This window comes from Sorex araneus, chromosome 9 (genome assembly GCF_027595985.1).
Source record: "Sorex araneus isolate mSorAra2 chromosome 9, mSorAra2.pri, whole genome shotgun sequence".
Taxonomy (NCBI): Eukaryota; Metazoa; Chordata; class Mammalia; order Eulipotyphla; family Soricidae; genus Sorex; species Sorex araneus.
The window spans coordinates 22,632,877-22,758,108 of NC_073310.1; the positions used below are offsets into that span (position 1 = coordinate 22,632,877).

At 44.7% G+C, this 125,232-nt stretch overlaps 1 protein-coding gene and 9 gene segments (V, D, J or C); all 10 read left to right on the top strand.

The window, feature by feature from the left end:
• Positions 1–5,362: 5,362 nt before the first annotated feature.
• On the top strand, positions 5,363–5,885 carry LOC101546868 (immunoglobulin lambda variable 3-21-like). The segment is given in 2 exon segments: positions 5,363–5,408; positions 5,629–5,885. Coding segments are annotated over 2 exon segments (303 nt in total).
• A 6,770-nt stretch (positions 5,886–12,655) lies between these two features.
• Positions 12,656–23,314, top strand: LOC101548810 (immunoglobulin lambda variable 3-25-like). The segment is given in 5 exon segments: positions 12,656–12,729; positions 12,883–13,198; positions 21,100–21,170; positions 22,990–23,043; positions 23,208–23,314. Coding segments are annotated over 5 exon segments (594 nt in total).
• A 1,974-nt stretch (positions 23,315–25,288) lies between these two features.
• LOC101548285 (immunoglobulin lambda variable 3-21-like) lies at positions 25,289–26,050 on the top strand. The segment is given in 3 exon segments: positions 25,289–25,334; positions 25,555–25,875; positions 25,920–26,050. Coding segments are annotated over 3 exon segments (498 nt in total).
• Positions 26,051–32,017: 5,967 nt separating this feature from the next.
• Positions 32,018–43,838, top strand: LOC101548016 (uncharacterized). The gene is made up of 5 exons (XM_055147172.1): positions 32,018–32,063; positions 32,283–32,582; positions 34,061–34,133; positions 38,244–38,404; positions 43,708–43,838. Exons 1-5 carry the CDS (start codon positions 32,018–32,020, stop codon positions 43,836–43,838), a joined length of 711 nt encoding a protein of 236 aa, XP_055003147.1.
• A 3,063-nt stretch (positions 43,839–46,901) lies between these two features.
• LOC101547747 (immunoglobulin lambda variable 3-21-like) lies at positions 46,902–50,587 on the top strand. The segment is given in 3 exon segments: positions 46,902–46,947; positions 47,168–47,491; positions 50,568–50,587. Coding segments are annotated over 3 exon segments (390 nt in total).
• Positions 50,588–73,977: 23,390 nt separating this feature from the next.
• LOC101546950 (immunoglobulin lambda variable 3-1-like) lies at positions 73,978–78,301 on the top strand. The segment is given in 5 exon segments: positions 73,978–74,023; positions 74,239–74,513; positions 75,576–75,584; positions 76,152–76,232; positions 78,254–78,301. Coding segments are annotated over 5 exon segments (459 nt in total).
• Positions 78,302–87,274: 8,973 nt separating this feature from the next.
• Positions 87,275–87,803, top strand: LOC101546693 (immunoglobulin lambda variable 3-21-like). The segment is given in 2 exon segments: positions 87,275–87,320; positions 87,496–87,803. Coding segments are annotated over 2 exon segments (354 nt in total).
• A 3,993-nt stretch (positions 87,804–91,796) lies between these two features.
• LOC101546430 (immunoglobulin lambda variable 3-21-like) lies at positions 91,797–92,364 on the top strand. The segment is given in 2 exon segments: positions 91,797–91,842; positions 92,057–92,364. Coding segments are annotated over 2 exon segments (354 nt in total).
• An 11,806-nt stretch (positions 92,365–104,170) lies between these two features.
• Positions 104,171–104,689, top strand: LOC129407144 (immunoglobulin lambda variable 3-9-like). The segment is given in 2 exon segments: positions 104,171–104,216; positions 104,385–104,689. Coding segments are annotated over 2 exon segments (351 nt in total).
• An 8,745-nt stretch (positions 104,690–113,434) lies between these two features.
• LOC129407145 (immunoglobulin lambda variable 3-21-like) lies at positions 113,435–113,951 on the top strand. The segment is given in 2 exon segments: positions 113,435–113,480; positions 113,644–113,951. Coding segments are annotated over 2 exon segments (354 nt in total).
• The last annotated feature ends 11,281 nt before the right edge of the window (positions 113,952–125,232 follow it).

Here is a 125,232-nt window from a genome sequence, read left to right on the forward strand (position 1 = left end):
TTTCATCCTGGGAGCAGACTGGTGGCATTAAATGATCTAACATCTCTCCAAAGAGGTTTTCTCTCACCTCTTACCATCAGCACAGCCAGACACTTTTCATCCGGCAGCAATTGCAGGGATACACATTGCCTACACTGCACATCATTTCTCCGTCTTTATGTTTCTTCCCTTTATCCAATCTGGTTGGATTCTCCCAACAAAAGTTCAGGGTGTCTGGATCTTCTCCTAATAATTCTCCAACAACTGGTTTGGCTGCTCAATGCCAAGGCCAGAACATCCCTGGCTCACCCTCCGAGATGCTTCAGTAGCCTTCAGGCCAACACCTATCTGTGCTCAGGGGTCTTCAGGGATGAAAAAAAATAATGCACCAGAAGTGAGATGTGCTGGGGATCAGGCTCAGCTGCATGCAAGGCTGGTGCCTTTTGTCTTGCTTTCTTATTTCAGAGCTGCACCTGCCGTGCTCAAGATTCACTCCTGGTTCTGCACTCAGGAATCACTCCTGGCATTATTCAGGGGATCACGAGTGGTGCTAGACTTTAAGACCAGGTCAGCAGCTTGCAGGAGAAGAGCGCTACCACTCTGCACTATCTCCTTTGCTCAGGATATGTACCTGAACATCCGTACTGAGTTTCAGGCCACAAACTTATTTTATCATTTAATTATTGCTAATTATGAAAGGTAAACCATCCTCTGTGTCAAAATGTATGAAAAGGAAATTACAGTTTTAATGAAAAATAAATTGGCCCTTAGCATAAATACATGAAATATTATCTGTATCTGTGATACACTTACAAATCCTATTGGCTGCTCAAGAAGGATGCTGTAGGCTCAGCTATTACAGAAATACATCAGTTTATTCTTTCGTGAGAGGAATAGTATGCAGGGAAGAAACTCATTTCTAGGCCTGATATCCATGGGCCAAATGGAATACAAAGTCAGTCTAGACCTAGAGGTATGTGGGAAGATGAATGACCTGGTTTTGAAAGGAAATGAACCACAGGTCATGAGGAGAAGGTGGTGAGAATGAGCATGTCTCTGAAGAAGTGTGTTCATTTTAGTCCTCATGGATATGATGGAGATTCCGAGTCTGAGGTCATGTCCAGTTCCCACTGATGCCCATGAAAAAATGTGCTGGGCAGATGGTGAGTGAAACATAATGGTTGTTGACTGAACGTTCTCCTGTCCCATCCTGGCACTATAGTCACCATCGACCCATTATTTGTCCTGATGGCAGTGGGCACCCTCAGAGACAGTTCCTGAGTCCTGTGTCCCCACTGCCAAGGGAAAACATGCAGGATAGTTGAGAAGCACAGAGATATTCTCATCAATCCTGCCAGTGACATCCCAACTGGCATGGACATGTTTCATGTTTTTCTGCATTATTGAGCTGAGTTTGCTTCTCAGCATTCCATGTTCCCCCAACAAATAGGAGATTCATCCCTGGAGCCCCCAGTCAAATCCCTGCACCCCTGGAGGCCTCCTGTACCTTCATAGTGCCCCAGGAATCCCTGACACTGTGAGACAAGTGCACCGTCGAATTCTTGGGGACTAGCACTGAGCCAAGAAATCAGTTGACTGAGAAATGTAGATGCCCCCAACATGCTGATGTATTGATAAACAATAATTTTTTGAATGAAACATAGCAAGATGATTCATGAAAATGTGATCAAATATGTTGATTTTCAGGACAACTTAATTCATCTTCACTGTGTGGCAGCAGGTGCACTGAATGAGAAAACATTGAAGTGGGAACTATTGGTTAGAGCTTTTGTTTTTTAAAAATAAATGATGAGACTGTTTCATACTTGATGAAAACAGCATAGATCTAAGATCTTTAATAAACTCTGTGTACAAGAGAGAAAAGGTGAAGGAAGAATGGATACCAAAGTTATCAAACAGAATTTCTTAAAAAGGAGACACTCATAGTTCCAGAGACATGATACACTGGGTAGGGCACTTGCCTTACATGAGGCCAACCCACATTTAATTCCCAGCACACTGTATGTATGAGCTTTTCTGCTCAGGAGTCGTCTCTGAGCTCAGAGCTGGAGTTTTCCCTGAGCACTGCCAATTGTGATCCAGCAGTGCGCAGGGCTTGCACCCGGCTCTGCATTCAGGGGTCAGTCCTAGCAGGAACCAGGGACTTTACAGGGTATCAGGGACTGAACCTTGGTCAACTGCATGAAAGGCAAGCTGCTCATTGTACTCTGACTCTGGCCCTCAAGCCACACCTGATAGTAATAGTCAGCCTCATCCTCAGTGTGTGCTCCCCTAATGACCAGGATAGCCATGTGCTCAGAGTTGGAGCCAGAGAAGTGGTCAGGGATCCCAAGGACTGGTTACTATCTCTATACAGATGACCAGCACAGTGTCCTGGTCTGGCTTCTGCTGGTACCACTGAGCAAATTGATCTCCAGTATTATTTCCTGTACATGTCATTCCCCTCCCAGATTCACAGGTGATGAAGGTGGAGGATTTAGTTCACTGAAAGATCTTGAACCTACAAGAGAAAAAAGGAAAGGTCAGGTATCAGTGAAATTCTGTCTCAGGAGACCTCCCATCTTCATCACCTGTAGCAATTCTTTGGGACCCCACTACCCACAACCACATCCTCCATAGGGTAATGAGCAACCAATAACCAGTACCCTGCTGACCTTGAGGTGCCACCCGGAGGGATTATTAGTCCACAGGAAGTGTTTGAAAGGAATCCTGGGCTTCAACCAGCTCAGCGGGGTTGCTTATCAAAGTAGAATTGGTCCCTAAAAAAAAAAAAGTAGAATTAGTTTTGTGCTATCTGACCTCTTAGGGTTTAGAAAAGGAAAAATTCCCAGGAGTCAGTTTAATGTTTTATTCCCTTTTCAATATTTAGTATCACATAAAAAATATACTCTCCTTTAATAATTTAATCAATAGAACATGATATTTATTATTTGCTGCATTTTCTCCTTGAGGGGATAAGCAAGGACCAAAGACCCTCAGCAAAACGAGTTCCCAGCCAGAATCCAGCCCACACGTGCCAAGACCTGGACACTGTTGGATGAGCCTTTCATGCACTCTCAACCCTCCTCTCTTTTCTTCCCAGGCTACGTGACCTCCTACAAGCTGACCCAGACATTTTCAGCCTCAGTAGATCAGGGTCAGTCAGCCACAGTCACCTGCTCTGGAGAATTACTAACAAGAAATATACATCTTGGTACCAGCAGAAGCCCGGCCAGCCGCCTCTGCTGCTTATTTATAAGGAGAGTGAGAGGCCCTCATCCCCTGACCAATTTTCTGGCTCTAGCTCTGGGATCAGAGCCACCCTGACCCTCAGCAGGGCCCAGGCTGAGGATAAGGCTATTTCTGTCAGTCATGGGACAGCATCGGTTATTACCCGCCCAGTGTCACAGGAGGCGGGGAAGAAAGGCACCTCTTACATCTGTGTTGTACTCTCCAGTTGCCCTGTCTGATTGCAGACGCAATAGTGAGTAGTCTGTCCCAGGGCCCACGTTGCGATCCAGCTGGTCACTCCACCATCCTTGCAGGCAGGCTCTGCACAGGAAAAGTTGTGGATTGATTTCGAATGACATAATGAATTGGGAGTGTCAGGATACTTCCTGGGTTGGGTGTTTCCTGGGTCAATGGGACCTCTGTGGATGAATAGACAGGCAGACTTCCATGAAGGCACACAAAGCAAAGTGACAAGAAATCGAACTGCATTAAAATGTCTATCTCTGGCTCAAACATCTTTTTTTTTCAGAGCTTGATCTCTATGCCAGCAAAGTATATGGTTTCAGATGGGAATAAAAGACTAGGTTAATAATTAGTGGACTAGGGCTGGATCGATAGCACAGCGGGTAGGGTGTTGGCCTTGCACACGGCCAAGCCGGGTTCAATTCCCAGAAACCCATATGGTCCCCCGAGAACTGCCAGGAGTAATTCCTGAGTGCATGAGCCAGGAGTGACTCCTGTGCATTGCCGGTGTGACCCAAAAAGCAATAAAAATAAAAATAAAAATAATTAGTGCACTAATCTAATTTCCAACCTTGGATCCACTGTGATGCTAGACTGACATTGGGCACCTGTAGAGGTAGAGACAGCTCCTGAGTCCTGAGTCAGAACTCCACAGGGAAACTTGTGTGATGCTCAGCACCCCAGAGATCAACAGAATTGCCTCAACAACCCGACAGTTCGCATCCAATGAGCATAGAGTCATATTTTCATGTTTCCCTGGGAATTGCCTGTGTGAAGCCCAGTCTTCAAACACACAGGATCCACTGAGAAAATGATCATTCTTCCTCCTCTTGGTTGCCTTCCATGTACCAGGGACTCTGTCCCTAGGCTCAGCCCCATGATCTGAGTCTCTCCTGATCTTGGACTTTCCAGAACCTCCCAACCACAAGGGGGCAGCAGAGACTCATGGTCTAAAGTCCAATGGCACTTTGGACTTTTGGGGTGGGTCAGAACCACAGGGGTCTCATTTGCAGTAAGATGGGAATGGTGTTTAGTAACCCACATCATGCCTAAAGAAAAAGACGCTTATCTTTCTGTCATGTCATCCTTCACACTGCTGAGCTAAATTCTTCCTTTCTCTCTGATCTGAATTGTGTAGATATTGCATATTACTCTAAAAACAGTTTCAGAAACTTCATGTCTCACATAGTATAGTTCTGCGAGAATGTAGTCACTGCCCACAGTTCTCAGACTCTTCTGAGGGGAGCAGAATCTCTGGTAAGAATTTGCTCATTTGACCTTATGGCCTTGAGATTGCTTGGCAACAGGGCCATGGGGGGAATATCCTGGTTTGTAATCAGTGATGCTCTCTCAGAAGACATGGGGCCTGGAACTAGAGGAGAATTAATCTCTGGCAAGGGCTCGAGGGTCTGAAATCTTATGGTTTAGAAAAAAAAGATTCATTATCTAGATGCTCTAACATCGTACTCCTGTTAAATAACACCAAATAGCCTCTCTCCTTTAACTGAATCAAGTAATTGCAGATGGTTTTTATTATTCAATTCATTTCCTCAGAAGTGAAAGGAATTAATTACAGAAAATATTTCAACTGAAATTCTTATCATTTAAGACAAATTTCATTGCCCTATACAAGTTATTTCTTCTGAAAATATAGTCTATCAGTGTTCCAAGTAACACAGCTGAGAACACAGCATACATGGAGACTACACAGAATCTCACTGTGCCTTGGAGGAGCCTCTAGCAGTCCCCCCTCCCATGTCCTTAGGGTCTGGGCCTTTTCTGTAGCCACAGACCCCAGGCAGCAGCCCTGAGCCTGGCTGATTTGCATAGCCAGCAGCTCTCTCCCTGAGGGGATAAGAGGGGACCAGGAGGAGTTCAGCCTCAGGTGCCAGGATCCCAGCCCCTCACCATGGCCTGGACCCCGCTCCTCCTGGGCCTCCTGGCTCACTGCACAGGTGAGGTGTCCAGGCTCACAGCAGCCCCAGGCCCAGTGCTCTGGGGTTATCCTGGCCCTCAGTCTGAGCTCAGCAGGGCACTGGTGTAGGGAGCCCATCACCTTGATGGAGGGTGGGGGTGGGGGCATCTGGGACTCACAGAATTACTATGGGTTATGAAGATGGGGGTGTTGGCAGAACTGACTTTCCTCCTTACCTGACCTCTCGTTCTCTCTTGCAGGTTCTGTATCTTCCTATGAGCTGAATCAGCCGCCCTCATTTTCTGTGAGCCCGGGAGAGGAGGCCAAGATGACCTGTGTGGGAAGCAACATTGGAAGCAAATCTGTCCATTGGTACCAATATAAGCCAGTCGAGGCCCCTGTGCTGGTCATTTACAATGATAACAGCCGGCCCTCAGGGATCCCTGACCGCTTCTTTGGCACCAAATCTGGGGACACGGCCACCTTGACAATTATGGGTGTGCACACTGAAGACTAGGCTGACTGTTATTGTCAGGGGTGGGATGGGAGTAGTGGGAGGGATAGTGTAACTCACAGTGGCACAGACAGATGAGGAAGGGAGACACAAGCCTCTGCCCCATGTCATTCACACTCTCCTCAGGCCAGGAGCCCTGTAACCCAGCAACGAGCTGCTCTGGTCCCAACCCAGTTTGGAGATTCAAGGGTTCCAGCCCTGCAGTCAGGTTCCACACAGGTGTGGCCAGGGATGAGTGTCGGCAGGCACAACTATAAAATATAAAACTCTATTCTACAAGTGCTTGAGGTTAGTAGAATTATCGAACATGAAAAGCGAACTTTTGACTAATAGCTGCAGTGCCCTGACTGAAATAGCCCAGCCAGACTGGTAATATCTTGAATACTGGGAAAGAAAGAAAAAGGTCAACTTGAGCACAGTGGTTAGGGCACATGCCAGGTATGACTGGAGCCCGGTTTCCTTCCCAACATCACATATGTTGCACTGAGCTGCACTGGAGGCCCCCAAGCAGCTGCCCATGTAAACATGGAGGCCTCCAACATCTCCCACAGTGGCCCAGGAATCCCTGGAACTGCCAGGCCAGAGCTACACTATTCCTCAGACCCCTGCACTGAGCCAGCAGCTCAGCTGCCTGAGAACTGTACAGTTGCCCTTGAGCCCCAGGACCTCTTGTAATCTCCTAAAATGTGACAAATATATTCAGCAATGAATTTTTTTTTCTTAGTTTTTTATAGTTGGAGCAGAAGATATAAGAACCTATCCCAATTTTCTCTTTTCCAGAAAACTTCTGAACAGCAAAACTTATGGCCAAAATTATGATTTAAAAATAAATAAAAGATGTCCTAATGAATAATTCCATAACAAACTAATTCATTTATTAAGACTGAAGGAAAAAGTAGTTGAATATATCAAAAGGCTTAAAGTGTGAAATGCATAAGTGCTTGTCTACAATGCCATTGCTGCTGAGATCCTGGTTCAAATCTTGAAGTACACATGGTACCCTAAGCACTTAGCATGGACCATGCTCACTGAGTCAGGTGTATCCCTTGCGTACTACTGGATATGAATCAGAAACCAAATGAAGAAATTTACTAATTAATTATAATGAGAAGAATAAGAATAGGAATGAGAGTCTATAAACAGATATAAATATGATTTAAAGGAAAAATCAAGGAACTATTATTTGGCTTTCTAGGATCATAGTTGATCAAGAAAGTACCATACATTAATCATAATCAAGTTGACTCAAGTATTGATCATGGCATCCTCTATAGACTCCTGCCCCATCAAGAATGACTCCTGAGCATAAAGCCAGAAGTAAAACATGAACACCACTGTGTGTGACCCAAAAGCAAAACAAAAATGTTAATACAGCAATGAATTTTTTAAATGAAACATTGCAAGATTATTCATACACACACATAACGAACCTAACATGTTTATTTACAGGACAAGTTCCTTCACCTAAATTAAGGGACACAGAATGAGAAAAGCTGGGAGTGGGATAAGTGGTTAATTTTTGAAAAACTATTGACCAAACTATTACTAAACTATTTAATGCTTGATGAAAACTAACAGCACATATCAACTTCTTTAACAACTCTTTTCTATTTTTGTGTTTTTTTTTTTTGGGTGGACCACACTGCCTGGCAGTGCTTAGTGTTTACCCCTGCTCTTTCCTCCTGGATCTTTGCCGGGCAGGCCCAGAGGACCAGATATAATTCTGGGGATGGAACTCAAGTGTGCTGTGTGCAAAGCAAGAACCCTACCCGCTATACTATCACTCATGTTCAAACTAAACCCTTTTTCTTTGTTTGGATTTGGCCACACCTGGCTATGCTCAGGCTTAGTCCTATCTCTGCACTCACAAATGACTATTGGCAGCTCAGGGAACCATGTGGGGTGCCTGGAATAGAACCCAAGTCGCCTGAATGTAAGGCAAGTCCAGAGACCAGCTGAACTATTTTTTCTAGCCCCATCTCAGGCTCAAATTTAGAATACAAGACAGATGTGATAGAGGAGGAGGGGACAACAAAGTTATCATAATAAAATTTCATGAAATAAGATATTCATGGGGAGAAAGGATAGGATAGTGGCAGGGTACTACTTTTGCATGTGACCAGCATGCCATAAGGTCACTTGAACACTGCCAAGAGTGACCCCTGAGTTCAGAGGCAGGAGTTAATCCTAAGAACTGCCAGTTGAGGATTATAACACCCACCCCCACAAAAGAAACAGAAAATAAAGGGAAAAAAGAACATTGTTAAAGCAGTAGAAAGAAAGAATTGTTCTGTGTAGTGAAACATACAGTAATAGCAGATATCTTGAAAATCAAGCAAGATACAGATGAGAAATTTCTTTAAAATAATATTTTTTTAAAAAATGAAAACTTAAATTCTCTATGTAAATCAAATATCTTTCAACATTTTTTAAAGGTTTTGGGCCTACAAATGGTGATGCTCGTGGGTTACTCCTACTCTGTGTTCAGCAATCAGTCCTGTGCCTGCGGGATCCATACCTTATGTCAGAGATTGAGCCTGGTTAGGCCAGTGGGAGGCATGATCTCTACCCACTGTCCTATCTTTCTAACCTCAGGCTACACAAATTCATTAGAGAAACAAAATGGTCAGACATATGAGAAGGACAACTCACCTATAGACCATGACACAAGTGATAAAAAGAAGGAAAAAAAGAAAGAAAGAAAGAAAGAAAGAAAGAAAGAAAGAAAGAAAGGAAAGAAAGAAAGAAAAAGAAGAAGAAAGAAAGAAAGAAAGAAGAAGAAAGAAAGGAAGAAAGAGAGAGGAGAAAGAGAAAGAAAGAAAGAAAGAAAGAAAGAAAGAAAGAAAGAAAGAAAGAAAAGAAAGAAAGAAAGAAAGAAAGAAAGGAAGGAAGGAAGGAAGGAAGGAAGGAAGGAAGGAAGGAAGGAAGGAAGGAAGGAAGGAAGGAAGAAGAGAGAAGAAAGAAAGGAAAGAAAGAAAGAAAGAAAGAAAGAAAGAAAGAAAGAAAGAAAGAAAGAAAGAAAGAAAGAAAGAAAGAAAGAAAGAAAGAAAGAAAGAAAGAAAGAAAGAAAGAAAGAAAGAAAGAAAGAAAGAAAGAAAGAAAGAAAGAAAGAAAGAAAGAGATGATAATCTCAAAGTGTTGAGGTAGGCAGATAGACAGGGAAAGGCCCTTGGCAATTAAACCTAGGTCAGTGAAATTTCTGGGAAGGAAGTCCTAAGGTGACCCACCTTGTGGACCGAGAAAGCAAGACCCAAAATAAGAGCCTCAGCAGTGGACCTGAGGAGATTAAATTCTCCCCATGAAGGAAATCCCTCAAATACCCTTGGACCTCTCCCTTAATCTGATTAATTTTAGTGATTCAGCTCAGGGAAGATCAAGAAAAAGAGTTCTATTCCGTACCTAATTCTACCCACTTGACAATAGACTCTTATCTAGGTATAAGCCACAAAGGGGGAAGGTGGAAAATCCGTATAAAAGCCACCTTGACAGCTGCTACATCTCTAGCTGCTGCCGCCCCACCTGCTGCCGCCCCAGCTGTTGCATCTCCAGCTGCTGCCGCCCCAGCTGTTGCATTTCTATCAGCTGCAGCCGCCCCTCTTGCTGTCGCTCCTCCTGCGGTGGATCCAGCTGCTGCTGTCCCATCTGCTGCCAGACCACCTGCTGCCACCCCACCTGCTCCAGTGCCTCTTGCTGCTGAGCGCCCTGACCCAAGCCCACCTGCACTCCGTCAACCCACTTCCCCGTGTAGTCCCACTCTGTGCTGAAGAATGGGAGCACTTGTGAACTCTTGGTTTCTTCTGTACTTAAACTAACTCTAGCCCGTATGTATAACACATCCTTCTGTCTTTCTCTCCCCCAAATGAAACAAAATGAAATTTTCTATGAAGTTTGTCAAGTCACATGTCATACAAGTTGATGTATGTCTATGTTCTCATATGAAAATTTTCTTATCCTAAAATAAATCTTAATTCCCCAGTCATAAAAAAAAGCCACCTTGAACAAGGGGAGCGTGGTCATATGCTGCCAGAACCCATGTGCTGCTTGCACCCACAAGGCCAAGCACATGTGGTGCCTGAGTACATGTATCACCTGCATTTACCCTCATGAGATGTGCACTTTCATGCTTTCATGTCTAATGCTAGGATGTGTGTAGGGGCCCTCTCTGCCCTTGGATAAGCCTGTGTTCTCCCTTGAGCTCGTTCTGCTTTCTCTCTCTCTTCCCCTCCATACTTCAAAAACCCCCCAAATAAAATCTATTTTACTTCACTGCTAGGCTACTCCTGAAATTCTTTTCTCTGAGGAAACACAAGAACCCTGAAAACCCTGAGTAAGACCTGAGACTGTTTCCTCCTTTCCTTCAAACAGCAAATCCTCGCTCCAACCTGAGTCTATGGCTTCCCGAAAAACCAGGTGGTGGGGATCAACTCCGAGCCTGGAAACCACTTGGACATTAGGTGTGGCCTAATGGCCACCTGGTGGAGCTGGTGAGGCTCAGACCTATGCAAGCAGGGCCTCATTGCAGACTTTGCCAGTTTAAACTTCACAGTGGGCCCGGGTGGCAGAGGTGGATGGCAGAAGGGGCTCGCCTTTCTCTTTTCACCAACTCGCACAAGACACCTATGGCGTCCACCTGCATTCCTGTCAGGAGATACGCCTCTGTGAGGACACGACCAAGAATCTGAACATCCCATTGTCCTGCTGACACAGGATACTGCAGTATCTGCCTGGCATGAAGTAAGGGACTGTGCCAACTTCTGAGCACAGCCGGGCCACCGATTGTGTGACAAACACAATGCCGAGGCCTGAAGATACAAGCACTGTTCACAGCACACTCTGGCTAAAAGCATGTTGAAAGAAAGAAGAGAAGGCTGGACAGCAGTGGATCAAGAAGCATGAAGTGAGGGGAAGGCGAATGAAAGGAAGACAGTGTACAGAGCTAGACCAATAGAAAAAGGATAAAGCCCAGATAGACAGTCTTTTTTTGTTTTGTTTTGTTTTTTGTTTTGTTTTGCTTTTTGGGTCACACCCAGCAATGCACAGGGGTTACTCCTGGCAGTGCTCAGGGGACCATATGCGATGCTGGGAATCGAACCCAGGTCAGTCACATGCAAGGCAAATGCCCTATCCGCTGTCCTATTGCTCCAATCCCCCAGGATAGGCATTTAAGGGACCTTCCAATCCAGAATGTTGGCGCTGGAGGTGGACTATTGCCCCAGGCAGGAACAGTATTTGCTCTATCTCTGTCAGTCCCCTGGAAGAATTCCCCCTTGAAAAAGCTCTTAACAGAAATGTTAATCGCAATACAACAACTTCACATGTGTAAAATCCTTTGATAGTTAGGCATTGGACAAATAATGTTGTGTTGATCCTAAGCAATAAATACTGTTCTTGGAGGAGAATTGGGGCTTTCAGTCCCTGAGGATAAGAACCCCTGTCCCTAAGTTTTTTGGGATTTTTATTTTTATCACATTTCTTTCTCTTTTCTTAATCTTCTTGCTGTCAGCTTCAGTCTGTTCAACCAGGGCCAGTCCCCATCAATGAAGGGGCAGGTGAGGTGATGCAAGAAGGACATTTTCTGAGGTCAGACAACTCCAAGATGTAATTCCAACCATTTATCCCCACTGTCTCCATAGATGGGCCAGAACCCCAGTGTCCCCTGGTCTCTGGTGAGTGCCACAGCACAGTGACTGCCTCAGTGGGACATTCTGAAAGTCTATGCTTCAACCCCTTTGTCCTGGGGTTGAAGCATCCCCTGATTCCCACATCCCCACATCTCCAGACACCCTGACTGCCGCCCTATGCTCCCCTTCCTCTCTCAGGGTTTCAGGGCCTTTTGAGGTTCACCTCTGGGATGGAACAAAGCTCTCTGGGTTCCTGTTACCTGGCCTGAGCCTGCACAGCCCCCTGCAGGACCCTCCAGACAGAAGTGGATTCTCACTCTGCAGGGCACAGCTCTGGTCACAGGAGTGTCCTGACTTATGACAAGATTCACCTCCTGGAGAGACTGACGTCCATCCTGCCCCTGGACTCACAGACTCTGCACTGACCTGGGGCCCGTCACTGAGCCCGCAGAGACTGTTTGGAAAGTGGACCTCACTCCTGAACGGTTCCAGGGGACTCCATGTCTCTACATGGCACTGAAGAAAACTACTAAATTGGCAGGAAGTGGCCTGTGCTTTAAAGCCTTCTACATGGGATGGGACACATCATTTAAGAGACAAAATCACCACCTGTACAATGAAGCAAATTGTTCTCTGGGGTAGATGAACAAGGAAAACACACAAATGAATTCCAAAATGTCCAAGGAGACGGGTCTATATACTAATGAAGTCAGGGCAGGACTAAAGACAGAGAAAAATGTCCCTGGAGAGATGAGAAGCAGAGACAGGAAGGATGGAGGACCTAGGGACACTGCCCTGCCTCAAGGCTCCTGTGGTTCCTCCCAGTCAACCCATGACCAGCCCCACTGAGCCCAGTCCAGGACTCCACAGTCAGGAGGGTTGGGACGGCAGTTCTGTGGCTGAACCCTGCAGGTGTCTGAGAATAACACAGGAGGGCAGAAAGATTTTGTCATGTGCTGAGCAAGGGGAAGAAGCTGAGGGAACTTGTGGTTTTCTACTCCCCTTGTTGGCTGTTGCCACAGCTGGTGTGAGGTACTCCCTGCCTGGGGAGTTCTCAAGAGGCGGGTAGATTTGCATAAAGCCCCCCTCACAGTGCCCAGTGGCTGAGAAGGGAATAAAGAGGCCAGGGAGAGCCCAACAGTGCTTCGAGTGCCAGGGCAGAGCTCTGAGAGGCTCCATCATGCCCCGCAACCCCGTCCTGCTCCTCCTGCTCACGCTCTGCACAGGTGCCGCCCCCAGGGCCCAGCTGCAGCTTCAGGCCCCAAAGACCCTCAGCACAACAAGCTCCCAGGCCTGATTCAGCGCACAGTGTGCCGAGAGCTGGGCACTGTTGGATGAGCCTTTGATGCACTCTCATCTCTCCTCTCTTTTCTTCCCAGGCTACGTGATCCCCTTCGAGCTGATCCAGAGACCCTCAGTCTCAGTAGTTCCGGGTCAGGCAGCCACAATCACCTGCTCTGGAGAATTACTTAACGAGAGATATACAGAGTGGTACCAACAGAAGCCCGGCCAGCGCCCTGTGCTCATTATTTATAAGGACAGTGAGAGGCCCTCGGGGATCCCTGACCGATTTTCTGGCTCAAGCTCCGGGACCACAACCACCCTGACCATCAGCAACACCCAGGCTGAGGATGAGGCTGACTATTACTGTTTGTCCTCAGACAGCAGTGGTATTAACCCACAGTGTCACAGGAGGTGGGGAAGTAAGACAAAATCTCTTACATCTGTGTTACACTAACCACCCATCCAGGTCTTGCAGACAGAGTAGTGAATATTCTGTTCCAGGTCCTACATCTGAAATCCAGTTTGTATGTCTTCCCACATTGCATGGGGACTCCACACAGGGATATTTGTGGCTTAGTTCAGGAATGAGAGGATGATGAGGTGGAATTGTCGTGGTAGTGTCTAGGGGAGTATTTCATGATTTAAAGGAACCTCTGCACAAAAATAGACACGCAGCCATCTATGAAAATGTGAGGAGCCAATAGCGGAAACAGCAGTTCAATAGAATGAACAATGGTTGCATATGAGAAAGATAACTTTTTTCTCAGTACAGATTTTTATGCCTGCAAAGTATATGAGTGTAATATTGAGGATAGGCAAGTGCTCATAATAAGTGAACTCATCTCATTAACACCCATAGTCTTGGACCACATTGGTTTCAGCTTTGAGGATGTGTGAATTGGCATGGGCACTGAATGAACTTGTAGCTTTCTAACACCTGACTGGCAGATGACTTGAATCTTCCAGAGACTTTGTTCTATTCACTGCAGCATGCACTTCCATTGGGGAAAATAGCCATACTTGTGAACCCCTGAATATGAACCCACTCCCACTTATAATTAATGTGAAATGAGTTTTTTGCTGAGGAGCTCCTTGTGAAATACTGTAACAGTTGTTGAGACACTTTGCAAGTCACTGGGTACTAATTGGGGGTGGAGAACTGCTGGATCTCTTCCCACAGGAAACAGAGCTCTGCCTTCCATGATGGTGAGTCTAATAATTTTGTCTGCTCCATGTCTCTGTTAATACCCAAAACATCCTTAGAACTCAGTGTAGGCATCTACCCTGGGGAGATTTCTCAGAAGTCAGATTGCCATATCAGTCTCAGTTAATAGGAATCCATATTGATTGGAGATGATAGTGAACAAAACACCTTTTCAGTGATAAATGGAGCTAATTGATCCCTGAAAAAATTCAAAATCCTATACATATAATCATGGAACCCATTCCAAATCACAGAATTTTAGAATACAAGCACACATATACTGTTACATCTACATACTTACAGCAAGCATAATTAAGTATATACCTATTCTGTATTGCACACATATTCCTAAAGATAGCTCTATATGTCAAGGTGCAAAAATACATAATGTTTAGGAAAGAATTATGGGAATGGATGTTCTGCTAGTCACCTGGAACAGGACTCAGAATAAGGATCTGTGGGAGCTGGAGCCATCGCAATGTGATCACAGACCATGGCAATGAAATGGCCCAGGGAGAACGAGACTGTCAGCTACACAATGACTGTGCCTTTCCTGTCAGTGTGCACATGGGACCACACAGATGCTTCTCTTGTGTTATACTTTTTTAAAGATCAAGATTTAAGATCTTTAAAAAAGATTTATTATTGTAATAATATTCCATACCTATGCCTAAATATGTTGACAAAGGTGCACATTGATTCTGAGATTTGAAACACATTTCACTCACACAATGAGTCAATTTCAGATATATGAAATGGTTCCACAGGGCCCTATTCTTGGCCCTAATGGCACACATCATATTTCTTGGCTCCATCTCATCCTGACATCCGTTCAGCAGAAACAAGTGACCTAATGTCTTCTCTCCAAAGAGGTCTCCTCTTACCTCTTAATATCAGAACAGCCAGATATTTTTTTTTACCTGTTTGCAATCAAAGGGATACACTTTGCCTATACTGCACATTGTTTCTCTATCTTTATTATTTTTCACTGTTTTGGCATGGAGTATTGCTATATCTCTACCTATGTAGAGATAGAAGAGCTATAGAAGATCTCTGCCTTCCATGATAATGAGTCTAATGAATTTAATCTGTTTCATGTATCTGTTGATACACAGAGAGTCTCTTGCCCATTCGCCTGGCTGTCTTTCCCGGGGCCCCTCGGAGGGGATGGGCTCCAGCTTCCCTCTCCGCCCTGAGCAGAGCTTCCAGCGGCCGAAGACCACTGGAACCTAGCCACAGCCATGCTCGAGGCCCCTCTCCACATGATCGGACAGGCCTCACACATGAAGGTACCGGCAGAGGAACCCAGGTGTGTGTAATCCCATCAACGGCCAACATCCAGAGACTTTAAAGCAAGCTCCCAGAAGCAGGATATCTTAGTACCTACTTCTCCCTCTGGGAGAAAGTAGCAAGCTATTGAGAGTTTCCTTCCCACATGGGACAAGCTTTCCATGGTGTATTCACATGCTAAAGCCATTAACAAGCCCAATCTCATTCCCCTGACCCTAAAAGAGCCTCCAATGTGGCATCCTTAGGAAGGCCTAAAGGAGAGAGGTTTCTAAAATCTCAGGGATGGGACGAATGGAGAAGTTACTGAGCCCACTTGAGAAATTGATGAACAATGGGATTTCGTGATCGTGATCGTAATCATGATCGTTGATACACAAAAGAATCCTATCATTGTCAAAACTCAGTGATGGTTTCTACCCTGGGAGTATCTCAACAACTGCTATAGTATTTAACATGGAGCAATGCTTCGGAGGCCTGGATCTCCTTAGGATAATTTCCCACTAGCTGGGCAGGCAGTTCTATGCTAGGGCCCAAGAACGCTTTGGTCTCTACAGTGCAGACATTCACTGGGCCACCCTTGGAGGTGTCTGGAAGTCTTCATGTGACTATCAGGCAGTGTTTAAGGGCCTTCAAAGATAAACAAATGGTGCTTAAAGGAGCAGGTGGTGCTGGGGATAGAAGAAGCCTCTGCTGCATGCAAGGTCTGTGCCTTTTGCTGTTTTGTTTTATATTTGGTGGTCACAACCTGTTGTGCTCAAGATTTACTCTTGACTCTGGTCTGGGATAACTTCAGGTGAGGCCCATGGACCATATTTGGTGCTTCATATTGAACCCTAGTCCATAGCACACAAGACAGGCACCCTTTCCTGCTACACAATCTCTCTGACCACAGGGCACAATGTCTTGACATCTATAATGTGTCATTTTAAGCGCATTAATTGCTATGATCTAGAGACCCACAAATGAATCTCAGAACTGAGCAGCTTGCTGCCGAGATGTCTCTGGACCCTAACTATTCAAAATTTTAGAATTCCAGGAGCACACAGCTGCCTTCATGGCCATGCAACATCCCATGTTATTCATATCAAGCAATACAAAAAATATTATCTAGCATCTGTCTGGGGTCAGGGTTGAGTGGCATTGGGAAAATTTAAAAAGTGGTGATGGAAAGGTGTAATGGTGGTAGGATTGGTGTTCAAATATCAAATGTAATCAACTCTTGCAAGCTACTTAATGGAAAATAAGATTTTTAAACAATTAAAGAAAATAAAAACAACAAGTTAACTTTCATTGTGATTTTAAATGCTCGCCACTATTTTTATTGAACTGAGTCTGAATAATGACCAGCTATCTATCTTGTTCTGGAAACTGTAGGAGACCTTATTTTTGGAAAACAGATTGTGGTATCAAAAAACAAAACAAACCAAACCAAAACAAAACTATACTGTGTATCAGGCCATAACACTTATTTGTATTTTCATTTTCTTAGCATTAATTATAAAAATAAATTATCTCCCATTTAAAATTTATAAAATACACATGGGATAGACTTGAAAGAAAAACAAATTTTTCTCCCCACTTAACATAAATATATCGAACCTCAGGATGGTTCTACAAAGTCAGATGCCATACCATGTTGAAGAAGAGAGGCACTGAAAAATGGCATCTCTAGTTTATGGACCCGCGTATCAATGGGCCTAAAATGGAATAGAAGGTCAGTCTAGACTTAGTGAAAATTAGGGAGATAAATTAGCAGGTTTTGAAATGAAAATACCAGATATGAAGAGAAAGCAATGGGGATGTGCATGTCACTGAACAAGTGAATTCAATTTACTCCTCCATGTTTCTGATGGTGATGTAGGCAGGTGGATAGAAAAGGGTCCATGGCAATGGCATTCCTAGGTAGTAATAAAACAAATAGCCCTGAGGCTTCAAAACAGAAAGTAAGGCCTGATAAGACCCTCACCTGGTGCCAACAGACCCAGAGAAGGCTGGACCCCCACCTTTGAGAGAAACTCCGGAAGAAACAAAGGCCAGAAAAGGAATTTCTTGTAAGGCCCTTGACCACCTCCAACTCTACCCCTTTGGCAATCACCTTAGCAATGAACTCTTACCTAAGTAGAGTCCCACATGGGAGGCTTGAGAAAAATCTGTAGGGTCCACCTTGAACAAAGAAATGGCACACATATGCTGCCTGAGCCTTTGTGCCCATGAGGCCAAGCACATGTGGTGCCCGAGAACATGTGTCGCCTGTATCTCCCCTCTTGACATGTGGATTGGAGCTCTACCTATCTTTGGAGAAACATGCATTCTCTCTCTCTCCCTTTGTTCTCCCTCCTTCCTTTTCCTAAAAGCCTCCAAATAAGATCAGCTTTTACTTTGCTTTTCTACTCCTGAAATTCCTACTCCTTGAGATGACAAAGACCTGAAAACCCTGGATAAGGCCAGGGGCTGACTTTCATTCCAGCAAAGGGCAATTCCTCGCTCATTCTTCAGATGAACTTCCGAGCTGAGCAGACCACAGCACAAAGAACATATTCTTCTAGATGTTTTTGAAAAGATTTCCACTGGACCACATCCTATTCCTAGCAAAAATCCTTACATTTAAAAGAAAAGAAAATACAGACACCCTTATCCAGAAAATGGATGTGGCAGTAAATGGCAGCATGTCAGCCCATTTATTGCCCCGGCTTTATGGACTCAAATGAAGTTTGGAAAAGATCAACCAGCTGAAGAAATTTACGGATACCCAGATTTCCCAGCTGAAACTCTGGGGCACCATCAGGAGAGGACCAGGCTGAGTTCCTGCCCTGCCAAACCCAGGCAGCTGCACTCACACCCCACGGCTGCCTAGAGCCAATGGCCCCGCTCCACTGCCTCATGGCTGAGCTCCACAGAGATGCAAAACTGACACAATCCCAGTACACCAGTCATCAGAATGAGACCCTAATGATGGGTCTTCTCAGAGTGAAGAAGGGTAGCCTCCCCCCACCCTCTCCACCCATCCAGAAACCCCAACAAATCACACCCATGTTCCACAGCTGCTGCCATGGACGCCCACTGCCCAAATAAATATTTCAGATATTCTGGAGTGTGCAGCCAGAGGGGATCACAAAGGTACTTCAGTGTTTTACCTCAAACAGAAATACGGAGCCAAGAATGTTGTGATGATAACTTACTCCGCTGCTTATGATGCTGACAAACGACATTGGTTCTGAAATAGATGTGACACAGACATCAGTTTCACCGCTTATAAACCCCAGACTTCCACAGGGCTCTACTTCTTGCTCCTCACAATACATATCGTATTTCTTGTTCCATTTCATCCTGGGGGTGGACTGGTGGCATTAAATGATCTAACATCTCTCCAAAGAGGTTTCCTCTCACCTCTTACCATCAGCACAGAAGGACACTTTTAATCTGGCAGCAATTGCAGGGATACACATTGCCTACATCATTTCTCTGTCTTTGTCTTTCTTCCTTTTATCCCATCTGGTGGGATTCTCTCTACAAAAGTTCAGGGGGCCTGGATATGCTCCTAATAATTCTCCACCAACTGGTTTGGCTCTCAATGCCAAGGCCAAGAATGCTCTGCTCTCTGTGCTCTACAGCACCAGAATGTTTCTGGCTCACCCTCCAAGTTGCTTCGGTGGCCTACAGGCCAACAACTGGCTATGCTCAGGCGCCTTCAGGGATGAAACAAAATAATACTTCCAGAATCAAGAGGTGCTGGGGATCAGGCTCAGCTGCATGAAAGGCCAGTGCCTTTTGTCTTGCTTTCTTATTTCAGAGCCTCACCGGCTGTGCTCAAGATTTAGTCCTGGTTCTGCACTCAGGGATCCCTCCTGGCTTTATTCAGAGGATCACAAGTGGTACCAGACTTGAAGACCAGGTCAGCAGCTTGCAGGAGAAGTGCCCTATCACTCTGCACTAACTCCCTTGCCCAGGGTATCTACCTGAACATCAGTACTGAGTTTCAGGCCACAAATTTATTTTTATTATAATTAAATTAGTGCTAATTATGAAAGGTAAACCATCCTCTGTCAAAATGTATAAAAAGGAAATTACATAGTGTTAATGAAAAATAAATTGGCCCCGTAGCATAAATACATGAAATATTATCTGTGATACATTTATAAATCCTACTGGCTGTTCAGGAAGGCTGTTGCAGGCTCAGCTATCACAGGCATGTTCAAAAAGAGAGGCACTACAGAAATGCATCTGTTTATTCTTTTGTGAGAGGAATAGTTTGCAGGAAAGAAACTCATTTCTGGGCCTGATATATATGGGCCAAAATGGAATACAAAGTTAGTCTTGACCTAGAGGTTTGTGGGAAGATGAATGACCTGGTTTTGAAAGGAAATGGATCACAGGTCATGAGAAGAAGGTGTTCAGAGTATGTCTCTGAACAAATGTGTCTATTTTAGTCCTCATGGATATGATGGAGATTCCCAGTCTGAAGCCATGTCCAGTTCCCACTGATTCCCATGAAAAAATGTGCTGGTCAAATGGGGAGTGAAACATAATGATTGTTGACTGAACGTTCTCCTGTCCCATCCTGGCACTATAGCCACCATCGACCCATTATTTGTCCTGATGGCAGTGGGCACCCTCAGAGACAGTTCCTGAGTCCTGTGTTCCCACTGCCAAGGGAAAATTTGCAGGATACCTGAGCTTCACAGAGACCTTCTTATCAACCCTGCCGGTGAATCCCATCCAGCATGGTCATGTTTCATGTTTCTCTGCGTTATTGAGCTGAGTTTGCTTCTCAGCATCACATGTTCACCCTACAAATGGCAGGTTGAGCCCTGGAGCCCCCAAGCAAACCTCTGCGCCCCTGGAGGCCACCTGCACCTCCACAGTGGCCCAGAAATCCCTGACACTGTGAGACAAGGGCAGTGTCAAATTCTTGGGGACTAGCATTGAGCCAAGAAATCAGTTGACTGAGAATTGTAGATGCCCCCAACATGCTAATGTATTGATGAATCAGTAATTTTTAATGAAACATAGCAAAATGATTCATGAAAACAATGATCAAATATGTTGATTTTCAGGACAACTTAATTCATCTTCACTGTGTGGCAGCAGGTGCACTGAATGAGAAAACATTGAAGTGGGAACTATTGGTTAGAGCTTTTGTTTTTTAAAAATAAATGATGAGACTGTTTCATACTTGATGAAAACAGCACAGATCTAAGATCTTTAATAAACCCTGTGTACAAGAGAGAAAAGGTGGAGGAATAATGGATACCAAAGTTATCAAACAGAATTTCTTAAAAAGGAGACACTCATAGTTCCAGAGACATGATACACTGGGTAGGGCACTTGCCTTACATGAGGCCAACCCACATTTAATTCCCAGCACACTGTATATGTGAGCTCTTCTGCTCAGGAGTCATGTCTGAGCTCAGAGCTGGAGTTTTCCCTGAGCACTGCCAATTGTGGTCCAGTAGTGCGCAGGGCTTGCACCCGGCTCTGCATTCAGGGGTCAGTCCTAGCAGGAACCAGGGACTTTACAGGGTGTCAGGGACTGAACCTTGGTCAACTGCATGAAAGGCAAGCTGCCCATTGTACTCTGACTCTGGCCCTCAAGCCACACCTGATAGTAATAGTCAGCCTCATCCTCAGTGTGTGCTCCCCTAATGACCAGGATAGCCATGTGCTCAGAGTAGGAGCCAGAGAAGTGGTCAGGGATCCCAAGGACTGGTTACTATCTCTATACAGATGACCAGCACAGTGTCCTGGTCTGGCTTCTGCTGGTACCACTGAGCAAATTGATCTCCAATATTATTTCCTCTACATGTCATTCCCCTCCCAGATTCACAGGTGATGAAGGTGGAGGATTTAGTTCACTGAAAGATCTTGAACCTACAAGAGAAAAAAGGAGAGGTCAGGTATCAGTGAAATTCTGTCTGAGGAGACCTCCCATCTTCATCACCTGTAGCGCAATTCTTTGGGACCCCACTACCCCCAACCACATCCTCCATAGAGTAATGAGCAACCAATAACCCTTGCCCTGCTGACCTAGGTGCCACCCGGAGGGACTATTAGTCCACAGGAAGTGTTTGGAAGGAATCCTGGGCTTCAACCAGCTCATTGGGGTTGGTTATCAAAGATAATTGGTCCTTAAAAAAATCAGTAGAATTGGTCTCATGCAAGGCCCTGGAATTTGAACTCTTATGATCTAGAAAAGGAAAAATTCCCACGAGTCAATTTAATGTTTTATTCCCCTTTCATACTTAGTAACATACAAAAAATATACTCTCTCCTTTAATCCTTTAATCAATAGAACATGATGTTTATTATTTGCTGCATTTGCCCATAATTGAAGAAAACCAGTTACAAATATATTTTAATCAAATTCTTGGAATTTAAGTCAATTTTCATTGCCATATGCATGTTATTTCATCTGAAAACATGATCTGTCAATACTCAAAACTGCACATTAGGTACACAACAAACTCACAAACTACTCAGCACCTCATGCTGTCTGGGGAAGTCACTAAGCAGCAGGGGTGGACAGCAGGGCCAGCCCAGCCCCTTCCCATGTCTCTTGAGTCTGGAACCTTTTCTGCAGACACAGAAATCAGGCAGCAGCCCTGAGCCTGGTTGATTTGCATAGCCAGTAGCTCTCTCCTTGAGGGGATAAGCGAGGACCAGGACAAGTTCAGCCTCGGGTGCCAGGATCACAGGCCTGAAATGAGGGGAAGGAGGAAGACACGAAGCATGGAACAGGGCAGGTAAGGAGAGGCAGAAGGTCAGTTTCTGAGGTCACGACTCCATGATAGAATTTCAGCCATTTATCCCCATTGACTACACTGAAGACACAGAATTCCAGTGTCCCAGACTCTGGTGAGTGCCAGGGAACAGTGACTGACTCACCCGGGAATCCTTAAAGACTTGCTTCAACCCCTTTGTCCTGAGCACATACCCAGACACCCTGACTGCCCCCACTTGCTCTCCTTCCTCCCCCAGGCTCAAGTTCCTTTGCTAGGGTTCACGTCTGGCTCTCTGGGCTCCTGTCTCCTGGCTTGAGCCTGTACAGCTACCTCAGGACCTCCAGACAGAAGTGGATTCTCACTCCGCAATGCACAGCTCTGGTCACAGGAGTGTCCTGACTGGTGACAGGATTCACTTCCTAGAGGGACCTATAGCCATATTTGCCCCCAGAGCTCACGGTCTGTGCTGGGACCCCTCAGTGAGCCCACAGAGACTGCTGGGAAAGTCAGTCTCAGTCCCTAATGGCTCTAGGGGACTGCACCTCTCAATAAAGCACTGAAGAAAACTACTAATCTGTCCAGAAGTTGCCTGTGATGACGCCTTCTACATGGGATGGGACACGTTCTTAGAGACAAAATCTCCACCTGTAAAATGCAATAAAATGTTTTCAGAATCTCCTACAGTAAATTTGCATGAAAACCAACCCAGTGACCTGAAAAGGGGATAAAGAGGCCAGGGACAGCCCAACAGTGCTGTGAGCACCAGGGCAGAGCTCTGAGAGGCTCCACCATGTCCCGCAACCCCGTCCCACTTCTCCTGCTCACGCTCTGCACAGGTGCAGCTCCCGGGGCCCAGCTGCAGCTTCAGGCCCCAAAGACCCTCAGCACAACTGAGTTCCCAGCCTGAATCCAGCCCACACGTGCCGAGAGCTGGGCGCTGTTGGATGAGCCTTTGATGCACTCTCAACCCTCCTCTCTTTTCTTCCCAGGCTACTTGACCTCCTACAAGCTGACCCAGACACTCTCAGCCTCAGTAGATCAGGGTGAGTCAGCCACAGTCACCTGCTCTGGAGAATTACTAACAAGAAATATATATCTTGGTACCAGCAGAAGCCCGGCCAGCCCCCTCTGCTGCTTATTTATAAGGAGAGTGAGAGGCCCTCAGAGTCCCCTGACCAATTTTCTGACTCTATCTCTGGAACCACAGCCACCCTGACCATCAGCAGGACCCAGGATGAGGATAAGGCTGTTTCTGTCAGTCATGGGACAGTAGCAGTAATTACCCGCCTAGTGTCACAGGAGGCGGGGAAGTAAGACACCTCTTGCATCTGTGTTGCACTCTCCAGTAGCCCTGGCTGGTTGCAGACACAATAGTCAACAGTCTGTCCCAGGGCCCACATTGCGATCCAGCTGGTCGCTCCACACATCCTTGCAGGCAGGCTCTGCACAGGGAAAGTTGTGGATTGATTTATGAATGATGAAATGAATTGGGAGTGTCAGGGTACTTCCTGTGATGGGTGTTTCCTTGGTCAATGGGAACTTCATAGAAAAATAGACAGGCAGACTTCCATGAAGGCACAAAAAAAAAAAAAAGTGACAAGAAATTGAACTGCATTAAAAAAGGTCAATCTCTGGCTCATACATCTTTTATTTTTCAGAGCTTGATCTCTATGCCAGCAAAGTATATGATTTCAGATGGGGATAAAAGACTAGGTTAATAATTAGTGAACCAGGGCTGGATCGATAGCACAGCAAGGTAGGGCATTTGCTTTGCACACGGTCGACCCGGATTCGATTCCCAGCATCCCATATGGTGCCCTGAGCATTGCCAGGAGTAATTCCTGAGTGTATGATCCAGGAGTGACCCCTGTGCATCACAGATGTCACCCAAAAAGCAATAAAAATAAAAATAATTAGTGCACTAATCTAATTTCCAACCTTGGATCCACTGTGATGCTAGACTGACACTGGGCACCCGTAGAGGTAGAGATAGCTCCTGAGTGCTGAGTCAGCACTCTCGCAGGGAAACCTGTTTGATGCTCAGCACCCCAGAGATCAACAGAATTATCTCATCAACCCGACAGTTCACATCAAATGAGCATAGTCATATTTCATGTTTCCCTGGAAATTGCCTGTGTGAAGCCCAGTCTTCAAACACACAGGATCCATTGAGGAATGCTCATTCTTCCTCCTCTTGGCTGCCTCCCATGTACCAGGGACTCTCCCCCTAGGCTCAGCACTGTGATCTGAATCACTCCTCATCTAGGACTTTCCAGAACCTCCCGACCACAAGGGGGCAGCAGAGACTCATGGTGTAAAGTCCAATGGCACAGGGGTGGGTCAGAACCACAGGGGGTCTCATTTGCAGTAAGATGGGAATGGTGTTTAGTAACCCACATCATGCCTAAAGAAAAAGACGCTTATCTTTCTGTCATGTCATCCTTCACACTGCTGAGCTAAATTCTTCCTTTCTCTCTGATCTGAATTGTGTAGATAATGCATATTACTCTGAAAACAGTTTCAGATACTTCAGGTCCCACATAGTACAGTTCTGTGAGAATGTGGCCACTGCCCACAGTTCTCTGACTCCTCTGTGTGGAGCAGAGTCTCCTGGTAAGAATTTGCTCATCTGACCTTATGGTCGAGATTGCTTGGCAACAGGGTCATGAGAGGAATATCCTGGTTTGTAATTAGTGATGCTCAGTCTCAGAAGACATGAGGCCTGGAATTAAAGCGAATTAGACTCAGGCAAGGGCTCTAGGGTCTGAAATCTTATGGTTCAGAAAAAAAAGATTCTTCATCTAGCTGCTGTATAGTAACATCGTACTCCTGTTAAATAACACCAAATAGCCTCTCTCCTTTAACTGAATCAAGTAATTGCAGATGGTTTTTATTACTCAATTCATTTCCTCAGAAGCGAAGGGAATCAATTACAAAAATTTTAATTGAAATTCTTATCATTTAAGACAAATTGCATTGCCCTCTATGAGTAATTTCTTCTGAAAATATAATCTATCAGTGCTCCAAGTAACACACCGGAGTACACAGCATACATGGAGACTACACAGACTCTCACTGTGCTTTGGAGGAGCCTATAAGCAGCAGATGGGGACTGCTAGACCAGCCCCCCTCCCGTGTCCTTAGGGTTTGGGCCTTTTCTGCAGCCACAGACCCCAGGCAGCAGCCCTGAGCCTGGCTGATTTGCATAGCCAGCAGCTCTCTCCCTGAGGGGATAAGAGGAGACCAGGAGGAGTTCAGCCTCAGGTGCCAGGATCCCAGCCCCTCACCATGGCCTGGACCCCGCTCCTCCTGGGCCTTTTGGCTCACTGCACAGGTGAGGTGTCCAGGCTCACAGCAGCCCCAGGCCCAGTGTTCTGGGGTTATCTGGGCCCTCAGTCTGAGCTCAGCAGGGCACTGGTGTAGGGAGCCCATCACCTTGATGGAGGGTGGGGGTGGGGGCATTGGGGTCCCACAGAATTTCTATGGGTTATGAAGATGGGGGTGTCAGTACACTGGAATTTCCTTATTACTTGACCTCTCCTTCTCTCTTGCAGGTTCTGTATCTTCCTATGAGCTGAATCAGCCGCCCTCAGTTTCTGTGAGCCCGGGAGGGGAGGCCAAGATGACCTGTAGGGGAAACAACATTGGAGGCAAAAGTGTTAACTGGTACCAGCAGAAGCCAGACCAGGCTCCTGTGCTGGTCATCTACTATGATAAAAATCGGCCCTCAGGGATCCCTGACCGCTTCTCTGGCGCCAACTCTGGGGGCTCGGCCACCCTGACCATCACAGGTGTGCGCACTGAAGACGAGGCCGACTATTACTGTCAGGTGTGGGGCAGTGGTAATGCTCACAGTGGCACAAACAGATGGGGAAGTGAGACACAAACCTCTGCCCCATGTCATTCACACTCTCCTCAGGCCTGGAGCCCTGTAAACCCAGCCATGAGCTGCTCTGGTCCCAACCCAGTTTGGAGATTCAAGGGTTCCAGCCCTGCAGTTGGTTCCTCACAGGACTGGCCAGGGATGAATGTGGGGCAGACACAACATAGGTAGAATAACTGAAAAATTCTATTCTACATGTGCGTCAGGGTAGCAGAATTATCGAACATGAAAAGCTGAACTTGTACTAATAGCTGGAGTGCCCTGACTGAAATAGCCCAGGCAGACTGGTAATATCTTGGATGCTGAAAAAAAATAGGTCAAAGTGTGCACAGTGGTTAGTGCACATGTCAGGCATGACTGAAGCCTGGCTTCCTTCCAGCATCACATGCTTTGCCTGAGCTGCCCTGGAGGCCCCCAAGCAGTTGCCCTCATGATGCTGGAGGCCTCCAACACCTCCACAGTGGCCCGGTAAACCCTGGAACTGCCAGGCCAGAGCAAGACTATTCCTCAGACCCCTGCACTGAGCCAGCAGCTCAGCTGCCTGAGAACTGTAGAGTTGCCCTTGAGCACTGGGACCTCTTGTAATCTCCTAAAATGTGACAAATATATTCAGTAATGATTTTTTTAAATAAAACACTGCAAGATTATTCATACACACACATGCACACATAAAGAACCTATAACATGTTTATTTAAAGGACAACTTCCTTCACCTAAATTAAGGACACAGAGTGAGAAAAGCTAAGAGTGGGATATGTGGTTAGTTTTTGAAAAAAGTATTCACAAAACTATGACTAAACTATTTAATGCTTGATGACAACTAACAGCACTTATCTAACTTCTTTAACAACTCTTTTCTATTTTCAGGTTTTTTTGGGGGTGGACCACACTGCCTGGCAGTGCTTAGTGTTTACCCCTGCTCTTTCCTCCCTCCTGGATCATTCCAGGCAGGCTCAGGGGACCAGATATAATTCTGGGGATGGAACTCAAATCTGCTGTGCGGAAAGCAAGAACCCTGCACTCTATGCTATCACTCATGCTCAAACTAAACCCTTTTTCTTTGTTTGGATTTGGCCACACCTGGCTATGCTCAGGCTTAGTCCTATCTCTGCACTCACAAATGACTATTGGCAGGTCAGGGAACCATGTGGGGTCCTGAAATAGAACCCAGGTCGCCTGAATGTAAGGCAAGTCCAGAGACCAGCTGAACTATCTTTCTAGCCCTATCTCTGGCTCAAATTTAAAAGTACAAGACAGATGTAGTAGAGGAGGAGGGGACGACAAAGTTATGATAATAAAATTTCTTTAAATCTGATACATGGGGAGGAAGGATAGAATAGTGGAAGGGTACTTCTTTTGCATGTGACAAGCATGCATTAAGGTCCCTTTAACACTGCCAAGAGTGACCCCTGAGTTCAGAGGCAAGAGTATGCCCTAAGAACTGCCATTTGAGGATGCTATCCCTCCCCAACCCCTGCCCCCAAAGAAACAGAAAATAAAGGGGGTAAAGAACACTCATAAAAGCAGCAGAAAAAAAAGAATTGTTCTGTGTAGTGAAACATACAGTAATAGCAGATACTTTGAAAAGCAAGCAAGAAACAAATGAGAAAAATTTTTATAATAATATTTTTTAAAGAGTGAAACCTTAAATTCTCTATGGAAATCAAATACCTTTCAAAAATATTTAAAGGTTTTGGTTCTACCCATGGTCATGCTCGAGGTTACTCCTGCTCTGTATTCAGCAGTCAGTCCTGTGCCAGCGGGATCCATACCTTATGTCAGAGATCGAGCCTGGTGAGGCCAGTGGGAGGCACAATCTCTTCCCACTGTCCTATCTTTCTAACCTCAGGCTACCCAAATTCATTACAAGAACAAAATGGTCAGACATATGAGAAGGACAACTCACCTACAGACCATCACAGAAGAGACAATAAAAGTTACCCCTTAGACAAAAGATAAACAAGGATAGTTAGAAATTTGAATCCATTTAAAGAAAAGAGGGACATAAAATGGGGGACAGTTATATGCATAAGTATCAGAACAGAAGATAAAATAGAGAATAGAGGCTGTGTGGGCCAGAGTGATAATACAGTAGGTACATTAGGCTAAGGCCTTGCACTCAGCCCATCTCGTTCCCAAATGTGACATCCCAGAGTGTCCCCAACATCATACCAGCAGTGATCCCTGAGAGCACAGCCATGAGTAAGTCTCGAACACTGCCCCTGTGACCAAACCAAAAATAAACAAATAGAAATTTAAGGTTTGAACATCATTGTTAAACAATAGAGTAAATACCTATAAACAACCCCAGAGCACAAAGCTCACCTTCTCAGGAGTTCCTGGGATGATCCCCACTGGGACATATTCTACCTTTAAGAAATTAAAAAGTATTGAAACACTGAAAAAAATAGCAATGCCAAAATATTTTCTTCAGTATATTGAAATGAAATTAGAAGTCAACAACAGAAAGAACTTTAAAAGCATTTAAAAATAGACTCTGAGTGTGATACACGTTTCAGAGCTCAACGAGGACCAGGATGCCCCAGAGCCCTGGGCCTGGGGCTGCTGTGAGCCTGGTCACATCACCTGTGCAGTGAGCCAGGAGGCCCAGGAGGAGCGTGGTCCAGGACATGGTGAGGGGCTGGGATCCTAGCACCTGAGGCTGAACTCCTCCTGGTCCCCTCTTATCTCCCCAGGGAGAGAGCTGCTGGCTATGCAAATCAGTCCAGCTAATGGGTACTGCTTAGGTTCTGTGGCTGAAGAAAAGGGCCCAGGCTCAAGGGACACAGGGAAGTGGAGGGCTGGCCTAGTAGTTCCTATCTCGGCTTAGTGGCATCTCCCTGAGGATTTTTGTTTCAGTATGTTAATGGTAATTTTTCTTCTTAGGTGGTGGTTTAGGGCATTAACACACTATGTTTTCAGAATAAATAATTTGATAGATGGTATAAAATGTTGGCTTAAATTACAAGAATTTCTCATTAAAATACTTTTCATACTTGGTTTTCTTCAGTCTTAGGGAAATAAGCTTAAAAAATAAAAATATGAGATAGAAACTATGGTGCATCTACATAATGGAACACTACATGGCTGTTAGGAGAAACAAAGTCATGAAATTTGATTCTAACTGGATAGACATGGTAGAATCATGTGGCGATAATGAGTCAATAGGAAAAGGACAGACATACAATGATCACACTGATTTGGGTATATAAGAAGGGGAAAACAACATCATAGTGAAGAGGAGGGCAAGTTAAGAGTCAAGAACTGAAGGGCAGGTTAAGGGTTAACCGCTGAAGTTGCCCTTTGTAACTACTTGACTGCTTTGAAAGATGTCTTCAGGACCTTCTGCTGGGCAGGACTCTGTCACCAAATGGGCCAACAAACTGCCCCGAGGAACTGTAAACAAACATTTGCTCGGAATGGTTCAACAAATGTTGAAATTAGCATATTAAGTGAAATAGGTGTGGTTTTCCCTTTTGTATGGTTTTCCTATGGTTTCCTATGGTTTTCCTATTGATCCAATACCTGTGATTTTCTTTGATATGTATGATTCTCCTTTGATTCAATACATGTAATTTTCCCCCAATAGGTATGATCCCCTTTGATATATAGATGTGATTCCCTTTGATATGTGAGATTTTCATTTGTCAACAAATGTTTAGATATGCAAATTAAGTGACCTATGTGATTCCCTTTGATATGTGAGATTTTCATTTCTCCCCCAAAAGGGTATAAAAACAGCTAGCTTTTTGAGTTCGGGGCCTTCAGTTATGCCACGCTATTGAGACACAATTGAAGGTCCCAATATAGCTATATTGGCTTAAATAAACCCCATGCATTTGCAGAAAGAGTTGTCTTGGTTTTGTTCTTTTGTCTCTCCGAGCCTCCCCCGGGCAGAGATCTGCCGCCCCTAACAATAGCATGTGAATAATACCCAAGGACATAGGAACAAGGGCCAGGAGGAATGGCTCATGGGAGGAAACATTTCACAAAATGGGAGAGGAGTGAAGTTAGGACAGAGAAGGGACCATTTTGACAATAATGTTTGGAAATGATCACTCTGAACAAAAACTAACTGCTAAAAGGAGATAAAGTGATATGCACAATACACTTTTCATAAGACTATTGAGAACCACAGTGGCTAAAAGAAAAGTGTAAGAGAGAGAGACAGACAGAGAGACAGAGAGACAGAGACAGAGACAGAGAAAGAGAGAGAGAGAGAGAGAGAGAGAGAGAGAGAGAGAGAATGTGCCTGGCATAGGGCAGGCTTTGAGGGCAAGAAGGAGGTGGCGTGCAGGAGGAAACTGGGCACACTGGTGGTGGGAAAGGTACACTGGGGAAAGGATGGATGTTGGAACTTTGTATAACTGAAACTCAATCATGAATGACTTTGTAACTATATATCTCCCTGCATTTTATAAAGGAATTTGTTTCATCCTCAGCAGTGTTACAGTTATATTTGCACCATTACTCATCTACTATGTGAGAATACCTTCATCCCTAGTATATGTGTATGCAAATTTGAAAGCTTCAGTTCCAAATATAATAACTGTCCAAATTCAATAGCCTGACCATGATAGAAATAATCCTTATCCTGGGGCCTGAGCAGTTGGTCAGCTCATCAATTTGCCAATCCAATTCAAATTGTATTATTCATATTTTCAGTTTCCCTCACAACTGAGCCTATGAGGCCCAGGTTCCACAGAGAAAATGCTCACTCCTTCCCCTACCTGGATGCTCCCAAGAGATAGTGACTCAGCCCCTGAGCCCTGTTTTCTCAATCTGCCCTGACTTCCTGCTAGAACTTCCCAGCCCCTCCCACTGCACTGAATGACCAAAAGGGGGCAGCAGAGATTCATGGGGTCCAAAGGAGCTGGAGTGGGTCAGGGCAACAGAACATCTAATTCCAAAAGATTGGGAATGTCCAGGGTGCTGGTGTTTAGTAACCAATCTCAGACCTAAGGAAAAGGTATTTAATTTCCTATCACCTGACTCTGATGAGCCTATTCTTTTTCATTGTCTTTCTCTCTTCCTTTCTTCCTTTCTTCCTTTCTCTCTTCCTTCCTTCCTTCCTTCCTTCCTTTCTTTCTTTCTTTCTTTCTTTCTTTCTTTCTTTCTTTCTTTCTTTCTTTCTTTCTTTCTTTCTTTCTTTCTTTCTTTCTTTCTTTCTTTCTTTCTTTCTCTCTTTTTTCTTTTTCTTTCTCTCTCTCCCTTTCTCTTTCTTTCTTTCTTTCTCTCGAAATTTTCTTTCTCTTTCTTTCTCTCTCTTTCTCTCTTTGTTTCTCTCTTTATTTCTTTCTCTCTCTTTCACTCTTTCTTTCTCTCTTTCTTTCTCTCTCTTTCTCTCTTTCTCTCTCTTTCTCTTTCTCTCTCTTTTTCTCTTTCTCTCTCTTTCTCTTTCTCTCTCTCTCTTTCTTTCTTTCTTTCTTTCTTTCTTTCTTTCTTTCTTTCTTTCTTTCTTTTCTTTCTTTCTTTCTCCTCTCTTTTCACTCATAGATGGCTCCTGATAGGATCCGGACACCAGATGTGGTGATGGGGATCAAACCTGGAGAGGCCTTGTGCGAGGCAAGAGCCTTTCCCACTGTATTTTCTCTCTGGCCACCGAATAGGAAATATATTTGTCCAGAGAAGAAAGTCTGTTCTCTAATCTGTTTAATATTTTAATAGTCTTCGATATCTGTAACACTAAGGATCTTTGTCCTTTACTTAAATCAAGTAAATACAAGATGATTTTTATTATTTTTATAAATACCCCCAGAATTAAGGAAGTGGTTGTAAAAGCATTTTAATGAGAAATTCTTGTCACTTAAGCCAATACTCCCTAACATGCACTAAGATATTCATTCTGAAAACATAATTTATCAATACCCAAAACACCACCTGATAGACAAAATTCCCATAACCTACAGAGAAACACAAATTTTCAGAAAAGGACCCTAAGCAGCAGGTGGGGACTATAGGGCCAGCCCCGCCCTCCCTGTGTCCCTTGGGTCTGGGCCCTTTTCTGCAGCCACAGACCCCAGGCAGCAGCCCTGAGCCTGGCTGATTTGCATAGCCAGCAGCTCTCTCCCTGAGGGGATAAGAGGGGACCAGGAGGAGTTCAGCCTCAGCTGCCAGGATCCCAGCCCCTCACCATGGCCTGGACCCCGCTCCTCCTGGGCCTCCTGGCTCACTGCACAGGTGATGTGTCCAGGCTCACAGCAGCCCCATGCCCAGTGCACTGGGACCATCTTGTACCTGAGTCTGAGCTTAGCAGGGCACTGTTGTACGATGCCCATCACCTTGATGGAGGGTGGGGGTGTGGTGGTGTGGTCCTACAGAATTACTACAGGTTATAAAGATGGGGGTCTCGGCAGAACTGAGTTTCATCCTTACCTGTCCTCTCCTTCTCTCTTGCAGGTTTCGTATCTTCCTATGAGCTGAATCAGCCGCCCTCAGTCTCTGTGAGCCCGGGAGGGGAGGCCAAGATGACCTGTAGGGGAAACAACATTGAAGCCAAAAATGTTTTCTGGTACCAGCAGAAGCCAGACCAGGCCCCTGTGCTGGTCATCTTTGATAGTACCAACCGGCCCTCGGGGATCCCTGACCGCTTCTCTGGCTCCAAGTCTGGGAACACGGCCACCCTGACCATCAGGGGTGTGCGCACTGAGGATGAGGCCGACTATTACTGTATGGTGTGGGATAGTAACAATGCTCACAGTGACACGGACAGATGGGGAAGTGAGACACAAACCTCTGCCCATCTGTGTCACACTCTCCTCAGGCCGGGAGCCCTGTAGACCCAGCAAGGAGCTGCTCTGGGCATGATCCCCGATGGGAGATTAATGGTGCCCTCACCTTCCAATCCTGCAGTCAGGCTAGCACAGGAGTCACCAGGGTGGATTTTGGGTAGAGAACAGAGAAGATAATACAACTGTGTACTACTGTACATGAGGGTAGCATTGGTGGCCCTCATGGGGGAGTCACACTGGGATTGGTGTTGAAACATAGTGTGCCTGAAACAACTTTGTAAATCAGCATGTTTTAATTAAAAAAAGAGTTAAATTGCTTGCTACCATACTGGATGGTCCTCCTCTCTCTTAAGTCTCCCATTCTCGAGCTCTGTTCCCCTGTTTTAGTTTACTTTAGTCTATTTATTTACACCAGGAAGTACTTAGGACATACTCTTTTTTTTTTTTTTATTGAATCACCATGTGGCTTTATGGCTCTAGGTTCACCGTTGGGTGAATTCATGGTTCTATGTGGGATTTGGTGAGATTAAACACAGATTGCCCATGTGCAAGGTAAGTGTCCTACCTGCTGTACTATCTCTCTGGTCCCTATGTGAAGCTGTTTTACATTTCAGCTGAGAAAAACTTGAAGTTGCAACCCAATTTGATATCACAGAACTTCATTTTTCTTTGTACACTTGAAGGTGTTTTGTTTGGGTGGGGGAAATAGGGGCCATACTGAGCTGTGCCTCAGGATTACTTGTGGCAGTGTCTGGGGGCCATAATGGGGTCCCATCAATCAAACCTGGGTCAGCCAATTGCCATGCAAGCACTCTAACTGCTGTACTATCTCTCTAGTCCCTTATAATTTGAAAGTAAACAATTGTTTTTTCATTTGTCATAAACTTCCCATAGTTTCCAAATTTGTTCTTAGAAAGGAACGGATTTCTGTTCTGGCCCCCAAAGATAAGAGCAGATGTAGACTCTAATAACTCTTTTGCCAACTGCTCTGCAGAGTGCTTGTTTTTCAGTTGGTTTGAAGAAGTAATAAAAAGATGCCAGTGATTTGCAAAACAAAAAGAAAGAAAATGAAAGGACAGCAGCACCTTCCACAAAATCCTCTTTCCTGTTCCTTCTTATTGTTCATCTGACAAGTGCTCATCTTTCTATTATTAAGGAAATACAAAACAAAGTGATAATAACATATCATCTCACCAGTAAAAATGGCATAGAACAACAAGTTAGGAAATACCCAATGTTTCCAAAGATGTGGTTAAGAGGAAAGCTTCATTAACTCTTGGTGGGAGTGTCCTCTGCTCTGACCTCAATGGGACAAAGAATAAAGTCTTTTCAAAACGGTAAGAGAAGAACTTCATGTGACATAGCAACTCCTCTTCTTGACACCAACCCCACAACACAAAAACATTAATTTGTAAAGATTTAGGAACACCTAACTTTTCATTGCAGTACTTGGTACAATAACTAGGATATGGACACAATCAAAATACCCAATAACAAATGGATGGGTCATGAAAATGTGGTATATATAAAGAAATTTCTGTATATACTGTATCGAGTAGGCTTGGACCCTTTAAGGATACTAGATCATGGGTCCTAAATAGGAAATGTTCCACCGAGAAGTTAAAAATAGAAAAATGATTCAACCCCTCATTGCTCTGTTCCTCCCTTTGCATTGGAAAGTAAGGAATTAAATTCAAATTTGGCAAAAGTACTTGATCCCTGTAAGACCTACCTTCTTGGTCTGTTGAGTGGGTTCAGAAAAATAGAGTTAACTCTGAGCACTCCATCCCAGTATACTATGGGATGGAAGTGTGGACACAGACTGAAAGAAGAGGGCCCAAGACAGTCCTGCTGCATGTGGGTGACTGGGGTTCGATCCCAACAGTATATAAGTTCCTCCAAACTCAGCCAAGAGTGATCCCTGATTGCTGAGCCAGGAGCAAGCCCAGAGCTCCCGTGTGTGTGATCCTGAAAACAGATAGACAAACTGAGAGGAGATGCCTCTGAAACTTTATCCCAGAGAATGTATTGAACTTTGGACTGAGTGGGGAGTCTCCCAACTTTTTGTGTGTGGCTCTGGGGTGAAGAATCAGCCCTTCCTGGACCACAAATCTTCCTGGCAGCTGGTCTGAGCTCTGGCTGATCTGCATATCTAAGAGGTCTCTCAAGCAGTTGGGAGAGGGAGGCCTGGATGGAAACCCTGCAGTCTGGCCTCAGGAAACAGGATCAGGGTTCCTCCACCATCGCCTCCACCCTTCTTTTCCTGGGCTTCCTGGGACACCGCAAAAGTGTGCAACCCAGGTCAGAGTTTCTGAAGTGAACCTGTCTCTGCCTCTGAGCTCAGCAGAGTGTCGCCTGTGGGTCAGGAGCCCCATGGCCTCGTGGGCGTGGGCTGAACTCGCCCCTGTGCTCACTATTCTGGGTATCCCCATGAAGCTGAGCCTGCCGGGAAAGGCAGGGGGGACGTTCACTTTTATTCAGAGGCACAAATCACCTTTCAGGCTGGGGTCTGGTGGTTGCCTACTGGAGGCTGTTGGGAAGGGCACCCACTACAGGCACGGTGGAATCTCCTGAGGCTAACATCAAGCCAACACAGCCCTGTAGAAGGTGAATGAGACACTTGTATCACTTGTATCACTTGTCCTCCCCGTCGATCTTCCATTTGCTCGAGTGGGCACCAGTAACGTCTCCAATTGTCCCTGTTGTGTGCTAGTGTAGCCCAATGATATCTGCTTGCTCCAGGAACAGGAAGAGCCTCAAAACATTCATTCAGGGTTTTGACAAAGAAGTCTGACCATCTCGTTGATGGGCGGCCACGCGGTCTTTTGATGTCCCGTGGAATCCAGCTGGTAACAGCTCTAGTCCAATGGTCATCTCTGAATGGCATTACATGTCCGGCCCATCTGATTTTTGACGCCTTGGCAAATGAGACAGTGTCCCCTGTTGCGTGAACGTTCGTGCAATCGGAGGCGCTGAGATAGGAACGCGGAAGAAATGCATTGATTGGAGGACTAAGGCTCGCTCTGGCTCTTAGCAAAGGCAGAGGGCCTCGTGGACCTCCTTTTATTGATCATGGTAGCTCTAAAGGACGCAATATAGTGACGTCACCAAAGGCATCAAAAAATGTTACAGGGAGAACATTGAGACAATGGAAACATATTGTTTCCTTGTATCACTTGTCCTCCCCGTGGATCAACCACCAGACACCAGCCTGAAAGGTGATTTGTGCCTCTGAATAAAACAAACATATTGTTTCCCGAGGCCTATAGCCTCGGGAAAAGAATACAGAACTCAGAAGGGAAAGATACAAAACCGAAACTGAAACCTTCTACATGCACCTGGATTTACATCCCAAAGACAAAGCTGGGCCTGCACCTGAAATCTACAATTTACAATATCAAAGGTCAGGCCTGGCTAACACCATCTGCATGTCAAAGACTAGCCAGGCTTCTGTGAGAGAAGGAAAAACTGCTATTTTCAGTATTCTGAAATTATTTTTCTGAAGGCAGCTTGAAGGGGGAAAATGTTCAGCTTCATCCAAACCAGTCAGGACACACGAGAAATCTCGCCCATTTTCATGGGTCCCTATGTTCCTGTCCGTAGTACGGTACAGTATACATGGGCTCGCCCTGATAGCTCAGTCCAGCCCCAACAGTCCCCGAGTTTTGACCATCGACAGAGGTTGGAACTCCGGATTCCTTTTCTCAGTTGAGTGAAAGGTGATACTCCAAGCATAGATCTTTTGATTCCTCTTTGGGATACCCAAATAGCGTTCTTATCCTGTTTTCATAGGGCCCAGGTCTCTGAGGTGTAAGTTAATGCAATCAGATACAGTACATATTAATTTAGGCAATGGAGAGCCTGGGGTGCAGGATGCCACTGGGGTGAGACAATGCTCCTTGACTGGACAAATGCTGATTGGGCAAGGACCAAGGTGATTTTCTGCCAAAGGAGACTCAAGGAGTATTTGGGCTGTGGGTGACATTTCAAGACCACAGACAATGAGCCCTGTGCTTGCATCTACTCTCAGTGCCCTGAGACTCAGTACCCTGCTGTGTTCTGCCAAGTAGCCTGTGACTGCTTTGACTATGCCATGTTCCAAGACAGCCCCATGTAGCTGAGGGTGAGATGAAGCACCAGCCTCCCACCTCACAGATTGAGCCGAAACCTGTACATCAGGACATAGTACATAAGTTGCATCCATCTTATCCCCAGAGTGGTGCTCCTGGCTTTTCCCTGTGCCAGCCAACACTGGAGGTGACTGGGTCAGCCCAAAGGAGATCACAGACCCTGTGAGAACAGAGATGAGAGGAGAAAGTATTGTGGTTTGTTTTTAGATCCTATGAGATTTGTTTACATCCGAATGACACAAAAATAGAGGAACAGTCCTGCGATCTATAGAATACTATACAGCATCTCAGATCACAGTCCCTGACTCAACCATTTCTCTTCTATGACCTCAGAGAAAAAGGTACACAAATGGTCTGATTTGCATTTGATGAGAGTGGGCTTTCTAAGATCTGAGTATAACAAGATAGCCAATCTCAACCATAGACAATGAGGCTTGGGGCTAGAGAGATAGTACAGTAGGTAGGATGCTTGCCTTCCAGCAAGAAACCTGTGTACAATCCCTGGTATCCCAGATGGTCCCCCAAGACCACCAGGAGTAATTATTGAGTCCAGAGCCAGGAATTGCAAGATTGGACCCCAAACAAACAAAAATAAAACAAAACAAACTATAACCAAAGACAATGAGGTTTAGAAGAAATCTGCTCCACACTCTGAGATGTGTCTGAATGAATTCATCAAAGGAGCAGAGATACTGACAATGATCCAAGTGCACACTGAGCTTTGGTGCCAAACAGCATGGGTCCCAGCTACCCTTACTGGGAGTACAGGGAGCTTTAGTCTTGGTTTGCAGATACAAATAAAGTCTAAACTCATCTAAGTCATCACGGACTTCTTTGAATCTAACACTGTAAAAGAATATGGCTCTTTCATTCTCCTAACAAAGTCCGACCACAAAAGGGCATGTTAGTGATGGAACACCATTCTCAGAAATACAACTGTCTCCTCCTTCCTTCATGCCATATGTGACTTTTCTAAACAGATCTGGGTGGGTCAAGGGAAATAGCTGACACCACTTGAAAGAGTGAGGCCTTTGGTGTGAACCCTCTTGAGGTTTGGAATTACCTGCAGGTGAGAAGTTCCTCATCTGAACTCTTCCAGAAGGGGACTGCTGACCTGCATCCTGGAGTTTAGAGGACAGAAGCTGGTGTTTCCCAGAGGGGAATCAGAGGGACAGACTCTGGGGGCACCAGGTTTCCAAGGTTTGGTCCATCTTACTTCCTGAGGCTGTAGAGTCTCACTCTGAAGGTCAGGCTCATCCGGGACACTGATAAAGCCGGGGCACAGTCTGTGACTTACCTATTAAAGAAAAGGGTCTCGAAGTGTGAGATCAGAAACGCCGATTTCCATGTGTCAGGCCTGTTCAGGGATGCCTTCTCACTGCTCTTTCACCTCTCCTTCACTCTTTCAGGCCAACTCTGATCTGATGCAAAAAGCCCTGTATAGAAAGAAAGGAAGTTAGAGAGGAGGAGGGTGACTAGTTTCGTGGCTTCCTTTCCAGTACCACGTGTGTAGGTTTCACAGACTCCAGCCAGATTCCCCACCAACACTTGGAACAACACAGTGAGAACTCCCTGGACAGAACACAGGCCAGCATGAAGGGTGAAAGTCTCTGGAAGCTGATTACGATCACAGACATCAAAAAGAAGGTTGATACTCTGAGTGAGAAATAGCTTAAAAGAAGCAGTTTAGGTGATTGCGATTCATTCTCCCTTAAGGCCCTTGCTCTGCTCCTGTATGAACTAAGATTCTTCTCTACCCAGAAGAGCAATAAATTTGCATGAGAGCAAACCATCTTTATCCCACAGGGCCAGAGATGATATAAGAAGATGCTGTAGATCTCAACAGTGCAGAAGGCTCAAGCAGCTCCCTGGAGAGGATCCTTCATGGTCTGGTCCCTTCCCCTGCTCCCTCTCCTTGCTTTCTGCACAGGTTCTGCCTCAGAGGCTCAGCCCCACAAACCTGCCCCAAACCCTGAGCTCCACACTGACACAGACTCATTGTGGGAACTCCTGGGGCTAGACCCTTCTGGTTCAACCCTGTCTCCTTCTCCTTTCTCTCAAGTTGCTTTGGTCTCTTTAAGCCGACCCAGTGATCTTCCATATCAGTGAACTTGGGACAGACAGTTAAGATCACCTGCTCTGGAGGAAACCCGGAGATGAGATACACTATTCACTGGCACCAGCAGAAGCTTGACCAGGTCCCAGTGCTGGTCATATCTGGTGATAACAACCAGCCCTCAAGGATCCCTGACTGCTTCTCTGGCTCCAACTGGCCACCCTGACCACTGGAGGCACCCCGGCTGAGCACGAGACGGACTATCATTGTAATGGGTGGAATACTCAAGTGGCACAGCCCACAGTGACATGGCAGATGGGAAGTGACACACAAATCCGTATCCCAACTGAGTCATACACCCCTCCAGCCCCACGAGTTTGTAATCAGAGCACCAAATAGATCTGACCCAGAGAAATCTCAGGTCCCCTGACTCCCCATCCAACTCCCGGACATGCTCTCTACAGATGTCAGGAAGGGTCAATTTGGGATTGTGGGATGAAGCTGTCATGATGTTCACTTGGAATGGGTGTTGGGCAAAGAGAAAGAGACTTTAGAAATATTAGAGAGAAATTCATGTCTGGTGTGCTAAAAGATAAACTCAGGCAAACTAACATTTCAAGTTTTTTTTCACCGGATACCTATTTCAGTGCTATAGTAGAAATAATTTGGAGCCCTCCGTAGGGCGTGTGAGTGCAGGCTAAAAACTATAGAGAATAGCCAAGGCAAGGTAAGGGTTAAGTGACGAGAGCTTAATAACTGAGGACTGAACAACCTCAGAAGATAATGTAACAAGAGCAAAGGACCTGATAGAATCTGAAGGGAAAAAGTTGCCAGGGCTGAAAGTCCTCTATCTTGACAAACCCCACCAATGATTCCTTTCTGCAGAGAGAGCTCAAAGCTGACCACCTTGGAGAGGCACCAAACTTTGCTTTCTGGTGGATTCAGGACACACCATTCCAGGGTCACCACATCCAACTAACTTAGAGTATGTTCTTTTCCTTAGGTTCGTCTTTCACTGGAGAAGCCCATATTCTTCCTTGTTTTAAGTCTTTTCCCCCTCACTCATGTGTGTGTGTGTGTGTGTGTGTGTGTGTGTGTGTGTGTGTGTGTGTGTGTGCGCACGTGCATTGTTTGGGAGCTACACCCAGCTGGACTCAGGCCTCACTCCTGGCTCTGTACTCAGGGATCAATCCTGGCAGTACCTTGGGGACTATGTATGGTTGCAAGGATTGAACACAGATTGATTGCATGCCAGGGAAGCATCTTAGACTCTGTACTATCTCTCTGGCCCTTCTAAGTAATTATCTTTAAATAAAACTATTTTGCTTCACTCTTTCACCTGGTCTTGAAATTTTTTTATTTCAGAAAAGATAACCCTCTAGAACACTGTGCTGAGACTCAGACTTTTCTTTTTGTGCAAGGATCAGTTCCTCACTCCAGTCTGAGGCTATGTCTTCTTGAGTATTCAGATTGCGAGGACCAACTCTCATGCTGCGTGAATGAGTGGACTTCATACATAGCTTGCTGGTCACATAGTACGGCTGGTGGGATGTGAGCATCCATACCACATAGTTGCTAGGAGAAGCCTTTACCTGTCTTAACCCATCTTGGCATTTCCTTGAATGGCTGAGGAGAGAAGAGCAGAGGGGGAGAATCATTATTTTCTCCAGGCTATCTACCATGCTGCCCACTCCACCCAAGGCACCTGCAATAATATTCAGTAAATAATCACTGCACAAAAGCTCAAGAAACATTCTCACTTTCACACTTTACAGAAGGGGAAGCTGAGGCATGATTGGTGAGTGCAGAAAAGTGATCTGCACTCTAATAGGATCCAACAACTCATCAAGAAGATCATACACCATGACCAAGTGGGATTCATCCCAGGGATGCAGGGATGGTTTAACATCCGGAAAACAATCAACATAATCCATCATATCAACAAAAGTAAAGATAAAAACCATATGATCATATCAATAGATGCAGAGAAAGCATTCGACAAGATTCAACATCCGTTTATGATGAAAACTCTCACCAAAATGGGTTTTAGAGGAACTTTCCTCAAGATAGTCGAAGCCAACTACCACAAGCCTACAGCAAGCATTATTCACAATGGAGAAAAACTAAGGGCCTTTCCTCTAAGATCAGGCACAAGACAAGGATGCCCACTCTCACCACTTCTCTTCAATATAGTACTGGAAGTACTTGCGATAGCTGTTAGACAAGAAAAAGAGATCAAGGGCATCCAGATAGGAAAGGAAGAAATCAAACTCTCGCTATTTGCAGATGATATGATACTATATCTAGAGGAGCCCAAAGCCTCTACTAAGAAACTCTTAGAAACAATAGACTTATACAGTAAAGTTGCAGGCTACAAAATCAATACGCAAAAATCCATGGCTTTCCTATATACAAACAATGAGGCAGAGGAAAGGGACACGAAAAAAGCAATCCCAATCACAATCGTGCCCCAGAAAATCAAGTACCTCGGAATCAGCTTAACCAAGGATGTAAAAGACCTCTACAAAGAAAACTATAAAACGCTACTCCATGAAATAAAAGAAGACATGAGAAAATGGAAACATATACCTTGCTCATGGATAGGGAGAATCAATATTGTCAAAATGACAATACTCCCCAAAGCATTATACAGATTCAACGCGATCCCTATAAGTATACCCATGACATTCTTCAAAGAAATGGATCAAGCAATCCTAAAATTCATATGGAACAACAAACGCCCACGGATAGCTAAAACAATTCTTGAAAAAAAGACGATGGGAGGCATCACCCTCCCCAACCTCAAACTTTACTACAAAGCAGTAACAATTAAAACAGCATGGTACTGGAACAAAGGCAGAGCCGTAGACCAATGGAAAAGGGTGGAATATCCCTACACACAACCCCAAATGTATGATCATCTAATCTTTGATAAGGGAGCAAGAGATGTGAAGTGGAACAAGGAAAGTCTCTTCAAATGGTGCTGGAACAACTGGACAACCACATGAAAAAAAATGGGCTTAGACCTTGACCTGACACCATGCACAAAAGTCAGATCAAAATGGATTAAAGACCTCAACATTAGACCACAAACCATAAGGTACATTGAAGACAAGGTCGGCAAGACCCTCCACGATATTGAAGATAAAGGTATCTTCAAAGGTGACACAGAACTAAGCAATCTAGTAAAAACAGAGATCAACAAATGGGACTACATTAAACTAAAAAGCTTCTGCACCGCAAGAGATACAGTGACCAGAATCCAAAGACTATCCACAGAATGGGAAAGGATACTTACACAATACCCATCAGATAAGGGGTTGATATCAATGGTATATAAAGCACTGGTTGAACTCTACAAGAAGAAAACATCCAACCCCATCAAAAAAAATGGGGCGAAGAAATGAACAGAGACTTCACCAAGGAAGAAATACGAATGGCCAAAAGGCACATGAAAAAGTGCTCTACATCACTAATCATCAGAAGAGATGCAGATCAAAACAACCACGAGATACCACCTCACACCACAGAGACTAGCACACATCCAAAAGAACAAAAGCAACCGCTGTTGGAGAGGATGTGGGGAGAAAGGGACCCTTCTACACTGCTGTTGGGAATGCCGACTGGTTCAGCCCTTCTGGAAAACAATATGGTCGATTCTCAAAAAATTAGAGGTTGAGCTCCCATTTGACCCAGCAATACCACTGCTGGGAATATATCCCACAGAGGCAAAAAAAGTATAATCGAAATGGCATATGCATATGTATGTTCATCGCAGCACTGTTTACAATAGCCAGAATCTGGAAAAAACCCGAATGCCCTAGAACGGATGACTGGTTGAGGAAACTTTGGTACATCTATACAATGGAATACTATGCAGCTGTTAGAAAAAAGGAGGTCATGAATTTTTTATTTAAGTGGATGGGCATGAAAAGTTTCATGCTGAGTGAAATGAGTCAGAAAGAGAGAGACAGACATAGAAAGATTGCACTCATCTAGGGTATATAGAATAACAGAGTGGGAGACTAACACCCAAGAATTGTAGAAATAAGTACTAGGAGGTTGACTCCATGGCTTGGAGGCTGGCCTCACATTCTGGGGAAAGGGCAACTCAGAGAAGGGATCACCAACTATAATGTAGTCGAAGGCCATGTGGGGGAAGGGAGTTGCGGGCTGAATGAGGGCTAGAGACTGAGCACAGTGGCCACTCAACACCTTTATTGCAAACCACAACAGCTAATTTGAGAGAGAGAACAGAAGGGAATGCCCTGCCACAGTGGCAGGGTGGGGTGGGGGGAGATGGGATTGGGGAGAGTGGGAGGGATGCTGGGTTTACTGGTGGAGGAGAATGGGCACTGGTGAAGGGATGGGTTCCCGAACTTTGTATGAGGGAAGCATAAGCACAAAAGTGTATAAATCTGTAAATGTGCCCTCATGGTGATTCACTAATTAAAAATAAATTAATTAATTAAAAAAAAGTGATCTGCACTCCAGCACTACTTAGAATAGCCAGAATCTGGGAACAACCCCATGTCCAAGATCATACAAGTGGATAAAGAGATTATTGTTCATCAGAGATGCAGTCTGCCTCCCCACCTGGTTGCCCCATTCGGGGCAATCCACAGCGGAGTTCATGAGTACCAGCACCCACCCACCCTCAAAAAAGGCCCAGTGGCCAAAATCCTCCAGAACTCAATTGCCACCATGCTCACAACCCATCTCCACAGGCTCCACGAGCCTCATCCATGAGTGAATCTGCTAAAAAACTCAGGGATACAGGACTTGTGACTGAAATATCCAAGCTCCTATGCTGTAGGGCGTGAGTGACCTTTCCCCACTTCCTGAGCTTCTGGTAGCTGGCAGTCAAAACCACAAACTGCTTCTAGCCCCATTTAATCTCATTAAAGACCATGATCTAGAGACGCACAAACAAACCTCAGAAGAGGAAGAGAGTGTTGTGCCCGAGTTTCGGATCCCCAGCTGTGGAGAGACCAAGTCTACGCACGATAATGCAAAAGCAAAGGAACTGTATTACTAGCCCGAACCATTGCTAGCTCGAGTGAGGGTCCAAGTCTCATCCAACGCAGTGGAGTCTTGACAGGACCCCGGCTCCAAATCACAAGCAGTTTATATAGGGTTCAGAGTTAAGAGGCAATTTATATACTGACCTAATTTTAGCATTGTCCCTATTACAGCAGTGGTCAATAATTAGACAATGGTGAGTAACAGTTTCTAAAGAGGGTACAGTGACCCCACATAACCGGCCAGACCCAACTGCCCAATTCCTTATCTCAAATGGGATTCTACCAGAAACTGCCCTGCTTCAGGAAAACAGAAACTGAGGCCTAGTTGAGACTTAAAGTTAGCTGCAGCTTGACATGGCATCAGTTTCACCCTCACAAGAGCAATACGCGGCCTAGGTGCCTCTGGACTCCAAAGCCCCTCTCTAGTTAAAAACTTAATCCTTGCTGTATCACCCTCTTGAACATCTTAGAAATTTTGCACAGCTCATAATCTCTACAATGGCTTAATGGCTCCGGGGTGATAAAATAATCTTCACACACTTTCCTCAAGGAAACTTTTTTGGAACATCTTTAGAATATTATTCATAATAGGCAATACAAAGGAAATTATTATGTTCTGCTGTGGAGATCAGGGTAGAATCATTTGAAATATGGTGGTGGGAAGGTGTAATGGTGGTGGTATTGGTGTTGGAATATTGAATGTAATCAATTAATATTAACAACTTTATAGAAATAAAGTAAAATCTAAAAAATTTATAAAGAAACTATGCTGCATCTTACAATGGAACAATACATAGCTGTTAGAATAAAAGAAGTCATGAAATTTGCTTATAAATAGATTGACATGGAGAGTATCATGCTGAGTTAATGATGCAATGGGAAAGGGACAAACACAATGATCACATTCATTTGGGGTTATAAAACCCAAAAACAACATAGTGTGTGAATAATACCCAAAGGCATGGAAATAAGGTCCAGGAGGAATAGCTTATGGGAGGAAGCAGGCCACAAAAAGGGAGGGGAGTGAACTTAGGATAGAGAAGGGACCACTTTGACAATGATACTTGGAAATGATCACTCTGAACAGAAACTGAGAGCTGAAAGGAGAAAAAGGGATATGCATGATATTCTCTCAGTAACAGTATTGCAAATCACAGTGCATAAAAGAAAACTGTGAAAAAGAGAGACAGAGACAGAGAGAGACAGAGTCACACACAGAGAATGTGCCTGGCATAGAGCAGGCTTTGGAGGCAAGGTGGAAGTGGTGTGCAAGAGGGAAAGTGGGGACATTGGTGGTAGTGGGGACGTTGGTAGTGGGAAATGTGCACTGGGGAAAGGATGGGAGTTGGAACTCTGTATGACTGAAACTCAATCATGAAAGACATTTGCGATATATCTCACTGAACTTTATATAGGAATTTTGTTTCATTCTCAACAGTGCTACAGTTGTATCTGTACGATTATTTGTCTATTATGTGAGAATACCTCGTGCCTATTATGTAGATGAAAATTCGAAAGCTTCAGTTCCAAATGTTATAAATGTCCAATTTCAATAGACTGACCATGATAGAAATAATCCTTGTCCTGGGGCCTGAGCAGTTGGTCAGCTCATCAGACTGCTAATGCAATTCAAATGCCCTTATTCATATTTTCCGTTTCCCTGGGAACTGAGCCTATGAGGCCCAGGGTCCACAGAGAAGATGCTCGCTCCTCCTCCTCCCTGGTTGCTCCCAGGAGATAGTGTCTCAGCCCCTGAGTCTTCTCAATCTGCCCTGACTTCCTGCTAGGACTTCCCAGTCCCGCCCACTGCACTGAATGACCACCAGGGGGCAGCAGAGATTCATGGGGATCAAAGGCGCTGGGGTGGGCAGGGCAACAGAGGGCTTTAACTCCAAAAGACTGGGAAGGTCCAGGATGCTGGTGTTTACTAACCAACCTCATTCCTAAGAAAAAGGTATGTATTTTCCTATCACCTGACATTGATGAGCATATTCTTTCTCGTTGACCTTTCTTTCTTTCTTTCTTTCTTTCTTTCTTTCTTTCTTTCTTTCTTTCTTTCTTTCTTTCTTTCTTTCTTTCTTTCTTTCTTTCTTTCTTTCTTTCTTTCTTTCTTTCTTTCTTTCTTTCTTTCTCTCTTTCTCTCTTTCTTTCTTTCTTTCTCTCTTTCTCTCTTTCTTTCTCTCTTTCTTTCTTTCTTTCTTTCTTTCTTTCTTTCTTTCTTTCTTTCTTTCTTTCTTTCTTTCTTTCTTTCATTCCTTTTTCTTTCTTTCTTTCTCTTTTCTCTTTTCATTCTTTCTTTCTCTTTCTTTCTTTTTCTTTCTGTCTTTTCTTTCTTTTCTTTCTCTCTTTCTCTTTCTTTCTCTCTCTCTCTTTCTTTCTTTCTTTCTTTCTTTCTTTCTTTCTCTCTTTCTCTCTTTCTTTCCTTTTTTTCATTTTCACTCATCAATGGCCCCTGGTGGGGTCCAGGGACCAAATGTGGTGACAGGGATCAAACCTGGGCAGGCCATGTGCAAAGGAAGAGCCTTTCCCACTCTGTTTTCTCTCTGGCCATTGGATCTGAAATATATTTGTCCAGAGTAAAAAAAATCTGCTCTCTAATCTGCTTAACATTTTAATATTTTTGATATCTGGTAAGACCAAAAATCCTCATCCTCTACTTAAATCAAGTAAATACAAGATGATTTTTATTATTTTATGAATACCCCCAGAATTGAGGGGACAGTTGCAAAAGCATTTTAATGAGAAATTCTTGTCACATTAACCAATAATCCCTAACATAGAGTAATATGTTACTTTCATACTGAAAACATAATCTATCAATACCCAAAACATCACGAGATGTACAAAATTCTCATAATCTACAGAGCACCAAAAGTTTTCAGAGAAGCAGCAGGTGGGCACTAAGGGCCAGCCCCACCCTCCCTGTGTTCACTGGGTCTAGGCACATCTCTGCAGCCACAGAGAAGCAGACGCTTCTAAGCCTGGCTGATTTGCATAGCCAGCAGTTCTTTCCCTGAGAGGATAAGAGGGGACCAGGAGGAGTTCAGCCTCAGGTGCCAGGATCCCAGCCCCTCACCATGGCCTGGACCCCGCTCCTCCTGGGCCTCCTGGCTCACTGCACAGGTGATGTGTCCCAATCTACAGCAGCCCCAGGCCCAGTGCTCTGGGGTTATCTGGGCCCTCAGTCTGAGCTTAGCAGGGCACTGGTGTAAGGAGCCCATCACCTTGATGGAGGGTGGGGGTGGGGGTATTGGTATTCCACAGAATTACTATGGGTTATGAAGATAGGGCTGTCGGTAGAATGGACTTTCCTTATTACCTGACCTCTCCTTCTCTCTCGCAGGTTCTGTATCTTCCTATGAGCTGAATCAGCCGCCCTTGTTTTCTGTGAGCCCGGGAGGGGATGCCAAGATGACCTGTAGGGGAAGCAACATTGGAAGCTATGCTGTTAACTGGTACCAGCAGAAGCCAGACCAGGCCCCTGTGCTGGTCATCTACTATGATAACAGGCGGCCCTCAGGGATCCCTGACCGCTTCTCTGGCTCCAACTCTGGGGGCACAGCCACCCTGACCATCACGGGTACACGCCCTGAAGATGAGGCCGACTATTTCTGTCATGTGTGGGATAGTAGTAGTAGTTCTCACAGTGGCACAGACAGATGGGGAAGTGAGACACAAACCTCTGCCCCATATCATTCACACTGTCTTCAGGCCAGTAGCCATTTAGACCCAGCAAAGAGCTGCTCTGGTCCAGACCCAGTTTGGATATTCAAGGGTTCCAGCCCTGCAGTCAGGGTTCACACAGGAGTGGCCAGGGGTGAATGTGGGGGAGACACAACATGGGTAGAATAACCGAAAAACTCTATTCTACATGTGTGTGAGGGTAGCAGAATGATCTAACAGGAAAAGCTGAACTTCTACTAGTAGCTGGAGTGCCCTGAGTGAAATAGCCCAGGCAGCCTAGTAATATCTTGGATGCTGAAAAAAAAAAAAAAGGTCAACTTGAGCACAGTTGTTAGGGCACATGCCAGGCATGACTGAAGCCTGGCTTCCTTCCCAGCATCACATGCTTTGCCTGAGCTGCCCTGGAGGCCCCCAAGCAGCTGCCCTCATGATGCTGGAGGCCTCCAACATCTCCACAGTGGCCCAGTAAACCCAAGAACTGCCAGGCCAGAGCAACACTATTCCTCAGACCGCTGCACTGAGCTGGCTGAGAACTGTAGCGTGGCCCTTGAGCCCCAGGACCTCTTGTATCTCCTAAAATGTGACAAATATATTCAGCAATGATGTTTTTAAATGAAAGACAGTAAGATTATACACACACACACACACACACACACACACACACACACAAAGACCCAAACATGTTTATTTACAGGACAACTTCCTTCACCTAAATTAAGGACACAGAATGAGAAAAGCTAGGAGTGGGATAAGTGGTTAGTTTTTGAAAAACTATTGACCAAACTATGACTAAACTATTTAATGCTTGATGAAAACTAACAGCACATATCTAATTTTTTAAAAAACTCTTTTCTATATGGGGGAAGTTTTTTGGTAGACCATACTGCCTGGCAGTGCTCAGTGCTTACACCTGCTCTTTCCTCCTGGATCTTTTCAGGCAGGCTCAGGGGACCAGATATAATTCTGGGGATGGAACTCAAGTCTGCTGTGCACACAGCAAGAACCCTGCCCTCTATGCTATCACTCATGCTCAAACTAAACCCTTTTTCTTCGTTTGGATATGGCAACACTTGACTGTTTTCAGGGCTAAGTCCTATCTCTGCACTCACAAATGACTATTGGCAGCTCAGGGAACCATGTGGGGTGCCTGGAATAGAACCCAGGTCGCCTGAATGTAAGGCAAGTCCAGAGATCCGATGAACTATCTTTCTAGCCCCATCTCTGGCTCAAATTTAGAAATACAAGACAGATGTGGTAGAGGAAGAGAGGACAACAATGTTATCATCATACAATTTCTTGAAGTGGGATATTCATGAGGAGGAAGGATAGGAGAGTGGAAGGGTACTTCTTTTGCATGTGACCAGCATGCAATAAGGTCCCTTGAACACTGCCGAGAGTGACCCCTGAGTTCAGAGGCAGGAGTTTATCCTAAAAACTGCCAGTTGAGGATCCTATCCCTCCCCAATCCCCACCCCCAAAGAAACAGAAAATAAAGAGAAAAAAGAAAATTATAAAAGCAGTAGAAAGAGGGCTGGAGCGATAGCACAGCGGGTAGGGCGTTTGCCTTGCACGCGGCCGACCCGGGTTCTAATCCCAGCATCCCATATGGTCCCCTGAGCACCGCCAGGGGTAATTCCTGAGTGAAGGGCCAGGAGTAACCCCTGTGCATCGCCAGGTGTGACCCCCCCAAAAAAAAGCAGTAGAAAGAAAGAATTGTTCTGTGTAGTGAAACATACAGTAATAGCAGATACTTTGAAAAGCAAGCAAGAAACAGATGAGAAAATTCTTTAAAATGATATTTTTTTTAAAAAATGAAATCTTAAATTCTCTATGTAAATCAAATGTCTGTCAACATTTTTTAAAGGTTTTGGGCCTATACCTAGGTGATGCTCGGGGTTACTCCTGCTCTGTGTTCAGCAGTCAGTCCTGTGCCTGCAGGATCCATACCTTATGTCAGAGATTGAGCCTGGTTAGGCCAGTGGGAGGCATGATCTGTACCCACTGTCCTATCTTTCTAACCTCAATCTACCCAAAATCATTAGAGAAACAAAATGGTCAGACATATGAGAAGGACAACTCACATACAAACCATCACACAGAGATAATAAAAGTCACCTCTTAGACAAAAGATAAACAAGGACAGTTAGAAATTTGAATCCATTTAAAGAAATGAGGAACATAAAATGACGGACAATTGCATGTATAAATATCAGAACAGAAGATAAAATATAGAATAGAGGCTGTGGGGGCCAGAGTGATAATACAGTAGGTAGGTTAGTCTCTGGCCTTGCACTCAGCCTATCTCATTCCCAAACGTGACACCCCAGAGGGTCCCCCACATCATACCAGCAGTGATCCCTGACAGCACAGCCAGGAGTAAGTCCTGAGCACTGCCCATGTGACCAAACCAAATAAACAAATAGAAAATTAAGGTTTGAGCATCATTGTTAAACAACAGAGTAAATACCTATAAACAACCCCAGAGCACAAAGCTCAGCTTCTCGGGTGTTCCTGGGATGATCCCCACTGGGACATATTCTACCTTTAAGAAATTAAAAAGTATTGAAACACTGAAAAAAATAGCAATGCCAAAATATTTTCTTCAGTATATTGAAATGAAATTAGAAGTCAACAACAGAAAGAACTTTAAAAGCATTTAAAAATGGACTCTGAGTAAGATAACACATTTTAGAGCTCAAAGAGAATCAGGATGCCCCAGAGTCCTGGGACTGGGGCTGCTGTGAGCCTGGTCACATCCCCTGTGCAGTGAGCCAGGAGGCCCAGGAGGAGCGGGGTACAGGCCATGGTGAGGGGCTGGGATCCTGGCACCTGAGGCTGAACTCCTCCTGGTGCCCTCTTATCCCCTCAGGGAGAGAGCTGCTGGCTATGCAAATCAGTCCAGCTAATGGGTACTGCTTAGGGTCTGTGGCTGAAGAAAAGGGCCCAGGCTCAAGGGACACAGGGAAGTGGAGGGCTGGCCTAGTAGTTCTTATCTCGGCTTAGTGGCATCTCCCTGAGGATTTTTGTTTCAGTAGGTTAATGGTATTTTGTCTTCTTAGGTGGTGGTTTAGGGCATTAACACAGTATGTTTTCAGAATAAATAATTTGATAGATGGTATAAAATGTTGGCTTAAATTATATGAATTTCTCATTAAAATACCTTTTATACTTGGTTTTCTTCAGTCTTAGGAACATTAAGCTTAAAAAATAAAAATATGAGATAGAAACTATGGTGCATCTACACAATGGAACACTACATGGCTGTTAGGAGAAACAAAGTCATGAAATTTGATTCTAACTGGATAGACATGGTAGAATTGTTCGGCGATAATGAGTCAATAGGAAAAGGACAGACATACAATGATCACACTGATTTGGGTATATAAAAAGGGGAAAACAACATCATAGTGTGTGAATAATACCCAAGGACATAGGAACAAGGGCCAGGAGGAATGGCTCATGGGAGGAAACATTTCACAAAATGGGAGAGGAGTGAAGTTAGGACAGAGAAGGGACCATTTTGACAATAATGTTTGGAAATGATCACTCTGAACAAAAACTAACTGCTAAAAGGAGATAAAGACAATACACTTTTAATAAGACTATTGAGAACCACAGTGGCTAAAAGAAAAGTGTAAGAGAGAGAGACAGACAGACAGACAGAGAGAGACAGAGACAGAGACAGAGACAGAGACAGAGACAGAGAATGTGCCTGGCATAGAGCAAGCTTTGAAGGCAAGGAGGAGGTGGCGTGCAGGAGGGAACCTGGGCACCCTGGTGGTGGGAAATGTGCACTGGGGAAAGGATAGATGTTGGAACTTTGTATAACAGAAACTCAATCATGAATGACTTTGTAACTATATATCTCCCAGCATTTTATAAAGGAATTTGTTTCATCCTCAGCAGTGTTACAGTTATATTTGCATCATTACTCATCTACTATGTGAGAATACCTTCATCCCTAGTATATGTGTATGCAAATTAGAAAGCTTCAGTTCCAAATATAATAATTGTCCAAATTCAATAGCCTGACTATGTTAGAAATAATCCTTATCCTGGGGCCTGAGCAGTTGGTCAGCTCATCAATTTGCCAATCCAATTCAAATTGTATTATTCATATTTCCAGTTTCCCTCAGAACTGAGCCTATGAGGCCCAGGATCCACAGAGAAAAAGCTCACTCCTTCCCCTCCCTGGATGCTCCCAATAGAGAGTGACTCAGCCCCTGAGCCCTGTTTTCTCAATCTGCCCTGACTTCCTGCTAAGGACTTCCCAGCGCCTCCCACTGCACTGAATGACCAAAAGGGGGCAGCAGAGATTCATGGGGCCCAAAGGAGCTGTAGTGGGTCAGGGCAACAGAACATCTAATTCTAAAAGATTGGGAATATCCAGGGTGCTGGTGTTTAGTAACCAATTTCAGACCTAAGGAAAAGGTATTTAATTTCCTATCACCTGACTCTGATGAACCTATTCGTTTTCATTGTCTTTCTCTATTCCTTTCTCTCTTCCTTTCTTTCTTTCTTTCTTTCTTTCTTTCTTTCTTTCTTTCTTTCTTTCTTTCTTTCTTTCTTTCTTTCTTTCTTTCTTTCTTTCTTTCTTTCTTTCTTTCTTTCTTTCTTTCTCTCTTTTCTTCTTTCTTTCTTTCTTTCTTTCTCTATTTCTCTCTTTCTTCCTCTCTTTCTTTCTTTCTTTCTTTCTTTCTTTCTTTCTTTCTTTCTTTCTTTCTTTCTTTCTTTCTTTCTTTCTTTCTTTCTTTCTTTCTTTCTCTCCCTCTCTTTCTTTCTCCCTCTTTCTTTCTTTCTTTCTTTCTTTCTTTCTTTCTTTCTTTCTTTCTTTCTTTCTTTCTTTCTTTCTTTCTTTCTTTCTTTCTTTCTTTCTTTCTTTCTTTCTCTCTCTCTCTCTTTCTTTCTTTCTTTCTTTCTTTCTTTCTTTCTTTCTTTCTTTCTTTCTTTCTTTCTTTCTTTCTTTCTTTCTTTCTTTCTTTCTTTCTTTCTTTCTTTCTTTCTTTCTTTCTCTCTTTCTTTCTTTCTCTTTCTCCTCTCTTTTCACTCATAGATGGTTCCTGATGGGATCCAGACACCAGATGTGGTGATGGGGATCAAACCTGGACAGGCATTTTGCAAGGCAAGAGCCTTTACCACTGTATTTTCTCTCTGGCCACCAGATCTGAAATATATTTGTCCAGAGAAGAAAGTCTGTTCACTAATCTGTTTAATATTTTAATAGTATTCGGTATCTGGTAACACCAAGGGTCTTTGTCCTTTGCTTAAATCAAGTAAGTACAAGATGATTTTTATTATTTTTATAAATGCCCCCGAATTAAGGAAGTGGTTGTAAAAGCATTTTAATGAGAAATTCTTGTCACTTAAGCCAATACTCCCTAACATGCACTAAGATATACATTCTAAAAGCATAATTTATCAATACCCAAAACACCACCTGATAGACAAAATTCCCATAACCTACAGAGAAACACAAATTTTCAGAAAAGGGCCCTAAGCAGCAGGTGGGAACTATAGGGCCAGTCCCACCCTCCCTGTGTCCCTTGGGTCTGGGCCCTTTTCTGCAGCCACAGATCCCAGGCAGCAGCCCTGAGCCTGGCTGATTTGCATAGCCAGCAGCTCTCTCCCTGAGGGGATAAGAGGGGACCAGGAGGAGTTCAGCCTCAGGTGCCAGGACCCCAGCCCCTCACCATGGCCTGGACCCCGCTCCTCCTGGGCCTCCTGGCTCACTGCACAGGTGATGTGTCCAGGCTCACAGCAGCCCCAGGCCCAGTGCACTGGGACCGTCTTGTACCTGAGTCTGAGCTTAGCAGGGCACTGGTGTATGATGCCCATCACCCTGATGGAGGGTGGGGGTGTGAGGGTGTGGTCCTACAGAATTACTACAGGTTATAAAGATGGGGGTTTCGGCAGAACTGAGTTTCCTCCTTACCTGTCCTCTCCTTCTCTCTTGCAGGTTTTGTATCTTCCTATGAGCTGAATCAGCCGCCCTCAGTCTCTGTGAGCCCGGGAGGGGAGGCCAAGATGACCTGCAGGGGAAACAACATCGGAGGCAAAAATGTTTACTGGTACCAGCAGAAGCCAGGCCAGGCCCCTGTGCTGGTCATTTACGAAGATAGCAAACGGCCTTCAGGGATCCCTGACCGCTTCTCTGGCTCCAACTCTGGCGGCACGGCCACCCTGACCATTAGGGGTGTGCGCACTGAGGATGAGGCCGACTATTACTGTCAGGTGGGGGATAGTGGTGCTCACAGTGACACAGACAGATGGGGAAGTGAGACACAAACCTCTGCCCATCTGTGTCACACTCTCCTCAGGCCGGGAGTGGGAGGGAGGGTATGCGGGGTGTTGGTGGTGCATCAAATATGAAAACTTTTTAACTGTATTTCACAGTGATTCGATAAAAAATAATTTAAAAAAAAACAACAGAAGTGCATGCTTGAATAAGTGGAGCAATATCTCTGGAAGATTCTATTAATTAACAGAAAGATGTTAGAAATCTAGAGCACATTTAATGTCCCATCCTCGTTTGTATAAAAGGGTTAAAATAGATAATAGGAGAAAATATATAAGACCCCAAAACTTTTGAAAATGATGGGGATAAATGAGAGGTGTTCATGCATGGATGCTTGGGTGCTGATGTCTCTGCATGGTGTTGGGTTGGAGAGTGGTTGGGAAGGGCTCCCTCTGTCTGGGATCCAGGAAGGGGTGAGGGAGATGATGCAGTCTTTGCAGGGCGAGTTGGGGGCTGTCAATGTGCTATGTCACCTGAGAATGTGCTCTAAGGCTAAGGCCAAGATGGTTCTGTTTCCAGATCCAGGATTACGGGTGGAAATGAGATTAATTCTCCTATTAATAATCCTAGTGGTTTCTCCCCATTACAAACCATAGAGGCAGTTTTTGAGTCCTCAGTCTGCACCAACAAAAGGAGGCATGCCTGGTGCCCAGCAGCCCAAAAGTCTGCAGTCGTCTCATCAACCTCGACAGTTTACAACAAATGAGCTTGGTCATACCCTCATTTCTCTGAGTTATTGAGCGTAACGAGCCCAGTGTCCATACAGAGGAAAGGTTCATCCTTCTCCATGGGCCAGGGACCAGGGACTCTCCACATGAGCCCTGGGAACTGCATCAACTTTCACCAAGGGCTTCCCTGTACTTTCGGCCACCAGCACAGAATGACCACCAGAGGGCAGCAAACAGCCTGGAACAGCCTCCTGGAGCTGGGGTGGGTCAGGACAGATTCTAACTAGCTGTGGAATGGGAGTGTCCATGCACACTGGTATTTAGATACCAGCCTAAAGGACAAGGCATGGGTGTTCTGGCTTTTTGCCCTGATACTGATACATAAACTCAACTGAGATTTATCTCTAATTGAAATCATGCACAAATTGTCAATTTCTCAGAAAGAGATTCAGACACTTTAGGCCCACACACCTCTATTCTGCTCAAACATGCTCTGTGCACATAGTCCTTGCCTGTGATAACACTCTTCCCTGATTCCTACTGGATCTGAAGTAATATGGAAGAGTCAAAAGAATACTCTTCACCTAGCTGAAGCAGCATTTTCTTCATTCACCTTTGTTTTCAGCAACACCAAGAGTCCTCTATTCTAAATTTTGAAAAAATTATGACACATAGCAGTTCTTATTATTTATTATATTCCCCTTGAACTGTAGGAAATTAATTGCAAATACATTTTATGAGAAATTCTTTTTGGGTCACACCCAGCAATGCACAAGGGTTACTCCTGGCTCATGCACTCAGGAATTACTCCTGGCGGTGTTTGGGGGACCATATGGGATGCTGGGAATCAAACCCAGATCAGTCGAGTGCAAGGCAAACGCCCAACCCACGGTGCTATTGCTCCAGCCTGAGAAATTCTTATTTTAAGTCAAATTGCATTACCTTACTCAGCTGTTTCATCTGAGAACATGATCTGTCAATGCCCCAAACTACACTCCTGAATACACAGCAAACTAACAACCTACTCAGAACTCATGGTATCTGGTGGAGCCACTATGAGCAGGTGTGGACTGTAGAACCGGCCCTGCCCTCCTTGTGTCCCTTGGGTCTGGGCCCTTTTCTGCAGCCACAGACCCCAGGCAGCAGCCCTGAGCCTGGCTGATTTGCATAGCCAGCAGCTCTCTCCCTGAGGGGATAAGAGGGGACCAGGAGGAGTTCAGCCTCAGGTGCCAGGATCCCAGCCCCTCACCATGGCCTGGACCCCGCTCCTCCTGGGCCTCCTGGCTCACTGCACAGCTGATGTGACCAGGCTCACAGCAGCCCAGGCCCAGTGCTCAGGGGCCATTCTGACCCTGAATCTGAGCACAGCAGGACACTGGTGTAGGATGTCCGTCACCCTGATGGATGGTTATGAAGATGTGGGTCTCAGCAGAACTGAGTTTCCCCTTGCCTGACCTCTCCCTCTCTCTTGCAGGTTCTGTATCTTCTTATGAGCTGAATCAGCCTCCCTCACTGTCTGTGAGTCCAGGAGTGGAGGCCAAGATGACCTGCAGGGGAAACAACTTTGGAAGCAAATATGTTTACTGGTACCAGCAGAAGCCAGGTCAGGCCCCTGTGCTGGTCATTTACGAAGATAGCAATCGGCCTTCAGGGATCCCTGACCGCTTCTCTGTTCTCTGGCTCCAACTCTGGGAGTACGGCCACCCTGACCATTAGGGGTGTGCGCACTGAGGACAAGGCCGACTATTACTGTCAGGTGGTGGATGGTAACAGTGCTCACAGTGACACGGACAGATGGGGAAGTGAGACACAAACCTCTGCCCATCTGTGTCACACTCTCCTCAGGCCGGGAGCCCTGTAGAACCAGCAAGGAGCTGCTCTGGATATGATCCCAGGTGGGAGATTGAGGGTGCCCTCACCTTCTAGCCCTGCAGTCAAGCTTGCACTGGAGTCATCAGGGATGGATTTTGGTTAGAGAAACAGGAAAGACATTACAGCTGTGCACTACTGTAAATGAGGGTAGCATTGGTGGGCCTCATGGAGGAGTCACACTGGTGATGGGATTGGTGTTGAAACATAGTATGCCTGAAACAACTGTATTATGAACAACTTTGCAAATGAGCGTGTTAAATTGTTTCCTATCAATACGGTTGTTCTGCCTCTTTCTTAAGTCTCTCCTTGTTCTCCAGCTCTGTTCCCCTGTGTTAGTTTGTTCAGTATATTGATCCACACCAGGAAGTGCTCAGGACTTACTCTTGACTTTCTGGCTCTAGGTTCACCCTTGGCTGAAATCGTGGGTCTATGTGAGATTGGGGGGATTGGAAACATATTGCCCACATGGAAGATAAGTGTCCTACCTGCTGTCCTATCTCTGTGGTCTCTACGTGAAGCTGCTTTACATTGTTGCCAAGAAGAGCCTCAAGTTTTGACATAAAGTGATGTATGGTCACAGAGCTTCTTCTTCCTATATTTGAAACTGCTTTGTTTGGTTTGGGGAAATGGGGGCCATACCCAGCTGTGTCCAGGGATTACTTGTGGCAGTATCTAGGGATCGTATGGGTCCCTAGCAATCAAAACTTGGTTCAAAAATTGCCACACAGGCACCCTAACTGCTGTACTATCTCTCTAGCCCCTTGAATACTTGAAACTGAACTATTGTTTTTTCATTAGTCATACACTTACCATAATTTCCAAATTTGTTCTTAGTAAGAAGGGATTTCTGTACAGGCCACCAAGGAGAAGAGCAGATGTAAATTCTAATAACTCTTTTGCCAACTGTTCTACAGAGCTCTTGCTTTTTCGGTTGTTTTGAAGTAGTAATTAATAGGCTACCAATGCTTTTCAAAATGAAAAAAAAAAGAAAAGAAAAGAAAAGAAAAAGCAGCACCTTCCACAAAATCCTCTTTCTGTTCATTCATATTGTTCATCTGACAAGTGCTCATCTTTCTATCATCAAGGATATGCAAAACAAAGTAAAAATAACATACAATTTCACACCAGTAAAAATGGCATAGACAAAAAAGTTGGAAAATACCCAATGTTGGCAGATATATGGTGAAAAGGGAATGTCGTCTGCTCCAACCTCAATGGGACAAAGAATGGAGTCTTCTCAAAAAAATAAGAATGGGGGGCTGGAGCAATAGCACAGCAGGTAGGGCATTTACCTTGCATGTGGCCAATCCGGGTTTGATTCCCAGCATCCCATATGGTCCCCTGAGCACTGGCAGGAGTAATTCCTGAGTGCATTGCCAGGTGTGACCCAAAAAGAACAACAACAACAAAAAGATAAGAATAGAACTTGATGTGATGTAGCAACTCCACATCTTGGCACCAACCCCCCAAACACAAACACATTAATTCTAAAAGCTGTATAAACACCTAAAGTTTCATGGCAGTGCCTGGTACAGTAACTAGGATATGTAAACAATCAGAATACCCAATAACAAATGGATGGATCATGAAAATGTGGCATATATAAAGAAAATTCTGCCAATACCGTGTTTACTGTATGAAGAGTAGGACTGAACCCAGTAAGGTTACTGGATCATGGGGTCTATGAGTGCCAAAAGTTCCACTGAGAAGTTAAAAATAGAAAAATAATTCAGTTCCTCAATACTCTGTACCTCCCTTTGCATTTGGCAAGTGAGGAATTATATTCAAATTTTGCAAAGGTACTTGATCCCTGGAAGACCTACCCTTTCTTGGTCTGTTGAGTAAAATAGAGTTGACTCTGAGCAGTCAGTGCCCAATATAGTGTGGGTTGGGGGTGTAGACACAGGCTGAGAGGAGAGGGCCTGAGACAATATTGTGCAAGTGAGTGACAGGGTTTGATCCCAGGCACGTAGACTCTATAACTACTTCTGGTCAGGTAGGTGGAGGTCTTCTATTAAAGGGTCTTTATTTTTCCATCTCACTCTCATTAGCTCTCATGCAGACTCTGTGACCCCTGGTGAGCTGACTCAATCACACTCTGTTTCAGTTGATTTTGGACAGATGGCTACATCACCTGCAGGTGGAAAAATGTTCTAGTATGTGTTGATTAGCACCAGCAGAAGCCAGGCCAAGAACAAGTGATGTTAATTTTGTTGTTGTTTTCTGTTAACTTGTTTAGAGAGGGGAAAAGGGAAAAGGACAGAAGGAGGAGAGACGAAAAGAAGAGAAGGCAGGAAAGGGAAAAGTGGGACAGGGCAGGGCAGGCAAAGGCAGATGTGATAAGGCAGGAGGTACAGACTAATCACAACTGACTGGGATCCAGTAAAGGCCAGAACCATCATTTCTGCCTAGAAATACCCTCTATCATTTTCTACTTCTCTCTACAGTACTATAAACCTCTGAGTTTCAGAGCAGGACACAGAGAACCTAGAACCAGTTGGCCACACAAGGCCTGAAGGGATAAGCCAGAGGAAGTGAGAATGCCCACATGACCCAAAACAGTGCTCCAAAGTCAGGGAGCACATGAGTCCACAGGTAAACACTGATACAACTGCAGCATCAGCAGAATCATGGGATGCCCACGGTCTGGCTGAAGCAGGGCATGAAGATAATTATCCCTGTTTGAGTTCTGAGGCTGATAGCTCACTGAATCAGACTTGAATGTTATCTGGGAAATAACAACATGGACCAATGACTGATGGTCAATAGGAGACTTTATTTGGATAGAACAATGCTTTGTCCCGTTGTTCATCGATTTACTCGAGCACCAGTAACGTCTCCACTGTGACACTTGTTACTGTCTCTGGCATATCAAATATGCCACAGGTAGCTTACGAGTCTCCACTGTGCAGGCGGGATACTCTCTGTAGCTTGCTGGGCTCTCGAAGAGGAAGGGAGGAATCAAACCCAGGTCAGCCTCGTGCAAGGCAAACGCCCTACCTGCTGTGCTATTGCTCCAGTCTCTCCAGTGATAGCACAGCGGGTAGGGCGTTTGCCTTGCATGCATCTGACCCAGGTTTGATTCCCAGCATCCCATATTGTTCCCTGACCACTGCCAGGAGTAATTTCTGAGTGCAGAGCCAGGAATAACACCTGTACATTGCCGGGTGTGACCCAATAAGCAATTAATTAATTAATTTAACAAACAAAATAGTGTAGAAAAGAGTATGCTTAATTTGTCTTAGTCAATGGCTCATATAGTGAGATATTCTCTTATGATTACAAGCCACCAAGAGATCATCCATCAGTCTCCATCTGTAGGGGGGATGTCTAGTCCTCTGCTGACAGTCTCGTGCCAGCATCAGGACTGGGCACCTATGGGGCTCTTAGACCACACGGCTAATTTCCTCATTACGAGGTCTTCCAATCCAGATGGGCTCCCTAGCGCATTCAGCAAGAACTCCTACAGGGTAAGACCCGGGGTCATCAAGTCTATCAGCTCCCAGGGCACCTGTGCTGCTGCTCCTCGGAGGACACACTCTGAGAGGTTCCACGCCCACTCAGTGCAGGTGTCAGGGAGGACGCAAAGCCCAGAAACCCTGGGAACCAGCTCTCTTCCCTCCAGCACCAGGTGCCTCGGTTCTGTAGCCACCCAACCATATTTGTCCTCAAAACAGGATCGGGAGTTAGTCTGTCCTGACTCATCTCATTACACATTGCACCCCTAGAGATGGTTGTCATCTCCTGTGATGAAGCAACAGCGACGCTGAGGATCATAATGAAAGCTCCTGAGGCTAACATCAGGCCAACACAGCCCTGCACAAGACACAGCACATGTTAATTTCAGCCAATAGGGTGCCTGGGGTGCAGGATGATAGTGGGAGTGAAACACTGATCCATGCCTGGACAAACACTGGTTGGGCAGGAACCAAGGTGATTTTATGCTAAGGGGAGGGAAGTTTGGCTGTTTTTCTGCGCTGGAATAGAAAAACAACAAAACTGTAAACAATTCCTAAGATTAAGTTGCAAGCAAATATTAGCAGCAATTTTCAAAGGAAACTCATGGAGTACGTGGGCTGTGGGTGACACTGCAAGACCACAGACAATGAGCCCTCTGCTTGCATGCTACCCGGTGTCATGGACACTGTTGTGTTTTGCCAAATAGCCTGTGACTGCTTTGACTATGCCATAATCCAACACAGCCCCACATGGCTGAGAGGGAGATGAAGCACCAGCCCCCACCTCACAGACTCAAGCCTCCAGCTGTGCATCAGGACACAGTTTATTTTGTTTCCATCTTATCCTCAGAGTTGGTGCTTCTGACTTTTCGCTATATCCAAAGCGAAAAGGTGACTGAGTCAGCTCAAAGGGGGTCACAGAGCCTCTGATAACAGAGCTCAGAGGAGAAAAGATTGTGGTTTGTTATCGGATCTTATGAGATTTGTTTTACACCCAAATGATATGAAAGTAGAGGAAGGGTCCTGTGATTCAGAGGAATATCTACAATATCTAGAATATCTCTACAATATCTCAGATCAGCTCAAAGTGCTTGGTTCAACCAAATCCCCTAAGGGACCCCATGGAAAAGGGTTCCACAAAAGGTCTGATTTGCATTTGATAGGAATAGGCTTTCCAAGATCTTAGTACACCTGAGTAGCCAATCTCAACCACAGAAAATGAGCCTAGGGGCTAGAGACATAGTATAGTGGATAGGGGTTTCGCCTTGCAGCAGATAACCTGGGTACAATCCCTGCCCTCACAGATAGTCCCACATGACCACAAGGAGTAATTCCTGAGTCCAGAGCCAGGAATTGCAAGGTGTGTACCTAAAACAGACAAAAACATAACAAGACAAACTATAACCAAAGACAATGAGGCTGTTTAGAAATTTCCTGCTCCACACTCTGAGATGTGTCTGAATGAGTTCATCAAAGGAGCAGAGATACTGACAATGATCCAAGTACACACTGAGCTTCGGTGGCAAACACCATGGGTCCCAATTCCCTTATTGCTGTAAAGGGAGCTTTAGTCTTAGTTTGCAGATATGAAGAATGTCTGAATTATTCCAAGTGGTCATGAGTTCTGTGAATCTCAACACTGTACAAGAACACAGCTATCTTCACTCTCCTAATAAAACTCAAAACAAAAGGGCATATTAGTGCTGGAACACAATTCTCAGGCATACACCTGTTCCCTCGTACCCTTATGTCATATGTGACTTTCTAAATAGATCAGGGCAGGGCAGGGGGAAATTGCTGGCACTGCTTGAAAGAGTGAGGCCCTTAGTTTGAACCCTCTTGAGGTTTGAAATTCCTTCAGGTGAGAAGTTCCTCATCTGAACTCTTTCTGCAGGGCTCATTGATCTACATCCTGGAGTCTGGAGGACAGAAGCTGGTGTTTCCCAGAGGGGAATCAGAGGAACAGACTCTCTAAGGTTTGGTCCATCATACTTCCTGAGGCTGTAGAGTCTCACTCTGAAGGTCAGGATCACTTGGGACACTGATAGAAGCCGGGCACAGTGCGTGACTTACCTGTGAATGACAAGAGTCTCGCACTGCAAGATCCAAAATGCTGATCCTAGTGTCTCATACATTTTCAGGGATGCCTTGACCACTGCTCTTTAACCTCTCCTTCCCTCTTTCAGGCCAACTTTGATCTGATTTAAAAAAAAAAAACCTGGATAGCCAGAAAGGAAGTGACAGAAGGAGGAGGGTGACTGGTTTCATGGCCGCTTTTCCTGTATTACGTGTATCTTTATTTCACAGACTCCAGCCAGGTGCCTCACCAACACTTGGTACACAGCACAGGTGAGGACTCCCTGGAAAGAACATAGGTCAGCAAAAAGGGGAAAAGTCCCAGGAGGTTGATTATAATCAGAGAGCTCCAAGACAAGGCTAATATTCTGAGTGGGAAGCAACTCATAGAAGCAGTTTAGGTGATTGCAATCGGTACTCCTTTAAGGTACCTGCTCCCTCTCCTGTGTGCACTAAGATCTCTCTACCCAGAGCAGTAGTAAGTTTGCATAAAGAGCAAACTATCCTGTCCAACAGGACCAGAGAGGATATAAGATGTCATAGATCCCAACAGTTTAGTGGTCCCAAGCAGTGCTCTGGACAGGCTCCATCATGGCCCGGCCCCTTCCCCTGCTCCCTCTCCTTGCTGTCTGCACAGATACCACCTCAAAGGCTCAACCCACAGGTCTGTCCCAAACCCTGAGCTCCACACTGATATAGACTCATGGTTGGACTTTTGGGGGTTAGGCCAGTCTAGTTTAATCCTGTTTCCTCTCCTTTCTCTCAAGGCGCTGTGGCCTCCTTGAAGCTGACAAAGTCATTTTCCATGTCAGTGGACCTGGTACAGACAGTCCAGATCACCTGCTCTGGAGATATCCCGGAGATGAGATACGCTATTCACTGGTACCAGCAGAAGCTGGGCCAGGTCCCCATGCTGGCCATCTCTGCTGATAACAACCAGCCCTCAAGGATTCCTGACCACCTCTCTGGCACCAATTGTCCACCCTGGCCATCAGAGGCGCCCCAGCTGAGCAGGAGGCTGACTCTCACTGTAATGGGTAGAAAACTGGAATGGCAAAGCACACAGTGACATGGGCAGAGGGGAAGTGACAAAGAAATCACTCCCAACTGAGTCATACTCCTCTCTGGCCTCAAGATTTACAGTCAGAGCAGAAAACAGATCTGACACAGAGATATCTGAGATCCCCTGACTCCCCACTCCAATTTCTGGACAGGTTCTATACAGACATGATGAAAAGAGAATTTGGGAATGTATGGTGAAGCTGTCATGGAGTTCACTTGGAAAGGGGCGTTGAGCAAACAGAAACAGACTTCCAGATTATTTGAGGGAAATGTGTGTCCAGTGTGCTAAAAGATAAATTCAGGCATGTTAACATGTCAAGGATTTTTTTTTAGCAGATGCCTACTTGAGTGCTATAGTAGAAGCAATTATGAGCTTTTTCCAAAGGGGTGTCTCGCAGGGTAAATATTATAGAGAATAAGCAAGGCAAGGAAAGGATTAAGTGACTAGAGCTCAATAGTCAGCCCCAAACCTGAAGACTGAACAACCTTAGAAGATAATTTAGCAAGAGCAAAGTACCTTATAGAATCTCAAAAAAAAAATGCCACCAGGGCTCAAAATCCTCTATCTTGACAAACCCTGCCAATAACTCCTTTCTGCAGAGAGAGCTCCAAGCTTAGCAGCATGGAAGGTGCTTATACCATGCTTCCTGGAGAATTCAGGGCACTCTGTTCTGGGTTCACTGCATCCAACTAATTTAGAATGTGTCCTTTTCCTTGAGGGTCTCTCCTTTCTCTGAAGCCCAAACTATTCCTTATTTTTAATCTCTTTGTCCCCCTCCTTCTTTTGTGTGTGTCTGTGTGTGTCTATCTATGTGTGTGTGTGTGTGTGTGTGTGTGTGTGTGTGTGTGTGTTTTGGAAGTCACACCCAGTGAGGCTCAGGACTTGCTCCTGGCTCTGCATTAATGGGTCACTCCTGGCAGGGCCCAGGAGACCATATATGGTGCTAAGGATTAAACTCAGCTTAGTTACATGCAAGGCAAGCACCTTAGTCTTTATATTATCTATCTGACCCTTCTAAGTAAAATCTTTAAATAAAACTATTTTGTTCACTCTTTTACCTCTTGAAATTCTTTCTTTTTTTAGGGGGGGGGAAAGATTAAATTCCTGGAGCACTGTGCTGAGACTCAGACTTTGCTTTTCATGCAAAGATCAATTTATCACTCCTGTCTGAGCACTCAAGTGGTAGGAACCAATTCCCATGTTGTGCAGAATGAGTGGAGTTAAGGCATAGCTTGATGGTCACATAGTGGGATCGGTGGGATGTGAGCATCCATGCCACATAGTTGCTAGGAGAAGTCTTTACCTGTTCTGACCCATCTAGGCATTTCCTGGGGTGGCCAAAGAAGGTTGAGCTGAGGGGCAGAAACATTATTTTCTCTAGGCTTCCTTTTCTGCTCCCCACTCCACCCAAGGCACCTGCAATAATATTCAGTAAATACTTTAATCACTGCACAGAAGCTCAACAAGAATTCTCATGTTCACACTTTACAGAAGGGAAAGCTGAGGCTTGAGGGATGAGTGCAGAAAAGTGATCTGCTCTCCAGCACCATCCAGAATAGCCAGAATTTGGAAACAACCCCATGCCCAAGATCAGACGAATGGATAAAGAAACTGTTGTACAGTAGAGATGCCACCAGCACCTGCGCCAGGTTGTCTCATGTGGGGCAATTGGAGGGAGTCTGGTGATTTCCACCACCCACCCCCAAAAAAAAGCCATGGCTGCAGAAAACCTCCAGAACTCAATCACCTCCATGATCGAGGCCCACTGGATCCACAAGGTTCATCCAGGAGTCAATCTGCTGAAAAACCCTGGTATGCAGGAATTGTGACTTGTCCATGCTCCCCTGCAGTTGGGAATAGATGATCTCCCTACATATGCCTGCATTTCCCGTAGCTGGCAGTCAAACCCACAAATTGTCTCTTGCTCCATTTTATGTCATTTACTGCCATGATCCAGAGACTCACAAATAAACCCCAGAAGATGAAGAGAGCAACATGCCGAGGAGATTCCTCTGGACCCCAAAGTCACCACCCAGTTAAAAATGTAACTCTTTCTGTATCATCCTATTGAAAATGTTAGAAATTCTGGACATCCCATACTCTCTACAAGGGCTTAATGGCTCCAGGGTGATAAAACAATCTTAAACACTTTCTTCTAGGGAAACTCTTTTGGATCATCTTTAGAGGATTTTTCACAATAAGCAAGACAAAGGAAATTATTGTGTTCTGCTTTTTAAGAAATGTTATATACATTTTATTTTCATAAAAGTATTTCACAAGTTCATTACAGATAATATTCAAACACCAATCCCACTACTGAGCACCTTCCCACCATACTAAGAGGTAAATGTGTGAGGGTTGTTGTATTTCATTTGGGAATAATTTAAGCCCGAATATAAACGAATACAAGCAAGTATGTTAGAAACCAAACAAATGTGTGATACTTTTGATAAGCGAGTGAGGTAGAGTATAAGAGGCCTTATTCGAATACCTATCTGATAAAGAATTAATATCCAGATATACAAGACACTAGTAGAATTATACAAGAAAAAAACCTCAAACCCCATTTAAAAAAATGGGGAGAAGAAATGAACAGAAGCTTCCTCAAAAAAGAAATACAAATGGCCAAAAGACACATGAAAAAATGTTCCACATTGCTACTCATCAGGGAGATGCAAATCAAAACAACAATGAAATATCATTTTTGACCACAGAGACTGGCATACATTCAAAAGAACAAAAGCAACTAGTGCTGGCATGGATGTGGGAGAAATGGGACACTCTCTCACTGTTGGTGGGAATGCCAACTAGTCCAGCCTTTTGGGAAAACAACATGGACATCCTTCAAAAGCTAGAAATTGAATTTCCATATGATCCCGCAATACCACTTCTGGGAATTTATCTCGAGGGTGCAAAATATGCACAAAGCACAGTAGAAATGACATCTGTACTTATATGTTCATTGCAGCACTGTTCACAATAGCCAAAACCTGGAAACAACCCAAGTGCCCGAGAACAGATGACTGGTTAAAGAAACTTTGGTACATCTGCACAATGAAATACTATGCAGCTGGTAGGAGAGATGAAATCATAAAATTTGCTTATAAGTAGATGGAGAGTATCATGCTAAGTGAAATGAGTCAGAAACAGAGGGACAAATATAGAAGTACTGCACTCATTTGTGGATATAAAATATCATAAGACTGACACCCAAGAACAGTAGATACAAGGGTCAGTAAGATTACTCCATAGTTGGAGCCTGCCTCATGATCGTCTGGGGGTGGGGTGAGGTGGGGGAGAAGACAGCTGGAAATGAGAAGGGATCACTAAGAAAATGAGTCTTGGAGGAATCAGTCAGATGGGAGATGTGTGCTGAAATTAGATAAAGGAGTAAGTATGATATCATCTCAGTATCTGCATTGCAAACCATAATGCCCAAAAGTAGAGAGAGAGTATGGGGAATATTGTCAGCCATGGAGGCAGTGGAAGGGTGGGCAAGGTTGGGTTATACTGGGGATATTGGTGGTGGGGAATGTGCACTGGTGGAGGGACGGGTGTTTGATCATTGTGTGATTGTAACCCAAACATGAAAGCCTGTCACTATATCTCATGGTGATTCAATAAAATAAAAAATAATAATAATAAAATAAATGAACTTTAATAAAAATAATGATAAACTAAAGGGAATTAAAAACGGGAAAATAAAAGAGGCCTTTCTTATTTGAGGCCTCCGGAAATTCTGCGGTGCTCTCTTCTGGGAGCTTCTTTAGTTCTTAGTCTCTGAGTCTTAGCCATTAATGAGATTACATGGCACTGGGGGTGGCTTGTGGGTGTCACTGCCAAGATATTGAAAAACTGGGGATTTGGGAAGAGGAGGCCCAGTCCCAATCTGAGTGGGCTTGGAGATCTCAGTCACGGGTTCCCGCATACCTGGGTTTTCCGACTGTTCTACTCTCCAGTGAGGTTCATTTCATCTTGAGTAAGGCTCATCCATTCTTTGGGGAGGTCATCCAAGCATGTGGAGAGTGGCCTTAAGCATGCCGGCGATTGGTTTCTGGAGGTTTTGGCTGTTGGGGTTCTGCTTGGGGCAGGGAGGGAGACTCAACCCGCCCCCCTCCGAGGTGCCCTGATGAAGATAGCCTGGGGCAGGGTCAAGAGATTCTGCTTATGTTCTGTTTGGGGATCAAGGTGGAATAATTTGAAATATGGTGGTAGAATGTGTAATGGTCATGGGATTGGTGTTGCAATATTGAATGTAATCAATTATTGTGAACAACTTTATAAAAACAAAATTAAATTTAGGCCGAGATGTGATCACGGGGGCCACATGCGTGTGCGGCCTCTCCGAGCTGCACGAGTGTGAATCCAGACCCAGCTAAACCACTTTCGATGTGGGCAGCTCCTTGCAGAATGTCTCCAGCCTGAGAACTAAGCCGCAACCCCATGCCCGCCTAGGAGGGGAAAGGTATTTCTCACTCTGCCTCTTCCTTTCCGGGGATGAAGGGCGTGGGGACCGCCATATTATGACGACCACAGATGGGTTTTTTTTTCTTTTTTTTTTTTAAATTTATTTATTTTTAATTAGAGAATCACCGTGAGGGTACAGTTACAGATTTATACACTTTTGTGCTCATACTTCCCTCATACAAAGTTTGGGAACCCATCCCTTCACCAGTGCCCATTCTCCACCACCGGTAAACCCAGTGTCCCTCCCACCCTCCCCAAACCCATCTCCCCCCCACCCCACCCTGCCACTGTGGCAAGGCATTCCCTTCTGTTTTCTCTCTCTAATTAGCTGTTGTGGTTTGCAATAAAGGTGTTGAGTGGCCGCTGTGCTCAGTCTCTAGCCCTCATTCAGCCCGCAACTCCCTTCCCCCACATGGCCTTGGACTACAATGTAGTTGGTGATCGCTTCTCTGAGTTGACCTTTCCCCGGAACGTGAGGCCAGCCTCGAAGCCATGGAGTCAACCTCCTGGTACTTATTTCTACAGTTCTTGGGTGTTAGTCTCCCACTCTGTTATTCTATATACCATAGATGAGTGCAATCTTTCTATGTCTGTCTCTCTCTTTCTGACTCATTTCACTCAGCATGAAACTTTTCATGCCCATCCACTTGACTACAAAATTTTTGACCTCCTTTTTTCTAACAGCTGCATAGTATTCCATTGTATAGATGTACCAAAGTTTCCTCAACCAGTCATCCGTTCTGGGGCATTCGGGTTTTTTCCAGATTCTGGCTATTGTAAACAGTGCTGCGATGAACATACATGTGCAGATGTTGTTTCGATTGTACTTTTTTGCCTCTCTGGGATATATTCCCAGCAGTGGTATTGCTGGGTCAAATGGGAATTCAATATCTAATTTTTTGAGAGTCGTCCAAATTGTTTTCCAGAAGGGCTGAACCAGTCGGCATTCCCACCAGCAGTGAAGAAGGGTCCCTTTCTCCCCACATCCTCTCCAACAGCGGTTGCTTTTGTTCTTTTGGATGTGTGCTAGTCTCTGTGGTGTGAGGTGGTATCTCAAAGTTGTTTTGATCTGCATCTCTCTGATGATTAGTGATGCAGAGCACTTTTTCATGTGCCTTTTGGCCATTCGTATTTCTTCCTTGGTAAAGTTTCTGTTCATTTCTTCGCCCCATTTTTTGATGGGGTTGGATGTTTTCTTCTTGTAGAGTTCAACCAGTGCTTTATATACCATTGATATCAACCCCTTATCTGATGGGTATTGTGTAAATATCCTTTCCCATTCTGTGGATAGTCTTTGGATTCTGGTCACTGTATCTCTTGCGGTGCAGAAGCTTTTTAGTTTAATGTAGTCCCATTTGTTGATCTCTGTTTTTACTAGATTGCTTAGTTCTGTGTCACCTTTGAAGATACCTTTATCTTCAATATCGTGGAGGGTTTCGCCGACCTTGTCTTCAATGTACCTTATGGTTTGTGGTCTAATGTTGAGGTCTTTAATCCATTTTGATCTGACTTTTGTGCATGGTGTCAGGTCAAGGTCTAAACCCATTTTTTTGCATGTGGTTGTCCAGTTGTGCCAGCACCATTTGTTAAAGAGGCTTTCCTTGCTCCACTTCACATCTCTTGCTCCCTTATCAAAGATTAGATGGTCATACATTTGGGGTTGTGTGTAGGGATATTCCACCCTGTTCCATTGGTCTACGGCTCTGCCTTTGTTCCAGTACCATGCTGTTTTAATTGTTACTGCTTTGTAGTAAAGTTTGAGGTTGGGGATGGTGATGCCTCCCATCATCTTTTTCCCAAGAATTGTTTTAGCTATCCTTGGACGTTTGTTATTCCATATGAATTTTAGGATTGCTTGATCCATTTCTTTGAAGAATGTCATGGGTATACTTATAGGGATCGCATTGAATCTGTATAATGCTTTAGGGAGTATTGCCATTTTGACAACATTGATTCTCCCTATCCACGAGCAGGGTATATGTTTCCATTTCCTCATGTCCTCTTTGATTTCATGGAGTAGCGTTATGTAGTTTTCTTTGTAAAGGTCTTTTACTTCCTTGGTTAAGCTGATTCCGAGGTACCTGATTTTCTGGGGCACGATTGTGAATGGGATTGCTTTTTTCATATCCCTTTCCTCTGCCTCATTGTTTGCATATATGAAGGCCATGGATTTTTGGGTATTGATTTTGTAGCCTGCAACTTTACTGTATAAGTCTATTGTTTCTAAGAGTTTCTTAGTAGAGGTTTTAGGCTTCTCTAGATATAGTATCATGTCGTCTGCAAATAGTGAGAGTTTGATTTCTTCCCTTCCTATCTGGATGCCCTTAATCTCTTTTTCTTGTCTAATAGCTATCGCAAGTACTTCCAGTACTATATTGAAGAGGAGTGGTGAGAGTGGGCATCCTTGTCTTGTGCCCGATCTCAGAGGAAAGGCCCTTAGTTTTTCCCCGTTGAGGATAATGCTTGCCGTAGGCTTGTGATAGATGGCTTCGACTATCTTGAGGAAAGTTCCTCCAAACCCCATTTTGGCGAGGGTTTTCATCATGAAAGGATGTTGGATCTTGTCAAATGCTTTCTCTGCATCTATTGATATGATCATATGGTTTTTATCTTTACTTTTGTTGATATGCTGGATTATGTTGATTGATTTCCAAATGTTAAACCATCCTTGCATCCCTGGGATGAATCCCACTTGGTCGTGATGTATGATCTTTTTGATGAGTTTTTGGATCCTATTTGCTAGTATTTTGTTGAGGATCTTCGCATCGGTGTTCATCAGGGAAATTGGTCTGTAATTTTCTTTCTTAGTGGTGTCTTTGTTTGCTTTTGGTATTAGGGAGATATGTGCTTCATAGAAACTGTTTGGGAGAGTTCCCGTTTTTTCAATTTCCTGGAAAAGTTTGAGGAAAACAGGCAATAGGTCTTCTTTAAATGTTTGGAAGAATTCGCCAGTGAAACCATCTGGGCCTGGGCTTTTGTTTTTGGGGAGGTTTTTGATTACCGTTTCAATTTCCTTAACATTGATGGGTCTATTCAGGTATTCCAGGTCTTCTTTCTTCAGTGTTGGGAGATTATAGGAATCAAGGAATCCATCCATTTCTTTTAGGTTCTCCTTTTTTGTGGCGTAAAGACTTTCAAAGTAGTCTCTAATGATCTTTTGAATCTCACTGGTTTCTGTTATGATGTCCCCCTTTTCATTTCTGATTCGATTTATTAGAGTTTTCTCTCTTTCTTTCTTTGTGAGACTTGCTAGCGGTTTATCAATCTTATTTATTTTCTCAAAGAACCAACTCTTTGTTTCATTGATCTTTTGGATTGTTTTTTTGGTTTCGATGTCATTAATTTCTGCTCTAATTTTTATTATTTCTTTCCTTCGGTCTGGTTTGGGGTCCTTTCTCTGGTCCTTTTCTAGGGTCTTGAGTCGTGAAGTCAAGCTATCTATGTGGGTCCTTTCTTCCTTCCTGAGGAATGCTTGGAGAGCTATAAATTTTCCCCTTAACACGGCTTTAGCGGCGTCCCATAGGTTTTGGTAGCTCGTGTCTTCATTCTCATTTGTTTCTAAGTATCTTTTGATTTCTTCCTTGATTTCCTTCTTGACCCACTCATTGTTCAACATGGAATTGTTTAATTTCCAGGTGTTTGATTTGATTTTCCGTATTTGTGGGTGGTTAGCTTCTATCTTCAGCGCATCGGACCACAGATGGGTTTAAAAGCTTGCAGTGATCCAATATCCGGAAGAAATCTCCCTGGACTTAGTTGTTAAAGTACAGAAATCCAAAACCTCATTTCTCTTCACAACAGGTCTGACTTTAGTAGGGTGCTCCTAACAATAATGGTGAGGTTTGTGTTGAAATATTGAATGTAACCCAAGTAAATAGAAAGTAAAGTGAAATTTATCAGTTACAAGGTGGGGGAGGGGTGCGGGTGTGGGCAGGATGGGAGGTGTACTGTGGGTTTTTTTTGGTGGTGGGATATGGGCACTGGTGAAGGGATAGTTGTTTCAGAATTGTATGACTAAGACTTAGGCCTGAAAGCATTGTTATTTTCCACATGGTGACATGGTGATTCAATAAAATAAATTTCTTATTAAAAAAATAAATAAAAAAATTAAAATTTAAAAAAGTAGACTATAACCCAAATATAATGGCCACTGAATACCTGCATTGCAGACCACAATACCCTAAAGGAGAGAGAGAGAGAGTAAAAGGGAATGCCCTGCCACAGAGGTGGCGGTGAGTGGGGGGAGGGACACTGGGAACACTGGTGGTGGAGAATGGTCACTGGTGGAGGGATGGGTACTCAATCATTGTATAACTGAAACCTAAGCACAAAAGTTTTTAAGTCTGTAACTGTATCTCACGGTGTTTCATTAAAAATAAATAAATAAATTTTAAATATTAAAAAAACAAAAAAAAACAAAATTAAATTTAAAAAATTTAAAAAGAAACTTGGGTGCATCTACACAATGGAACACTACATAGCTGTTACGAAAAATGAAGTAATAAAATTTGATTCTACATGGTTAGTCATGGAGAGTATCATGCTGAGATAATGAAATAATGGGGAAAAGATAAACATACAATGATGGCAATCATTTGGGGATATAAGAAGCCAAAAACAACATCATAGCATGGGAATAATACCCTAAGACATAGAAACACGGGCTAGGAGGAATGACTCATGGAAGGAAGCATTTCACAAAAAGGGAGGGGAGTGAAGTTAGGACAGACAAGAGAACACTTTGACAATGATAGTTGGAAATGATCACTCTGAACAAAAGCTGAGTGCTGAAAGAAGATAAAGTGATACACATGTTATTCTCTCAGTAAGAGTATTGCAAGCCACAGTGCCTAAAAGAAAAATGAGTGAGAGAGAGAGAGACACAGAGAGAGAGAGAAAAAGAGAAAGAGAGAGACAAAGAGAGAGAGAATGTGTCTGGCATAGAACAGGCTTTGGAGGCAAGGTGGAGGGAGTGTGCAGGAGGGAAACTTGGTTTGTGGGAAATGTGCATTTGCACGATTATTCATCTACTATGTGAGAATATCTTTATGTCTATTATATATAAATGCAAATTAGAAAGCTTCAGCTCCAAATGTGGTAACTGTTCAAATTCACTGGCCTGACCATTGTAGGAAAAATCCTTATCCTGGGGCCGGAGCAATGGGTCAGCTAATCAATATGCCAATTCAATTCAAATTGTCTTATTCATATTTTCTGTTTCCTTGCAAACTGTGCCTATGAGACCCAGGATCCACAGAGAAAATGCTCACTCCTTCCCCTCCCTGGATGCTCCCAAGAGATAGTGACTCAGCCCCTGAGCCCTGTGATCTCAATCTGCCCTGACTTCCTGCTAGGACTTTTCCTGCATAGAATGACCACCAGGGGTCAGTAGAAATTCATGAAAGTCCAAAGGAGCTGTGATGGGTCAGGGCGACAGGGGGTCTAACTCCAAAAGATTGGGAATGTGCAGAGAGCTGGTGTTTAGTAACCAACCTCAGACCTAAGGAAAAGGTATGTATTTTCCTTTCACCTGACACTGATGAGCATATTCTTTTTTATTTACTTTCGATTAACTTTCTTCCTCTCTTTTCTTCTTCTTTCTTTCTCTCTTTCTTTCTTTCTTTCTTTCTTTCTTTCTTTCTTTCTTTCTTTCTTTCTTTCTTTCTTTCTTTCTTTCTTTCTTTCTTTCTCTCTTTCTTATTTCATTCTTACTTTTTTTCCACTCATAGATGGCTCCTGATGATGTCCAGGGATCAGATATGGTGACAAGAATCAAACCTGGACAGGCATGTGCAAGGCAAGAGCCCTTCCCACAGTATTTTCTCTCTGGCCACCAAATCTGAAATATATTTGCCCAGAGAAAAATTTCTGCTCTCTAATATGTTTAATATTTTAATATTCTTCAGTATCTATAAACACCAAGGATCCTCATTCTTTATTTAAATCAAGTAAATACAAGATGATTTTTATTATTTTATGAATACCCCATAATTTAGGAAACAATTGTAAAGCATTTTAAAGACAAATTCTGTTCACTTAAACCAATAATCCCTAACATACACTGAGATATTTATTATGAAAACATAATCTATCAATACTCAAAACAATAACACAGCTGGTAGGGTGTTTGCCTTGCATGCGACCGACCAGGGTTTGATTCCTCCATCCCTCTCAGAGAGCCTGGCAAGCTACCAAGAGTATCCCACTTGCACGACAGAGCCAAAAACAGTAACAAGTCTCACAATGGATATGTTACTGGTGTCCACTCAAGAAAATCGAACGACAGTGCTACAGTGCTACCCAAAACACCACCAGATATACAAAATCCCCATAACCTATAGAGAGGCTCAAATTTTCAGAGGAGCCACTAAGCAGCAGGTAGGGATCGCAGGGTCAGCCTCACGCCATCCTGTGTCCCTTGAGTCAGGGCTCTCCCTTTTCTGGAGCCACAGACCCCAGGCAGCAGCCCTGAGCCTGGCTGATTTGCATAGCCAGCAGCTCTCTCCCTGAGGGGATAAGAGGGCACCAGGACGAGTTCAGCCTCAGGTGCCAGGATCCCAGCCCCTCACCATGGCCTGGACCCCGCTCCTCCTGGGCCTCCTGGCTCACTGCACAGGTGATGTGACCAGGCTCACAGCAGCCCCAGGCCCGGTGCTCTGGGGCCATCTTAGCCCAGAGTCTGAGCTCAGCAGGACACTGGTATAGGATGCCATCACCCTGATGGAGGGTGGGGGTGGGGTAGGGGTACTACAGAATTACTGCAGGTTATGAAGATGGGGTCTCAGCAGAACTGAATTTCCTCCTTGCCTGACCTCTCATTCTCACTTGCAGGTTCTGTAGCTTCCTATGAGCTGAATCAGCCGCCCTCCGTCTCTGTGAGCCCGGGAGGGGAGGCCAAGATGACCTGTAGGGAAAGCAACATTGGAAGCAAATATGTTCAATGGTACCAGCAGAAGCCAGGCCAGGCCCCTGTGCTGGTCATCTACCAGAATAAGTACCGGCCCTCCGGGATCCCTGACCGCTTCTCTGGCTCCAACTCTGGGGGCACGGCCACCCTGACCATTACGGGTGTGCGCACTGAAGACGAGGCCGACTATTACTGTCAGGTGTGGGATGGTAACAGTGCTCACAGTGACACGGACAGATGGGGAAGTGAGACACAAACCTCTGCCCATCTGTGTCACACTCTCCTCAGGCCAGGATCCCTGTAGAACCAGCAAGGAGCTGCTCTGGCATGATCCCAGGTGGGAGATTAAGGGTGCCCTCACCTTCCAGCCCTGCAGTGAGGCTCCACACAGGAGTCACCAGGGATGAGTGTGGGGGAGACACAGCACAGGTAGAATAACTACAAAACTCTATTTTAGCAGAATGATCGAAATGAAAAGCTGAACTACTAATAGCTGGAGTGCCCTGACTGAAACAGCCCCAGGTAGACTGGGAACACCTCAGTTGCTGAAAAAAAAAAAAAAAGCAATAGGTGAACTTGAGCACAGTGGTTCAGGCACATGCCAGGCATGACTAGAGCCTGACCTACTTTCCCAGCATCACATGCATTGCCTGAGCAGCCCTGGAGGCCTCCAAGCAGCTGTCCTCGTGGCCCTGGAGGCCTCCAATATTCCCACTGTGGCCCGGGAATCCCTGGAGCTGCCAGGCCAGAGCAACACTCTTTCTCAGGCCCCTGCACTGAGCCAGCAGCTCAGCTGGCTGACAATTGGCTGCCCTTGACCCTCTTATGCCTCATTCCATCTCTCTCTTCCTATCTCCCTTTATCTCTCTCTTTTTCTCTCTCTTTCTCTCTCCACTGTTTTGCAGTACCATTACTGAAGGGTTATCATGCTTATTCTTTACCTCCTGCAGGTTTGACTGCAATTTGACTAGAGGGATCATTTGACTAGAGGCATTCAATTTGACTAGAGGGATCATTTCCAACTATCCTGTCCTAGTGGTTCCTTCATTATTTTAATTACAATCTCTTTGAGGCAAGTTTCCTACTGTAGATCAGTCCCCCTGACCCTCACTATTATTGTGTTTGGGTAGTATTCTCATACTCTTTTTTTTTTAAATCCTGCAAATAAATTCAATCAATCTATGTCTGTCCCTCTCCCTCTGACTCACATTACTCAGCAGGATATTCTCCTGGTTATATTCCTAGGAGTGGTACTTCTGAGTCATATGGAAGCTCAATTACCAGTTTTTTGAGGAATACCCCAATTGCTTTCTAAAACAGCTGGCGGAGTGACACATCCCAGCAGCAGTGATGTGAGTCCCTTTCGCTCCACCTCTTTTTGTTTGTTTGTTTGCTTTTTGGGTCACACCCGGCTATGCACAGGTTTTGTTCTTGGCTCTGCACTCAGGAATTACCCCTGGTGGTGCTCAGGGGACCATATGGGATGCTGGGAATTGAACCTGGTTCGGCCAAGTGCAAGGCAAATGCCCTACCCGCTGTGCCATTGCTCCAGCCCCTCTCTTCACCTCTTAGACACCACTGGGTGACCTTGTGCTTTTGATGTTTGCCAGTCTCCGTGGCATGAGATGTTTTTTGGAGGTATGTTATTTTATTTTATACAATATGATCAGACATTTTTCTGTGCTGTCAATGGTAGGGTTCCATACATAGAACATTCCACCACTCCACTGGGAACCAGAATGCCCCTATCCTTCCACCATTTTATCAGAGTCCTTCCCCTCTCTCTTCATTGCCACCCCACTCCTGACTCACTGCCCTCATGATCTCTGTTGCGCAGCCCGTTCTTAGATTATTAGATCCTGTTGCAGAATGTGAATGTGATCAGAATGGTGGGGAGACGATAGGAGTCCGAGTGTGGGTGAGACCCTGAGATAATGTTGGACAAAAACAGTCTGATAGGGCTCTGGTGCTGCGATGGTAAAATGAGTTAATTCATCTTTTCAAGTACTTCTATGCCTAGATTGCCAACGTGCAGGATAAGTTTCCTACCTGCTGTACTATCTCCGGGTCCCTATGTGAAGGTGTTTCACATTGTAGCCGAGAAGAGCCTGACATTGTGACCCAATGTGATGCATTGTCACAGAGCTTCCTTTTTCTTTGTACAAATGAAACGCTTTTGTTTTGGTGGGGGAGATGGGAGTCATACCCAGCTGTGTTCAGGGATTACTTTTTGTTTTGTTCTGTTTTTTGGGTCACACCTGACAATGCTCAGGGCTTATTCCTGGCTCATGCACTCGGGAATTACTCCTGGCGGTGCTCAGGGGACCATATGGGATGCTGGGAATCGAACCTGGGTTTGCTGCGTGCAAGGCAAATGCCCTACCCTCTGGACTATCACTCCAGCCCCCAACAGGGATTGCTATTGGCTGTGCCTGTGGACCATATGGGATTCCAGCAATCGAACCAGTGTCTGCCAATTGCCATGCAAGCACCCTATATGCTGTACTATTTCTCTAGTCCCCTCTACATTTGAAACTGGACAGTTATTTTCTCATTAATCATAAACTTACCATCATTTGCAAATTTGTTCTTAGAAATGAAGATCTTTCTGTATTGTCCCAAAGGAGTAGAGCAGATGTTGAAACTAATAACTCTTTCATCAACTGTTCTGCAGAACTCTTGCTTTTTCTGTTGGTTTGAAAAGTGATAAATAGATCACCTGTGTTTTGCAAAACACAAAAGAAAATAAAAGTAAAGAAAGGCTTCCCTTCCTCAAAAATCCTTTTTCCTGTTTCTTCTTATTGCTTATCTGAAAAGTGCTCATTGTCTTTATTATCAGGGAAATATAGAACAAAGTGACAATACGATACCATCTCACACCAGTAAAAATGGCATAGACCAAAAAGTTGGGAAATACCCAACGTTGACAGAAATGTGATTAAAATGAAATGTTGTCAACCTCAATGGGACAAAGAATGAAATCTTCTCAAAAAGGTAAGAACAGAACTTCATGTGATGTAGCAGCTCCACTTTTTGGCACCAACCCCCCAAATACAAAAACATTAATTTGAAAAGATATAGGAACACCTAATTTTTCATTGCAGTGCTTGACATAGTAACTAAGATATGGAAACAATCAAAATACCCAATAACAAATGGATGGATCATGAAAATATGGCATACATAAAGAAATTTCTGCCGATACTGTATTTACTGTATTGCGAATAGGCCTGGACCCATTAAGATACTTGGGCAAGGGGCCTATAAGTACCAAAATCTCCACTCAGAAGTAAAAAAAAAAAATCAGCCCCTCAATGCTCTGTGCTCTGTTCCTCCCTTTGCATTTGTCAGGGGAGGAATTAAATTCAAATTTGGCAAAGGTAGTTGATCCTTGTAAGACCTAACTTCTTCATTTGTTGAGTGTGTTCAGAAAAATAGATTAAACTCTGAGCACTCAGTGTCCAGTGTTGTATGGGATGGAAGTGTGGACACAGACTGAGAGGAGAGGGCCCGAGACAGTACTGTGGCATGTGGGTGACTGGAGTTTGATCCCAGCAGCACATAAGTTCCTCCAAACTCTACCAGGAGTGATCCCTGAGTACCGAGCCAGGAGCAAGCCCAGAGCACCAGTGGGTGTGGTTCCAAAATGAAATAGACAAAATGAGAGGAGATGCCTGTCAAATTTTGCCCCAGAAGATGAACTAAACCTGAACTGAGGAAATAGTCTCCCAGCTTTTTGTGTGTCTCTGGGGATAAGATTCAGCCCTTTCTGGACCACAGATTTACTCCGGCAGCTGGTCTGAGCCCTGGCTGATCTGCATATCTGGAGAGCTCTCTCCAGCAGTTGGGTGAGGGAGGCCTGGATGGAAACCCGGAAGTCTGGTGTCAGGAAACAGGATCAGGTTCCTGCATCATCAACTCCACCCTTCTTTTTCCTAGGCTTCCTGGGACATTGCACAAGTGTTCAACCTAGTTCAGAGCTTCTGAAGCAAACCTGTCTCCGCCTCTGAGCTCAGCAGAACATCACCTGTGGGTCAGAAAGCCCCTGAACCCCGTGGGTGTGGGACTGAAATCACCTGTTGTGCTCACTGCTCTGGGTATCCCTATGAGGCTGAGCTTGCCAGGAGAAAAGGAGAGACACATTCTCTTTTGTTCAGAGGCTCAAACCGCTTTTCAGGCTGGTGTGTGGCGGATACCTAGTGGAGGCTGCTGGGAAGGGCACCTACTATAGGCACGCAGACCCTATAACCACTTCTGGTCAGGCAGGTAGAGGCCTTCAATTATAGGGTCTTTTATTTTCCATCTCACTCTCATTGGCTCTCATGCAGGCTCTGTGACCCTGGTGAGCTGACTCAGTCACACTCTGTTTCAGTTGACTTGGGACAGATGGCCACATCATCTGCAGGTGGAAAAATGTTCTAGTAGGTGTCAATTGGTACCAGCAGAAGCCAGGCCTAGACCCTGTGATGTTAATTTTGTTGTTGATTTCTGTTTATTTGTATAGAGAGGGTAAAAAGGGACAGGGAGGGAAGGAGAGGGGAGGAGAGAGGAAAGGAAGGGAAGGAAGGAAAGGAAAAAGAGGGGAAGGGAAGAGGGAGGGAGGGGAGGGGAGGAGACAGAAGGACTGAAAAACCTCAGAAGATAATTTAACACGGGCACAGGACCTGATAGAATCTCAAAGAAAAATGTTCACCGAGGCTCAAAGTCCTCAATTTTGACAAACCCTGACAATAAATCCTTTCTATAGAGAGAGCTCCAAGCTGAGCAGTGTAAAGAGGCACCAAACTCTGCTTCCTGGAGAACTTGGGACATGGCATTCTGGGGTCACTGCATCTAACTAACTTAGATTGTGTCCCTTTCCTTAGGGTTCATTTTCTCTTGACAAGCTCATATTCTTCCTTGTTTTGTTTTGGTTTTTTATTTTATTTAATCACTGTGACAAAAGTTACAAAGCTTTCATGTTTGTCTCAGTCATATAATGATTAAACCCCCATCCCTTCACCAGTGCACCTGTTCCCCCACCAAGAACCCCAATATACCCCCCTCCGACCCCCAACCCCCCGTACCTGAGTAGCCAATGATATTCACTTTATTCTCTCTATACTTTGGATACATTCAATATTTCAACAGAGAACTGACTATTATTATTTGGAATTTTTCCCCAACAATCAAACCTGCTGAAAAGGAATCATTTGATAGTTTGTTTTCCATTGCTGAGAATGAAGATTATAGGAGCTTTTGGATTTCTGTTGTTTTAGCTCAGTTTATAGTCTAGATGCATTTCTATAAGTCTCTGCGTGCCAAAATGGGTTAGTAGACCTCCCGGATCATAGTCTTTAAGGATCAGAGGGGCCGGCCGTGTCAAGTGCAGCTGCTCCGGATCTCATCTGGGCTGTGGATGTGCCGGTAACACCACCCCCATCCCATGATCTCTTGTGCTCCACGTCACAACAAGCTAGTACCTCTGGGTTGTGAGTCCTAGAAAATGGCGGACGCCACGTGGGCGCTGCTGCTGCTGCCTCTGCCATCTTCCCTGTAGAAAGAAGGCATTGGGAGGGAAAATCCTTCCTCCTCCCCAGGCAGCATGGGGTCGTAACTCAGCTCACAGTCTAGATGCATTTCTATAAGTCTCTGGGTGCCAAAATGGGTCTCTTCCCTGTTTTTAATTACTTTCCCCCCATCAGTTTATTTTGTGTGTGTCTGTGTATGTTGTTTGGGAGCCACACCCAGGGGCGATCAGGCCTTGCTCCTGGCTCTACGCACAGGGATCATTTCTGGTAGGGTCCTGTGGACTGTATATGGTGCCAAGGATTGAACTCAGGTTGATTGCATGCCAGGCAAGCATCTTAGCCTCTTGTACTATCTCTCTGGCCCTTTTAAGTAAATATGTTTAAATAAAACTATTTTGCTTTGCTCTTTCGCCTGCTCCTGAAATTTTTTTCTTTGAGAAAAGATGGAGCTCCTGGGGCACTGTGCTGAGATTCAGACTTTTCTTTTCCTGCAAAGATCAGTTCGTCACTCTAGCCTGAGGCTACGGCTCCCTGAGCATCCAAGTGGAGGGGACCATTTCTTATACTGTGCAGAATGAGTGGACTTCAGACATAGCTTTGTGGTCACATAGTAGGGCTGGTGGGATGTGAGTCTCCACATAGTGGCTAGGAGAAACCTTTACCTGTCCTGACCTATCTTGGCATTTCCCATTGTGGCCGAGGAGAATGAGCAGAGAAACAGAAACACTGTTTTCTCCAGGCCACCTATCTTGCTCCCCTCTCTATCCAAACAATTGCAATAATATTCAGTAAATACTTTAATGACCACACAAAAGCTCAACAAGCATTCTCATTTTCACACTTCATAGTAGGGGAAGCTGAGGCATGAAGGGTGAGTGCAGAAAAGCGGTCTCTACTTCAGCACTATACAGAATATCCAGATTCTGGAACAATCCCAAGCCCAAGATCAGATGAACAGATAAAGAAAGTATTGCACAGCAGGGATGGCACCAACCCCTGTACCAGCCTGTCTCATGTTGGTGCTAAGCCAGGTCATTAGGATGAGCCTCTGGATGCTGCCCTGCAAGCAGAAAGCAGAACCAAGGCCCCATTTTGAGTTATGTGGGTCAGTTAAGCTTGTGAGTCCGATCAATTTGGGAAAGTACAGCATACTCTCATGTGCCCACCTAGTTATACATTATCCGGGCAGTACGAAGCAGCAGTTTCCCCCTCTCCTACACATCCTTAATCTGGTTTGACCTTTAAGGATGAACATTCTCTTTTCCCTTTGTGTAACTGACCACAAGAATGTGGTCCGAATCTTGCAAAACAGTTGGTGGTATCCATCAGGAATCACGCATAGAGTTCCAGCAGGGATCACGTGTAGAGTTCCATGCCTGGCCTGCTGAGCTGCTCCTTGTCTAAGGTGAGATGATAAGCCGGGTTTGGGAGAGTGTGAGAGGTTCGGGTGGTGTTATCACCATCTTGCCTCCAGCCTGTATATAAGTGAATACAAGCAAGTATGTTAAGACCAAACACATACAACCGCTTTAGGTACATCAGTAAGCTAGAGTATTAGAGGTTGCACGGCCACATTAGGAAAAACTGCATAGCTCTCTTCCAGGAGCTTTGTTTTATAGTCTCTGGATCTTGCCATTGATGAGATTACACGGCGGGGCGGGGGGGGGGGCAGTCTATGGGTGTGACTGCCAAGCTACTGGAAAACTGGGGATCTGGGTGGAGGAGGCCCAGCCCCAATATGAGCAGGCTTGGAGATCTCAGCCACAGGTCCCACATACCTGGGTTCCTCTGCTGGTTCCTTCATGGGTGAGGCTCATCCGAGCATGTGGGTTGTGGCCTTGAGGATGGCTGTGGCTGGGTTCTGGTGGTTTTCTACTGACAGGGCTCTGCTTGGGTGGGGAGGGAAACTCAACATGCCCCCCTCTGAGTGGGCCCTGTGAAGACAGCCTGGGGTGGGGGCAGGAAATTCTGCATCACTCTCTTCCGGAAGCTTTGTTTTATAGTCTCTGGATATTGGCCTTTGATGAGATAACATGGCATGGTCGGGGGGGGGGGGGTCAGTCTGTGGGTGTGACTGCCAACCTACTGGAAAACTGGGGATCTTGGTAGAGAAGGCCCAGCCCCGATTCGAGCAAGCTTGGAGATCTCAGTCACGGGTCCCGCATACCTGGATACCTCTGTCGGTTCCTGTATATCGGTTTCTGTATGTAAATATATCAATTCATTTATGCTTGTATTCTAGAATTCTGTCTTTGAAATGGGTTTCATGATTGTACTTTATGAGATTGTGGCTTTGTCAGGAATCAAATAGCTTCAATTTGGGTCTACTGACAAGGAGATTTTGGTCAGTAAAAATTCCAATTGATATGGATTTCTCCTCACTGAGACTGACTTGGTAAATGACCTCTGAAATTATCTCCCCAGGTCAGAGACCAACACTGAGTTCTCACAGTAATACATTTTCTTTGGGAATGAACAGTGTTGTGCCCAAGTTTGGCATCCCCAGTTGCGGAGAGAACCAGTCCACACACAATAATGCAAAAGCAAAGGAACTTTATTGCTAGCTTGAGCTAGGGTCTAAGTCTCATCCAACACAGTGGAGTCTTGACAAGGACCCCGACTCCAAATCACAAGCAGTTTATATAGGTTTCAATGTTAAGCAAGCACTATGGCAACAGTGGTCAGGCAGCAGTTAAACAATAGGTTCTGGGCTGGAGCCATAGCACAGCGGGGAGGGCATTTGCCTTGCACGTGGCCGACCCGGGTTCTAATCCCAGCATCCTGTAAAAAGAGTCTTAAGAAAGCTAAATAGATTCTTGTGTTCTGTCCTGGGCCCGATCCTCATACATTCAATACCCCATACTCATTTGTATAAAAAGGTTAAAATAGACAAATTGGAGAAAAATATATAAGACCCAAGGACCCTTGAAATTGGTGGGGATAAAGGAGCGGTGTTCACACCTGGATGCTGATGCCCATTGTGCGGTACAGTCTGCAAGGTATTGGGTTGGAGAGAGGTTGGGAGGGGCTCCCTCAATCCGGGACCCAGGAAGGGGTGGAAGATTGTGCAGAAGTCACAGGGCAGGTTGGGGGCTATACCACGTGACAGTGAGCTCTAAGGCTGAGACCAAGGTGATTCTGTTTCCAGATCCAGGATTATGGGTGAAAATAGGATTAATTCTCTTATTAATAACCACAGTCTATTGTCCCCATCACAAACCATTGAGGCGACTCCTGAGTCCGCACCACCAAGAGGAAACATGCCAGGAGCCCAGCACCCCAAAGATGTGCAGTCGTCACATCAACCTGGACAGTTCACACCAAATAAGCATGGTTATATGTTGCGTGAACGTTCATTCTGTCAGAGGCACTGAAACAAGGAATGCGAGAGAAATTATTATATTTCATGGAGGGCCACTGGACTCACTCAGATCCTGTGACAAAAGGGAGAGAGTCCTAAGGCCTCCTTTCATTGATCTTGGTAAGGGGTGCAACACAGTGAAGTCATCAAAAGAAGTTACAGAATGAACATTGAGTCAGCAAAACATGTGTTGTTTCCTTTTGTCTGAAGGCTAGTAGATTTTGGCCTCTGGGCTAGAGCCTGGAATCTACATCCCATAGACAAGCATCTGAAATTTGCATCTGAAAGACTGGGCTGGGCTCAAGCCCAGAATCTACATGTCAAAGATCTGGCTGGACTCTCACCTGAGATCTGCATGTCAAAAACCAGTCAAGCAGGGCTGGAGGGATAGCACAGCAGGTAGGGCGTTTGCCTTGCACATGGCCTGCCGACCCGGGTTCTAATCCCAGCATCCCAGCGTCCCATATGCTCCCCTGAGCACCGCCAGGGGTAATTCCTGAGTGAAGAGCCAGCAGTAACCCCTGTGCATCGCCAGGTGTGACCCATAAACAAACAAAAAAAAATTAAAAAAAAAAAACAGTCCTTTTGGACCCGGCTGTGGAAGGAGCATGATGGAGGGGCCCGAGGGAGCGCCCTCGGACTCCAAGCAGCCCACTGAACTAATTCCGGCATGGGACCAGAGACCCCACGGCGTGCTGAAGCTGTGGGACCCGGGCATCCCCCAATTCTTTTAACCTGTCTCTCTCTCAACTCCTCCCTCCTGAGCACAGCGCAGGGGCCGCGGTTTTCCTGAGCGCAAAACGGAGACGCCGATCCAGCCAAAATAGGACGTGAGCGCGCTTGCGGGAGTCCCCAGGGGGCGGGGGCGGCGACCCCCGCCCACCGCAGTTAGATACTTAAACCCACCTCCCCCACGTGTGCTTCCTTTTGGACCCGGCTGTGGAAGGAGCATGATGGAGGGACCCGAGGGAGCGCCCTCGGACTCCAAGCAGCCCACTGAACTAATTCCGGCATGGGACCAGAGACCCCACGGCGTGCTGAAGCTGTGGGACCCGGGCATCCCCCAATTCTTTTAACCTGTCTCTCTCTCAACTCCTCCCTCCTGAGCACAGCGCAGGGGCCGCGGTTTTCCTGAGCGCAAAACGGAGACGCCGAGCCTCTCTCTAGGTTTCTCCATCTTATGAGCACCATAAAAGGGTAAAAGTTTGTAGTGATGTTATTTCTGGTTGTACTTTCCCTGGACTTTATACAGAAACCCAAAACCGCGCGGCCGTTTTTGTCATCTTAGTATGAGCAATATGTAATGGTTCCTTTCTAATGGGGCGGACTTTTGTGGGAGATCCTAATAGTAAGTCTGTTGCTGAAATATTGAAGGCAATCAAAGTGGTAGCCATCTCACTAGACTGAACTAAGCTATATCCCCACGCCGGCTGAGAAGAAATTTTCTTCTTTCTCGGGAAGAAACGCGGTGTGTCATCAACTACAGTGTGATGTCCATTAAGCAAACAGACCTGGTGGCGTGGGAATGGGATATAAGGGGAAAAATTATGTACAAGGAACAGCGGGACGCTGGTGGAATCTCGAGCCGGAGCCGATACCAGCGCAAGACCTTCGGTTCCAGAGACTGCTTGCAGATACTCTACAAGTCTATCAACTAAGCCAGAGCCCCACGCCTGCTGATGACGGGAAATAACCATCCTTTTCGGTTTTTTTTTCCCTTGTCAGGCAGCGTGGCGATTACTAAAACAGGCGTGAACTCGGTGGCGCGGGGCAAGGGGGAAAAAGAAAAACTATGTAACAAACAGCGGGACTTAATATCTCTATATTCTTAGCAATGGAGAACTATCAAATGCCTCCTTGGCAATAGGACTGCTTTTCTTTTTTGGGGGAAACCCCAACAACGGTAGTGAGTTGTGTGTTGAAACATGGAATGTAATCGAAATAAGGCGTAAACGAAGTGAAACATATCATGTGCAAGGGTTGGGACTGGGGAGGTGGGAGGGGGCGGCAGGTATACTGGGGGGGTTGGTGATGGAAGATGGGCACTGGTGAAGTGAAGGGTGTTTGAGAACTGTATAACCGACATAATCCTGAGAACTATGTAACCCTCCACATGGTGATTCAATAAAATTTAAAAAAAAAAAAAAAACAGTCAAGCTTCTGTGAGAAAAGGAAAATTGCCCCTTCCAATATACTGAAATTTATAAATTTATCATTTGCTGAAGGCATTTTTCTCTTTTTTAAAAGTTTTTGGGGGGCTGGAGCAATAGCACAATGGTTGGGCATTCGCCTTTCATGCGGCCAACCCGAGTTCAATTCCTCCACCCCTCTTGGAGAGCCTGGCAAGCTACCAATAGTACGGAGCCCGCGCGGCAGCTACCCGTGCATATTGGATATGCCAAAAACAGTAACAATAAGTCTCTCAATGAGAGACGTTACTGGTGCCCGTTCGAACAAATTGATGAGCAACGGGATGACAGTGACAGTGACTTTAAATTTTTTTAATTTTATTGAATCACCGTGAGATAGTTACAAGCTTTCATGTTTGGGTTACAATCTCACAATGATCAAACACCCATCCCTCCACCAGTGCACAGTCCCCACCACCAATATCCCGGGTATACCCCCCCCTTTCCCACCCTCCCCCTGCCTCTATGGCAGACAATATTCCCCATATTCTCTCTCTACTTTTGGGAATTATAGCTTGCAACACAGACACTGAGAGGTCATCATGTTTGGTCCATAATGAAGGCATTTTGAAGGGGAAAAATGCTCAGCTTCATCCAAACCAGTCAGGACACACGAGAAATCTCACCCATTTTCATGGGTCCCTATGTTCCTGCCCATTGTGCGGTACAGTCTACGTGGGCTCATTTTGATGGCTCGTTCCAGCCCTAACAGTCATACCCTCATCTCTCTAGGCTATTGAGCCTAACAAGCCCAGTGTCCATACAGAGGAAAGGTTCATTCCTTCTGGCTGCCAGCAAAGACTGACCACCAGAGGGCAGCAAACAGCTTGGAACAACCTCTGGAGATAGAGTGGTCAGGGCATGGTCTAATTAGCTGTGGGATGGGAGTGTCCATACACATGATATTTAGACACCAGCCTAAAGGACAAGGCATGGGTGTTTCTGGCATTTTGACTTTGACACTGATGCGCGAACTCAACCTATATTTCTCTCTAATCGGCATCATGTAGATTTTTTTCTGGTTTCTCAGAAAGAGATTTAGACATTTTAGGCCCCACATAGTTCAGTTCAGCTCAAACATGCTCTGTCCACAGAGTCCTTGCCTGTGATAACACTCCTCCCTGATTTGATGGATCTGAAATAATATGAGCCAGTCAGAAGAATATTTTCTATCTAGTTTAGTCAGCATTTTCTTCATTCCACTTTGCTTTTAGTAACTTCAACAGTGCTTTATCTTTCACTGGCACTGGCATTGTCAACCCCTTGCTCATCGATTTGCTTGAGCGGGCACCAGTAAAGTCTCCATTGTGAAACTTGTTGTTACTGTTTTTGACATATCGAATACACCACAAGTATCTTGCCAGGCTCTGCCGTGTGGGCTAGATACTCTCGGTAGCTTGCTGGGCTCTCCGAGGAATCGAACCCTGGTTGGCTATGTGCAAGGCAAATGTCCTACCAGCTGTGCTCCAGCCCCCTTTATCCTTATCTTGGAAAAAATTACTTAAAAGCAATTTTCTTTTCAATTTAATACATTCCCTTGAACTGTAGAAAAATGTAAATACATTTTAGTGAGAAATTCTTATTTTCAGTCAAATTGCATTGCTTTACTCAGTTACTTGTTCTAAGAATATGATCTGTCAAAGTCCCAAACCACACAGCAAAGTCGCAGCCTATTCAGAGCCTTCTTATGTTAGGGGGAGCCACTAGGAGGCAGGTGGGGACTGGAGGGCAAGTTCAACCCTCCCTGTGTCCCTTGGGTCTGGTACCTTTCTGCAGCCACAGACCCCAGGCAGCAGCCCTGAGCCTGGCTGATTTGCATAGCCAGCAGCTCTCTCCCTGAGGGGATAAGAGGGGACCAGGAGGAGTTCAGCCTCAGCTGCCAGGATCCCAGCCCCTCACCATGTCCTGGACCCCGCTCCTCCTGGGCCTCCTGGCTCACTGCACAGGTGATGTGACCAGGCTCAGAGCACTGGTGTAGGATGCCATCACACTGATAGAGGGTGGGGGGAGGAAGGGTGGGGGAGGAGTGTGATGTCCCACAGAATTACTTCAGGTTATGAAGATGGGGGTCTTGGCAGAACTGAGTTTCCTCCTTACCTGACCTCTCCTTCTCTCTTGCAGGTTCTGTATCTTCCAATGGGGTGAATCAGCCACCCTCATTTTCTGTGAACCCAGGAGGGGAGGCCAAGATGACCTGTAGTGGAAACAACATTGGAAGCTATGCTGTTCACTGGTACCAGCAAAAGTCAAGCCAGGCCCCTGTGCTGGTCATCTACTATAATAACAACCGGCCCTCAGGGATCCCTGACCGCTTCTCTGGATCCAAGTCAGGGGACATGGCCACCCTGACCATTACGGGTGTGCGCACTGAGGATGAGGCCGACTATTACTGTACAGTAGAGGGTGGCAGTGGGGGCAGCTATCAGTGAGCACAGTGGCACAGACACTGGGGAAGTGGGGCAAGAACCTCCTGCTCTGGCCTGGTGCTCACCCTCACTGTGCTCAGTAGCTGAGGCCTGATTCTAAGGCAACCCCACCGCCCTGCTCTGATTGTGATCTCTAACTAGAGCTGGTTCTCTATGTTCCTGATTCTTCATTTATCCTTCAAAAGCACAAAACCCTCAAGGACTAGAGCAATAATTCAGTGGGTAAGGCCCTTGCCTTGCATGCAGCAGGCATAGTTTGATCCCCATTTTCCGGTATGGTCCCCTGAGCCCTGCCATGAGGGATCCCTGAATGTAGAATAGGAGTAAGTCCTGAGCATAGTCAAGTGGGGCCCAAAGCTAAAAAAACAAACAAAAAAATATTTAAATCCTAGATGTCCTGACTTCATCAATTCGATGTTTTGAGTTCTTCAACGTTTGTCAACACCTGCTGGTCCAGAGTCCCTCCAGCTGCATGTGGGGCAGCTGCAGCCCCTTCCGATGTAGTATCTTCACTTCCTCATCCCAGGGGTATGAGGGGAATTCAGACACCAGCAGGACAGTCTCTGACTCTTAGTAACCTCAGACAGTAATGGCGGTAGATTGGTGTTGGAACAGGGAATGTAATCAAGTATTGTGATAAAAATCAAATAAAATTTTAAAGGTAAAAAAAACTAGAAAGAAACTATGGTGCATCTACCTAATGGAATACTACAAGCCTGTTAGAAAAAACAAAGTCATAAAATTTGCTTCTACATGGATAGACATGGAAAGTATCGTGCTGAGTTAATGAGTCAATGGGACACAGACAAACATACATGATGGCACTCACTTAGGGATATAAAAAGCCAAAAACAACATCATCATGTGTAAATAATAATCAAAGACATAGAAACGAGAGGAGAAATGGCTCATGGGAAAAAAGCATGCCACTAAAAGGGACTGGAGTGAAGTTAGAGCAGAGAAGGAAACACTTTGACAATGATAGTTGGAAATGATCACTCTGAACAAAAACTAAATGCTGAAAGAAGAGAAAGAGAAACGCACAATACCTTTTCAGTAAGAGTATTGTAAACCACAGTGCCTAAAATAAAATGGGACAGACAGACAGACAGACAGAATGTGTCTGCCATAGAGCAACTTTGGAGGTAAGGTTGAGGAGTCATGAAGGACGGAAACTAGGGCATTGGTGGTGGAAATGTGCACTGGGGGAAGGATGGGTGTTGAAACATCGTATGACTGAAACTCAACCATGAATTGCTTTGTAACTATATATCTCACTGCATTTAATAAAGAAATTTGTTTCATCCTAAGCAGTGCTACAGCTGCATTTGAATGACTGTTCATCTATTATTTGAGAATACCTTCATAACAATCATATAATAAAAAATTAGAAAGCTTCTGCTCCAAATGTGAAAGCTGTGCAAATTCAATGGCTGACCATGATAGAAAGAATCCTAATTTGGGGCCTGAGCTGTAGGTCTTCTCATTAACCTGCCATTCAATTCAAGTGTCCTTATTCATATTTACAATTTCACTGGGAACAGAGCCTATGAATCCCAGGATCCACAGATAAAATGCTCACTCCTCCTCCTCCCTGGATGCTCCCAGTAGATAGTGACTCTGCCCTTGAGCCTTGTGATCTGAATGAATCTGTCTGGACTTCTGCTGGGATTTCCCAGTCCCTCTCATGCACAGAATGACCACAAGGGGGCAGCAGAGAATCATGGGGGGTCTACTGGAGCTGGGGTTGGCCAGGGCAACAGCGGGTCTGATTCAGTAGATTAGGAATGTCCAGGGTGCAATGATCGACAGCCTGTCTATCATCGAATTTCTCAAGCGGTCTCAGTAACGTCTCCATTCGTCCTAGGCCTGAGATTGTAGAAGCCTCTCCTTACTCGTCCTTTTTGATGGTGCCACATTGGAGTCTCTTTCAGGGTCAGGGGAATGAGACCCATCATTGTTACTGGTTTTGGTATATGAATACGCCATGGGGAGCTTGTGAGGCTCTCCCATGTGGGCAGGAAACTCTCTCAGTAGCTTGTCAGGCTCTCCCAGAGAGAGAACTGGCTATAAGATATCGAGAGGCCACTTAGTGGGTTGGTTTTATAGTCTCTGGATGTTGGCCATTGATGGGATTACAGGGTGCCAGTGGCAGTCCTTGGGTGTGACCGCCTAGCTACTGGAAGGTGGGGAATCTGGACAGAAGAGGCCCATCTTGATCTGAGCAGGCTTGGAGGTCTCACCCCTGGGTCCCACACACCTGGGTTCCTCTGCCGGTTCCTTCCTGTGTGAGGTTTGTCCAAAGGTGTGGAGAGGGTCCTTGAGCATGGCTGTGGAGCATGGGTGTTTAGTAACCAATCTCACATTTAAGAAAAGGTATTTATTTATTTTCGTATCACCAATGAACATATTTTTTCCACTTTCTCTTGCTTTGTCTCTTTCTTTGTCTTTTCCTTTCTTTGTCTCTTTGTTTCTTTCTTTCTCTGTTCCTCTCTTTCTCTATCTTTCTTTCTCTCTCTCTTTCTTCCTCTTTCTTTCTTTCTTTCTTTCTTTCTTTCTTTCTTTCTTTCTTTCTTTCTTTCTTTCTTTCTTTCTTTCTTTCTTTCTTTCCTTCCTTCCTTCCTTCCTTCCTTCCTTCCTTTCTTTCTTTCTTTCTTTCTTTCTTTCTTTCTTTCTTTCTTTCTTTCTTTCTTTCTTTCTTTCTTTCTTTCTTTCTTTCTTTCCTTTCTTTCTTTCTTTCCTTTCTTTCACAGGCTCCCTTAGAATTTGAACTTCATTGTGTGCAAGTGGCAGGGCCTGTGAGAAAAATGGGTGGGTTGGGGGGAGGTGTCTTGGGGAGGCCCTGGTGGAAACTCTGATGCTGATCAAACCATGTGGTGTTAGACATTAGTCAGCCACTAGGAGGTGCTGTGGAGAAAACAGAGCTGTCCTCAGTGAGGCTCAGTCCCAAAACATATAGTGCTGGGAATCTATGCAGAATTGTTTTCAATCAAGGCAACTAGGACATGAAATCTCTCTCTCTCTCTCTCTCTCTCTCTCTCTCTCTCTCTCTCTCTCTCTCTCTCTCTCTCTCTTTCTCTCTCTCTCTCTCTCTCTCTCTCTCTTTCTGTGTGTGTATATACGTGTGTTTGTGTGTGTGAGTGAGCGTGCCACACATGGCCATATTCAAGAATTCTGACTTTGTATTCTTGAATTGTTGCTGATGAGGTCTGGGGACAATATGTGGTGACAGGGATCAAACCTGGCAGGGCAGGCACAAGGAATCACCTTCCCCACTGTATTCTCTCTCCAGCCACAAAATCTGAAATATTTTCGGTCCAGAGAATATTTACTATTTAGTTTGTTGAACATTTTAATGTCCTTTGGAATGTGGTAACAAGAAGGATCCTCTATCCTTTACTTGAATCAAATAATCACTGTATCACTGTCCTCCTGTTACTCATCGATTTGCTCGAGCGGGCACCAGTAATGTCTCCATTGTGAGACTTGTTGTTTTCTTTGTCATATTGAATACTCAACGGGTAGCTTGCCAGGCTCTGGGTGCATGTGAGGTACTCTCAGTGACTTGCCAGGCTCTCTGAGAGGGGCAGAAAAATCAAGTAATAAAGGGAATTTTTATTATTGTATAAATTTCTCCAAAAATGAAAGAAACCAGCTATAAAAAATATTTTAATGAGAAATTTTTATAATGTAAACCAATATTTCATACGATATATCGAATTATTTATTCTGATAACATAATGTGTCAATGCCCGAAATCAACTCCTGAGTAGAAAAAAATTCCCATGACCTACAGAGAAACAAAAATTGTCAGGGAGATGCCACTAAGCAGCAAGTAGTGCTGTCCCTTGGGTCTGGGCCCTTTTCTGCAGCCACAGACCCCAGGCAGCAGCCCTGAGCCTGGCTGATTTGCATAGCCAGCAGCTCTCTCCCTGAGGGGATAAGAGGGGACCAGGAGGAGTTCAGCCTCAGGTGCCAGGATCCCAGCCCCTCACCATGGCCTGGACCCCGCTCCTCCTGGGCCTCCTGGCTCACTGCACAGGTGATGTGTCCATACCCACAGCATCCCCAAGCCCAGTGCTCTGGGGCCATCCTGGTCCTGAGTCTTAGCTCAGCAGGACATTAGTGTAGGATGCTCATCACCTTGATGGAAGGTGGGGGTGGGGGAGCTCTGCAGAATTACTACAAGTTATGAAGATGTGGGTCTCAGCAAAACTGAGATTCTTCTTTACCTGACCTCTCCTTCTCTCTTGCAGGGTCTGTATCTTCCTATGAGCTGAATCAGTCGCCCTTGTTTTCTGTGAGCCCGGGAGGGGAGGCCAAGATAACCTGTAGGGGAAGCAACATTGGAAGCAAAAATCTTTACTGGTACCAGCAGAAGCCAGGCCAGACCCCTGTGCTGGTTATGAAGTATAATAACAACCGGCCCTCAGGGATCCCTGACCGCTTCTCTGGCTCCAAGTCAGGGGACACGGCCACCCTGACCATTAAGGGAGTGCGCACTGAGGACGAGGCCGACTATTACTGCGCAGTAGAGGATGGCAGTGGGAGCAGCTGGCAGTGAGCACAGTGGCACAGACACTGGGGAAGTGGGGCAAGAACCTCCTGCTCTGGCCTAGTGCTCAGCCTCACACTTCTCAGTAGGTGATCCCTGGGGGTCAGGCAACCCCACAACACTGTTCTGATCCTAAACTCAAAAAAGAACTGGTTCTCTGTGCTCCTGGATCTTCATTTATCCTTCAAAAACACAAATCCCACAAGGACTAGAGCAATAATTCAGTGGGTAACGCCCTTGCCTTGCATGCAGCAGGCATAGCTTGACCCCCAGTTTCCCATATGGTCCCCTGAGCCCTGCCATGAGGGATCCCTGAGTGTAGGAGTAAGTCCTGAGCATAGTCAAGTGGGGCCCCAAAGCTAAAAACAAACAAACAAAAACTCTTTAAACCCTCAATGTCCTTAGTTCTTCAGTTTGATGTTTTGAGTTCTTCAACTTCTGTCAACACCTGCTGTCCAGAGTCCCTCCAGCTGTGTGTGGGGCAGCTGCAGCCCCTTCCGATGTAGTGTCTTCACTTCCTCATCCCAGGGGTGTGAGAGGAATCCAGACACCAGAAGGACAATCTCTGACTCTTAGTAACCTCATACTCATGGTGTCCTTCTTGTTATCCCTTTGGTCTTGTCCTTTGATGAGACTACAGGTCTTTCAGTGTTAGAGAAGAACAACTTGCAGGAGAAGCATGGGATACCATCACCTACCCATTTATTAAAACTGAAATTTTTGATAATGGATTTTGTATAGTTGCTGAGAATTTTTATCAGGAGTTCATAAAAGTTCCATGTGGTTCTCTTATGTTTATTGATTGGAAACAAATGACACCATGTCTTGATACCCACTCTTGAATGATTCTTCTTATACATTTAACCACCGCTTATTCCCAGCTTTTTTCCCTCTTCTTTTTGAAGGACAAAAAGGGGAGAAATCTTTTTCCTATATCAGACCAACTTACTGTATTTGATCATCTCATACATTTTTCTTAAATTTTTTGTTTTGAGGACCACACGCTGGAAAATTCAGGGGCTACTCCTGGCTCTGTGCTCAGGAATTACTGCTGGCAGTGCTCAGGGGACCATATGGGATGCCAGGAATCAAACCTGGGTTGACCACATGCAAGACAAGCAGGCTAACAACTATAATTTCGGCCCAGGTCACACATTTTTATACTAAAACTCTCTCATTGTTTGTCTCACATTAATTTTTCTGCCACACAGCTGTCCAAACTATATGAATTGAAAGGTAAAAAATATGTTAGGAACTGAAGAGGTAATACAGGGTTTAAAAACAGGGGTTAACTGTCCCTGTTCCTGTTCCAGCTGATGGCTCACAAAATCAGACTTAAACTGTTACCTGGGAAATAACAATATGGACCCATGATTGAAGGTGAATTGGAGACTTTATTCTGAAACAACAATGCTTTGGTAAGGAATGCAATACCTGTGGTACCTGGTAATGCAGGAGGGGGAATGGAGGAGAAGGGAATCAAAGTTTACATGTGTTACAAATCAATGTAGCAGATACAGGAGGTGAGAAAGCTAGCAATTCTCTAAGAACATAGGCTATCAATCTATGTAATAAACATAATAGAAAAGAAAGTAGATTAATTCGAATATCTAAGCTCAGATGCTTAGATATTCCCTTATGATTACTATCCACCAAGAGATTATCCATCAATATCTGACTATAGGGGGTGTCCGGTCCTCTGCTGACAGTCTGGTGTCAGCATCAGGACTGGACACCTATGGGCTCTTAGCCCACAAAGCTTATTCCTCATCCGGAGCCATCTAATCCAGATGGGCTAGGGGCGCATTCAGCAAGAACTATGGGGAGAGATCCAGGATCACAAGTCTGTCAGGTCCCAGGGCACCTGAGCTGCTGCTCCTCTGAGGACATACTCTGAGCGACTCCATGCCCACTAAGCACAGGTGTCAGGGAGGAGGCAATGCCAAGAAATCCAGGGAACTGGCTCCTTCCCTCCAGCCCCAGCTGCCTTGGCCCTGTAGCCACCCAACTATCTTTATCCTCAGAACAGGATCTAGAGTCAGTCTGTCATGACGCAGGTCCCAAAATATTGCACCCCTGGAGATGGTCGCCCTCTCCTGTGATGAAGCAAAAGAGATGCTGAGGATGACAGTGGAGTCTGCTGAGGCCAACATCAGTCAGAGACAGTCTTGCAGAGGTGAATCAGACACAGCACGCATGAATTTCACCAATCAGGTGCCTGAGTTTCAGGATACTAGTGGGAGCGAGACACTGCTCATTGGCCTAACAAACACTGACTGGGCAAAGACCAAGATGATCTCATGCCAAGGGGAGGGGGACTTTGACTATACTGGAACAGAAAAACAACAAAACTATAAACAATTCCTGATATGAAGGTGTAAACCAGTAAGAGCAGCAATTTTCAAAGGAGACTCAGGGAATATGTGGGCTGTTGGTGATATTGTAAGGAACAGACAAGGAGGCCAGTGATTGCACAGTCTCAGTGCCCTGGGACACTGCTGTGTTGTGCCAAGTAGCCTGTGATTGCTTTGATCACACCATGTTCCAACACAGCCAAACATGGCTGAGGGTGAGATGAAGCACCAGCCTTCTCACCTCACACATCTAGCAGATATCTGTGCATCAGGACACAGTATATGTCGCATACATCTTATCTCCATTGCTGGTGCTCCTGGTTCTACCCCTGTTCCCACCAACACTGGAGGTGACTGGTTGAGCTCAAAGGAGGTCACAGAACCTGTGAGACAGAGTCAAGGGGAGAAAGAATTGTGGGTGGTTTTGGATCTTTGGAGATCTGTTTACAACCAAATGACACAAAAGTAGAGGAAGGATCCTGTGATTCAGAGGACCCGGTTCGATTCCCAGCATCCCATATGGTCCCCTGAGCACCGCCAGGGGTGATTCCTGAGTGCAGAGCCAGGAGTAACCCCTGTGAATGGCCAGGTGTGACCCAAAAAGAAAAAGGAAAAAAAAAACAGGAGAATCCACAGTTTCTCAGATCAACTCACAGTATTTGATTCATCCATCACTCCTCTAGGGACCCCAAGGAAAAGGGTGCCACAAAAGGTCTGATTTGCATTTGCTGGGAAAGGGGTTTTCCTGATATGAGTACACCAAGATACTCAATCTCAACAATAATGAGCTAAGGACTGGAGAGATAGTACAGTGGGTAGTGTTTTTGCTTTGTAGCAGATAACCTGGATTCATACCCAGGTTTTCCAGATGGTCACCCAAGACCACAGAAGTAATTCCTGAGTACAGAGACAAAAATTCCAGGTGTGATCCCCAAACAAACAAAAATAAAACAAAACAAACTATACCAAAGAAAATTAAGCTGTGAAGAAATCTCCTACTCCACACACTGAGGTGTCTGAATGAGTTCATCAAAGGAGCAGAGATGCTGACAATGATCCAAGTGCACACTGAGCTTCAGTGGCAAACACCATGGGTCCCAGCTGCCCTTTTTGGGATAAAGGGAGCTTTAGTCTTGGTTTCTGGATACAAAGAAAGTCTAAACTCTTCAAAGTCGTCACGGCCTCTCTGAATCTCAGCACTGTGAAAGAACGGGGTTCTTTTCACTCTCCTCACAAAACTCTGACACAAAAGGGCAGCTTAGTGCTGGAACACAATTCTAAGAAATACATCTGTCTCCTCCTCCCTTCATGCCATATGTGATTTTTCTAAACAGATCTGGGTGGGTCAGGGACCAACAACAGACATCGTTTGAAAGATTGAGGCCCTTGCTATGAACCCTCTTGAGGTCTGGGATTACCTGCAGGTGAGAAGTTCCTCATCTCAACTCTTCCTGCAGGGGGCATGGATATGCATCCTGGAGTTTAGAGGACAGAATCTGGTGTTTCCCAGAGGGGAATCAGAGGGCAGACCCTGCGGCAACAGGTATCCAAGGTTTGTCTCCTCATACTTCATGAGGCTTAGAGGCCTCACTGTGAAGTTGAAGCTCACTTGGAACAGTGAGAAGCCAGGCACAGTTCCTGACTTACTTGTGAAAGACGAGGGCCTCGCACTTGTTTGATCAGAAATGCTGGTTCCAGCATCTCAGGCATGTTCGGGGATGCCTTGACCGCTGCTCTTTAAGCTCTCCTTCCCTCTCTCAGGCAAACTCTGATCTGATTCAAAAAGTATCTGAGTAGCCAGAAAGGAAGTCACAGAGGAGGAAGGTGCCTGGTTTCATAGCCACATTTCCTGTACCTCGTGTGTCTCTATTTCAGACTCCAGTCAGCTGCCTCACTAAATACCTGGTACACTGCATAGGGGAGGACTCCCTGGAGAGACACAGGCCAGCAGGAGGGGAGAAAGCCCTGGAAGCTGATTATGATCCCAGACATCAATGAGACAGTTGATATTCTAAGTGAGAAGCAGCTCAGCTTAGGTTATTGCAATGTAGTCTCCCTTATGTCACCTGCTCTATATCCTGTGTGCACTAAGATCTTCTAACCAGAGGAGCAGTAAATTTGCATGTATAGCAAACCATCTTTATCCCACATGTCCAGAGAGGCTAGAAGAGGATGCTGTAGGTCCAAATATTGCAGTGAGCTCCAGCAGCGCTCTGGAGAGGATCCATCATGGCCTGGCCCCTTCCCCAGCTCCTTCTCCTTGCTGTCTGCACAGGTAACACCTCAATGGCTTAGCACCACAGTCCTGCCCCAAATCCTGTACTCAACACAGACGCAGACTCACTATGAACTCCTGGGGAAGGGTCCTCCTTGTTCAACCCTGTTTCCTCTCCTTTCTTTCAAGGAGCTATGACCTCCTTTAATCTGACCCAGTCATTTTTCACATTAGTGAACCTGGTAATGACAGTCATGAGACAACACTTCTCCTGAGACAACCCGGAGATGAGATATACTATTCACTGGTAACAGCAGAAGCTTGGCCAGGTCCCGGTGCTTACCATCTCTGGTGATAACAACCAGCCCTCAAGGAACCCTGACAGTTTCTCTTGGCTCCAACAGAGAAATATGGCCACCCTGACCAACACAGGTGCCCTAGCTGAACATGAAGCTGACTCTTACTGTAGTGAGTGGAATACTCGAGTGGCAAAGCCTACCATGACATGGGCAGACGGGAAATGACACACAAATCCCTGTCCCAACTGAAACATACTCCCCTCCAGCCCCATGAGTTTGTAGTCAGAGCAGCAAACAGATCTGACTCAGACAGACCTGAGGTCCCCTGATTCCCCATCCCAAATCATGCAACGGGCTTTACACAGGCATCATAAAGGGTGGATTTGGGATTGTAGGATGAAGCTGTCTTGTTGTCACTGGGGAAGATGGTGTTAGGCAAACATGACCAGACTTCAGGATTATTGGCAGGAAATGTGTGTCCAGTGTGTTAAAAGATAAACTGAGGCGTTTTAGCATTTCAAGGTTGTTTTCAGCATATACTTAGTTGAGTGCTATACTAGCAGCAGTTAGGAGCCTCCAGGGGTGTGGGGCAGGGAAAAGACTACAGGAAGAGAAAAATGCAAGGCAAGGAAAAGATTAAGTGACTAGAGCTCAATAGACAGCCCAAACCTGAGGACTGAACAACCTCAGAAGATAATTTAACAAGAGCAAAAGACTTGAGAGACTCTCAACAAAAACTGCCACCAGTCCTCAAAATCCTTTCCCTTTACAAACCTTGCCAATAACTCCTTTCTGCAGAGCGCTCAAAGCTGAGCAGCGTGGAGGGGCATAAACCCTGCTTCCTGGAGGATTCAGGACACGCCATTCCGGAGTCACTGCATCCAACTTAGAGCATCCTTTTCCTTAGAGGTTCGCCTTTCTCTGGAGAAGACCATATTCTTCCTTGTTTTTAATCTCTTTTCCCTCCTCATTTGTTTATGTGTTTGTGTGTGTGGTTGTGTGTGTGTGCTGTTTGGGAGTCACACCCAGCGGTGCTCAGGACTTCCTTCTGGCTCTGCACACAGGCACCACTCCTGACAGGGCCCGGGGGACCATATATGGTTCCAAGGGTTAAATTCAGGTCAGTTATAGGCAAGGCAAGCACCGTAGTCTCGGTACTCTCTATCTCGTCCCTCTAAGCAAATTTCTTTAAATTAAACTATTTTGCTTCACTCTTTTGCCTGTCCTTGAAATTCTTTTCTTTGGGAAATGATGAAATTCCTGGGGTACTGTGCTGAGACTTGTCTGACTATTTTTTTTCTGCAAAGATCAATTCCTCACTTTATACTAAAGCTACAACTCCCTGAGCATTCAGATTGTGGGGACCAATTCCTAAGTTATGCAGAATGAGTGAACTTCAAGCACAACTTGATAGTCATATAGTAGGGCCAGTAGACGTGAGCATTCATGGTGTATAGACGTTAGGAGCAGCTTCTATCCCTTCTGACCACCTATGTTTTACCTGGGGAGGCTGAGAAGAGTCAAGCCGAGGGGCAGAAAAACTTTTTTCTCCAGGCTACTCCCTTCCTCCCCTCTCCACCCAGGGCACCTGCAATAATGTTCAGTAAATACTTTAATCACTGCACAAAAGCTCAAAAGAGTTCTCATTTTCACATTTTATAGAAGGGGAAGCTGAGGCATGAGAGGTGAGTGCAGAAAAGCGTCTGCACTCCAGCACCATCCCGAATAGCCAGAATCTAGAAACAACCCCATGCGCATAATCAGACGAGTGCATAAGGAAATTATTGTACAGCAGAGATTCCACTGCCCCCCCTTTCCAGGCTGTCTCATTCAGGGCAATCCAGATTGGGGCTGGTGAGTCCCACCACCAACCCCCAAAGATGCCCCAGCAGCCAAAAACCTCCAGAACTCAACACCACCATCTCCACAGGCTCCATAAGCCTCATTCATGGTAAATCTGCTGAAAAATCCACATCTGAGGGACTTGTGGGACTGGAGTGATAGCACAGCGGGTAGGACATTTGCCTTGCACACTACTGACCCGGGTTCAATTCCTCTGTCCCTCTCGTAGAGCCCTGCAAGATACCGAGAGTATCCCGCCTGTACGACAGAACTTGGCAAGCTCCTCATGGCATTTTTGATATGCCAAAAACAGTAACAACAAGTCTCATAATGGAGACATTACTGGTGCCCACTCGAGCAAATCGATGAGTAATGGAATGACAGTGATACAGAGGGACTTGTGACTGAAAACTCCACGCTTGCCTGCTGTCACCCCATCTCTCTGGGCTTCTTCAGTAGCTGGCAGTCACACCCACAAAGTGTCTCTAGCTCCATTTAATCTCATCCATGGCCATGATCCAGAGACTTACAAATAAACCTTAGAAGAAGAAGAGCAACACGCCATGGAGATGCCTCTGAACCCCAAAGTCACCATTCAGTTAAAAATGTAATTCTTGCTGTATCAGCCTATTGAAAATCTTAGAAATTCTGCACATCTCATACTCTATACGATGTCTCCAGGAAGATAAATTAATCTTCACACACTTTCCTCTAAGGGTAATTTTGGATCATCTTTAGAGGATTATTCATAATAGGCAGTACAAAGAAAATTATTATCTGCTTTGGGGATCTGGGTGGAATAATTTGAAATACTGTGGTGGGAAGGTGTATTGTTGGTGGGATTGGTTCTGGTATTTTGAATGTAATCAATTACTGTGAACAACTTTCACTTCACTTGTGTCATCCTGTTGTTCATCAATTTGCTCAAACAGGCACCAGAAACATCTTCATTTGTCCCTGTCGCGTGCTAGCGTAGTCCAATTGCATATTGGGCGTTCCATCGGGGTCAGGAGAATTAGACCTGTTATTGTTACTGTTTTGGGCATATCTAATACGCCAACGATAGCTTGCTAGATTCTGCTGTGTGGGCAGGATAGTCTTGGTAGCTTGCTGGGTTCTCCGAGAGGGATGGGGGTTTTCGGGGTGACCTCTAATCACTTTTACAGGTCTCGGAAATACTGTGTCACTCTTGGCTGTTGATGAGATCACATGATGCTGAGGGCAGTTTGTGGGTGTGACTGCCAAGCTACTGAAAAACTGGGGGTTTGGGTGGAGGAATCCCAGCCCCGATCAGAGCAGGCTTGGAGGTCTCAGCCATGGGTCCAGCATACCTGGGTTCCTCTGCCAGTTCCATCATGCATGAGGCTTGTGCAAGTGTGTGGGGAATGGCCTTGAGCATTGCTGTGGCTGGTTTCTGGAGGTTTTTGGCTGCCGAGGTTCTACTTGGGACTGGGTGGGAGACACAACTGACCCCCTCCGAGGGGCCCCAGTAAAGACCGCCTGGCGCAGGGGCAGGAAATTCTGCAGTGAACAACTTTATAAAAATAAAATAAAATTTGAAAAAAAAATCTAAAAAGAAACTATGGTGCATCTACACAATGGAACACCACATGGCTGATAGGGAGAATGAGGTTATGAAATTTGCTTCCACATGGATATACAGGTAGAGTATCATGCTGAGATAATGAGTCAATGGGAAAGAGACAAACATACAATGATGGCAGTCTTTGGGGATATAAAAAGCCAAAGAGAACAACATTGTGTGTGAATAATACCCAAAGACATAGAAGCAAGGGCCAGGAGGAATGGCTCATGGGAAGAAGTATCCCACAAAAAGGGAGGGGAGTGAAGTTAGGAGAGAGAAGGGACCACTTTGACAATGATAGTTGGAAATGATCACTCTGAACAAAAACTGAGTGTTGAAAGGGGAGAGAGTGGTATTCATGCTACCCTTTCAGTAACAGTGTAGAACCAAAGTGCAGTCATTTTAGTTCTCAGTAGCCAGTTTGCTATTCTGTATGATTATGTATCTGACAGCTGAACTGAGCATGAACCCAAGATCACATCATGGGAAAGGGAACAGAACGAACAAAAGTTAAAATGCTTGCAGATAGTGTCATCCAATCAATAAAAAGAAGGAATCCTGTGGTCGGCCAGGCATTGAAAGAATAGAACAAGGGGCACCCACAGGAGGCTCTAACCAATCAGCTTACAGGTCAGTTAGGGAGAAAGGACAATGTGGTTTTAGGGGACTTAAACCCTCCCCCACAGTAGATGGGGGTGATACCACACCACTTCTCTATTGGGTGGGGCCCTGGCCTGTCAGTCTATAACAACTCTCTTCCTCTCCCTCCCCCCCCGCTCTCTCTCTCTCTCTCACACACACACCGCTTTAATGAAATGTTTGAACTCCTCACGGGTGCTTTGAGTTAAAATTGTGGACCCTAACAACAGTATTGCAAACCACAGCGCTTAAAAGAAAAATCAGAAACAGAGACAGAGAGGAAATGTGTCTACCATAGAACATACAACGGGTTTTGGAGGCAAGGAGGAGGGTGCGTGCAGGAGGGAAACTAGAATATTAGTGGTGGGAAATGTGCACTGGGGAAAGGTTGGGTGTTGGAACATTGTATGACTGAAACTCAATCATGAATGGCTTTGTAATTATATGACTCACTGCATTTTATAAAGGAATTTGTTTTATCCTCAGCAGCACCATTGTTCATTTATTATGTGGAAATACCTTCATGCCTATCATGTTTATGAAAATTAGAATGTTTCAGTTTCAAATGTAATCACTGTCCAAATTCAATGGTCTGACCGTGATAGAAATAATCCTAATTCTGGTCCTGAGCAGTGGGTTGTCTCATCAACTCGCCAGTTCAATTCGAATGCCCTCAATTATATTTTCAGTTTCCCTGCAAACTAGCCTGTGAGGCCCAGGATCCAAAAATAAAATAATCACTCCTCCTTCTCCCTGGATGCTCCCAGTAGATAGTGACTCAGCCCCTGAACACTGTGATCCGAATGAATCGGCCTGGACTTCCTGCTAGGACTTCCCAGTCCCTCCAACTGCACAGAATGACCACCAGGGGGGCAGCAGAGAACCATGGGGTCAAATGGAGTTGGGGTGAGTCAGGGGGACAGGGGCTCTAACTCCAGTAGATTGGGAATGTCCAGGGAGTTGGTATTTAGTAACCAACCTCAGACTAAGGAAAAGGTATTTATTTTCCTATCACCTGACACTGATGAGCATATGTTTTTACCTCCTTCCTTCCTTCCTTCCTTCCTTCCTCCCTTCCTTCCTTCCTTCCTTCCTTCCTTCCTTCCTTCCTTCCTTCCTTCCTTCCTTCCTTCTTTCTCTTTCTTTCTTTCTTTCTTTCTTTCTTTCTTTCTTTCTTTCTTTCTTTCTTTCTTTCTTTCTTTCCTTCTTTCCTTCTTTCTTTTCGTCCTTCCTTCCTTTTCTTCTTTTTCTTCCTTCCTTCCTTCCTTCCTTCCTTCCTTCCTTCCTTCCTTCCTTCCTTCCTTCCTTCCTCCCTTCCTTCCTTCCTTCCTTCCTTCCTCTCTTTCTTCCTTCCTTCCTTCCTTCCTTCCTCTCTTTCTTTCTTTCTTTCTTTCTTTCTTTCTTTCTTTCTTTCTTTCTTTCTTTCTTTCTTTCTTTCTTTCTTTCTTTCTCTTTCTCTCTTTTTCTCTCTCTCTCTTCTTTCTTTCTTTCTTTCTTTCTTTCTTTCTTTCTTTCTTTCTTTCTTTCTTTCTTTCTTTCTTTCTTTCTTCTCTCTCTCTCTCTCTCTCTCTTTCTTTCTTTCTTTCTTTCTTTCTTTCTTTCTTTCTTTCTTTCTTTCTTTCTTTCTTTCTTTCTTTCTTTCTTTCTTTCTTTCTTTCTTTCTTTCTTTCTTTCTTTCTTTCTTTCTTCCCTTTATAGAAATTGCCAGTTTCTCTGAAAAAAAAAGGTATAGACTCTTTAGACCACCCCACTACTCCATTCTGATCATTGGGGTCACAACCCACAAAGTTTTGACTGACTTCTCTTTAGAATCTGGCCTTTGATGTGTGGCAAGTATCAGGGCTTGCTGGGTAAATGGGAGTGGGGGTTGGGGGCAGGGGAGGTGAGGAAACTGTGATGCATTCTAAGGAGGCCCTTGGGGGAATGTGATGCTGATGAAACCATGTGGTGTCAGAGATTAGTCAGCCACTAGGAGGTGCTGTTGGGAATCCAGAGCTGTCCTCAGTGATACTGGTCCAGGAACACACAGTACTGGGAATTTCAACAGAATTGTTTTCAAGCAAGGCACCTAGGATATGAAATTTGTGTGTGTGTGTGTGTGTGTGTGTGTGTGTATGTGTGTGTGTGTGTGTGTGTGTGTGAGAGAGAGAGAGAGAGAGAGAGAGAGAGAGAGAGAGAGAGAGAGAGAGAGAGAGAGTGCACATGCCACTCCTGATATGCAGGAATTCTGACTTTGCACTCTTGTATTGTTTCTGATGGGGTCTGGGGGACAGTATGTGGTGACAGGGATCCAACCAGGAGGGCCTGCACAGAGAATCACCCTCCCCTCTGTACTATCTATCCAGACACAGGATCTGAAATATTTTTGGTCCAGAGAATATTTGTTATCTCGTCTGTTAAACATTTTAATGTACTTTGGTATGTGGTAACAAGAAGGACCCATTATTCTTTACTTGAATCAAGTAATATAGGTGATTTTTATTATTTTATTAATTTTCCCCAAACTGAAGGAAACTGATTATAAAAATCATTCTAATGGAAATTCTTGTAATTTAAGCTAATATTACATACCATGTATCATATTATTTATTCTAAAAACATAGTGTATCAATATCCTAAACCAACACCACAGTAGAAAAAATTCCCATAACCTACAGAAAAGCAAAAATTGTCAGGGAATGTCAATAAGAGGCAGGTAGGAACACTGGGCCAACCCTCTACCTCCCTGTGTCCCTTGGGTCTGGGCCTTTTCTGCAGCCACAGACCCCAGGCAGCAGCCCTGAGCCTGGCTGATTTGCATAGCCAGCAGCTCTCTCCCTGAGGGGATAAGAGGGGACCAGGAGGAGTTCAGCCTCAGGTGCCAGGACCCCAGCCCCTCACCATGGCCTGGACCCCGCTCCTCCTGGGCCTCCTGGCTCACTACACAGGTGATGTGTCCAGGCTCACAGCAGCCCCAGGCCCAGTGCTCTGGGCCCATCCTGGTCTTGAGTCTGAGCTCAACAGGGCACTCATGTACCCTGAAGGATGGTTATGAAGATGGGGTTCTCAGCAGAACTGAGTTTCTTTGGTACCTGACCTCTCCTTCTCTCTTGCAGGTTCTGTATCTTCCTATGAGGTGAATCAGCCGCCCTCATTATCTGTGAGACCGGGAGGGGAGGCCAAGATGACCTGTGCGGGAAACAACATTGGAAGCAAAGTTGCTTACTGGTACCAGCAGAAGCCAGGCCAGGCCCCTGTGCTCGTCATGTCTAACAGCAACCGGCCCTCGGGGATCCCTGACCGCTTCTCTGGCTCCAACTCTGGCAACCTGGCCACCCTGACCATCAGGGGAGTCCAGGCTGAGGATGAGGCCGACTATTACTGTGCAGCAGCTGGTACCATTGACGGCACCTGGCAGTGAGCACAGTGGCACAGACACTGGGGAAGTGAGACAAGAACCTCTTGCTCTGGCCTGATGCTCACCCTCACTGTGCTCAATAGCTAAGGCCTGGGAGTCAAGCAACTTCCCTGTTCTGATCCTGAACTCAAACAAAGGCTGGTTCTCCGGATCTTCATTTATCCTTCCAAACACAAAACCCTGGAGGACTAGAGCAATAATTTAGTGCGTAAGGCTCTTTCCTTGCATGCAGCCGGCCTAGTTTGATCCCCTGATTCCCATATGGTCCCCTGAGCCCCACCATAAGGGATCCCTGAATATAGAATAGGAGTAAGTCCTGAACATATTCAAGTGGGGCTCAAACCTAAAAATTTAAAAAAGCAAAAACAAAAACAAAAACAAAACATCTTTTTAAACCCTAGATGTCCTGAGTTCCTCAATTCGATGTTTTGAGTTCTTCAACGTTTGTCAACACCTGCTGGTCATGAGTCCCTCCAGCTGCGTCGTGTTCAGTACTGCAGCCGCCACAGATGTAGTTTCTTCACTTCCTCATCCCAGCTGTGTGAGGGGAATTCAGACACCAGGACAGTCTCTGACTCTGAGTGGCCTCTGCCTTATTGTTATTCCTCTAGTCTTGTCCTTTGATGAGACTGCAGGTCTTTCAGTGTTAGAGAAGAACTTCTTGGAAGGAAAAGCACAGGATACAGTCACGTGCTCACTAATTAGAACTGAGATTTATGACACCTGGATTTTTGCTGAGAATTTTTATCAGAAGTTTCTAAAACTTTCATGTCACTGTCTTATGTATATTGGTTCAAACAAATGTCACAGTTACTTGATACCCACTCTTGAATGATTCTTCCTAATCACTTAAACTCCCCCTCCCCTGCCTTTTTGTCCCTCTTCTTCTTGAAGGACAAAAAGGGGGGAAATCTTTTTCCCATATCAGGCCAATTTACTGTATTTGATTTCTCATACATTTTTCTTTATTTTTTCTTTTGGGGACCACACCCAGCAATACTCAGGGGCTACTCCTGGTTCTGTGCTGAGGAATTACTCCTGGCAACTGTCAGGGGACCATATGGGATCCCAGGGATCAAACCTGGGTTGGTCACATGCAAGCCAAGCACACTACCCACTATACTGTCAAACTCCTACACATACATTTTTATACTGAAACTCTCTCATTCTTTGTCTTCCATTAATTTTTCTGCCATTGATTTGTCCAATAAATATGAATTTAAAGGAAAAAATAGTTTTGGGGACCAGAGAGGCAATACAGGGGTTAAGGTTCTTGACTTGCACCCTGTTCATTCAGGTTCGGATCTCCAGAACCACTTCGGTTCTCCTAAACTTCTCTAAGCACTACACCTGATACAGAGCCAGGAATAGTTCCTGAACATTAGTGGGTATGGTCCCAAAACAAAACAGAAAAATTAAAATGCCTCATTTTCTTTTAATAAAGCTTAATAACTTAAGTGGTTAGTTGTTATCTTCCATATTAACTATCATTATTTGTACTAGTGGCAAAACTGGATCAAACCAATATAAATGTATTATAAATTTCATGAGTAATCATGAGTATTGGTTCATGAATACACTATCAATGTTATTTTCTTCTAGAATGCAACAGAATTCCTCTTCAGTGAACTCCCGATTGTCATTCATTTGAATCTCAAGGAAACATTCTCTGGTCTCATAAACATGAATTCTGTAATACAATGTCACCCACCAATCTCATCTCCTTCCTAATTATTATACAAAACCTATTACCTGTCAATGATGGAAGTGAATTTATTTATTTTTTATTTATTTTTATTTTTTTATTTATTTTTTAAAATATTTTTTTGAGTCACCATGTGGAAAGTTACAAAGTTTTCAGGTTTAAATCTCAGTTATACAATGCTCGAATACCCATCCCTTCACCAGTGCACATATTCCACCACCAAGCATCCCAGTATAGCTCCACCCCACACCCCCACATCCCTAATCCCCCCACGCCCCTAGCCCCCCCACCCTTAGCCCCCCTGCCTGTGTAACTAATAAATTTCACTTTACTTTCACTTTGATTGCATTCAATATTTCAACAAAACTCACTATTATTGTTTGGAGAGTCTCTCCCCTAAAGTCAGACCTGCTGAAAAGGAAACATTAGATAATTTGTTTTCCATTGCTGAGGATGAAGAGGTATGAGGTCGAGTGACCACACTTAGCGGCCTCTCGGTTTTGGGTTTCTGTATTTTAGTATTTTAGTAACTAAGTGATGGAAGTGAATTTAAATGGACTCATCACTTGTATCACTTGCCATCCCATTGTTCATTGATTTGCTCCAGCAGGTGCCAGTAACGTCTCTATTCATCCCTATCGCATGTTAGTGTAGCCCTATGGCATCTTCTCACTCTAGGAGCATGAAGAGCATCAAACCGTTCATTCAGAGTCTTGACGAAGAAGTCTGACGATCTCCAGTGGAATCCAGTCAGTAACGGGTCTAGACCGGCGGTCATCTCCAAATCACATTACATTTATGGCCCATCAGATTTTCAACACTTTGGCCAACAAGACAGCATCCCCGATTCTCAATCGTCGACGGAGGTCAAAACTCCAGATTCCTTCTCTCACTTGAGTGAAGCGTGATACTCCAAGCATAGCTATGCTTACTGGACTCATAGTAGTTCTAATTCATATCTTTTAAATTTTTTTTAGTTGTAAAAACAATTGGAAATCATGTGACTTGGAGAGAATTTGTGTAAGCAGCAGACTGACACTCTGTCAGACCCTTCTGGGAAGAAGAGCCAACTGCCCTGTCTGCTGGAGGGAGAACTGCTGGACAGTGCCACCCTGTGAGTTTCCAGGGGGGAAAAGCACTGTGTCTGAACAGGGATACAAGCACTTGGTGACTGAGAACCGTCTCCCCAGTCCAGACATCGGTGGATGGTGAACAAAGGACCAGGGGAATGGAGAAACAGGAACCGGGCCCCAGGCTGGTCAGTAGACAGTGTATTTCTCTCTCTTTTCTACTTCCCTCCATCACTGGGGAAACCTGGGGAAATCAGGAATCATGAAAGTCTGTGATGAGCCCATGGATGACAAGGACACTCATGGCCCACCAGCCTCATAAGGCACCCATCAGCTCCACCTGGAGTCCACTTTTTCTGCCTATTCTGTTAGATGATCTCAGCCACTGGATTTCTTGGGGAAATATGGACTCAAGCCTGAAGCCAGAAATTCTCTTTGCAGGAAAGGAAATCAGCCCTAATCTAACCCAGGTGTTTGGGTCCATCATCTTTCCTTCCCAGAACAGAATTTTAGGAGGTGATGACTAGTGAAGTCAAACAAGTTTATTGGGTTAATAAAGGGAGGGAAGGTGAGAGGAGGATAATATTTCATGCTCAAGAGAAACCACGGGCTTCTCCAGATTGGCAAGCATCAGTACACATTGTAAGCACAAATGTAGGGATCATTTCCCCAGAACAGGGAACTGAGTCAAAGTATGAAGTCCACATCGTATTCAGAAGGGAGATGCGGGAAGCAAGTGTTTGTCTCCCTCTGCCAAGTTCATTTATATAGTTTTCCCAAACTGCGGCCTCCACTCCACAGTTTGTTGCTAGGGTGGTTGCCAAGGAGGACAGCTGGGAGCAGTTGGTGGTCTTCTTCTGATATTCTTCTCTTGACCTTTGTACCAGAGGTAGAGTTTCTCCTCTGGGGTCCAGCTACATCTCTTCTCTGGGATCCGTTCCCATATCTTCAGATGCCGAGAATTCTGCATCTTAATGGCTTTCTGGATACCTGACATGGATCCTTTGTGTTAAAGGTCTTCGTTGCTTCTGGGCCGGTTTAGATTTTAGACACTTTTCCCCATAATACATTACTGGGGCCCTCTTTTATTCCTCCCATGCAACAGATGAAAGGCTTGGTCTATTGTCCTATGTGGAAAACTTCAAAAGAGCAATCTGAGCAGTAAAGGCCCAGTGGATCAATGAGAATGAGCCCTTTCTGATTCTGCATCCTCCCACTCCATCCAACATTTTCAAACTCTTTCATAAAAATGGGCCCCAGCCACTATTCCTACTAACCTCCTGCAAGATAACTTCATTCCAAATCATTCTGCCATTGCCATCTGCTTTCTTGATTCCTGGGATATGTACCAAAAAGACAGACAAGAATGGACTAGATAAATCAGTTACTTCTTTAACGAGAGTTTTCTTGTCTAAGATGATACATGTTAAAAGTTGGAGATATGAGAAAATGGAAACATATACCTTGCTCATGGATAGGGAGAATCAACATTTTCAAAATGGCAATACCCCCCAAAGCATTATACAGATTCAACGCAATCCCTATAAGGATACCCATGGCATTCTTCAAAGAAATGGATCAAGCAATCCTAAAATTCATATGGAACAACAAACGTCCAAGGATAGCTAAAACAATTCTTGGGAAAAAGACGATGGGAGGCATCACCCTCCCCAACCTCAAACTTTACTACAAAGCAGTAACAATTAAAACAGCATGGTACTGGAACAAAGGCAGAGCCATAGACCAATGGAACAGGGTGGAATATCCCTATACACAACCCCAAATGTATGACCATCTAATCTTCGATAAGGGAGCAAGAGATGTGAAGTGGAGCAAGGAAAGTCTCTTTAACAAATGGTGCTGGCACAACTGGACAACCACATGCAAAAAAATGGGCTTAGACCTTGACCTGACACCGTGCACAAAAGTCAGATCAAAATGGATTGATCAGTTACTTTTTAATCAAAAGTTTTCTTGACTAAGATGATGTATGTTAATAGTTGGGGAAGAGGCTGAATTTTCTGTGATTTTGTCTGTCTCTTGAGTATAGGGAAGAGAAGGGAAGGGCAGGATGGAGTAGGGGAGAGATTAGAAGATGTGGAGAGTATGGAGAGAGAGGGAAAGAGGAGGCCGGGGAATATGGATCAGAGGGAGGGATAAAGGGGAAGGAAAGAGAACGGGAGTAGAGGGAAAAGGGGAGGGGCTTGTCATGTGATAAAGCTGAAGGTCCAGACTAACTACAGCTGACTGAGAAGCAGAAAAGGCCAGAACCATCTGTTTCTGCCTGGACATCCTCTGGGACACTTCCCTGTCCTCCACACACCAGGCTGTGGTGTGTGGGGACAACTCACTCTATCGTTTTCTAAATATATCTGCAACACTATAAACCTATGTTGGTGAGAACAGGATGTGGAGTACCTAGAAGCAGGTGGACTCTGCAGGCCTTGGGGGATAAGCCAGTGCAAGTGAGGATTCCCCATGACCTCATGACCTCAAAAGATAGCTCTGCAGTCAGCAAGCACATGATCTGCAAGAGAACACTGATACAAGTGCAGCTTCAGCAGAACCTTACAGGAGCCACAGCCTGACTGAAGCAGGGCATGAAGATAAATGTCCCTGTTCCTGTTTCAAGCTGATGGCTCTTAAAATCAGACTTGAATTTTTATCTGGTAATAACAAGATAGACTAATGACTGATGGTCAGTTGGAGACTTTATTCAGATACAACAATGCTTTTGTAAGGAAAATAATATGTGTGGTACATGTTAATGGAGTGAGGGAGAATGGAGGAGAAGGGAATCAAATTCACATGGGCTACATACCAATATAGTAGATATACGAGGTGAGAAAGCTGGCAATTCTCAAAGAACAAAGGCTATCAATCTATGTAATGAAAAAAATAGTTGAGAAAATAGTCAAGTTAACTCGTCTTGGTCAATGTCTCCTATGGTGAGATATTCCCTTATGATTAGTAGTCACCAAGAGCTCATTGTCAATATCTGACTCTAGGAGTGTCTGGTCCTATGCTGACAGACTGGCCCAGCATCAGGACAGGGCGCCTAAGGGGCTCTTAGCCCCAGAGCTTATTCCTCCTCAGGGGCCATCCGGTCCAGATGGTATAGTGGCGCATTCAGGAAGAACTCTACAGGGCGTACTCAGGATTGTCAACTGTGTCAGATCCAAGGGCATCCACACTGCTGCTCCTCTGAGAACACACTCTGAGCAGTCCATGCCACTCAGCACAGGTGTCAGGGAGGAGGAAACACTGAGAAACCCAGGGAACTAGCTCCATCATCCAGCACCAGGTGCCTTGGCCCTGTAGCCACCCAACCATATTTGTCCCCAGAACAAAATCAGGAGGCAAGTTTGTCCTAAACCGAGTCCCAAGTCCTGCACATTTCATACTCTATACAAGGGCTACTGTCTCCCAGGTGATAAAATAATCTTCACACAATTTCCTCTAGAAAAACTTTTTTGCATCATCTATAGAGGATTATTCATAATAGGCAATACAAAGGAAACTATTATGTTCTGCTTTGAAAATTGGAGTGGTATAATTAGAAATATTGTGGTTGGAAGGTGATATGGTGGTAGATTGGTGTTGGAACATGGAATGTAATCAATTATTATGAAAAACTGTATAAAAACAAAATAAAATTTCAAAAGTAAAATAGAAAAGAAAGAAGCAATGGTGCATCAACATAGCGGAACATTCCATGGTTGTTAGGAAAAACAAAGTCATAAAACTTGATGAGACATGGATAGACATGAAGAGTATCATGCTGAGTCAGTGAGTTAGTGGGACACAGACAAACATACAATGATGGCACTAGTTTGGGGATATAGAAAGCCTAACACAACAACACAGTGTGTGAATAATACCCAAAGACATAGTAAAAAGAGCCAGGAGAAATGGCTGAAAAAAGCCTGTGACAAAAAAGGAGGGAATGCAGTCAGGACAGAGAAGGAACCACTTTGACAATGATAGTTGGAAATGATCACTCTGAACAAAAACTAAGTGCTGAAAAGAGAGAAAGAGAAATACACAATACCTTTTCAGTAAGAATATTGCAAACCACAGTGCCTAAAATAAAATCAGACAGACACACATATAGAAGCCAGACAGACAAACAGACAGAATGTGTCTGCCATAGAGCAGATTTGGAGGTAAGGTAGAGAAGGTGTAAAGGAGGGAAACTGGGAATATTGGAGGTAGAAATGTGCACTGATGAAAGGTTGGGTGTTGGAACAAGTTATGACTGAAACTCAATCATGAATGATTTTGTAACTTTATATCTCATTGCATTTTATAAAGAAATTTGTTTCATCCTAGGCAGTGCTACAGCTGCATTTGAACGATTGTTCATCTATTATGTGAGAATACATTCCTGCCTATCATGTTTATGAAAATTAGAAAGCTTCAGCTCCACATGTGAAAACTGTGCAAATTCAATGGCCTGTCCATGATATTAATAATCCTAATTCTGGGTCCAAGCAGTGGGTCCTCTCATCACCTGCCAAGTCTATTCAAGTGTCCTTATTCATATTTTCAATTTCTCTGAGAACTGAGCCTATGAGGCCCAGGATCCACAGAGAAAATGCTCACTCCTCCTCCTCCCTGGATGCTCCCAAGAGGTAGTGACCAGCCCCTGAGTCCTGTGATCTGAATCTTCCTGGACTTCCTGCTAGGACTTCCCAGTCTCTCCCAAGGCACTGAATGACCACTAGGGGGCAGCCAAGAATCACAGGGTCCAATGGAGCTGGGGTGGGTCAGGGGGACAAGGGGTCTACCTCAAGACAGTTGGAATTTTCAGGGTGCTGGTGTTTAATAACCAACCTCATACCTAAGAAAAAGGTATTTTTTCCTATCACCTCACACTGATGAGCATATTTTTCTACTTTCTTTCTTTCTTTCTTTCTTTCTTTCTTTCTTTCTTTCTTTCTTTCTTTCTTTCTTTCTTTCTTTCTTTCTTTCTTTCTTTCTTTCTTTCTTTTTCACATTGACTGTCTCCTTTTGAATATGAAATTTGCTGTGTGGCAAGTGGCAAGGCCTGTGGTGAAAATGGGGGGGGGGGTGCTCAGGGACTGTGGAACTGTAATGTATTCTAAAGAGACCCTGAAGAACTGTGATGCAGATCAAACCATGCGGTATCAGAGATTGGTCAGCCACTAGAGGGTGCAGGGGGAATCCAGAGCGGTCCTCAGTAATGTTCAGTCCAAAAACACATAGTGCTGGGAATCTCTGTGTGTGTGTGTGTGTGAGAGAGAGAGAGAGAGAGAGAGAGAGAGAGAGAGAGAGAGAGAGAGAGCCACTCCTGGCCATACTCAGGAATTCTGACTTTGCACTCTTGGACAATATTTGGTGACAGGGATGAATCCAACCTGGGCAGGCCGTGCACAGGGAATCACCTCCCTGATGTATTATCTCCCCGTCACAAGATCAGTAATTTTTTGGTCCAGAGAATATTTGCTATCTAGTCTGTTGAATATTTTAATGTCCTTTGGTATCCGGTAACAAGAAGGATCCTCTATTATTTAGTTGAATCAAGTAATAAAGTTGACATTTATCATTATATGATTCTCCCAAAAACTGAAGGAAACCAACCATAAAAAATATTTTAATGAGAAATCCTTGTAATTTGAGCCAACACTTCATACCATATATCAAATTATTTATTCTGAAAAAAAAAAAAGCCAACATGTCAATGCCCTAAACTGCCTCCTAAGCAGACAAAATTCACATAACAGAGAAACAAAAGTGTCAGGGAGATGCCACAAAGCAGCAGGTGGGGATTGCATGCCCAGCCCTCTCCCTTCCTGTGTCCCTTGGGTCTGGGCCCTTTTCTGCAGCCACAGACCCCAGGCAGCAGCCCTGAGCCTGGCTGATTTGCATAGCCAGCAGCTCTCTCCTTGAGGGGATAAGAGGGGACCAGGAGGAGTTCAGCCTCAGGTGCCAGGATCCCAGCCCCTCACCATGGCCTGGACCCCGCTCCTCCTGGGCCTCCTGGCTCACTGCACAGGTGATGTGTCCAGCTCACAGCAGCCCCAGGCCTAGTGCTTTAGAGCCATCCTGGTCCTGAGTCTGAGCTAAGCAGGGCACTGGAGTAGGATTCCCATCACCCTGGTGGGGGTCTCGGCAGAACTGACTTTCTTTTTTACCTGTCCTCTCTTTCTCTTTTGCAGGTTCTGTATATTCGTATAAGCTGATTCAGCCGCCCTCATTATCTGTGAGCTTGGGAGGGGAGGCTAAGTTGACCTGTTCGGGAAACAACATTGGTAGATATGCTGTTCAATGGTACCAGCAGAAGCCAGGCGAGGCCCCTGTGCTGGTCATCTATGTTAATAACAACCGGCCCTCAGGGATCCCTGACCGCTTCTCTGGCTCCAACTCTGGCAACCTGGCCACCCTGACCATCACGGGAGTCCAGGCTGAGGATGAGGCCGACTATCACTGTGCACCAGCTGGTACCATAGATGGCAGCGTGCAGTGAGCACAGTGGCACAGACACTGGGGGAGTGGGACAAGAACCTCCTGTTCTGGCCCGGTGCTCATGCTCACTGTGCTCAATAGCTGAGGTCTGGGGGTCAAGCAACTTCCCTGCTTTGATCGTGATCTCGAACAAGAGTTGGTTCTCTGTGCTCCTGGATCTTCATTTATTTTTCAACACACAAAACCCTTGAAGACTAAAGCAATAATTCAGCAGGTTAGGCCCTTGCCTTGCATGCAGCTGGCCTAGTTTGGTCCTCTGATTCCCATATGGTCCCCTGAGCCCTGCCATGAGTATAGAATAGGAGTAAGTCCTGGGAATAGTCAAGTGGGGCCCAAAACAAACAAACAAACAAACAAAAAAACCTTTTTAAACCCTCGATGTCCTGAGTTCTTCAATTTGACGTTTTGAGTTCTTCAACTTCTGTCAACACCTGCTGGTCCAGAGTCCCTCCAGCTGCGTGTGGGGCAACAGCAGCTGCTTCTGAATCATTTTCTTCACTTCCTTAACCCAGTGGTGTGATGGGAATTCAGACACCAGAAGGACAGTTTCTGACTCTGAGTGGCCCCTGGCTTATTGGGGCCTTTTTGAAATCTCTTTAGTCTTGTCCTTTGATGAGATTGTGTTAGTGAAGAACTCTTTGGAAAGAGAAGCACAAGATACCATCACCTTCTCACTTATTAGAACTGGGATTTATGACACCTGGATTTTTGTATGTTGCTGAGAATTTTTACAGGATGTTTGTAAAACTTCCATGTCACTCTCTTATGTATATTGATTGGAAACAAATGTCACAGTTACATTACACCCACTCTTGAATGATTCTACCTAATCTTTTAAACTCCCCCCCACCCTTTTTTCCCTCTTCTTCTTAAAGGACAAAAAGTGGGAAAATCTTTTCCCCATATCAGACCAATTTACTGTATTTGATCTTCTCATGCATTTTTCTTTATTTTCTTCATTTGGGGACGACACCCAGCAATACTCAGGGGTTACTCCTTGATCTGTGCTCAGGAATGACTCCTGGCAATGCTCAGCGTACCATGTGGGATGCCAGGGATCAAACCTGGGTTGGCCACATGCAAGGGAAGCACGCTACCCACTATACTATCCAGCCCCTACTCATACATTTTTATATTGAAACTCTCTCATTCTTTTTCTCCCATTAATTTTTCTGCCATTGATTTGTCCAAAAAATATGAATTTAAGGGTAAAAATAATTTTAGGGACCAGAGAGGCAATACAGGGGTTAAGGTTCTTGACCTGCACCCTGCTTATTCAGGTTCGAATGTCCAGAACCACTTCAGATCTCCTAAACTCCTCTAAGCACTACTCCTGACACAAAGCTGGGTATAGTTCCTGAGCACCAGTGGGTATGGTCCAAAACAAAACAGAAAAATTGAAATGTCTTATTTTATTTTAATAAAACTTAATAACTTAAGTGTTTAGTTGTTATCTTCCATACTATCATTATTAGTAGTAGTGACAAAACTGGATCAAAACAATATAAATGTATTATAAGTTTCATGAGTAATCATGAGTATTGGTTCATGAATACACTATCAATGTTAATTTCTTCTAGAATGCAACAGAATTCCTCTTCAGTGAACTGCTGATTTTCACTCATTTGAATCTCAGAGAAACATTTTTTTAGTCTCATAAACATGAATTCTATAATACAATGTCACCCACCAATCTCATCTCCTTCCTAAATATTATACAAAACCTATTACCTGTCAATGATTAAAGTGAATTTTAATGGACTCATCATTTGCATCACTTGCCATCCGTTCATTGATTTGCTCCAGCGGGTGCCAGTAATGTCTTCATTCATCCCCGTCGAATGCTAGTGTAGCCCTCTGGCATCTGCTCACTCCAGGAGCATGAAGAGCATCAAACCATTCGTTCAGGGTCTTGACGAAGAAGTCTGACCATCTCCTGTGGAATCCAGTCAGTAGTGGGTCTAGTCCGGCAGTCATCTCCAAATTACATTACGTTTCTGGCCCATCTGATTTTCAACACTTTGGCCAACAAGACAGCATCCCTAATCTTCAATCGTCAACAGAGGTCAAAACTCCAGATTCCTTCTTTCACTTAAGTGAAGCGTGATGCTCCAAGCATACCTATGCTTAATGGACTCACAGTTCTAATTCATATCTTTTTGTTAGTTGTAAAAACAGTTGGAAATCATCTGACTTGGAGAGAATTTGTGTAAGCGGCAGTCTGACACCCTGCCAGACCCTTCTGGGAAGAAGAGCCAACTGTCCTATCTTCTGGAGGGAGAACTGCTGGACAGTGCTACCCTGTGATTTTCCAGGGGGAAAAAAGCACTGTGTCTGAACAGGGATGCGGACCCTGCCTACCAACCCCCAGGGACACTCTCCCAACAGCTCCTGAGCTACAGGGGCTCCCCTGGAAACCCCCAACCCCTGCGCTGTGTGGACACACCTTTCTGATCCTCAGTAAAGCCAGAACTGTCGATCAGCTACTCACAGAGAGGATTGTGACCCCACCTTCCCTGCGCTATGCCCCAAGAGATTACTTAGTGTGTGGGCTATATCTCGGGGGCGTGGCCTCAAAGGGGGCATGGTCACCTGCTCGAGTGCAGTTGTAATTTCTCTTCCATTATACTCTGTATAACTTATTTCTTTGAAAAACAGCCTGGCCATCTCAATCACTCTATGCCAAATAGTCCTTTAGCTGACTCGAACTTCACAAAACCTGTCAGTGAACAATAGAAGCTGCACAAACTCCTCATAAGGAGAGCACAGCCTTAGGTCATCACGAGAGGCCCCACATAAACCAGGAGGAGCGCCTGAGAGTAAGGAAGTATTCTAGAACTGGAACGAAGCTACCATCATCAACTTAGCACAACAGAATCCCCACTGCAGAAAGAGGGAATAGGGATAGACAACTAGAAGGTCCCAACTCTGTACTTCCATAACAATATGAAGAAACAGCGAAAATCCCCTCCATGAAGAGAGGATGAAGAAAAGATTCCAGACATCTCCACAGGGGTTACCCACATACACGACCTCTCAGAAAAAGAATTCAGAAAGGAAATCTTGAAGAGGATCGATATACTCAAAGCAACCATGGAACAGACATCCAATAAATTAAGGGAGGATATGAATGAAAATTTGGAATGGTCAACCAAGAAAATGCAGGAAGAAATAAGAGCAGAAATCTCAAAGCTACTAACAGATGTCACATATCTATAAACAGAAGTTACACAAATAAAAAAATCAGTAGATGAATTAAAAATCTCAGTAGATGCCCTCAACAGTAGAATAACTATAGCCGAAGACAGAATCAGTGAGCTTAAAGATGAGCTGCAAAAAGCTTACAGTCAACAAGAAATGATGGCAAAGGACCTTAAAATGGTTCTAGAGCAAATCAGAGTCCTAGGGGATGATCTCAAGAGGAACAACATAAGACTCATTGGAGTACCAGACGCTCAGGGAAGTAACCCTAATGAAAAAAACACAGTGAAAGAGATCGTTGCTAAAAAATTCCCAGAGCTGGAGAAAGCAGGCATCCAGATCCAAGGAGCCCAAAGAGTACCAGCAAAAAGAGACCCAAATAAAAAGACTCCAAGGCATATCATAGTCAGAATGACAGATGCTGTGGATAGAGACACAATACTGCAAGCAGCAAAGTCAAAGAAGGAAATCACATACAAAGGAGCATCCCTTAGATTTATAGCAGACCTATCAAAGGAAACCCTCCAAGCCCGAAGACAATGGTGGGACATAGTGAAAAAACTCAACAAAATGAATGCCTCACCAAGAATACTCTATCCAGCTAAACTCTCACTCAAACTCGAAGGAACCATACACTATTTCACAGATAAAAAACAGCTCAGGAACTTCATAGACTCAAAACCAAACTTAAAAGAAGGACTAAAGGGGCTATTGTAAGCCAAGGAAGAACCGCACAAGCACAACAAACCCCACAGAAAGACGACACAAAACCCCATGACAATAATCTCTCTCGATGTCAATGGCCTAAATACACCAATTAAGAGACACAGAGTGGCAAAATGGATTTGGAAACTAAACCCAACATCCTGCTGCCTACAAGAAACACACCTGAACAGTTAGAGCAAACACAGACTCAAAGTCAAAGGGTGGAAAACAATCCTGCAAGCAAACAACTCCCTCAAAAAAGCTGGGGTGGCCGTACAAGTATCTGACAACAGAGATTTCAGGTTGAAAATTATTAGAAGGGACAGCGAAGGTCACTTTCTGTTCATCAAGGGACAGGAAGAAATCACACTCTTAAATTTATACGCACCTAATGAGAGACCGGCTAAATACTTAAAACAACTGCTAACAGACTTTAAGGAGGACATCACTAACAGCACAATAGTAGTAGGAGATTTCAATACTGCCTTATCACCTCTGGATCGATCGACAAGAACAAAACTAAGCAAGGAAACACTGACTCTGAAGGAAGAAATAGAAGAGAGAGCCCTATTAGATCTACATTGGGCTTTACACCCCCCCAAAAAAAAGAATATACATTCTTTTCCAGTGCACACAAAACATTTTCCAAAATAGACTCTGTACTAGGCCACAAAACATACCACAATAAAGTGAGAAAAATAGAAATTGTATCAACTATCTTCTCAGACCACGATGCGCTGAAGATAGATGCCAATCACACAAAGATGCAAAGAATCAAAACAAACACCTGGAAATTAAACAGCTCAGTGTTGAACAATGAGTGGGTCAGGAAGGAAATCAAGGAAGAAATCAAGAGATACCTCGAAAACAAGTGAGAATGAAAACATGAGCTACCAAAACGTATGGAACACAGCTCTGTGTTAAGGGGAAAATTTATAGCTCTGCAAGCATTCCTTAGGAAGGAAGAAAGGTCCTACATAGATAGCTTAACTTCACAGCTGAAGGCCTTAGAAAAGGACCAGAAAAAGGAACCCAAACCAGACCGAAGGAAAGAAATAATAAAAATTAGAGCAGAAATTAACAACATGGAAACCCAGAAAACAATCCAAAAGGTCAATGAAACCAAGAGCTGGTTCTTTGAGAAAATAAATAAGATGATAAACCACTAGCAAGACTCACAAAGAAAGAGAGAGAGAGAACTCTAATAAACTGAATCAAGAATGAAAAAGGGGACATCACAACAGAAACCAATGAAATTCAAAAGATTGTAAGAGACTACTTTGAAAGTCTGTATGCCACGAAACAAGAGAACCTAAAAGAAATGAATGAATTCCTTGATTCCTATATTCTCCAAAGACTGAACCTGAATAGACCCATTAATATCAAGGAAATTGAGACTGTAATCAAAAGTCTCCCCAAAAACAAAAGCCCAGGTCCAGATGGATTCACTGGCAAATTCTTCCAAACATTTAAAGAGGACCTGTTGCCAGTTCTCCTCAAGTTTTTCCAGGAAATTGAAAAAACAGTTTCTATGAAGCACACATCACTCTATACCAAAAGCAAACAAAGGCACCACTAACAAAGAAAATTATAGACCAATATCCCTGATGAACACTGATGCAAAGATTCTCAACAAAATATTAGCAAATAGGATCCAACAACTCATCAAAAAGATCATACACTATAAACAGTGATGCAAGCACTTGGTGGCTGAGAACCGTTTCCCCAGGCCAGACATCGGGCAACGGTGAATGAAGGACTAGGGGAACGGAGAAACAGGAACCGGGGCCCCAGGCTGGTTAGTAGACAGTTTATTTCTCTCTCTTCTCCCGCATAGCCTGATCTCTTCCCTCACGGCATAGTCATAATCGTAGTATTGGTCATGACCCAGTCATCACAGTTCCATCATCCTAGTCTCCTCGTAGTCCCCACATCCCAAAGTCCCAAAGACCCAGTTCTCCTCTTTGTCTTCAACATCTCATCGTCGACTTTCTGGTCTTCATCATTTAGTCCCTAACCCTAGTCCTCAACTTTCTAGTTCCCAGCATCTAGTCCCGACTTTCTACTCCCTTTCAGCATAGTTATATAGAAATCATGAAGGGTGGGATACACAAAAGTGAGGTTGAACATTATCATCACAACAAACAGAGATAAAGCCACTCCTTTAAGAGATTAACTCAAGGACAAAAATCTCATCAGAGGGTTGGTTCAGCACTCCGGATTACTAGGAGATCCCCTCAAGCGGGGATTCCATCCAGGGTGTATTGTTTGCTCTTTGCCTCAGCTCGTAATGCATTTAAACAATTATCTAAATTTACTTCTTATATTTCTAATAGATACCATTTTGTATGAACATAGTAAGAAATTTATTATTCCAAAAGGTTTGATCTTCCTGGGGACATCTCCTCATATATTCCAGACAACAGTCCTCAGGCCACGTTAGTCTATCCTAACCCCAGCAGTGTCCTTTTTACTTCTTTTTGGGTCATGAAAGAGTTTGTCCATGACCATGCTCTTAACTTATAGTTAAGTAGTATGGTCCTGGGCCTGGCCCATTTCAATGCCAAGGTAGCTCACAACTTGCCCTGGGTCCATCCAGTTCCTTCCTCGGGACCCTGTTCTTGGAGTGCTAGGAACGAAGGGCAACTGAGGCTTAAGTCAAGTACATATGGATGCCTAGGAATAAATATTATTTTGGAGTCAATTAACCCCCATGTTAAAAAGCATAGCATCAATTAGGTTCCTATGTCTAAAACAAAACGGACATTGATAAATAAAACATGCTAATGACATAAAGGAAAGAGAAAAACAATATAGGATTATTAGTGCTTGATAGGATTGGGTATGCCTCAGGGGCCCTGTTGTGTGAGTAGCTCAATAAGGCTTAAACTCCCTGGGGGGACAGCAAAGACAACCTAATGTTATCCAACACTACCCCATTCATCAATACATTTGACCTGTGCAATGCTTCTGCCCCAGACAGCTGTCCTCATAAGCCAGATATCTGCAAAGATTTTTTTGACAGTGGTAGACTCAACCTCCAACTGTAGAACAATGGAAGGTTCCCTAGGTGGCTTATGTGGGGGGCGGGGGGGGCGGGGAGAGACTGCTTGAAGGAAATCTTCCACTGTGATTTTGTTAGTCTCTTGAGTGTGCAGGGAAGAGAAGGGAAGGGCAGGATGGAGTAGGGGAGAGACTGGGAGAGGTGGAGAGTAGTGCGGAGAGAGGGGAAGAGGAGGTCAGGGAATATGGATGAAAGGGAGGGAAAGAGATGAAGGAAAGAGAAGGGGAGTTGACAGAAGAGAGGAGGGGCATGACATATGTGATAAAGCAGGAGGTCCAGACTAACTCTAGCTGACTGAGAACCAGAAAAGGCCTGAACCATCTGTTTCTGCCTAGTCATCCTCTGGGACACTTTCCTGTCTTCCAACACCGTCCTGTGGCTTGTGGGGAAAATACCCTCTGTAATTTTTTATGTGTCTCCACAATGCTATAGACCTTCCTGTATGAGAGCAGGATATGAAGCACCTAGAAGCAGGTGGACCCAGAAGGCCTTGGGGGATAAGCTAGAGGAAGTGAGAATTCCCACAGGACCCAAAAGAGAGCTCTGCAGTCAACAAGCATATGGGTCCAAAGGTGAACACTGATCACTTGCAGCTTCAGCAGGAACCATGTGGTGTCCACAGCTGGATGAACCAGGCCATGAAGATAACTGTCCCTGTTCCTGTTCCAAGCTGATGGCTCACGAAATCAGCCTTGAACTGTTATCTGGGAAAAAATATGGACCAATGACTAATGGTCAATTGGAGAATTTATTCAGATACAACAATGCTTTTATAAGAAATATAGTATGTGTAGTATATGGTAATGCAGTGAGGGGGAATGAAGGAGACAGGAATCAAAGTTTACATGTGTTACATAGCAATATAGCAGATATATATATACATATATATACAGGAGGTGAGAAAGTTAGCAATTCTCTAAGAACAAAGGCTATCAATCTATGTAATGAACAAAATAGGTGAGAAAATCATCTGCTTAATTTGTCTTGATGGATAGCTCATATGGTGAGTTATTTCCTTATGATTACAAGCCACCAAGAAATCATCCTCAATCTCTCTCTGTAGGGTATGTCCAGTCCTCTGCGGATAGTCTGGCATCAGCATCAAGTCTGCCGCCTACAGGGCTTTTAGCCATCATGCCTTATTCTTATCCTACAGGGAGAGACCCAGGATTGCCAAGTGTCAGCTCCCAGGGCACCTGTGCTGCTGCTCTTCTAAGGACACACACTGAGTGGCTGCACGCCCACTCAACACTGGTGATAGGAAGGAAGTCACACCCAGAAACCCATGGAACTGGTACTTTTTCCTCCAGCATCAGGGGCCTTGGCCTGTAGCCACCCAATCATATTTGTCCTCAGAAAAGTATCGAGAGTCAGTCTGTCCTGACTCAGTTCCCGAGACTTTGCAGCCCTGTAGATGGCCACCCTCTCCTATGATGAAGCAACAGTGACACTGAGCATTACAGTGTGTTGCATGAAGTGATTGATCAGTCTGTCGGAGGCGCAGAGGCATGAGAGAGGAATGGAGAGAGCATGGAGGGTCAAGGCATCAATCTGCTTCATGACCATGAGCAGCTGTCAAAGATCACATTTTATTCTATTTTTAATTAGTTACATCCTAATGACTTCATCATAGGGAAAGAATCACTAACAAGAGCACAAACAGTTATAGAATAAGCATTCTTCAAAAGAACATCAGGATACACATTGTCCTGTCAAATCTATGTTGTGGAATAATTTGAAATATTGTGATGGGAATATGTAATGGTGGTGGGATTGGTTTTGGAATATTGAATGTCATCAAGTATTGTGAACAACTTTATAAAAATAGAATAAAATTTAAATAATAAAAAAATTTAAAAAGAAACTCTGGTGTTAACACCCAAAAAGAGAGATAGAGTAAGAGAGAATGTTATCTGCCACAGAGGCAGAGGGTGAAAGGGTGCGGATGGTGGGAGGGATACTGGGACCATTGGTGGAGGAGAAAAGGCACTTGTGGAGGGATGGGTACTCAAATATTGATTGACTGAAGCATAATCACAAATGTTTGTAAGTGTGTAACTATTTCACGGTGATTCATTAAAATAATAAAAATTTTTAATAATAAATTTTAAAAAGAAACTATGGTGCATGAACACAATAAAACACTATAAGAAACACTTCATTCTTAGGAAGAATGAAGTTATGAAATTTGCTTCTTCACTGCACAGACATGGATAGAACCATGCTGAGATAATGAGTCAATGGGAAAGGGACAAACACACAAAGATGGAACTAATTTGGGGATATAAAAACAAAAAACAACAGCACTGTGTGTGTATAATACCCAAAGACATAGAAACAAGGGTCAGGAAGAATGACCCAGGGGAGGAAACAGGCCACAAAAAGGGGGAGGAGTGAAGTTAGGACAGAGAAGGGACCATTTTGATAACGAGAGTTGGAAACGATCACTCTGAACAAAACCTGACCGTTGAAAGGAGTTAAAGTGGTGTGATCCTTTCTGTAACAATGTGAGAACCAAAGTGCAGCCTTTTTCAGCATGAATGAAAGTGCAGCCATATTATTTATTAGTAGCTGTTTTGTATTTCTGTATGATTGTTTGACTGACAGCTGAACTGAGCATGAACCTGAGACCACATCATGGGAAAAGGAACACAATGTACAAAATTTACAGTGCTTGCAGATAATGTCAGCCACTCAGTAAAAAGAAGGAATCCAGTGGTCAGCCAGCCATGGAAAGAATAGAATAAAGAGGCACCCACAGGAGGCACTAAGCAATCAGCTTACAGGTCAGCTGGGGAGAAAGAACAATGTGGTTTTAGGGTCCTTAAATTCTCCTCCTCAGATGTTGGGGGTTGTACACTACCAATTTTCTGGCCAGTCTATAACAATTCTCTCTCTATGTCTCTCTGTCTCTGTCTCTCTCTCTCACTCACACACATACACACACACACATTTAATAAAATCTTTGAACTCTTCACAGGTGCCTTGACTTCAAATGTAGACCCCAACAACAGTATTAAAAACCACAGTGCCTAAAAGAAAAATGAGAGATAGATAGATAGATAGATAGATAGATAGATAGATAGATAGATAGATAGATAGAGAGAGAGAGGGGGGGAGGGAGAGAGACAACAGACAGACAGATAGACAGAAAAAGAGAACAGAGACAGAGAGGAAATGTGTCTGCCATAGACCAGGATTTGGATGTAAGGTGGAGGAGGCGTGCAGGAGGAAACTGGGGACATTGGTGGTGGGAAATGTGCTCTGGGGAAAACATGGGTGTTGGAACATTATAGGACTGAAACTCAAGCAGGAATGGCTTTGTAACTATATATCTCACTGCATTTTATAAAGGAATTTGTTTCATCCTCAGCAGTGCTACAGTTGCATTTGCACGATTGTCCATCTATTATGTGACAATACCTTCATGCCTATAATGTATATGAAAATGAGTTCCAGTTTCAAATGTGGTAATTGTCAAAATTCAATGGCCTGACACCATGATTGAAATAATCCTAATTCTGGGGCCTGAGCAGTGTCGTCTCATCAATCTGCCAATTCAATTCAAGTGTCCTTATTTATATTTTCAGTTCCCTGAGAACTGAGCCTGTGAAGCCCAGGATACACGGAGAAAATGCTCAGGCCTCCTTCTCCCTGGATGACCCCAGTAGATAGTGACTCAGTTTTTGAGCCTTGTGATCTCAATCGGCCCTGACTTCCTGCTAGGACTTCCCAGCCCCTTTCACTGCACTAATGACCACCAGGGGGCAGCAGAGAATCATGGAGTCCAATGGATCTGGGAAGGGTCAGGGCGACAAGGGGGTCTAACTCCAGTAGATTGGGAATGTCCAGGGTGCTGCTGTTTAGTAACCAACCTCAGACCTAAGGAAAAGGTATTTATTTTTATCACTTGACACTTATGAACATATCTTTTCACTTTCTTTCACTGCTTTTTCTTTGCTTCTTTGTTTCTTCCTTTCTTTTTCTTCTTTCTCTTCCTTCCTTCCTTCTTATCTTCCTTCCCCTCTCTCTCTTCTCTCTTTCTTTCTTTCTTTCTTTCTTTCTTTCTTTCTTTCTTTCTTTCTTTCTTTCTTTCTCTCTCTCTTCCTTCTTTCCTTCCTTCCTCCCTTCCTTCCTTTCTCTTTCTTTCTTTCGTTCTTTCTTTCTTTCTTTCTTTCTTTCTTTCTTCCTTCCTTCCTTCCTTCCTTCCTTCCTTTCTTTCTTTCTTTCTTTCTTTCTTTCTTTCTTTCTTTCTTTCTTTCTTTCTTTCTTCCTTCCTTCCTTCCTTCCTTCCTTCCTTCCTTCCTTCCTT

Bases quoted from the DNA above. Each gene is read 5' to 3' on its own strand.
- LOC101548016 (XM_055147172.1), top strand. From the start codon at position 32,018: ATGGCCTGGACCCCGCTCCTCCTGGGCCTCCTGGCTCACTGCACAG. The intron at 34,134-38,243 runs GTATATATAAAG...CTTCCTTTCCAG, and splicing joins GGATGGGTCATGAAAATGTG to TACCACGTGTGTAGGTTTCA. The intron at 38,405-43,707 runs GTGAGAAATAGC...ATCTCATTAAAG, and splicing joins AAAGAAGGTTGATACTCTGA to ACCATGATCTAGAGACGCAC.